The sequence below is a fragment of the Sturnus vulgaris genome, chromosome 6, assembly GCF_052056855.1.
Source record: "Sturnus vulgaris isolate bStuVul1 chromosome 6, bStuVul1.hap1, whole genome shotgun sequence".
Classification (NCBI taxonomy): domain Eukaryota; kingdom Metazoa; phylum Chordata; class Aves; order Passeriformes; family Sturnidae; genus Sturnus; species Sturnus vulgaris.
The window spans coordinates 42455404-42571972 of NC_142248.1; the positions used below are offsets into that span (position 1 = coordinate 42455404).

Sequence of the window (116569 nt, forward strand, 5' to 3'; positions counted from 1 at the left end):
AAGAGCAGGACAACTCCTGCATCTCAGCCAGACAGTGGAATTTTACTGCTGAGCACCCTCCTTAAAGCAATAGGTAGGATACCAAGCTCAGCCTACCCTCACAACCAAGGGTCCACCCAGAAAGGCCCAGAAAAAGATCAAAAGGAGTCAGTAAAATCTTAAAATCTTACCTGTATAATACAGTGTGCAGGAAGAGAAGAAATCCCTTTCCCTGAAAACTTAAATCTGTATGTAAATACTGGCAGATAGGAAGGTTAAAAAAATTAAAAAAAAAAAAAAAATACCAGCTATGTGTAGGGATCTTCCCTGGAAGAAGTGGGTCACTCCCAGAGTGAAAAGGAGTTGCACAAGATGAGGATTTCTGGACAGCTAGATTGGTGCCAATGGCTGCACTGGAGTTACTGGTACAACACTGGCTTAGATCAGCCCCAAGCACCAAGCCTGGACTTTGATCAGGGCTTTTCTCCAAGAAGAAACATCTCTAGATAATAAATTTTCCTCTGCACCTGCCAGCTGTGGCCATTTCCTCACAACTACCATGGATGGCACAGCTGCTCCTGACAGACTCACGTTCATGCCACAGCCTCCCTATCCAAGCAGTCACTCAGTCCAGCCCATAGAATGTCAGGATGGTTTGGGTTGGAAGAGACCTTAAAGATCATCTTGTTCCACCCCCTGCCATGGGCAGGGACATTTCCCACTACACCATGTTGCTCAAAGCCCCATCCAGCCTTACCTTGAACACTTCCAAACCAAGTACTGCCATCTCCCATCCTGCTACTAGAGGTGACTCAAAGGCTCAGACAGTGCCATAAACAAAGCAAGGTGCAATGGGAACATTTTCATTTTGACAGCATTTGAAGCTCCTGGGCAATTCTCTCTTCTCCTGTGATCTGTAAGATGTTCAATGCATGTTCTATCTGGTCATGTCACTGCTGGAAGGACACAGGGACTTCCTCTCCCTCTGGCTGCTTCATGAAGGTTCTGCAGAGGATTTTGCACCAGGCTTTGTCCTCCTTCTTCTTAGACAGTGGGAATGGAGGCACACTGCAATTGGCATTCACCTGGATCATTATCTCACCCAAATTTTAACAAACTGGGTCTTGGCAAGCCTGAGACTCAGCTAGCACATGTCATTGCAGCAGGCTCAGATCACTTATTCCCTTGACTTGGATCACCTGGCTGCATTTGGTACTCAGTGTGCACAAACAAGTGCACACATGGCTCCCCTGGTCTTTCCAGCTTGAGGAAAGATCACTCACGGCCACATATTTACTTCAAATTATCTCTGAAGCTCTGCTTCTTTTATCAAGAAGTCAAATGAAACTCCAATTAATTTCAAATTTGAATTTTCTAGGACAATAGGAAGGCACTAGAATTTAATTGATTTTGATTACCTGCCTTATTATTATGCTGCCAGTAGCAGTAGTTCAGGTTGGTGTAATTTTAAATTTACTGTGAGATGAATCTGACATTTCTCTACTGCTGAATTGAGGACTTGAGCGATTCTTCAGCTCTTCACAAAGATGTTGTAATTAATTCAGTAACATCACTTCTGTGAGCAGAGATAGAAAAGGAAGACACAGAAGCACCTACTCCATGCCTAAGAGCTGAATGAACGACAGCATCACTCACTCCAACCTTTGTGAAATTTGCTGTATTTTTTTTAGCATTCTACACAATTTCTACTGCAAAGACACATCTTCCCCTCTCCTGTCAGCACACAAGCAGGACTTACTAGCAGGCAATAATTTACAGCCAAAAGGTCAGCTGTGTTCCCTCAGCTGGACCCAAGAGGTGTTTCCATCCCCTGGTCACCCCTGAGGAAATTCTCTCACAATCCAAGTGTAGCTGCTTTTCTTTGCCCACTTTCCAAGGGGGCAGAGTGCAGGGAAGCAGATGCCCTGCCAGTGTAAACCAGAACTGCTCTGCTGGCTCAGGAAGAAGAGAAGATGCTCCATCTCACCCCACCCCATCTCCTTCCTCCTGCCATGGAAGCACGAGAAATCACCTCCCCTCCTTGTCTGGAGAGGAGTTTTCCCCTCTGCCAGGGATGCCTGGTCAGGAATCACTGCCCAGCTGACTCACACAGTGTTTTAGTGCAGCGGAAATTAAACAGACCCATGAGCTGGGACCAAAGTCTCTATTGACAGGGATATTATTTGAGAAGATAAGATTTTAAATGTGTGCTGCACAAGATAAAACCTGGACAGGCAGATAATAGAAGAGCAGCTTTTTTTCTTTTATTTTAGTCTTTCAAAAGCAGGATTGCCTGACATATTCAGTTTTATAACAAATACATGTTTTTAAATGGTTTAGAGCAATTGGAAATATTAAGCCCCAGAACATTAGCATTTACTTTAACTCACAGAATTAGAAAAAAAATCAGTCCCTTCATTTCAAAGCAGTTATGTCTACTCAAGTCAAGTGTTAAAGAGAAATGAATTAAATTAATGTGTTCTTTTGAATTCAAGCACCAAATATTCAAGACATGTATATAAAAGCACCAGCCCTCCCAGACCACATATACCTACACAGGTGCTGCATTTCTAATCACAGCATGCAGAAGGTATTTTCAAAAGATAAAATGCACCCAAAATGTTCTGCATTTGTACCTGAGATGAAATTTCAGATGTGAGGAGCTGCATCCTGGGCTAGGTTTTATCCTTGGCCTGGGCCACTCAGCTGCCTCCAGCAGACACAGACCCTCAAAAGCTTTCCCAGCCATTGGCTTGTCACAGCAAATGAAGATGAGTAGCACCAGTTTCTGGATTCTGTTCATGCCTCCCAGTGGTTGGCCAGCCTCAGAGAGACCAGATGCCTTGGGAGGCTAATCCTGCCTCCATCTAAAATGAAGACCAACTATTTCTCTTTCTATTCTTTCTGTACTAGAATGTTATTTTTCTTCTCTATCCTACAATTCATTGTACAAGAAAATCTGTTGTTATTTTAAATTTTTCTTATTTTTCTTTTACCTTTTTACATGTGAGGAAAGTTTTTTAAAACCTTCTGAAGAAAGCTGGGGAAGATCAGAAAAAACTAATTTCATTTTCCTACATATCTGTGCTCTTTACCCCCTACACTCTCCCTACATCCCCAACCAAATTCCACCATGTCTCCCAGTTCAACCAGAGGCAGCACATGCTGGAGCTGTCACAAGGGAGCAGCTCACCAACCCTTGGCCATCAAACCCACTCCTTTCTGCTTCTCTGGAAATGATCCTCTGCCAGCTGACAAAATTTGTAGAAGCATAACTGTCTTTGAGACAGTTACCCTGCTCTCAAATGTGATTGAAATTGGCCAACCTGTTAAAAAGTGATGGTGGTGGAAGAGAGACTGGCGAGGAGACAGATGGCAGACAGCTCAGCTTTAGCCTCCACTGAGCTGATTGAGAAGTGGGAATGCTTTCACCCTCTCGTGAAAAATGATATCACTCTTTCGCTGAAATTCAAAACTTAGTTTCCTGACATTAAAAATGTGACTTTTCCAAGTGGTCAAAATTAGGATTAAAAAAAAAAAAAAAAAAAAAAAAAAAAGATGTCTTTACAAAACAGCACTTGGTGCTTTGCCAAGGGATGAAGTCATTCTAAAGAATTAAAGTGCAGCTGGAGGAAGGACAGGATAATCAGAACGATAAAACACAGCACAGCCGGAGCCCGGCGGGGCTCACGCGTGCTCGTGCTGAGCAGTGGGGTCCCAGCAGGAGCAGCAAGTGGAGTGACAAGCCCTTGCATTTGCATGGTGGTGTGCTACACCAAGCACACAGAAAACCTGAGATTTTACTACCAAATTTATGGGCAGCCTCGTTTAGGCTGGGCTGACCAAGTGCTGGCACCAAGACTTCTCCCCAGTCGCCTCTCCCCGAGCTCAGTGCCAGCAGCTTCTCCTGGTGTGTGCTGAGCTCACACGGGGTCACAGGCTGGCTGGCTGCAGGAATGAAACAAACCCTGTGCTGGTTAGCCCTGAACCAGCCTGGGAAAAGGCACCTGAGGCTGAGGACACTCCCACAAGGACAGGTGAGGAACAGCAATGCAAGCGTGGTGTTCCCAGCAGTGTCCCAGTCCCCCAGAGCCATCCCCAGCACCCCTTGGCACCGGGGCTGCTGGGCAGGAGCAGGGTGAGCTGGGGGGACAATTGAGGCTGGTTGGTTGGACAGGGAGAATTTTAAGTGTTTTTCAGACAATGCATAGGGTGAGGCAGTGTTAGGATAACCAAGCCAGGAAAATGCTCTCCTGGCACCCACTGAGACCCTGGCAGCAGTGCCCACCTGAGCTCCCAAACCCTGAGTGAATTGCAGACAGTGCCTGGCTCTGCAGATCCCCCTCTGTGCCTGGAGGAGCTGCTGGGGGACTGCTGCAACCCAGGGCAAAGCCCAGCCCACCCTGCAGCCCTGCCAGCCCCTTCAGCTGAGCCTGGTCACCCATGAACATCAGTCCTTAGCAAAACATGTATTTCATCCCCAGTTGACACCAAGGAGGGTGAGTTTTCCCAAACTCCCTAATTTCTCTCTCAGCATCTCCCATTTCTCCACTGTGTTCAAGATGAAGGGCCCTGGGCTGGGTTTTCTGTGTCCTCAGACATGTCTTATCTCAACTGCCTTTGCTGAGGTTTCCAAGCACTGAAGCTACCAACTGTTGCCAGAAAAAGAAACTCTATTTCAGGGCTGGTCCTGGAAAGCCAACCCTGTGGGTGCCAGCAGGGCTGCAGAAATCGTGGTTTCTCAAGTCTCCCTCAAATCTGGCACTGCTATTCTGAGAGGAACAAACTAACCCCAGTTCAAAGTCACCAATCTGGGAATTTTTTTAGCTTCTATCGTTCTCCATCTTAATGTGGGCAGGGATTAAAACTGCAACCTACCAGAAGCAAACCACTCACAAATTCATCATGACCAAAGGCAGATGCAAACAGAAGTAGCCACCAGATACAGACACACCCATTGTTGGCTCAATTTCACCTCTCCAGCTCATCATTTGAGCTCTTACCTTTGTTTCCACCAAGTGGCCACCCCAGCTTCGATGGGGGCATCCCTCTGTGTCCCATACACACTGGAATTCAGCAAGGCTGGTACACAGCAGGGACACTGGTGACACTGACTCCCCGTGCCCTGGTGCAGGTGCCAACACATCACTGGTGTGTGGGAGAAATGCTGAGTGCAGGGCACCACCACAGAGGGAACTGGGGGGCTTGTCCCCAAATTTCTGCCAGGGTTGGATGAGAGAGCAGGGAAGAGCAGATGTCAAAGGCATAGCCAGAACTTTTCCTTCCCCACACAGATTTGGCTGAATGTGTGTGTGCAGAGGGAAGCAGACACATGATGGTGATGCCTTAGGATTTAGCTTTTATGTTTTTCAGATCCTGTACTGCTTTAATGTAAAACTCCAAAACTCCATAGTCTGTCAGCTATTTCTCTCCCATTTTATTCAGACAAAACAACTCCTCTCTAGGCCTGAAACTCAAGGACACCTTATTGTCTCAGGCTCTGAGAGATGCAAACAGTGAATTGTGGGGGCAAACTTGGAGTAAATTACTTCATTACCTGAAACTGTGATTGGAGGATTAACCTCTAGTATGTAAATGGACCAAACTTGTAACTGTATGAAAATCTTGTGACTGTTGTCCCTGTTAGGTGTTACCCCTCAGAGGCTTCTGGCTGCCCAAGGTGTACCTAGTGAAGGCCCTCAATAAATACCCACCTTTGTACTCTTAATTTTGTCTAGCCTCTGTTTCAGGTAGCCACTCCAAGGCATCAGTGGGACATGGGAATCTCTTCAGCCCCCAAAACACCCCAGCCTGCTGCCACAGGGCCCCTGTGTCTGTGTGGATGGACAGGGGGACCAAGGGCAGGGCAGATACTCCCCATTCCTCCCAGTTCTGCATTATGCACCAGGAATCTGCATCCCTGCTCTGAACAAAACACATCCCCCTCTCCTGGATGCATATTCACTCTGTTCTGCCACAGTGAGAACAAAAAGGAAAATATGTTGGGTTTGCATGTCTACATGAGCCATCTGCTTCTATTTTATTGATAAAACCTGTAACAGCAGCATTCTCTATAACAAAATAAGGCTGTTCCTAAGGTGTGGACAGCTGTGTGTGTGCAGGGGTAGTTTCAGCCCAGAATTCTGCAGAAACTGGGTTTAATGCTGACTTTTTTCCAGTCAGATATCATCTAGACATTAGTATTCCTAACGCAGCATATAATTAGCAAGAGGCAATATATTGTATGATCATGCACGTTAGCACTTAAGTAGAATAAAAAATGTTTCATTGTCAACTACATGAAAAGCTAAGAATAAGCCCATACTAGTTTTCCAGTTGAATATCCAAGCATCTTTTCCTTGTATTTTTCATCTTTTTATCACAGTTTTGCACTCCAGATATCTCTTTCAATCACATACCCAGCAAGTGAAACAATGCTCACACCACCCCAGTGGCCTCTCACCAGTCAATACCAATCATTCAGTAACGAGATTCAAGGTACAATTTTCAGTGCAAATCTTTGAACTTTACGAAAGTGAAAAGGACATATGAATTTGTTTCTTATAACCTTCACAGTAAGAAAAGTTCTCCCTTTATAGATTTATTTACCATAAAAATAATTCAACAATCAAAGCAAGCTCCAGAAGCCTTGCTTTTGCACCAACAGAAGTTAGGGATGTGGCATTTTTATTAATTTGTATTGTTATTTTTTAAAGTAAACGATTTATAGATAAATGTTGTGCTTGCCCAAAGAAGTTGTGGATGTTCACCCCTGGAAGTGTTCAAGGCCAGGCTGGATGGGGGTCTGAGGAACTTGGTCTGGTGGGAGGTCGCACATGGCAGGGGTTGGAATGAGACAGTCTTTGAGTCTTCCAACCCAAGATTCTGTGATCTCAGGCTGGGAAAGGGGAGTGAGATCCCCATTGCTCCTGGGGCTCCCTCAGCCACGGGGCTGAATCACTCTGAACACCAACCAGCTCTCTGTGCTGAGCAGAAGAGAAAGGAGAAATATTACATATTCCACTAACACCAGGAGGGAGGTGCAGTAGGAGGCTCACAACAAACCCCAGGAGCGATGTCTGTCCACCCACAAAGCTCCCGAGGGGAACAAATCCCACCTCATGGAGCACAAGGAGAAAACAGGACAAGGACACACCTCAGTGTTCACAGTGTCCAGCTGTGCCCTCAACAGGGAGACAACAAAACCCTGCCAGGGATGGTATATTGCTCCAATATAGAAAGAAGTCAATACACACTAAAAATAACTTATTACATACCGTATATTTAAATCAACAGTCAAATATACATTGAGATGTGCTTCATGCAAATGCCCCGCAGCACTCTGCCATAAAAAACATTTTTATATATACACACACATATAAATGTCACGCAGTATTTAAATGCTAAGTCTACCAAATGATTACTTCATTTACTCTTCTTGACAAACAAAACTCTCTGCTGGGAAAAAGTCAATGAAGTTACAGCTGAGAATACAGCCCAGCAAGACAAAAACCATGGCAATGCCAGCAGAGGAATACAGAAGAGATGTGGTACCAGCTTAATTGGAAAATTTGTGCTTGAGGTGTCACGTAGTGACAAGGGATCAGAGGACAGGCTTTATCCTGAGCACCATGAACATAAAATATTGCCACCAGGCACTGACCTGGCTTGGACCAGACCTATGTAGATATTAATGAGAGGATGGGAGATGCAGTGATGGAGACAGCATGAAGGAAAAACACCTGGAAAGTGTTAACAAGACACAACAGGGGTGAGGACAGCTGGCAAAATTATATGATTTTTTTCCTAGTTGTTAATGAAGAGAGAAATTTGCAATGTTACCCTAAGAGAAATGAAGGGAGATGGAAGTATTGGGCATGATGAAGTACCTTCCCTGGAGGTCACAGCTAATTAAAGGTTGTGGGGCTCAGGAAGAATCCTGCTTTCTTGTGAACCCTGAATCCTTGTTCCTCAACCATGGCTAATATCAACTTTTTGTCTCTTGTTTCTCAGTAAGATCAGCTCACACTGGGAATGACATTAGAGGAGACAAACATCTCCAGGGTATTTGGTGTCTATTTGATGTCCCCCACTTCAGCCAGAGGAAACACAAAAGAGAGGAGGAAACATCCTTAGCTCCTCACACCTGCAGCTGCCAAAGCAGCTGTAATTTCTGTTAAAGCAAAAAAAAAAAAAAACAAACTTGCTTTCCAGTTTCCTTGAGAGATGAGCAAGTAACAGGTCTGAATGGAGTTTCACAGCTCCCATCTGGCTTTTGTGTTTCTTCCTCAACTCTTTCCAACCCCAGCTGACTAATACTCACTGGGGGCAGCCCAGTGACCGTACAGGTTTTGGTGTGTGAGATCACAGACTATCACAGCCTAGCTGCAGTCTTCCTTCTGTTCCAACAGTGATAGCTCAGAGGATTCAGGGGTTTATGCTCCTGTGATAGGCAATACCCAAATCCTATGCAGGTTCACAAATTAAAAACAAAAAAAGTCCCATCACTCGAATTTTGTCTGCCTTCTGCAAGAATTAAGTTTTCCCTGCTCTGGGTATAAAGACCTAACTAGTGGTAGAGTTTTGCTAAGGTTGTTCAGCTTTGCAGAGAGATCTCAAAATTCATCCACCCAGATGAAACTCAGGAGCAGAGGAGAGGGGAAAAAAAAATCTCACCTTCAGTTTTCTGTTTTGGGGGAGCAGCACAGAGAGAGCTCAGCCCAGAGCTCTCCTCTAACCCCTTCATTTGTACAGAGGGTTTGTGTGGAGAGGAGAGGGATTGCAATGCCAAAAGAGATGAATGGCATCTACCAAGGTTTTTTATTCAGGCTGCAGTATTGACCTATATCTGCTTTATAAAGGTGAAAAAACATGGATAGCTGTGTGGGTTGAGCAGGAGCATCTTCCTGCTGCCAGCTGGCAAACAGCTTGGGGATTACAGCATGAGGATTAATAGCCTTTGTCATTTGTAAGTGCAGATGCTAACCTTACTCATATGACAGACTGATCTTCTTTGGATTCTGTGCCTGTTTGCTGTTCCAGAAAGATGACCTTGGGCTGCTGTGAGAGACAAAATATTTACACATTCATTTCTTAGGGCCTGCAGCGTAGGCTGCAGGAAGACACAAGCTCACTCTACACTGAATAAAAAAGCTGTATGCCTTCAGCAGATCTGGAACTCAGGAGTCATGCAGAGAAACTGGGTTTCAGCTCAGGCTCGATGCCACTGCAGCCCGGCTGTGCTGCTTTCTGGAGTAGGCAGTGAGCAAATTCCCAGCTCTACAGCAGCACAGCACACCAAGAGCCTTCTCTGCCACCACCTTCCCACCACTGCTTGGGGTTTTCATTTCTTGCATGACAGCTTGTTAAATCCTCTCCAGATCCCAAATAAACACCCAGACCAGCTCTGTGGAATTATCTTGGATGCCTTTCCAAGCTTTAGGATCTGTCAGCTTCTGGCTGCTTGTATCACAGAAGCAGAGGAGCTCAGAGCCAGCACTGCTTCCTGGGATATGAGAATGTATTTGTTGGGGTATCACATGCTGGAGGGAAAAACCTGCCTCATTCAGAGTGTGAGCTTCTCTACAAACCCTGGCTGCTTTGTTTCTTCCCCTCAAACCATAGCTGCAAACATCACACTTAGCACATTTTAAATGGAAAGAGGATGTTCCTGCATACTAATTCCTGCAGGCTCTGTTGTCCTTTTGCAGAGCAGAATGCCCATGAGAAAAGGAAGAAAGCAAATACAGAACAGGTTGTTTCTGATGTCATTAACTTGGTCCACATTGAGGTGAATCGGTGTCACTATTCTGTAAATATTTAAGTGTCACAGCCCAACCAACAAACTTCGAACTCCACAAGTGGGCAAGAGAGCAGGAAGGCAAGGTCTTGATCAGGAGCATCACGACTTTGAGATGACCCCTCTGGGAGGGGATAATATGATGGAGAGGGCCGTATTCTTTGCTCAGCCTTTCAGTCCACTTTTCGTGCTGAAGGGCAGAAGGCAGCTGAGAGGCAGGGAGATGAAGTGCTGTGATCACACAGATTAAAAATGATGATAAATATGGGAGTGGAAAGCAAGCTCTGCAGGCACGCCAGCTCCAAGGTCACTGCCAGCTCCAGCTAAGGGGAAAATGAACTGCCACCAGAGGAAATGCCTGCTCCTCTGCCAAGCTCCCACCTTCAGCTTTATGCTGGGAAAATGATCAATAGCAGCTGGCAGCCTTTGGATCTGTGCATCCAGGAACTTCTAACGACATCCATGACTGAAGATCAGTCAGCTATGTAAAGCACCAAATAACTCCTCGGGATCTGCAGCTGCTAAAAATACACCCAAGCATTGTCCAGTACCCCGGGAGCTGCACAGCCCACATTGCCCCTGAAGGGAAAGGCAGACAAGGCAGAGCAACAGGAACGAGCAGGCCACAGCAGGGTCCAGCTAATTAAAGACGCTGGCAAAAAGGAAACCCAGACAAATCAAAGGATGTAGAAGATCATCCAGATAAAGCCTTTGCAAATGGGCACTTCAGTGAGCGATTGCTGCGGCTCAGTGGGCTAAAAGGGGAGCTCATTCCTGCGGGCATCACTTGAAGATCACCATTATTATGGGGAGTACAGACACGGTGAGATCACCCTGTTCTGTTGTCGATAAACATTAAAAAAGAAAAAAGAAAATAGCAGCAGAGAGCTCAGCAGGACAGGGGCATGCTGGCTGGGGAGAGAACAAGGAAACTGCAACCAGCTGAACGATGCTGTTCAAGATTCAGAGATCTATCCAGGGCACTTGCCCATAATACTCTGGGACAATGCAGTTAATCCCTTTCCACATTTTCAGGCCTTTTAAAAAAAATAAATAAATAAATAAATTCAAATAAACTATAGGGGGATTAGAAACAGTGGTGTCAAAAGGGAATGAGTTATCTTAGAACACATGAGTGCATTAGGAAATATCCATAATCTAGACCTGTAAGTTCCCAAGCATCCCAGAACCAGGTTATCCATTCCTATCCTGCTCCCTGAAATCCCCATGGTCTTCTCACAGCTCTTCTCCCCACCTGGAGCCCCACAGAGGCAGAGGCAGCATCCACATGGAGAAGCCAGTGGAGCACAGGGGCCATCAGCCTGCCAGTCAAGTGAGAGTCAGGATTCCCAAGGAATAGAAAACTCCCTGGAAATTTAGTCTTGTCAGCCTCTTCCGAAGAGAACAAGGGGTTAAAGCAATGACTAAAAGGGCAGTGGTGTTTACATAAGAAGGACCATGAGCACAAGCCCAGCCTGTATCAATATTAGCAATGACTAATTCAATCTGTCAATGAGAAGAATTACAGGAGCTTTGGAATATGCCAGAGCTGCTGCAAAGCCTCCTTTTCACAGACAGTCAATAATGGAAGGAAAAGTAAACCACAGAAGCAATAAAAATCCCAAAATATAGCTACCAAGCACCTCCAGCACCTTGTTCATCCCAAAATTCCTAAATTTCTCCATTGTTTTAGTAGGAATATAAGGAACCCCACAAATACACTTCTCAAGGCATGGATGTGCCAAGAGTTTTGGCAGTATCTCCAAAAAACCCAATGGCACAGCTCTTGCCCCCTCCTTCCAAAATTTTCTGATAAAATATAAGGGTAAAAGGTGGCAGCAAGGATACAGCAGCCTTCTTCCCTTGAACAGCAAAGTTTTAATACATGCTCAAGTATTAACTTACTCTAAGTAAACCGTTTTCACTTGCTTTCCTCTGACTCCAAAAGCTCTCCAATGAAATTATATATTAAAATTCAATTCCCTTAATGCAATATCTTCAGAAAAGATCTTAATGTGAAAACAGCATGGAAGTCCAAACCCAGTGTGGTTCATTGTTTTTTAAAATTATCTTTTTCATTAGGTTTTTTTTTAATCATGCTGTTATAAATCTGGGCCATCTCCAGTTCACTGCTGAAATGTATTATGAACTTACACTTTTTCTTTAGCTAATCATGAAGCACAGGCAAGACTTTGCAGGTTCAAGAAGCTCTGAAGAGAATCTCAATAAGTTTATTACACACACACACACACATTCCAGGTAATAAAATTAATTATAAACACTTGCATACACATTTTATGCAGTTCAGGACAAAAAAAGATGGAGAGATTGGAAAACAACTGGATCAGCAAATGCACCTTTTGAATTGGGCTGTTTCCTCTACTTTTTTATTTTTCCCCAGGAGAAAAGTGCATGATAAATAAAATCCTGTTCTGCTGATTACCACTCAGATGTTCACTTTTTCTTGCATTGGTAATACAGCAGCTTTAGCAGTGCAGTCAAGAACATATTTATTGGATGAGCTGCATTTGGGTTACACCCTGTTTTGTATTACAAAGGCCCAGTAGTGCAAAGCAGGCGTGCCAGCTTATCTAGACAGTGGAGGAGAGCCCTCCTGCATAGGATATCCACCAGTCTCCCTGGAAAAATGATGCTCTGACAGGTGATAAGAAGATACAAGAGTGTGGTCTGTAGAATAACTTGTATCACCTGTACCAGAAGTGCTTCCCTGTGCAGATTATTCTGTCTGCCTCCTGAGGACAGACAGAGCCTCTGTGTGACACCCAGTGATAACCTGTGAGTGCCACAGCACTGCCCTCAGGGCCTGTCTAGCCTGGGTGTGATGAAAACCAGCACCAAGGACCAATTTTGGTCAAACAGCCAGTGCCAAAATTTGCATTAGTTAGATTTGCACAGCACCGTTGAAGAGAAGGAAGTGGCTGGTGGTGCAGGAGGAGGCAGAATTTGGTGCCAGGTCTCTGTAAATGGCAAAAACAAACCATGAAGTGATTCAGTACACACAAACCTCTTCAGCAAAATATTTCCTGTGTCTTGCTGTCATCAGCAGGAATGGAGGAAAGACAGTCCTCTCCTAGAGAGTGTGGAGAATGGGAGATTGGGCAGCTGATAGCATTTGGAGATCTCAGCACCTCACTGGCTAATTCCACTGAGGATGAACATCCTCCTTTGTGTCACACACAGCTCTGCAACAACAACCACTTAGGCAAGCAGCAGACTGAGACATATCCTCTATCCATCATCTCCATGACTTCAGCTTACAGAGACAGGAAAAGAGATTAAAATGGAAAAGGACAATGTAGTCTGAAAAGCAACCACGTGACAGTGTCATCACCTCATCCAGCAAGGCTGCTCCTTGCATTGCTTTCAGTTGGAGGCAGGAAGCACAATTCTTTTCTCCAGGGCTAGTTCAGCAGAGCCAGTAACCTCTCTGGATCCTATTCCTGGCCTGCAAGAGAGCTCCTTCCCAAGGTTAGGTGACATGGTCTGGCATCCTCTACTGCTCAGCATGCCAAAACCAGTCCCCTTCCATATCCCAAGGAGTTACTACAGGATAGCCCAGGAGATTTGAAGAAGAGCCCTCAGAAAACTGAGTAGAGCTTTGCTGAATCACAGAAAAAACACGGGTCTGAAGCCCTCTCCTGTAATGCTCACAGAAATGCTTTTCTGAATGAACTTCACTTCTAAAAATCACATTAACACATGGGCAAAATGATGCAGAAAAGAGTGATTCAGGCACAAAGGTGGCTGTGCAGTTTCTTCTGGTCTTTTTTTGGTATTTGTGATGACAGAAGCCATAACTTCAAGTAAACATCTAAACATGCATTGTATAATGCAATATAGAGCAGATGCTTGTTATCTCTTGTGCAAATCTATGTCAATGCAGGCTAACAGGTGCACAGGGTGCCTAATTAAAAATACCAGTAGTATTTAGTCCTTATATCAATTGTTAATACAGGAGAACAGTAGTAATGTTTAGGCACTTAAAAGTTGACAGAGAATTCAAGAGTGCTTTCTCATGCTGCCTGAAAAATACATCATCCAGTTTACAGTGGTATCAAATGCTTATTTCTAGGACTTAGAAACACGATAATAAAAGGGAGAGGATGTGATCTGCATGCAGGTTAGCTTTTCTGTGAGCTATCTGCGTGGCAAGAATATTTGCAAACTTCATTAATATAAATAAGGGAAGAGAGGGAAATAAGAGTCCACCCCAGAAGAAAACAGCATCACATCAGAATCAGTCCGTGGCGATTAAGCCTATGGAAAAATGAGCAAGACAATGACCAAGGAAAGGGTTTTGCAGGTATTCCCACTGCTTCTCACGAGGGTTAGGTGGATGTAGAAAACGCAGGGCAAGCTGGAAAGGCAAGAACTAAAATTGCTTCCCAAGCCTCGCCACCTTTGACACCCACAGCTGCTGACGCTGAGCGGGCAGGTCAAGCTGTGTGCCCAGAGATGTTTTCTGCTGGCAGAGAACAAGGCGAGACAGCCCTTGGTCCCAGGACCTGCAGGCTGCCCTGGCCACCACTAGGACTCCAGCAGGGTGTGCCACCTGCAGACCTGTGTCCCCTGGGAGTCCTTCATCTCCTGCCAGTGGCTCTGCTCCTCCTCCCCGCTGCTGCTGTGGCCCATGGAGATCCAGCCCACCATCTCCTTGCGCTTCATGCTGCGCCTGTTGTAGATGGAGATCAGCAGGGTGACATCAGACAGCTGGAAGAGGGCGACCTGGAAGATGAAAGTTTCCTTGTAGACAGGGTTGGGCTGTCCCCGGCGGATGGAGGTCTTGCAGCGAGACATCTCCTGGCCCACGGAGTTGCGCAGGCAGAGCTTCCCGTAGGTATCTAAGACAAAAAAAAAGAGGGAGTGGCATGTTTGGTGCGGGTGACAGGCTAAAATGAAAGTCCCAGGCAGACAAAAACCAGCCCAAAAACTGTCCAAGTAGAGCAGTTTAGTCTGCAGTGAATAACAGAGGAGGGCTGGATGGCGCTCCTTGGTAAAACCCATGGGATGAGAAGAAGATGAAAGCACATCTTGGATTTTTCTCATATTCAGCTGGGGAGAAAAGAAAACTGATGCATGTGTCAGCCTCACTCTCATGGAAAGAACAGGATATCAGGTATCCAGTCCTAGCAAACCTAAGACTAACCAAAATTATGAGTATCTCTACAGATTCTTCACTTCAAACAGTGTCTCCACCTTCCCTTCCTCTCCCTCACAATCAAGCTTCATTGGGGCTGCCTTACCCAGGCTTCCCTTGGCTGCCCTTGCCTCTCCACCACTCTCTATGATCTGTTGTTTGAGATATCAAAAAATAAGGGTCTTGAAAAGGAGGGGGAAAAAATCCTGCATAAACAGTGAAAATATCTGATCTCCAATTATAGTTTCATATTTTTTCCAAATTCTAGGTTTTTTGCCTTGTGGACTCAATGTCAATTTTATTTACAATTTAAGTCCATACAAGGAGTCCATACAAGGAGTAAACATGCTTAGCAAATATAAGGAAGGGATGGTCCAACTTAATGCCCCTGTAAATCTAGACTTGAAATTCCTACTGCCTCCTGTATTAATCAGCTCTCCTCTGTTACGAGGTTGCTAATAGTGTGGTGTCAGAGCTCCCAGTGCTCCACAGACCCAGCTCAGTGTAAGTTTTCACCTTGCTCTGCACATGACAGTGACAGATTGCTTGGCTAGACAAGTCCTCTGCTAACCCCTCCGTAATCTGTGCCTGGGTTCCTGCAAGTGAGTATTATTTCAGAGTGTGCTGAAGATGGGAAATAAATAACAAGCCTCCATCTCTTGTCTGCAGCATTTCTATCCTCTTCTGTTCCCGTTTGATGTGCTATTTTACGCACTTATCTACTGAGCAACACAAGGTGTGAAATTGCACTTCAGGTGTGAAAACACTTCCATGTCTCCAAAGCAGGGCTCCCCGCTCCTCTCAAACTGTTCCACTGAAAAAGCTGTCAGGAGGCTGACAGTCAAGGAGCAAATTGTGAGCCTGCACAGCTGTACAGATATCAAGTTACTGCGGGGAAAGTTCAGCCCAGTCATTAGCTGGAGGTGCCAGCTTGGCTCCCAGCGTAACTCTGGGGATGAAGAGGATCTTGCCAGCAAAAACCAACTTGTCACACAGAAAGGCAAAGCTTTGATTCAATTTCCTGATTGTGTCTGGGAAGGAAAAAAACCACTTTATTGAAAGGTGGACTAATTTCCACCTTAATATTCAGTGTGGAGGGACTGAAATCTGTAACAACTTCAGACCCATCAGGGACACAAAGCCAAGAGAGGACCCTGTGCTCCAGCTTGACTCAATGTGAAACCAGACACAACTCCTACAGTATTTGTAGGGATGTCACTGTGCTTGGCACTGACAAGCCACAATGTGCACTGAAGCATTCCTCATGTGTAAGTCCTGGCTGCTGGTCTAGACTGCAGGGAACTCCCTGAAAATAAAGATAAGTAGGGGGTTTATGAATTTTTTTTCCTTTTTTTTTTTCCTGAGAAGGGCATTTCAAAATTTTGGAAGAACTCCACCAGGCTGATTTTTAAATATGAACAAGCAGGTAGTTAGTACAATTCTCTGTTTGAAGTTCAAAATTTTTCTTTCTTTTCACAACCAACCCAACATTACCTCCCCCCTATGCTACTTTAGGGAAAAGCCCCCCTAAGAGGCCTGTGTCTCTTTTTCTAAGAAGACAGGGAAAGCACTGAGGTCTAGATTTAACCTCAGTATACCTTGCTGTCATCCTTCTTTCTGACTTTCACCAGTACTGGCAGCTCAGGTGGGATTCATCACGCCTAACTGCAGGCACATTCATCTGGACAGCGCCCCAAGGAGTCAACCAATTCATAATCAGAAAAGCAGATGCCATAATTCAGCAGTGATCAGGCAGACAGTGATGCCATTACAGATGATTTAGGTGTGAACACTAAAGCAAGACCCACAGCTAAAGCACCTCATAGGATACTGTTTCAGCAAGTCCCAGTTAATTTTGCAGGCAGTGAATGGATAAGTGTCTTATAATCATAAACTCTGGGATGTCACATCCCTGACTGAGGCCTCAACTTTTGCAAGTGAGGGATAACACAGCTGGCTTTGAGGAAAAATGAGCAGCACACCACCAATGAGTTCAAGTCAGAAAAGTTGGGTTTTTCTTTAATAGACCTCATATTTCTACATAATTGTGCACCAAGACCCTCTCTGTTCAGTACCAAGGTGGGTGGAGATTCTGCATGCAGCACCTGGATCAGGCTGGAAGGAGACTGTGCTCAAGGCAGAGCTAATACCAGGAGCCCTATTCACCCCCAAGAAAACACAGGCACAAAACCAGAGCAAGTGACAACTAAATCAGGCTGCTCATTCTCCTCAAGTTTATTCCACTGGGTGCATTTTACCAGCCAAAAGAATCAAGCTTGCCTGAACAGAAATAAAAGAGTAGGTGTGGATCATATATTTAGCATCTGAAATTTGCTTTGCAGAGTTGGTACATACGAGGCTGAGCTGTTATTCTGCTTCACTAACTAAATTCTAAGATCGTAGTTTTTCCTTCCTGCATTGTGCTCTTTGCAGCATCTTTTTAGGTTTCTCATCAGAAAACACAGCTTTTCTTGTGATCCAGTCTGGTTCTCTGGGGTGGAAAGCTCTCCCCTCCTGTTGACTTTGCCAAAGAAAATCCAACCCCAGTTTCACAGTGAAATTAGTGGAGCTACAGCAAGGATGAACTTGATGATTTACTGAGGAATGTATGTGTAAGAGCATCTATTCATTATGAAGGCAAACATTTTCCATCTAATTACATGCTCAGGTTCAGTAATGGCCTCATTACCGTGGTGTCTCAGCACTCTGTGCTCTTCAGAGTGTTTACTTTTGTGCCACCTCCATCAAACACAAAAGGAAAAGAGATTAGAGCTGACATTCTTTAAAATGCCTAAGTGCTCACCTTCTGCTTAGGCACCCATCTCACTGACATGAGGAAGAGTGAGACCTCTTAATATCTGGGAGTGTCTGAGACTGCAGCTTGCCCACGGTTACACAGAAGTCTGTGAAGATTCAAGAACAAAGTCTAATTTTGCCAAGACCAATTTTAGCACAGCATCTACCAGGCTCTCCTCTCCATACAGGTTTTTGAACAGAAGTTCTCTGCAGATCATTTTTACTCTGAACTCATCTTGCCTCTCTGGTATGAGTGGACTGGACAATGTTCATGTATACATAAAATATCAACATCTCTGCATTAAATGGCAGGATGAAAAGCACTGAATCAAGGAATGCTGTGAGAAGCCAGACACATTTTGGGCTAGCGCTGCATCTTCTTACTCCAGAGGGTTGGGCAAAGCTCTCGTCGTGCAGATTGCTCTGTCTCCATCAACCATCAAACACCTCTCGAGAGTTCATCTGCAAAGCCAATCAGTTTTTCCAGGATTCTTCTAATGACCCATTTCTGTCATGATTCTTCTGAGGGAACTAACTGATAATGACAACTCAGGGGAATAATCAACTGTAATTTATGCGTTCCTGTTTTTGGAGCAGGGACCAGAGCCTGCGTTCTGCTTTCACTTGCACTGAGCACCACCATTATTAGCAAAGCTGACCCGTGACCAAGAGCACTGCAAACACAAAAGCATCCAACCCCCTGCCTGAATTTATATTTAGAAAGGAAGTAAACAACCAAAGACTCCTGACCCCTCACGTCTGTGGACTGCAGGGTTCCGCACAGCGCCGCGCGGACTTTCCCGCCCGCGCTCCAGGCAGGCTAGCTCATTTCCAAAAGCAGGATAACCATGTCAGCATGCTGCAATCCACACTAATAACAGCCGCAGCAGAAGAAAGCCTTGGGCCTGGAGCTTAATTTCCCCCAGCTGGCAAGCCCACGCTCCCAGCCTACATAATAAACGGCAGCGCCGCGTGGCAAAGCAGCCCCAGAGCTCGGCTCTTTGCTGCTCTGTGCAGGCAGCTCAACGTGGGGGCTCAGTTTGAGGCCCAGAAGACCATTAGTCCTGGCTTTGCCTCCCCTTTCAAGCAGCAGTAGGGCAGAACACTGAACATTCACACTCTGAACTGGGCTCACTGCAGCTGGATCAGGAAAATAGCTGGGAGGAGAATTAGACCTAAGCTTTTGATTCCAACTCCAATACCATGAAAGTCTGGATTAAGGCAGTTTATGGCTTACTGTATAAATCATACAAGAGCTGGGAGCTGCCTACTACATTGCTGAAAAGCCAACTTTGCTTTCCCTGTTCCACCACGCCTCTTCTCAGGTTCCCTCTCCTGGGGCTGGAGCTCTCTCACAAGGGAGAGGCTGGGATCTGGCAACCTTCACAACATGTGAGTCATCAGAGAACAGACCAGCAGCGCCTTCAGTTTGAAATGCAGCAGAAAAGAATGCTGGCTGCTCCCTGGAAGCACAGTTTGGCCTGAGGAGAGGGAATTGCTGGCATCAGTGACATGCAAGAGGGGCAGGAGATGAAGGCTCCCTGGAAGCACCTGCACAGGTCTCTGAGGAAGGAAAACTCCTCCTGGAGCACCTTGGAACTCAGTTCTTCCGTGATCCTCCTCTGCTGCCTCAACAGCCCATGTCCACTCCATTTCACAGCACCAGCCCTCTCCTGGGACACATGTCAGGCTGCAGAGCCAGTTCAACATCTGCCTGCCCTCCCCAGCCCTGAGGAGGTGCAGCTTCAGAGCACAGACACCTCTCCAGATGCACAGCGTGACTCTCCTCTATAATAGGGGCAGTTCTACCCTTTTCCACATTAGTGCATTGCTGCTGCCTCAGAGAGGGGCTTGGAGCTTTACCAGAGGAAGCAGGGATGCACAGTGAGCAGATCAGGAAGCAGGGATCCACACCTTCCCAGCAGCAGGAGGAGCACGATGTGAGGATGCTTAAGCCTGGCTTTTGTCACCTGCAGCAGCATTGCCCACGGGCATGGCTTGGTTACACAGCCTGTGATCAGATCTCCTGCTCCGTAGTGCCACTGCAGATTCACACTAAACATTCAGCTCCAGCTGAAGTTTTGGAATTAGGATTGTTCCACTCTGGTAGAAAAGACTTTTTTCTTCTGCTTGTTTTGGGAGGGGAAGAATTTTCTTGTTCACAGCTATGGGGCAGGGAGAGCATCTCCATCCGTGCACTTCAAATGCAGTCCTTTGATTCAGAGAAAACTTCATTTCTGTACCCAGCAACTGTATCATGGACTATGCTTTTCACAGACCTTTTAGAAACCTAAAGCTGTGGAAAACATTACTGGATAACCACTCACTATCCCTGGATGTCTAATTATTATGGAATATCCCCCGCAAAAATCTCACAGTCACTCCTTGAATATCCATTTTTCACTTGTTTTGACTGTGACACTGGTTCTCCTAAGCCTACTCAGTCCCAGGTCCCACATGTGGTGGGAAGAGCTGTACCCAGCCAGCCCATCCACCCAACAGCACCTAACAGCACCACACACAGCAGTAAGTCCATGACAATACAGCATATGCTGGTTCTCTCACAAATACTCTTGAATCTCCAGTGATTTGTGACTCAGGAGCTTCCTCAGTCAGAGGCTTTGTATTTAAAAATCCTTTGTGGAAATTTCTCTGTGAATTTCCCCTGTGCTGCACAGAACTGAAGCAAGCTTCCAGCATCCATGACATTCTGCAGTGAGGAATTTGACAGCGTAGGTGAAGAGCTGTCTCCTCTTCAGAACCTCCCTGCTCCCTCCTCGCTTCCTTTTACCATCCTTTAGTTTCCTATCAGGAGAAGACAGCGAATGATTGTTGTCAATTCACTTTCTCAATGACACTTAGAGACCTCTGTGAGTCCTCCCCCATCTCCCTTTGTTGTAGTACCCTTTGTGTAGGAGGCATAGTCTATTCAGCTACAGCTCACTGGAAGCTGTTCCCATTCCCCTGATTGTCTCCAGCTCTCCTCACCACATCTTTTCAGTTCTGCCATATTCTGTTTGAACAGAGGAAGACAACTGTACACGGTGCTCATTACACCAGCGACTGTGTATTTACAATCAAATACCAATTTTCTATTTTGTCCACCTTAAATCTGGGGGGTTTTTTCACTACTATTGGTGACCCTTGAGTTGACATTTTCCTGCAGTTATTTACCATAAGCCTAATAATTCACTCCTAAGTGGCTCCGGGTCCATCCAGATCACATTTGAATTCCACATGTGTCCCCATGCAATACCTTACACTCATCCACACTTCCAGTTCACTGCCCACCTGCTCATTACTGAGACATCCTCCTGGGGCTCCTTGCATCTGGCCTCATCTTTTCCACCCAGAATAAAGCTTCCTTAGCTGTTCTTATTATAAGCTTACTTCAGCTATATTCATGGATGGGCAACAAGAAGGTGCAGAAGGAGAGGTGCTTTTCTACAGTCTTGTCACTAACTGGCAAGCACTCAGCAGCAAGAAGCTTCCCAGCACATCCACTGCTCTGTTATCCAGTGTCTGGAGGACTGAATCCATCTCAGCTTGACCTGGCACAGATCCCTCCTCTATTACTGATGACATGAGAACATGAATCACAAAGCTTTAGGAGCTCAAGCCAGTTCCCTGTTCAGAGCAAGATATGCAGGTTAAAAGTTAATTTCTTTTATTCAGCTTTCTGGCCTGCTTTGAAGTAATTAAAGGAATTAACCTGTGCCTTTGTTCTCCAGGAACATAACAGGGATTATAACTTTTCTTTCCTCAAAAATAAGCTGATAAAATAAAATCCACTAATGGCTTTCAAGCACTCTGATCCCAGAGCAAATAGGATCCTAATTTAAAGATCCTAATTTTGCTATGGGAACATTTTCTATACTTACTGGCATTGTTACCTGTGGCTCAGATGTTTGTTTTCAGACAAGTCTTTACTTCAAGAATTTCTCCTGTTCCCCATAGAAATCCCGATAGCTTCTTCTCTCCCCTCCTGTCTTTTCCAGCACCAGTGCTATTGTATTTGTTTAATGGGGTTAATATGCTGCTGGTATAATAATGATCATGCACGGATGCAATTATTATGTGTGATTAATTCTGCAGCTGCTGAAAAGCTTGGAGGACTTTTCTTAGGCAAGGGAATAACTTCACAATAGTTCTTCTCACATTGCATTACACACAGACATAAACCCCAACAGAAATGCAGAGGGGAACAGAAGGAAGGCTGGATTAGAGGAGGCAGAGCTGCGCCCAGCAGAGCAGCTGATGAAGGTTTAGCATCACATGGGCAGACACATTTCTGTGCTTTGTGCTTCTGCACTGACTAGCTCAAATGATTCCTGGTCCATCACTGTGATCCCAAGGTATTACTTCAGTGCACATAGTATGTAACTGGTTATAAATTTTTAAAGACATTTCTGCTAGTGGTGTAGGCTTCTCTTGTTACTTTTTTCTTTTAATAATAAACACCCTTTAAACGAACACGCTGCATTTTGTTCTAAGAAAATACAAGACCACAGACCAAAATATGAACTCCTACAAAATGCTAGCACAGGTTAATGATTTTTACAAGAAGAAAGGACAATGAGGTACACAGCACAAGTCATTAGCACTAAAATACCAACAGTGTCCACATCTGACAAAACTGTAGATGCTTTTCTGCACAAGGCTTTTTGGCACACCCAGATAATTTACAGTCCAGTGCTGGAGCCATGCTCTTGAGTGCTCTTAAGTGCTCTGAGTGATAATGGATCTATTTGTGTGATCAGGGATTGTAAGCTTAGGCCTATAACCCAGCATGTTCCCCAGAACAATACCTGGACACTTATCCTTGACCAAACTACTCTTAAATCCCACATATGTGACCTGGAGACACTGCCTGCACGATTTAAGTTTCCCAGCTGTTTTCTAGTCCATTTATTACCCACCTAAGCACCCATGACTTTGACATTTACCTCAGTTTAAAGGTTTAAGCGAAGGAGAAAATGTGCCCAGGAAACACTGAGACATGCACCATCTCCCTTTTCTTCTCTAGAAAGCCACTTGTTTCAGCCTCTTCAGTCTTTAACACATAAAATCACCAGTGCTCCAGCCCAGTTCCTTCTTCTGCACACAGGGAAATCCCTGTGCAAGGACGCCAAGAAGGCAGCACACATGATGTGGGTCTACAGGTGGCAGAGAAGAGGGTCAAGGTGGGCAGAAAGCACAGCTGGAGACTTTGCTGTTGTGCAAAACTCCTCTGGCATTCCTAAAAGCTGGCAGGATCCCATATGGGTCATGTATAGGGTCTGTGTATCCAGGGCTGGGAATGGGGAGGGATTCTGCTCCTTGGCTTCTCTCAGTCTGACTATAAATGGCTGCCCTGAATAGCAGTTTAGGCCCGGCATTTAAGTGCTCCACAGTGCTATTATATCCAAAATTTCCCTCATACTTTAAAGAAATCATCCCTCTGAGCCTGGAACAACAGAACCTCAAATAGCACCTATTTAAGAAAACACAAGGGCTCTTTGCTCACCCTCCAGAAAGGGGCTCAGCAGTTTTAGCTTTCACCTTGTGAAGGATTTATTGAGCATCTCATTCAGCCAGCAGCATGTTTCAGACTGCTCTGCAGTGCCTGAGGGGTTATCAGTGAAATGCTACTCCAGCACCGAGACAAGGGCTGGTTTCCTTCCTTCTTTTTAATTTCTTTCGGTTTCTGCTTCACGGGGTTTTCTTTTTCTCACCGCACTACTGGGGGCTTTACAGGCACAGAAGAACAATTCAGAAGGCAGAAGCAACAATGTGACTTGGAACAAAAGAAGTAGATTTTCACAGGTTCAGAGTTTGCCTATGATAATTTATGGATTTCTGTGTTTCACCTAAAAGTTGATCTAGCACTGAGAAACATTAGTCTGACACTAGTCTGTATCATCTGGGTACAGAAAGGATAAAATTTCATTTACAGAAAAAAGGAGTGGGCATTACAGATACCTGAAAATTAATTTGGATCTATATTGCGACTACTTTAATTTGATTTCTGAGAGTAAAACTTTAGGATGTATCTACTCTGCAGCATATATAAACAGGAGAGCTTTCCTGCTGGAGCATGGTTGCCTTAGTCTACCTCTGTTTTAAAGTACTAAAAAAAGATCCCAACTTAAAACCTTTTATTAAAATATGTACATGCAAACAAGAACATGCCTTTAAGTAATCCGTGTCACAGCTAACAAAAGACATGAGGGCTGCACAGGCTGGGGTCAGGTGTTTTACTGCTGCACAGACTTGCCCTTAATTCTCCAGGGACTGACTGATAGACTGTTTCTGTGGTTTAGTGGAAAACCTGAGTTTTCACATCCATGTACTGAAATATTTCATAAATATTTTCCTAGATCTGAACCAAAGAGCGGAGCATCTTGCAAAAGCAATTTTAGTGTTTTGCAGCTCAAGACACTCTGTCAGATCCAGAGAAGGCAAGGAACTGTCAAAGGTTTACCTGCTTTGACAAGCAGGCACACATCACAGAAAGCAAACACACCAACAAACAAAAAGGTTGTTTCACATTGCCATCAGCTGCTGGTTTCAGACAGGAGGCAAAAGGACAGCAGGAGATGAATGAAGCTGTTCAACCCCTGAATGAGGCAACCCAGCAGCAATCAGGTGGCTGTGACTCCATCTCTATCACAGACATTACCTGCACCATCCTCCTCAAGGACTTACTGCAGCTCAGGCACCAACTAAACCTACTTTAAGGAAATTTCCATTTTTTTCCTTTTGGACTGGAGGAAGTGAACTCAGCTGTTGAAACAACTTTCAAATCTCCTTTCTGCAGCAGATTTCCTTGTGCAGCAGTGGAGAATTCACAGCAGGAGGGTCCCCAAAGGGCCCAGAGCACCAGGTGACCCAGCAGCACAGCAAGGGGACTAAACCAAGTGTAGCCATGGGAAACACTTAATGGCACCAGGCAGGGCCTCTGTGGGTCATATGGCAATATTTAAACACTTGGAAAGTGCTTCTTGCTTTTTTTTTTTAATGGATCTGTTGGGAATTACTCTGTGCTTTGGGTACAGCAGGACTTTTGCCATATTCAGATATTGTGAAGGTATGAGCAATAAAGCAGACATCAGGTCTTACTGTCCCATCAGCTGAGCCTTCATATGACTCCCTCCAATTCCCCTGTAATATTTATCAGCACATGGATCCAAAATAACACTTAATTTTCAATCAGGTGCTCTGCAAGGAAACCCAGCTCAGAAACGCTGTAGTTGAGTACCTTGAGGAAGAAAATAAAAAAGCAACTTTTGGCTCACCGGCGCTATTTAATAGCAAGGCAAGTACTTACCAGGCGGCCTATTAACTGCAAGGTTTCGGAAATGACTGCCTTTGATCATCTCCACTGCCAGCCTCCCTGTAGTGGCATTGTATGACAGTCCCACGAGCAGCTCTGGCACCCCTCCATGCGACAGGGACTGTGTTGAGGAAGCGCTATCACTGTGAGAGATTGCTGACAGACTCAGCTGAGAATCTGCACTCTGCAGGGAAAGAGCACTGAGAGAATCATCAGGACATTCACCACCCCTCCCCCCCTTAATTTATATCTTTTGGCCTTGTGTAGCAAGATTCTCTCTTAAGAAATTACAATAACTGAGAATTAATTATGCTGGGGCACCAGAAGAATCAGAGCGTCACTTTTACAAAAACACATCTCTGAACTTTCTCTTTAAAGATGAGAAACTCTGAGTAAAGTGTTATCACGAGTGTAAATCAAAGCTTGTGAGATAAGCAAACATCCTACTACACTAATACTCTGTACATCTCCTTGATAATGGCTTTTGGATGGAATACACTTTTCAGTTTGGCAGTTTTTGGCCATGTACCGTGCATTTTCTTACTTTCTCTCTTTGCTACCACGACACTTTCACTATTCTACACATCACCTGGAATAGGATATTTTATTCATTTCACGTGCACAACCTCTCTCCGAGATTTTTGCAGACAATGAGTCATGACAGAGCTCATCTCCACAAATTGATTGGCATAGCCAGAGCTGGATATAACTGTGATGTGCATGGAAAATTAAGAAGCAGCACAGCCAGTTCCTCTTCACATGACCCACCTCTCCACTTCCATCTGTTATGTAGAGGAATGTTACTAAGCATTTCTGGCAAGATGGAAACTGCACAGTGGAGATCCACAAGCTGGTTTTTAGGGCCAAATGAGGTAGCTTCTGCACTGGCAGTACCAACACAGTGGTGCACAAGAACCACTGCCCTTATTGAAATTGAGAGTAATTATGCCTTGGTGGTTCCCAGACAAACCTTCTGTACCTGAATGGCACAGCATGTGGTGACTCGTGAAGATGTAGTAGATCCACATGATTTTGTGTAATGCCCTATGCTTCCCTATACTGATAACTTTTGAAGTGACAGCAGGTCAGATTTGCCAGTCACTGACAGCCCTGAATGAAAGACTTCAGGAACACCATATTCACCAAAAACCCCAACAATTGAATGAACTCCCTCTGTCCTTCATCAAACTCACACTCAGGTTACTCCTTGGCTCCAAGAGCAGTGTCACCTTCACCTCCCCGTCCTGGCTGATGCTGCTCAGGTAGAACAGCTGCTCGCCCATCATCTTCTCCCCAACCACCTTGTGCACGGCGTAGAGGCGGAAGCGGACGGCGTGGCTGCTCAGCTCCTGTGGCTCCAGCTTGCTGAAGGTGATTTTGTCCTGGAAGATGGGGATGGGTCCTCTCTGCACACTCGTCTTACCCCTCTGCTTCTTGCCTGGCATCAGGACGGCGTGCACTTGCCAGGTGTTCACGCCACTGCGGTCCTTGTCCGGGATGTCCCTGGCCTCCAGGACCGTGGCTATCAGCTTTTGACTTGAGGGTTTATAGGTGAAGATGACATCCAGGTCACCACATTTGCAGATGGGCTCATGGGCACCATGATGAGCTGGAACACTGTTCACTTCATTGTGCTCCTGCAAAGAGAAGGAAGAGGTAAAACCTCCACTGGAGTTCAACTGCCTCTCTGATTCCAACTCCATTTAAAAAGAAATTTTTCTCCTCACTTGTGCCTGCAAGTATAGGCAGTTGCTGTGTGAAATATGGATCCCACTGTTTCTGGAAAGGCCAATGATAGTTAATTGCCTGATTTTGTGTAATAGTCCCCATACGCTCTAGTAAGCAACGGAACTTGTTGAAATATTTCCAACAAAAAGTTTCATCAATATTTAAGTGTTTTGCAGGAGATGGTTAATTTGGCAAACATTCTACATAGAGGAAAAGTAAACAAAGGGATTTTTACATTTCCTTCATGTCAATATTGAGGCACTAGCAAAACAATTTGACCTACTTAACCTGTTACTTTGAACATACACTGAATTGTTTTTCAAGGTGGATTTTTTTACATTGTTAAAATCAAACAATTCAGCTGAATCTGCTAATTTTTTTTTTATATTTTATTCTGCTAGAAATTAAAAACAATTAGAGTCTGTGTTCAATTTGAAGAGGAAATCACCATGTCAGAATTTCTTGTGGAATGGAAATTCCATTTCTAGATACTAACCCATAATTCAATACTTTTCCTACAGCTAAAGCAATGATAATGGGGAAAAGCAGTCTGATTAAATATATATTGATTCTTTATACCCTTCTAAAATCTCCCAAGAGAAGCATCTGTTCCTTCTGTTCAGTTTGGGTACTAATACATTCAGAATAAAAATTTAAAATAAACAATCACATGTGCAGACCAATTCGCACACAATCTTTTACCTACTTTTAAAACAAAAACCATCTTGATAAAACAAGATAAAACCATGGATGCTCACCTTACCTTTTGCTGAGTGGGTGTGTGGGTTTCTGTTCAACAGTGCTTTTTTATCTTAGAGCTAGAATGTGCTTCGTATGATAAAGGGGTTGCTATAGTGATCAATGATTTGTATTTAAACATGAGTATACACTGTACTAGGGAAAGATTTTCAGTTAATAGCCAGAAGGTGAATTAAGGCCTGTCACCAGCATCTGAGTCACCCTCCTCCTCAAACATTTATCTTCTTTTCACATTTCAAGTAACACTTCTTTCCAACACAGGAATCTTTTTGTTCAGAGAACAGATGATGGGCCACAGGACGTCTGGTGTTGAGTCCCTTCAGAAGTGTCTGGGGTGGTGTGTCTCGAACAGGGCCACGGATAAACATCAAAAATTTTGTTTACTTCCTGTCAATCTACTTTTGAAGTGCTCAGATTCATTTGCCATGACAAGCAAAGCTCCAGATTTTCACATTTTCAGAGGTGTTTAAGACTTGTGCACATGAACGCAAAAGTCCAAGTGTGCAGATTAGAGACCTGCTGTTGTATGTCTGACAGAAGTAATGTCAAAGGGAGAGCAACACACAAAATTTCTGGCTTGGCTACAGAAAAACCTTTCTGTATGAACAGCAGGCTGCTAAAACAAAATGCAAGGCAGGCCAGGTTACCTGGAGAGAGCATGGTGTTATGAAAATGTTAAGTGCTCCTGTGTAGCAGACAAGTTATTTCTGTCTGGTTGATGAAATAATATTAAATACCAGATGGGATTGTGTTTGACTCATATTTCCCTCCACATTTTCACCCCTCCACACTTTTATCTGTGCATTTGTTGTTGAAGAGATGGAATCAAGGCACATTTAAGGACTGCTGCTAAGGTGTGGAGACAACAGTGCTTGAGGCATAACTTGGCTTTCATCTACATGTCTGAGCTGGAAAATGTGAACTCCAGTGCATCAGCACAAACCTACAGGAATGAAAATCCAAGAGACAGCTTCCTGCCCCAGCAGGGCTGAAGATATCACCTTCTGGCAGTGTGTAAGGCAGACTGAAGGTCAGACATCTGCATTTTGACTATACAGCTAGAAAAGATTTGGATTTCAGGAAATCTCACATTGGGCTACTAGAGCTGTGGCCAGATCCTCTGCAGAGAAGACCGTATGAACTGGAAGCAAAGAGGGAAAGAGAAATGCCAAACTCCTTGTCAGCAGGCTTTCCATGGGAAACCAAAGCTTTGCAGACCTCACAGACTGGCCCTTTCTGAGAGCATCGTTCTGCCCAGGATTCACCCATGTGCAGGTTTGCTGCACATCTCAAATCCTCCTTCTGTGGAAGTCGTTGAGAGAATTCCCCTCTGTTATGGGTAAAATTTGGGTAGTTTGTTACGAGTTAAGGTTGTTAATTTTCTAAGTTAACTGTTGTCCTGGGGTGATTTTATGAAGAAGCTAATTGTGTTTCAAGTCAGTTGAAATGTTACAGTAAGTTAAATTAATGTTTGTTAAAATTTAAAGGAGTCCAGGATGGCGTGGGGGTTGTTCCCGAGGGGCGTGGTGACACCTTGGGAGTGAAGCCAGCGCAGGGACATCAGCGACACGAGACGAGATTGGCGGAAGGAGCGGTGCAATCACTCGACGCCCCGAGAGAATAATTGGACAGGAATGAACCGTGTTAAGGACCAATGAAAGCCCCAAAAACGGACTAATTATCACGAGGATCCAAATCCCACCAATCCTGGACCCAAGGGGGACACAAAAGGGGCTGTTGGGCTCCTGCTGGTCGCTCTCCTGAGCAGTTCGTTTCCGAGGGAGCGCCCGGTGTGTCGGGGGCTCGACACATTTGTATCGGTTTCCCGGCTTGCTGCGAGGGCACTCGGGCTTAGCTCGGGTCCTCCGTTTTCTACAGCTCATTTTAATAAACGAGTGCCTCTTTTACAAGAATGTTTTTACTCTGTTTCAAACGACCGGGTGGCTTTCAGCTGAAAGCTCTGGCCTCGTTCCTTGCATCACATTGGCGGCTCGTCCGGGATGCCACGCCCAGAGACGGTCCCGGGCTAGGACAGGGCTTGGAGACGCGTCCAGCCCATTTTGGCTGCCGAGGGCTGGACTACAACGGGACCGAACAAGGGTCCGCTGGTTCTCCCGAGGCTGGAGAGGACACAGCGACCCGGAAGGTGAGGGCCCTCCGAGAGGAGCGGGGCTCACAGCCCCAGGTGAGAGGTGTGAGTGGGGTTGAAGGTGCAAGGGGGTGCGAATGAAAGTGTGTGAGTGAGACGGGAGCTGTTAACACAGACTCCCGGAGCGAGTGTGGATTGCGTGTACCCCTAGGGACCCTCTGGGACGGGGAGTGCCCACCTTCCACCACCCTTACCTGCCTAGGCTCCCGTTCCTCCCGGAGAGCTGGAGGCTCCTTGGGGTGATTTAAACCGTTGGCTCCTGGTGGGGGTTAATGGGTCTGCTGGAAATAGGGGCGCAGCAGCTACCCACTAGTTTAAATCACCTGGAGGGTGGTTCCCCAGAATAGGCTGAGGGTTTGCCTATTTTTCTGGGGAACTAGGACTTTAGGGCTGGGAGAAAAACACCTACCCGGGGACCACTGTGTAAGGTGGCCACCGGATAGGCGAGTGCCTCTTCTTTGGACAAGGGAAAAAGGAGGGTGCCCGCCCTAAGGGAATTTAGGACCCCCGAGCTAGGAATCCCGCTAGGGGATTCGTAGGGGGAGAGACAGGCTTCACAGCTCCTGGGTCGGGTTCGGGGGCTGTTAACGCCGGTGCTCTATGGTTCGGTGAGTTCCCCAGAAAAATAGGCAAACCCACCACACCTCTCACCTGGGGCTGTGAGCCCCGCTCCTCTCGGAGGGCCCTCACCTTCCGGGTCGCTGTGTCCTCTCCAGCCTCGGGAGAACCAGCGGACCCTTGTTCGGTCCCGTTGTAGTCCAGTCCTCGGCAGCCAAAATGGGCTGGACGCGTCTCCAAGCCCTGTCCTAGCCCGGGACCGTCTCTGGGCGTGGCATCCCGGACGAGCCGCCAATGTGATGTAATGAACGAGGCCAGAGCTTTCAGCTGAAAGCCACCCGGTCGTTTGAAACAGAGTAAAAACATTCTTGTAAAAGAGGCACTCGTTTATTAAAATGAGCTGTAGAAAACGGAGGACCCGAGCTAAGCCCGAGTGCCCTCGCAGCAAGCCGGGAAACCGATACAAATGTGTCGAGCCCCCGACACACCGGGCGCTCCCTCGGAAACGAACTGCTCAGGAGAGCGACCAGCAGGAGCCCAACAGCCCCTTTTGTGTCCCCCTTGGGTCCAGGACTGGTTGGATTTGGATCCTCGTGATAATTAGTCCGTTTTTGGGGCTTTCATTGGTCCTTAACACTGTTCATTCCTGTCCAGTTATTCTCTCGGGGCGTCGAGTGATTGCACCGCTCCTTCCGCCAATCTCGTCTGGTGGCGCTGATGTCCCTGCGCTGGCTTCACTCCCAAGGTGTCACCACGCCCCTCGGGAACAACCCCCACGCCATCCTGGACCCCTTTAAACTTTTAACAAACATTAATTTTAACTTATTGTAACATTTTATCTAACTTCAAGCACAATTAGCTTCTTCATAAAGCCACAACAGGGCAACAATTAACTTAGAAAATTAATGACCTTAACTTGCAACAAACTACCCAAATTTTACCCATAATACTCTCTGCTTTTGGAACCCAACTGGGCTCTAAGTGATTTGTGAGTATGTTGGTTATACAGACACTTGAACTGGAATCCAAGGAAAGACTGGGGTTTAGATGCTTCATCTGAATTTCTTTCTTTCCCTCTTCCCAGCACGGTTGTTGAGAGGCCAAGCCAAGTATCCTGATTGATACTGTACGTCTAAGCCGGTCATTCAAGACAGCCAACATCCACTTCACTAAGTAAAATCAGTCCATTTCTGCCAGAGAAACCCGAAAGAGCAGCTAATTATGGACAAGGCTTGAAATGGTACTTGTGGTTCCACTGCAGGGGCATAAAATTACCATTTCTGTCTCTAAAGAGAGGCCCTTTGAGTGGAGCATAATAACACTTGGACATTTCTGGCATGTCAGAACATTTAGTTCCTGCAATAAAAAGTCTTTCATTAATCCACACAATACCTTTGAATGAGAAGCTGCTTGTAAGAGATAAACTGTGTCTTGGGCATTTCTGCTCCAGTATGCTGGAATCCTTCTTAGCATTTTTAAAATGTAGACACCAGGAGCAAAACAAGCCATGCAAACCAAAGAAACACAAGAGGACACTGGAGGCACTGCGGCACACGTGAACCATGGCAAAGCACATCCAACATGGAAAAGGAGAAACGAGCCTCAGATGGGCAGACAAGCTGTGTGTGTCAGAAACACAACAAAGAGAGGGCAGGGCTGCTGCCACACACAGCTCCCGAGTGGTGTGCAGTGTTTTGAGGGACTGAGTTGTGCAGAAAACCAAAATGCTGCTCCAAACACCCCTTAGGGCTGGAGCATCTGCACCAAGGAGCTGCCTCCCAGCTTTAACTGGCTGCAGGCAGCCTGCTCCCGGGATAGGGACCTTCCCTCAAAGTCTTGTTGTTCAGAGGCTGATGGAGGCATGAGTTTTCACAGCTGTCCTATAAGTCAGGCAGAAAATATGAACCTCTGTGCTGTTCTTTTAATATGTCTGATGCAAGCTGATATTTTTCCAGAAATTTAATCCTGAGGTAAGATAATGAAAATCAACTTATCATGCAGAGAGATTAGGAGAGAAAAGGGGGGTGCAAAGTCATCAGGTGTTTATAATGCATTAAAATCTGAAATATTTCCTCAAGGATTTAAAATTAAACTGCAGAACTAAGGGAAAGCAGACTCAGGTTCTCTCCTTCCCTAAAAGTTTGCCTGGTATCAATGGGGACAAGATTATGGTCACTCAGCCAGGTCACAGGCCACCCCCATCGTCTGCCTTTAGCTTTCCAGATTATTTCTATTGTCTAAGTCATTGAAACTACCTGGAAAAATACACAGATCTAACCCAGTGACCACATAGCACGTCCTGGCACACAAACCCTGCACAGCCAGTGACCAAGCCCTGGGCCACCACAGAGAGTTCCTTGCTAAATGTCAGTGAATGCTGCTGGGTAGCTAAAGTTCCAATTTCAGTTCAGAGACTGCAGTCAGAAATCAAGCAATGAAAGCATTTCTTTGAATTAGTGTTAGCAGCAAGAGGTAAAACACCAGGAAAAAGGGGAAACACAAAGGCAGAGGTGTATGCTCATGCACACAAGCACACAGGAGTACCATCCATTATCCTGTACTGATCAATTTTTCACTTTATTTCTCCTCTAACCTTTCTTGGCCCCCAATATCCTTCAAAAGCTTTCACCATGTGTAATAAGTGACAATCCACCATACCTCAGGGCTCCAAGCTGATGAGCTGTCTGTAGCATCATTTACTTCCAATCCCTGATTGGCAAATGCTGTCTCCATTTCCAGATGTCTTTCCCTGTGTGACTGGCTGTCACCATCCCCAGTTCTGGGCTCCATCCTGGGCCCTTTGTGCTGCCCAGTGCCCTTACTCCTGGTTGTTGCTCTTGAATCAACAGATCTGTGGTCATCTTCATGACAGGAGATGTTGTCTTGGTAACTCAGTTGGCTTAGTCCATCCAGATCTAACAATTTTCAGCAAGAAAATAATTTCAGAGGGATTAGAACAAATTCCTCCCACTTTCAGAATGTGCCTTTCTCTCCTTTCTTTTATTATTATTTTTTTAATTTTCCCTAATCCCCAGTGCTTACAATAAATGGTTTCTCTTTCCTGCAGCACTGAACCTATAAAATAACCAGTCCTGTTAAAATCAGCATTTGTTAGAGGGGACATGGCTGTTTCTCACCCTATCCTGAACTGAGAAACCTTTACTTTAAGAAATTATCCACAAAATGCAAGTATCAGTGGAGTGTCTGGGATATTCAAGTGCAGCCCCAAAGCAATCTCTTCCGTGAAAACATAAATCAAACTACAGAAAGCACAGCAGAGGCCTGATGAACAAGTATCACAATTTCCTCCTGCACAGGAGGAGGAGATAACAGGAGTTAGCATTGTCCTCAAGAGCATGGGGCTGGTGAGGAAAGCAGCTTCACAGACATAACACAAGACCAGCATTACCCTCTCACCCATCCCTGGGAGCTTAGATGAGCATGACCAGCTCCAAACACCAACTAGAATCTCTAAATCCTGTGCTTGGGCTGGATTGCCCTCCCGAGGACAACTGAGGGGAGATGTGTTACCTAATTTCCTAACTGCTTTTATTGGTTTTAATTCATCTTGTCCTAACACACGTAGTCCATGGGCTAGAGCAAGTTTCATTAATGAGAATAAAACAATCCTCTCTGCTTCACACCACAAATTCCTTTTCTACACCACTGAAATCTCTATTATGAACACAAGGCACTTTTCTTGAAAGCACCAGTGAGAGCTCTCTGGATGGAGCAGCACAGATAATTACATGTCCAGGGACACAGATGAAAATAACATCATGATTTGGCCTGGGATGTGTTCTGCAAGCACTTTCAGAAGAAAACCAGGGACATTCCTCCTCCTAATGCATCTCACGATGAGCCTTGCTTCAGGAACATGGAAAGAAAGATTCTGCCTCCATCTCATTCAAAGAAGCAAAAAGCAGTCACAGGGAAAGAATGAACTGTGCTTCCAGACAGCTGATGACGAATGAAAACATAACAATTTCCTTTGCCAACAGAGCTATTTGGGATTCCACAGAAGGAGATGAGGTTGGGAGGGGCCTTGGAGGTCATCTTGTCCACTCCCCTGCTCAAGAAGGGCCATGTCTTTGTTCCTACAAAGGTCACTACTAAAGAACAATCTTTTTTTCAATTCTGATCTCAAATTCAAATTTTAAAAGATAGTAACTGTTAGTTTGCTTTTGTTAAATCAATCAATGTTTTTATTCCCTGTCTGATAAATGAGATTGAGAATCTGGTGGCAACTGACAATGGAGGAGGCTGAGGTGCCCAACAATTTTTTCTGTCTCAGTTTTCACTGTCAGCTGCTTGTCCCACAACTCTCAAGACCCTGAATCTCCAGTCAGGGACTGGAGGAATGAAGTCCCACCCATCTTAGGAGAAGACCAGGTTTGAGACCCTCTGAAGGACTTGGACATCCACAAATCCACGGCACCTGATGAGATGCATTCCAGGATCTTGAGGGAGCTGACTCATGCAGGAAAGACATGGACCTGTTAGAGCAGCTCCAAAGCAGGGCCATGAAAATTGTCTGAGGGCTGAAACACCTTTGGCATGAAGACAGGCTGAGAGACTTGGGGTTGTTCTTCCTGGAGAACAGGAGTCAGGAAGACCTTATTGCTGCTTTTCAATACTTGAAGAAGGATTACAAGAAAGATGGAGAGATACTTTTTGCCAAAGCCTGTAGAGACAGGACAAGGGTAACGTTTTAAACTGAAACAGGTTAATTTAGATTGGATAAAAGGAAGAAATTCTTTACCATGAGGTGGTGGGACCACTGGAACAGGCTGATCAGAGAAGCTGTGGGTACCCCAGCTTTGGATTGTTCAAAGCCAGGCTGAATGGGGCTCTGAATAACTTGATCAAGGCAGGGAGATTGGACTAGATAAATTTCAAAGTCCCAACCTGAGCCATTCTATGATCCTTTACACATCCCTCTGTCTTAGAACAAAAAGCCCAAGTCTTTGTGAGTAGAAGAAATTCTATGTTTGGCCTCAACAGCAAATATACTGCTTCTGATGCTTATCTACTGTACACACACACAAAATTCCAAGGGCATACTCAGGAGACATTTACTGCAGGTGAACAGAAGTCCTTGTTCCTGTCCTTGGCTGCTCTTTCAATTTAAGTACTCAGAAATTAGGAGAATAACTTTATCCCCTTTCTTCAACTTTCTCCACTCTCCCTCCCAGTAAAATGCTTCAAGCACAGGCACTTCAACCAAGAAGTCTGAGAGCATCTCACAGCTTTGTAATTATGGTCCTCTTCCTCATGGCAGATGGTCCTTCAGGAGCAAAGAGGGATCCAAATTCATATCTCTCAAATTCCAGGTGAGTGCTCTTCTCACTCCTTTCTGAAATGCAAAACCCATCTCTTCTCCTCCTCCTCATCCTCCCATCTGGCAGACCTAGTTCTGAACTGAGAGCCCTCATTGTCTCGCCTCTGCCCTGAGCTGAAAGTCTTGAGTGAGGGTAAAAAGTTATTTGATTTTTTTTGCCATTACTCCCCTTCTTCTCTACAAAGTCAGAAAACAGAAAGAACTCAAGTAAGAGCATAAGCAAGAAATAAAATAACAGAAATTCCACGCATTTACTGAGACTGAATGGATACAGGCACTCCTTAAGGCATTTAATTAGCAAGCCAATGTCTAATACACATTTAAACAGTGGGTCATCCATCAAAGCACACACCACACAGCAGGCTTTCAGAATAAAATGCTTCTGTAGTAAGAAATTATCCTCATACAATTGTCTTGTGGGTTTGACTCCTGCTGGGATAATATCTAGATCAATAATAGAGGAATTTTCAAAAACTACATTAAAGCCATAAAAGTCTACCCGTAACAGGAGAACTCCAGAAATATATTAATAGAGCAAGCCATCTCCCTGAGACTCAGGCACAAAATGAATGTGTTAGGAAAGCAAATGTAGTATTCAGGGGAAGTAAAGAAAAAGGTGATTCACCCAAACCAATCAGTGAAACAGTCTGGCTTTTTCTTTAAATTTAAAGCATTTTGGTAGGAGATAATCACGTATAAATACCAGTATTAGATGATCATTACAGGTAATAGACCAGCTATACAGACTAGAACAACTACACCTCTTCAATTACATCGTTCCAACATTATATTCACAAAATAATGTTGAAAACAAAAGTTCCTCCTGTAAAGGAAAAGGTCAGAGCAGTAAAATGCTTGTAATTTACCTGAAAGATCTTTAAGGAAGAAAATGTCAACCGTCTTTTGAATACCTGACGTGAATAAACAGCACAGCATCAGGGACAGAGGTTGAGCCAGCATTATCTGAACTTTAATTAGCCAAGAGTCCCTGCAGAGCAATAGCAGACAATTCTAAGATTAGGGGAGATAGAACTGTACAATGAAAAAGTGTGATTTTTCTCAAGAATCCTGTCTCCCAAACTTTCCCTTTCAAGTCACATTTTCACAATCCAGGAAGGAGGCAAGGGGGACACTGGGTAGCAGAAATCACCAATAAATCAGAAAAGTCTATGTTCAGGGTTGGAGAACTGGCTGTGAGAATACTGTCAGATGAAAGGATGAGCATGACCTCCTGACAGAACCCTAACAGGAACTGGGATATAGGAGCATCTCTCCAAAGACACAAGGAATGCTTGGCACATCAAACAGAGAAAACCAGACTGGAAAATATTGTGCAGTGCCTCCTCACACTGGCAGGCAAATGTTCTGGCTAATTTACAGTATCTTTCTTTTTTTTCAATGACACACAATCTCTCAGTTCTATGAATCATATTGTGCCAAAGAAATGCCCTGAGAGGTCTCATCACTTCCTAAAACTCACTGCCAAAATTAAAAGATGGGGACGGGTAGATCTTGCTAAATTAACACCACATAGTTCATTAACCAGCAAGAAACACAGATGAAGAATTTATGTGTGCCTGTTACCTGTGTTGACCAAGGCTGGGTTTGCTATGTGAACTCTAAGGAATCACTGTGCTTCTATGGAAAAAAAAATTAAAATTAAAAAAAAAAGCACGTCTTTTCTTTGAAAGAAATTAGATGCCTTCTTTAAACTGTACATAAACTCATGATAAAAATTAAGAACCTGTTTAAATGTCGTCCAGAAGAAGAAAGGATTTCAGTAGGGACCTAGGTAGCTCTGGACTTGAAATCCTCCTAGCTATTTTTCAAACTCCTCTTCCTACAAGACAGCAGAGCTGTGGCTTAGTGGGCCTGAGGCACATTTGCCCTCACACAGCAGCAATCCCCTTGCCTGGCCCCTGCTACAGCCCCAGTTCCAAACCACTCTGCCCCCCTTGCACTGAGACAAACCCACAGGGACACCAAGCAGTGCTCCTGCCCCCGGTTATTTTGAGATTAGCCACCAAAAGTGTGCTAAAAACTTCCGAGAAGAGCCTCAAAGGAGCAGAATCATTATCTAATTACAATAAATCTAAACAAAAATGGCTTGTAAATTTTAGGGGTTAAAGAGAAAAAGGATCTTAAATTTCAAGTGACATTATGCAATCAGGCCAAGATTGTTTAATTTACCACATGCTGGGTAATAGTCTGAGAAGGCTCCATGTTTCCAGAACTAAAATAGGCTCTTTATTAACAGGGTGATTTGCAGAGAGGCTGTGGGCAGAGCTGGCTTCCAAGCCCGTTCAACTCCCCAGAGCATCCTCCAAACACTTCCTCCATGCTGTGTGCACTCCAGGATCTGTTCAGGTTACTACAAAGATTTTTTTAACAGGTGAAAAGTTGAAGCTAAATGAGTCCAAAGTGCAGACTGTCACGACAGTGAAAACAGAAGCAGAGGGTCAAGGAAATTCTCCTGTAAGAACACAATGTGAGAAGACTCTGCCATATGCCAAGTCTGAGTGGGAGAGAATTCATTCAGGGCTCTCCAAGATGCTCAGCTTCACTCTGTGCCCGAGTTTGCTACAGGTTTTGGATTATGTAAGAAATTAAAACTACCAGCAGCGTGTGTAAAAGGTCTGTTAGGAGTACACAAGGAGAAGAGAAGTCTCAGGCAAAGTCTGAACATGCCATGATCCCAGTCTGGACTCAGCACTTCCAAAAGGTCCTGCATCCTTCCCACCCAGAGGATCAGTGTGTGATACACCCTTGGGGCACAGTGATGGCTTTACATCCACAAATCTTTATGTTTTGTCATTGTGGCACCAGCTAGGTACCTGTGAAAATAGAACTAAGAGCAACTCTGCACCATGTTGTACCAGAAGAGTTTGATGGAGAGACACATCTTCAAATGATCTAATTGGAGGCTGCATTAAATTCAAGCAATTATATTTCAAAATTAAAACACTCTATTGAACTAAGAACAAAGGGCACTTTTATGGCTCTTCCCTCTAATGAACTTCTCTAGATTTTAGAATGTGTTCAGGCCAATTTTCTAAATAGCTATGTTTTTAAATGCATTTCATCTCTGTTTGTATAAAAGAGTCATTACATTAGTCCATGGAAGATCATAAAATTCTTCCCTTCTGTGCCATAAATTTTTAGTTTCTGTCATTGCCTGACATTTGGCGTATGCACTGGCAAATGATACAGCATAATTCATTCAATGTTCACCTTGTGTTTGTGAAGTTGTTTAAAAAGGAGACATTCAGCTTCTGAGATGAAGAGATGATTTATGTGGCATAGATAAAAAATAATTACAACCAAGTCCTGGAATCTTTACGCTGGAAAAATTTCCAGTAAAAATCCATGAGAATCCCCGTGGGTTAAGGAAACAGAATTCAATAGCAATATGCAATTAATGAAAATATCTTAATGGACTTCAGCAAGTCTTGGACCTGGACACTCCCCTGCAGGTAAAATCAGGAAATCAAGTTGAGGCTACAGATCTCAGACTCCAACTTTTTAAACCTTTTTCCATGCAAGCAGTATCTCTGCATCCAGACACCTCTGTCCTGTGCTCCTTGTGGCTGGAGGGTAAGGGGCTAAATTTGGGTCTACACTCCACACCTACATTTTATTCAGATACTTCTGATGAAAAACTTTGTGACCATGACACAGAGGTCTCAGACTGTTTAATCACATCGTGGTTATTGCCTGAAGATGCTGCCTGTTCATCCTCCTCCCTGTATCCCTTCAGTAGGATAGAAACACCACTCAGGCTGTAGACAGCCTGCTGCTCCTGGCCAGGAAGCCAGAGGACACAGCACACTTCTGACTCTCAGGTGAAGCCTCTGGGGAGAAAAAGTGACCAAGAATTTAGGGAGGACTGGAGCATGAACTTGGGAATCACCTGTCTTTTCAAACCTCTGGAAAGCTTGGTGATGTCATATGTCATACGTATGATGTATCAGCATCATTTCATATTATTAGACCCTGCTCAACTCTGCATGTTAACCTATTTTGGGTTTTTTTAATGAAGATATTTAACAGAGCAAAACACAAAGTCACGACACGCAGAAGAACAGCTTGTAAAATCATTTGCATGTGCAAAGACAAAGTAGTAAACAAAGGACTTGGTAACTTTTTCATGCTTCCATTCCTCTTCAGCCCCTGCTAAGGGGAGAAAACTTCTTTTGTGCAAAGAATGCAGCTCAGATGTTACCTGCTCAGGGTAGTGCCATGAACCCATAAATGTGGCACGTGGCTAGCAGGCACTGCAGGCTCCATGTGCCAGCAGCAGGCGAGCTCTGGAGACCAGTGTAAATTATAACCTTTAGCAGTGAAGATTTGAGCACATCCCTGCGCTGCCCTCGCTCTTCTGCTCCATCACGGGCGGTGCATGGGGGATGGCTGTACCCTCACCCCTGCTGAGTACCCTCCAGATGGGGTAAGGAGGGCTCAGGACATGCTGTACATTCCTGGCCTGGCTTGGTCAGGATGGAAACACAGAGGCATTTTGCTCATGTCCCTGGAAGCAGCAGCAGGATGTTGGGAGCGGTGGGATGGCACCAGTCGCTGTGCACGCACAGATTTGTGTGTGCACAGCCCAGGTTTGTGTGTGCACAGCCCAGGTTTGTGTGTGAACAGCCCAGCTGTCCAGTGTGGCCAGGCCACTGCTCGTTGTGCAGCATACAGGGCATGATTTGGTTGCCAAGACTAACTTTGATAATCTCCATGGCAAACCCCAGCAGCTGAGCAAACGGGTGGGGAGGGAGGGAAGGCACTTTCCTCCACCTCAAACATCAGCCTCAGGTGAGGAAAGTGGGACCTGCTTTTACACACTCTGCTAGGTCTATTAAAAATCTGCAGTATAAACTGAATGGCAAGTGCTGCCACAGCTCCATAAATCTGCCTGCTGCTGCAGCACTCCTCTCCAGGGCAGAGCACCAAGTCCAGCTGATCCCAGCTGAAGCCAACTCCTTTCGTGCCACCACACTGGCAGGTTTGACCCTCTGGTCTGGTCACATTTTGACAACAAGCCTGCTCTTCCTGCTGGAAAGCTGCTCTCAACTGGAGGAAAAAAGCTGTGTTCCTACTCTGATAAAAGTGAAAAATTTTTAAGCATTAGTTTGTAAATGGTTGGTGACCAGCTGTCGTAAAATCTGATTACTTTTATGTAAGCTATTAAAAATAACCTTCTTTGAAATTTTCTTAGATAAAAATTATTTCAAGCTGTAACAACTCCATGGCCTAAATGTGATCTAGTTAAATAATCAAAATACATAAAAATAAACGTTCCTTTTCAGCCTAATACCTGCATTTCTACCTGCAATTAATGTAAGCTCTACAAAATTTATCCAATTTCTCAGCAAATTCTATAAAGTTCTATTAATATGTGTATATCTTTTGGGTGATAAAGATAAAAATAAAAAATTATCCCAGTTTAACCGAAAGTCCACATTTCACTCAAACAACTTTCTAAAAACCCTGTGTAAAATAACATCTTTAATAATTAAACCACACCTTTCACCATTCTCTCAGACAACGGTTACATCAAAATCTTGGGTCCATGGGCACGAGGCTGTAAACTTAGATAAATGTGCCTTAACATAATGTGAAATTCTGATTATTACAAGAAATTTTGCAAAGGCCAGGTGGATGCAAGACTCCTGCAACCCCCTACAAAACACAGCAGAGCCCTTTTGCTAAGAGAGGAGGAGAAGGGTGCAGGGATGGAGGAGAGAAGCTTGGCATGGTGTGATTTATTATTGGCTGCTTGACTTTGATTTCAGCTTCCCCAATCCCCAAGGCACGGCTGCATCACTTGTTATGACAGTGGCTGCTATTCCTCACAAACATTTGGAAGCACACAGGCTAATTAAACGCTGGCACTGGGGAATCTGCAGCAAATGCCTGATGTGCCTGCTGCTGAATCGCTGCCTGAGCAGCCGACAGCTCCCTGTCAACTTAATATCTCTGTATTAATAACAGTAACTTAACCCAGGGGAGAGGAAAACCATCACCATTCAAACACACAAGTGGCCTGATTAGCAGAGGACAAGGGGGAAGCATTTTCTACATCACCATGGAAACTTAAATAAAGGGCCCATAATTACAATCTAAATTCTGGAAAGATAATGAATACATCTTGAGATCTGCAGATGTTGTGTAGCATATACATATTTCCAGCAACTTCAAGTCAATTACTTCTATGCAGCATCTGTTTTACAAATCAACTTCCCACTGCTCGTAAGGAGGCATGTGGGATTTTTAATTTTTTTTTTCCCAGAGGAGACAGTGGGGGAAGAAGAAGGGTGACCTCTTTTTTCTGGCAAGGTATTTCAAACTACCACTATTTATTTAGAAATTTCAAACACCCAGTCAGTTACAAAGTTAGCTTACAGGCATCTAAATACACCGAGCTAAAATGCATGAAATAAATAATTCAAGAATTCTCTGCAGTGTTACCAAGTAGAAAGAATAACTTATGATTTGCTCCAAGCTTACCCAAGAAAAAGAAATACCAAATAAAATATATCATGTAGGTGTGAAATATAGAGATACTGCACACATCCTGTCTGCCTGCATGTTAAAAACCAGCAACAAACAGAAGTCATTTTGTCTGAGCAATGGAAACTTTCCAAATGCCAAATTCCTGGTTTTCCTATACATTTAATGCTGCCTTTGTGTGCCCACTTTCGTCCAAGGGATTTTAATTCTGCTCTACAGAAGTCAGTGGGAGTTTCAATGGGGACATCACCAAGCCCTGAAGGAAGCAGGAGTAGTACACAAAAAAATGCATTTGATCACATAACCAAGACAATATCAGCACATCTATGCATAATGCATACACTCAGAGCATCCCAGGAGAACTCACTGCCATGTTCTTTGCTTTTACAGAAGCAGTCACACAGGCCTGGCCTTAAAATTTTCATGATCAGGGTGACAGAGAAGGACAGTGATCTGCAACAGCTCCTACCCCAGCAAAACCTAGAACTGTGCACAGAAACAAAAGCTTTTCTTTGGAAAACTGGAAAGGTTGGTGGCAAACAAGGGGCTTGTTAAAGCTTCTCAGAAAAAGGAGGAATGTTTTGTACAGGCAACACGCAGCAGCACACATGGAGCTGCTCCTGTCAATTCCTAGGGCACAGCTCTGTAGCAGTTTTCAGTCTGGAGCCTTCTTCCTGCTCCTGCTGTCGGCCACTTGGACTGGGCATTCAAACTGGCACACAAAATAATGGACCTGCCTGATTTAGGCTTAGCTAAGGAGGAGGGCACCCAGTCCAAGCCATTCCCTTAGATCCCAAATGTGTTAAAAAATGCTTCTACACACTGACAGGATACCCCTGGCTAACACCCACTGGTCATTTACTGCTGAGCAGGATTTCCTCCTGCACCATCCCTGTGTGCTTTCACCCCTTCCTGCCAGGTCTAACAACCAGGGAATATTTGGTGTCCTGGGCTAAAGGTGAGGTTTGCCCCTCTCTGCTGAGTGTCAGCAGACAGTGCTCTGCTTTTGCCTCTCCATCTGTCCTCACTCCATGACCAAACCAACCAGGAAGCTGCCCAAGGTGAGTTTATTTGGGTGTTTGCATGTGATACAGGTGGAGAGAGTCACAGCTTGGAAGCCTTTGTACCAGGGGGTATTTACAACAAAAATAATTCATAAGAAAAGAGAACAAAACAGCAAAAAAAAGAGAGTAATAAGAAAAAAATTCATTTTTTGGCTTTAACCACCTCTACAGTGAAACAATACAGCAGTCAGAGCAATACACCCCAGTTCTACACACAGCTGTGCAAAGAAATAGAGGACTGCCCACAGAAAACAGCATGAAAAACAGCATATTTTCCTGTTGTTTCTTTCCTGCTCCCAAAATTGGATTTTAAAAATAGGAACTTGGGATTCCACATCAAACTGACTCTCACTGTGCTGCCTGAGGTTCTTCCATAGCTGTAGGAAATGGCAACCAAGATGCTGAACCACAATCATCCCTGATTTTCCCAATCACCTACTTTACATCTTACATGTGGAGCAAATATGAGTCAGGCTTCATTTATTCTACTGGGTTCTATTAGCACAGGCCCAGGATTTGTGCAGAAGTGGAAGAAAAAAAAAAGAGATTACACACTGTAGGAGACATGCTAAGGCAGGAAAACCCCTGGTGTGGATGCAGTTACATCCATGAGTCAGCCTGCAGCTCCCTGACAGCTCAGGTTGGGTTGTGTGCAGGAAACATGCAGCTGCAGAGGCAGAAAAGCATCTTTTGTCAGCAGATGTCAGTTGTGTGACACTGGGGACACTGCAGGGCACAGGTGGAGCTGAGTGTGCTCTGGAAATGCTCATGGGCTCAGAAACTAAACAAGCTGCTGGATGCCAGTGGCTGAAGTAGAAAACACTGTCCTTTCCTTCCAACAGAAAAAAAAAGCTTTCCCCTCACCAGTATTATTTTTATGACAGTTTTCCTGGTAGTTTTCATACCACGATGGGTTGAATTCCTTCAGGTTACCCATCCATCATTTCTTCTATTTGTTTGTTTGGCTTGGATATGAACTTTCTGCAATGTAAGGGAGTCAGATCCTAAACTTCCTCCAGTATGTTTAAGGAAGTTTCTCTCGATTGGCACTCATTGCTTTCAGCTAGCAGAAATCAAACTGGCCAAGGAAACATCCAGAAAACTCAGGTCACTGACTTTGCTCCCCTTTAAATCTGTTTCTCCACCCCACACGAGACCCAGTGTATGCTCATACCATTCACAGCACCCAGCCATCAGCTTCACACCCACAAGCCTTTGTTTGCTGATTAACAGTGTGGAAATGAACTCCCTCGAAAAGATATTTGTTTGAATTTGATACAGAAAACAACTGCACTGCAACAAGGCAGATATTTATTTTCCCACTGATTTTTCTAATTGAAACTTTGTTTGCTGCCAGAGGGTTGATTCACCACAGTCCCCCTTTACTGTAACACCACAGCTCTCCTGGGAAAATCACCAGCTTTGGGAGCAGCAGTGGGTGGGATGTGGTACAGCAAGACTCACATGCCTTCTGGACCAAAGCTGCCACCCAAAAGGGACAACCCTGTCCTCCTGCCCTTCCAATCTTCCCTTTGTTTTGGTTTTTAGCAATCACATGGCCAACTCACCTGGTTGCAAAGTAGCAGGGAAGGAGCTGCTGGCTCTTGCTGGAAGCAAGAGGCTGGGCTGAGTCACCACACTCAGCTTGCCCGTGAGGCCAGGCATGGGAAGCAGCTCAGCTCTGTGATAGGGGAAGGATGTTCTATCTCAGCTGCAGTTTTACATCAATTGCAAAACTCAGGCCCAAGGGTTTTGTAGCTACATTATTTATGGCAATAAGTCTAACCCCCAAACTGACCTTGAGACACGAAGCTCCAGCAAACCACAGGGCTCTCATTAATCCAAATTCAGGGCTTTCTCTCCAGCACCAGCCTCATTATTTTCTAGAAAATACTCCCACAACAATTATGCTGTATAGACTGCAAAGGTTTGAATCCCTCTCAGCCTGAGGAGGTAAATTCCTCCAAACACCCAGTTTGTGGGGGTAAGTCCTCATGAATCCCTCCAGGGATGCTTCATCTCACAGGGTGCTGAGTTCTTGAGTCAGAGTAGTACCTGCCTGGACATGAGGGAACTTTCAGGTGGTGCAATGATGCCATGAGAGCATCAGCTATTTTCATGGTCACAGGAGGGGATTTTCTACAGATTTTGCTGTGGATTGATTTAAGATTCAACCCAAGTCATCCTTGTTGGTCTACAAATAGGTACTGATGAAGTGTCCCTAAGTCCATCTGTGAAACTGCATGAGAATCACACAAACAGCAGTGGAGGCACAGCCCAACCCCGCCTTCCTCATCACCTGCAAGATCCCCAAAGCCCAGCAGTGACATTCCCTGCCTTTAAAACTACACAGTTTTACCACCATGACTGTAATCTCCCTATTTGCTTTCATTGCAGAAAATTAATTTTCCCCTTGGTTACTAAAACCACTTGAGGAGTCTATGAGGCCACTCAAAGTGATGGCTGCTCCCACCAAGTCATTGCAACACCCAAAAATAACCTGGGCACAAGGAAGTCATATTCACATCCCTGTCTGGCAAAGCGTGGAGATCAACACCAGCTCACTTTTTGGCAGTGATCCCATCTTGTATAAACTTACATTATGTATTAATGTAATATATATTACATAGATTGTTACACATTATTAACATTATTATATATGTTATATATAACGTAATATATATATTACATTAGTGGATTTTGTGCTGTTAAGGATTGCAGAGAGGCCAGGAGAGAACAGGGATGGATTATTTATGCTTCCACCAAGTTCCTGCAGACCAAGCTAGCAACAAGTGCAACCAAAAAAAAAAAAAAATGCATACACAAAAAAAAGAAGAAGAAAAAAAAGACAAGCAGTACTAACAGTACTACTGTTTATGTCAGCACACAGAAATACTATGTTCCAGCTCTGCACAGAGTGCTGCTAGTATTGGCTGCACGTAACCCCCACCACAACACAATGAGATCATTCACACCTGCCTCGCCTGTAGTAGGAGAGGGAAGGTGAGGAGGCAGGGTTTCTAGGAGAAAGGCAGCATTTCCCAGATGCTGCCAAGATGCTGTTTATTGGTAAATGAAGTCTCTTGAGTGCTAAACAACCTTCCCAGAGGAAGATAGAGTCGCAACTGCCATATGGAGAGTGGGAAGAGGATGTCACTTAGCAAAAGTGGATCAGAAAATACATGCACAAACACACACGCTCACACACAATTTGTTCTGTAACTGCACTGAATGGCAAAATCCATTCCATCCTCTCAAATAAATCCTTCTCTATACAGCTTATGCAACCTTCTAGATGACAAGAGCAGATGACAAGTACTCCTGAGCAGAGCATCCTTCCCCATGCCCCCAGGGAGATGGGCTCGACGAAGCTCTGCCCACCAAAGAACTTGGTGAAAACCCAAACCCCCGATCTACAGTGGGCTGGCAAAGACACTGTGTCTGAAATCACTGACTGAGGATGAACAGCATTGCCTACAGGCCCAAGACAGAGCAATGGTACCACCTTTGGGAATTTGTGGTTTGAACCACTGTTTGGCTTCACTTCCCCAGCTGTAAAGATGACATGCCACAACCCACCCTCCTTTTGAGGCTGTTGTGTTCTCTCATCCCCACTCACTTGTGACATCCTGCATGAAGATCCCTTCTAATTAGAAAATTTGAAGGCACAGAACCGCAAAGGAGTACTTTAAATACAAGTAGGAACATTGTACCACTTTCTCAAGGACAAAAGTCTGTGCACAAACACTTTGAGTGGTTCTGAATTTCCCAGAGAGAAACTATTCAATGCAAACTCACGTCTGCACTTCAGAAAGCCACGGGCTTGTATCACATTCTTCAGAGAGCAGATGCATGTCTCCAGTCACGTTTGTGCTTCATCCCACTCAAGCCGCCAGGAGTATTTTCTCTGAAGTGTTTTTGTCCACTGTCTGCCTTTGCTTTCATTCCCTTAGTCCTCATGGTGGTATTGATTCAGTGTAGCCTCTTTAAATGTCCTTCTTGGAGTACAGGCACTGATTTTTATAGGGCTACATTCTGGCTAGAACGCTGGCTGGCTCCATACTCAGACAGGTGATAAAATTCATAAACACTTCACTTCTCAATGTGGAGACTGGCCATCTATCTATTTTAGTCTCGAGTTCAAGCAGAAATTTAATTTATCACATAATCAACATCTTCTTCTTATGGGTATTCTTTGCTATATGGGTTTACAGGTCCTAATGAAAACCTCACTTCTTGCCTAGGATTTCCTGTCTGTATGAAGGGTCATTTACTGAGGTCAGGAGTGTTCATATAGAGCAGAAAGAATAATTTCCTTTACTACAGCAATTACTGGCAAAAATCAATGACCCCTGTTAAGCTGGAGGCCAAGGTAAGTAAATGCAATAGTGCTTTCTAGATTTAAAAATTCCCTGAGTCTCAGAGGTGTGCTTGCCCTCACACACATACTGAGGAGAACTAGCCAGCCATCCAGACAGGGCTGTCACACTTCTGAGCGCTCCAAGGCCACAAAAATGATTTTAGTGCAGCTGAAATGCAGCCTTCAGCTAGCACTGAGGTTGTCAAGTTGATGGGGGAGAAAAAAAAATCTCTAAAGGCTTCTTTGCAATGGAAGTGCTGTGCTCACCTATCCATTACACCAGTGCTGTGAGCAGTGCCAGACAGCCTGGGAGACTTCACCACTGCAAAAATAGCTCAGCTCTCAGTCAGAAGGCTCAGCTCTGCTGCTGTGTCTGTCCCCATGCCTTTTCAGGGCAGTGTCTGGTGAGACTGAGAACTTAATGGTCACTTCGGCTTTTTGTTTGTAAAGGACAGCAGCCCTGAGGGAGAAGGGGGCTAAAGCCCTCTGGCTTTCACTGCTCAGTCATTGCTGTTCTTCACTTTTTTCATTATTGCTGGCATTTCCCCCTTTAGATTCATGCTGGGAAGCAGGACTGGCCACCTCTACCCTCCTACTTGCAGTGCACTACTTTCAGATGTGGTTTCTTGCTCCACTGTTTGTTGGCTTGTATTTTAAAAAGAAAAAAAATTCATTTTCAAAAGAAAATTAATTTTCTTAAGCTAAATGTGCAAGGATGGATCTGGCAGCCACACTGTTGCCAGCCACCCCCAGTCAGCTGAGCAGCAGCATCTCAGCCATGGGGGGATGCAAAGGCTGCTCTCTCCCTGCTCTGCCCTGAGACAATTCCTCTGTCACAAGCACTGAGGTTGAGCAATGGGCGAGGGCCTGAGAGAGCAAGTTCATCTGTTTCTGCAAAATTCACAGCTACACGATTTGCCACTGGTGGCAGCAATCTGCACACACAGAAGACTCTGCCTTGCCATCATTAACTTCTTAAGCCAAACACTTGGCACTGCAATATTTCCTGCTGAGCTACCTTCTCAGTATTAAACTGGGGATCAAAAGCATCCAAAGTAAAAAAACAAACCAAAACAATTTTTACTTCCATTTGGTTGAAAACTTGCTACCACTTTGCTACCATCATTTAATTACAGACCAGCAGCCAAACCTGCACCCTATGATTAACTTGCCTCATGGTGTCTGATGGACTTTTGACTTAAAAACCCAAGAATTTCATTGCTCAAACAATTTATTAGATCCCTAAGTCTAAAATAGGTTTTCAGTAATATGTGTGCTGCTTCAGAGCCTAAGAAAATCTACTCTGGGAGGCAGAAAACATTTCCAAAGAGGCAAAAAATGGGATCTAAAACATATTTGATAAAAAGGAGAAGGAGTAATGATGGTTTTCAACTACAGTGTTATTTTACTTCATCTCAGAAGCATGCTGTCAGTTTAAGAGAAGGAAACATCTGTTGGTTTTGTTTTGCATCTCTTTTAAAACAAAAGTATTCTCACCTAGGGCTGCAGGGCTTTTTCCCCCTAAACCAAATAAACTCTATATTGGAATGACCTTGTAACAGGTTTCTGTGGCTCTTTAATCACCAGTGGCTGTTAAATGAAGCATATCTATTTTCTCTGTTACATTACTATTGGCAACCAGGTCTTCAGTAAGTGCCCAGAAATATTTCCATGGCAACAAAAAGCATTCAGCATTGCTACTGTTTTGTGCCAATTTAGCTTTAAAATATTCTATTGTGGAGAGAAATATGGTACATTAAGTGAAATAAAGTCAAGATGAAATGTTCTGAAAAGAATACAAGGATAAACAGGAAACACGTATTTTGCAGAAATGGGGAGGGGGGAACTGCCAAATGGAAGGAAAAATGTTCAAAGCTCATTTTGATGCTACTGAACAGCTTTGCTGAATGTCAGCAAGTCCATGTGTCACTTACATTGTCACTTAGGGTTAGGTAAAAAGCTAACAGAAATAAGGATACCTCAAACATCTTCTCTTGATCATTTTAATCCATGACTGAAATTTTAAGTTGCCAGGGTATTACAGCCTCTCTGCATGTCTAGGTTACCATCAGAAGAGTTCACACTCTTGATGTTAGAGAATGAATCTAAAGGAAAAAGAGGAAATAAAGCGTTGAAAAATGAAATACAAAGAGCATGTGTGTTTTGGAAGTGAAAGTTCACTTAGAAGAGCGAAACGAGTTCTTCCACATCAAAGGGTCTGTGGAAGACATTTTGAAACCACAGTTCAGCACTTTCTCTCCCATTATACAACTTAGTTCTGAGAGAAAAAGGTATCAGTTCCCAGCCCTCTAACCCTCACACAGCCAACTTTTGTGACTATGAAGTCTTGAGATCACTGTATGGCCCTTTGTGCAGCTCATTGCAGAGATAAAAGATTAAAGTCTACCTGAGACCATTTGGAATGACATTCCCTAAGGTGCAAGAAGCTGTGCAATGGTCCCTGAAGTGCTTGGTGAGGAAGCAGAGAGCTCTAGGAAGCAGCACTGTAGGTGCTGGGAGCTCTGTGGCACCAACCTTCTAATCCACAATGGCTCCAGGAAGGTTAGGGAGAAGGAAAGCCAAAAAATACAGAGTCAAACAGCAGCTTGGCCAGTACCTGCTCTCATCTGGGACAGATGTCCGGAGGGAGCCTCCCTTGAGCTGCAGGGATGGCATCTGTGTGTCACTAAGTCTTTCTCACCAGGAAACTCCATCTGGTTATCCCCCACTCCTGAGAGCCCTGTCTCTCAGATGTCCCTGCAGGGGACAAACAGCTCTGACAGGGACAGCAGCTCATTGCTGGGCCCCATTTCCCTAAGAGCTCACCACCTTTCCTCTCATCCACTGTGGTCCAGGGACAGGAGGCTGCCCTAGGAATGATGCATTTGGCACCTGGATTTGCTGTGAATTGCTCCAGCAGCCCCTCCTGAGGCACAGGGGTGCAGGCTCTGCAGGAGACAAGGTCATGCCCTAGGACAGCACTTGTCCAAGAGGATCCAGGGCCCCAGCACTCCCTGGATGGACACCTGGTGCCCTGCTCCATGACTTCTGTGCTCACACTGCTCACACAACCCAAGCACACACAGCAAACCCAGCCCTGCAGCACTGGCTCGGTGCCTGTGGACAAACCTTGGGAGCAGGAGATTGCACAGGCAATGTGTAGAGGTACCAGAAGGTAGAGGCTGGGCTCCAAGAGATACAACTCTGAGATCTTTGATCTGAGAACTGGCAATCTTTCATTTGGAATACGAAACAAGCAGTCTCAGTTTGGGAGGCAGAACAGCTAGACCAAAAGCACTTTTTAATTATTTACTCCCTGGCCATAACAGAGTGAGAAATAAGAATAAGAGAATGAGAATGAGAATGAGAAATGAGAATAAAGAAAAGAGTTAATTTTACAGCCATTAAAGGGCACCATCAAGGTTTATACCCTCTCAATCTGATATTCCTGCTAAATACAAAAACAAACAAGCTGATCTTCCACAGACTGCACAGAAAAGGCTAAATACTAAGACTTCCCTAGAAGCCAAGAGTGAAGAAAAGCTCCTGGTCACAATAAAACCGACATTTCAAAGAACATTTAACACCTGCTTAAAAAAAAAGTTAGATATTTGAAGCCAAATTCTGTAGTGTCACAGTGAGCCTCAAGCTCTTCATCAGCTCCATAGAATCCAGTCCCCCTCATCCTCTTCCCAGCCTTATCCCCATTCTTAGGATGTTTGTAAAGAGCAGCTTTATGCCAGCAAGAGCCAAGGATGGTGTCAGCAGCCCAGGATGTAGCCCCCAGGAAACCTCCAGCCACACTTGTGACATTGCGTGAGCACAAGTCATGTGGCTGAAACTCAGTTCTGGGCACAATTGCCTGAAAACACTCCTGCTGTCATTTAAAGATCAGAAGTCATAGTTAGGCCTATTTAAAACTGAAAATATCAAACTCAGTTCTCATTCCCATAATCTCCTGCCTGCTGTCTCTTCAGTCTTGTTTGAAAAGCCTGTGGGGGCGGTGGGAGGGGAGGAAAGTGATTTGGGAGCCTTTCATCCATAAAATCATGAGATAGGGCTGGCTTTTTAGTGCAGCATTTCACAGCACATGGCACAGTAACATCTTGAGATTCCTGGCACAAAGAAACAAGGTTTGAGATTACATATATATATATATATATATATATATATATATATATATTTAATAGCAATGACGCAAAGGCAGATGGTTCTCAAAGCAAAGACTTAAGGCTAAACATTCCCTTTGAAGGGTCCTGCTACCAGAAACTCAACAGGGAAGGAAGCAAAACACTCCTTGCCACAGCAACAGGGCCAGATTGCCTTCTAAAACTCAGCATTTCACCCTGGAGATCTCCACTTCTTTCAATGAGATTAGTCTCACAAACGAGGGAAGTATTGGAAAGGTTAGATTTTTCTTTGGGATTTGGGGAGTTTTATTTTAGCTGTGGGAAACAGAGACAATACAGAACATAATGAGCAGATTAGCAACTAAATCAAATCAAGTCAAATCATGAGCAGAAAAGCAAGGCCTGAGATAATGCAGTGGGGGTGCATGCCAGCTGCTTACCTGCACAGTGTGCTGTGCCATTAGCAGTGCTCAAGGAGCCACCCAGGCTGAGGCTGTGCTCATGACCTCCCATCCTCACAGAGGGCTCACCTTCTTCCTCGGCGATGGGAGGGAGCCGATCCAGAGCCTGGAGATCTTCCCCCATCCACTGGGATCCATTGGCTGCCAAGGACCTGCTGCTTTCAGCACGCTGCTCTGGCAAGGTGCTGGGATTTTTAAGCTGTTTCTGCCTCTGTGAGCCCATGTCAGAGCCACAAGGGAGGTTCTGTGAAGCAAGATGAGGGCCTCCAATGTAGCTGTCTTCTCCAGGATAAAAATAGTCCTCATCCCAAAGGTCCAGGTCTTGTTCATCATCTGATTCCTCAGAATAATCCTCATAAACTCCTCCATTATTCTCCAAGTCCTGAGTCCTCTCTTCTTCTGGCTTACGGCCCACTCCACTCAAATTCAGCAGAGAGGCAGATATGGAGTCTCCTGCTTGTTGGATTGCTTCGTATATTTGAGACATCCAAGAAGACAGTGGCTGGAGGAAATTCTGAGCAGCCTCAGAAGCCATGTTTAACACTATGCCAGTGTCTGGTGATCAGTTGTTCAGCTTTGCCAGCATGTCACTTATAATTCAGGGAGCTACAGAATAAGCACCACAAGAAATTACTGTAAATTGCTTGTCCATCAACACCTGTCGACACACTATCTATGTAAGAAGTCTAGAACTGAGAGGGGGAAATGGAAAAAGCACTTCTACCCATTGAGAATACCACCAGAAATCCAGAAATGATGGACAAATTGCACATATTCCTGCAGAGATTGAGAAAGCTTTTATTCAATTGCTAAACCTTAGATAAAAATAAGAACACAGAACCTTGGAACACAAGTAACTTATTGAAGTGCACACACACTGGTTACAGCTGTCAACAGACCTGGGGAAAAAAAGGTACAAAACAACCTGCAATCAAAAATCTCAAATAACCTCCTGGCCCCAGTTTCCTTAGCATTAGCATGAGCAGGTGAGAAAACTGAAGGTAGGTGAATTTGGGGAGAATTATGTTTTGAATGCTGAAAATGAGAGGCCTAAAGCTTGCAGTAGTATCCCATGTCAGACAAGTATCTCAATTTATTTGCTCCAGAAGAAAAGCTATGAAGAAACTTTCTCTGCCCATAGGCCAGAGCTGTTTTGCCATTCACAGAAATGGGAGAAAAAAAAAAAAAAGCCAAACAGAGGAGGTGAAATATTATAGGTACAAAATTACTGAGAACAGAAGCAAAAGCACTGGTGTCATGTCAATATGATGCTTTCTCAAAATTCATCTAAACTCTAAATAAAAACATAACTTGCAGAAAGTTAACTTGCCTTTTTGCCCAATATACATCTTCCCACGTTATCACAAGACAGATATTCTTTTAGGAACTCTGAGAGGGAGAAACCTACAAATAGGATGATGGGTTTAGGAAGAAAGAATTAAATAGGTGCAGATTTTAGACTTAAAGAAAACTAAAAAGAAGTTTCAAAATTAATATAAATGTCTTGCTGAATTGAGAGGTCTAAAAGTAATCAGAGTAAAAGGGTAACTACAGTGTAACAGCAAGAAAATAAGCTCAGCAGCAATGTGTATTACCTTGTGAAATGATCTTCAGGGAAATGTAGTGGGAATCTCAGTGTTGTGGATCTTTAAATGGAGCACAGACTAAGAAGATCCCACTTTGCTTGGTGAGCAGCTCTTGTGGACACGAGATCAGGGACTCAAGAGGACTTTAACTTTTAAAACACCTGTGCCAAATGATTTCCTTCAATGATGTTGATTTATGCTGCAAACACTTCCAACAAGTTTATTGTCAGCTTCAGCGTGTGCTAAGAATTGCAGCCCTAACAAGGGCAGTGAATGAATGTGGGTTACTGAAGGCATTTTAAAAGCTGTGGCTGTCACAAGCTCCCAGGGCTCAGGGCACACACTGTTCCAGCATCTGTCTGGCAGCCTCCAGCCCTCAGCTCAGCCCTGGGACCCAGGTAAAGCTCCCTGCCATTAAATCTTTGGCAAGGAACAGGCAGTGCCACAGCCTTCCCTCCCAGGTGAGCTGTTCCCTTCACTGACTCTCCTCTTTCCAACCCTGCCCTTGGCAAAGCCTCTCTGCTTTGTGCAACTGATTTTCTCATAGACCAAAAGAGATTACAGGCTCCAAACAACACATTTGCAGCATAATGTGGATTGGCTACTGGTAAATCACAGAGAAGGCACTGGGGAGAGATGGCACTTTTAACAGTGAGATTCTCCCAGGCATGGAAGGAGAGAAACTCTGGTGAGTAAGTGCCAGATACTGGGTACATTTTTAACCTGTCATTTATTTACAGGCAAGAGCAAATGAATTTCTGGTTTATGATGAAAGGAGAACTTCACAGTGCTCTCCCTCTGTCTCAGCAGCAAGATCCATGGCAGCAGCAGCCCTCAGAGGGATGCAGGCATCCAGAAGTGATACCTAACTGATGGAGATAAAACATATGGGTGCTGAAATGAAGTGCTGCTCTGTTATAAAAATCAACAGAACAAAGCCTTGTGATATTTGCATAGGGAATAATTAGCTCCTCTTGTTATTAGATTTTGGAGCTAACACCTGATGGGTCCAACAGAGCTATCCCACTTCTGGATGCTGTGGTTGGCAACACCACACTCAGGCAAACATCACAGACTGACACAGGGAGGTTGGTTCCACAACCAAAAAGATGGAGGGAGTTTTCAAGGCAGGATTTTGCTTCAGCAAGGGAAGTGCAGCAGTGATCTACAGCCACCTGCAGAGCTTGGATGTGGTCACTCAGCCATCTCAAGCAGCAAATAAAATTTGAATGTGAACTTCCATGTACCAAGCAGTTGCCTGGAGGCTGGGGACATGACACATACACATGTGTACACATGCACAGCTCTGCCCAAGACTGGGAAATTTGTCTGGACTGAATCCTAGGAGCCCCAACAAGTGGTTTGATTTCAGTTTATAGACAATAGACAGACACTGATTTGTATTTCACAAAAAAATCTTTGCAGTAACACCTGCAACTCACACATGCAACTTGCAACATAATCATGCAACTCTACATAATCTCTAGAGACAAAACCGATGTCTTTTCCAGACAAAAAAATTGTCTCTTTCCGCTGTCTTTTGTCTGTTTCACCTTTGCTTTGCTTTTCCTACCATCCTCTCAGTAAAGACTCCACAGTCAGTGATATGCTGAACAACTGGAGTTCAGCTGAATTCTAAATGGTTTATTTTTGTTCTCGCAGCAGATGGATAAAACGTGTAACAAGCTGCAGACAAGTTTAGGCGGGCAACGATTTTACAAACTCACCAGAGGATCAAAGGGGGCTGAGCTGTGTTACAGGCTTGCTGTTTCCCAGGAGCTCTCTCCATTAATTAGGAGACACTGCTCTAACAGCATGTTTATGATATATTTCACAACATGGCCTTTTCAACATAACGGATTTTTACTTTTGATTTCTCCAACAGTTTTGACTTGCATTAGAAGAAGAAGGAAAAAAAAAAGGCCTAAAAGAACTGAGAAAAGCATAAAATGTGTGGGGAATAAAAAAAAATCCATTTCTTTTAAAATGTATTCATCAAACAAGAGAGAGGAAAAAAGCAGTTTAGCAAATTTACTTGAAGTTCCATCTTCTAAAACCACCCATAAGAATTTTCACACCAAATCACATGCTAAACTCAAAGTAGTTAGGGGTATTTTTCTTCTCCTGGAAAATCAGATAACTAAAAGGATCAATGTTAAGCCTCTCACAGAAACCATCATAACCTTTACTACAATCTATATTCTCTTGTCTTGATAGGATCATTATTCCTAAGTAGCATTCCCATTGAGAGGTGCAATTATTGTATTGCTAAAAAAAGTAGACTATTACCAGAATTTGAAACACGACCACAATGCAGAGGTTTGTAATAATACCAAAATGTCTTTCAATCTTCTTGATGGGTAAGTTCCTAAAAAAAGTGTCATCAGTTGAGCATTTCTTAATGTTTCCCTTATTCAAGCTGTTGCAGAGTGTAGGCACAAACTTCCTTTTCTTCAGTCACTTTTTGTGTGGCCCTTGGAAAAGTTTTCTACCAAACTCCTCCCTTAGAGGCAGAACACAGGTTGAAATTGGATTATAACCATGAGCAGGAGCTTTATTTGTGTGGATGTTGAAGAAGAGCAATGTGACTGACCCAGCATGAAGTTCTGCTCTAAGTTTAGGGGGAAAACCTAAAACAAGGTGTGAATCTAAGCTGATGCCCAGAACCTGAAGGATCTGTGCAAAAGATAAGGCCATTTTTCTGTTCACAGAGGGGGAAATAAGGAAGGCTTAGAGAGAAGATTTTTTGAACTACTGAAAACTAATAAGCCTGATCCTCCTTTCAGACTAGAACCCAATTAAAATAAATGTTTAAACTAGCAGAGGGTAGATTAGAAATGTACTCAGATGAAGGCAAGCAGCAGCAACACTGGGCCAAGAAATCCTCTATCCTGGTTGTGGGAACAATCTGGACTCTGCTCCTCTGGCAGTTGCCAGAATTGTATCTGACAAGATGCTTTCAAAGCCCTTGCACTCTCACCAAACGTTACTATGATGAAAATTTATTTCCAGCTGAAATTGTCACAGTTCCAAGCCCAGCCTGTGCACTTGAAACTGTTCAGAGGGTTGGAGCCTCTTGCAGGAGTGTTATGAGGTAAGTTCACAGACAGTGCCCAAGGTTCACATCAGCTGTGAGCATCACTACTGACCAAACTTCCCTAAGGTAAAAACAAAACACAAATACAGAACATCTGGTACCTTTTTGGCCTATTTTGTGCTATAAAACTCCTATTTATGTGGTTGAATTTAACACACACACAAAAAAAGAGAATACAGAGGCACTTTCCAAGTGATTATGTGCTCTGTGATAATAGTTTTCAGCTGGTGAATCAGAAACTCCAGGGCACTGAAGGAAAATCTAACGGTTTATGCCAATAAATTAGACACATCTCATTGGAAACATTCACGGGTTACAAATCAACACAGCAATAAACCCACTGCTGCAGAGCAGTGGTCCTGCAAGCCCCAGAATGGTGAAGAGCAAACAAAGATGAGCTCAGGCAGACAGCAATGTACCCGGCTGCACGGGGCTCAGCCCACGCACAGGAAGCCTGCAGACTTATTTCTCACTCCCAAATCATCTCATGTCTTTGCAGGCAGCTCGCTATGGATACTGTGCCAAATTAGCTGTAAAAATTGATACCCAAATGACAAAAGTGGTTTTGATCAGGATATTTAGCCCCATGTTGTCTCCTACTTTCTTTTCATTCCTTTGTTCATGTTCTCCTTTTGTCAATAACAATGGTAAAAAAATTACTGATCTTCTCTGCTTTGGTGGGATGGGGAGAAGAGGAAAAAGGTAGAAGAAAGAAAGGAATTATGCAAATGTGACATTTATGGTTCAAAATTGTGGAGCTTTTTTCAAAAAACCCAGGTCTATCCATCATGCAGAGTATGTGATGACAAATTCAAGCAAAAAAAAAAAAAATGTTCTTGGAAGACCAGGATTCAAATATTGTGCTCAGAAGCTCCAACAGCAACAGGGCTGAGGAGCTGATGGTGATTTCCTATACTGACGTCTTCATAATTCTGTTTTTGCCTAGACAATAAGAACTACTGAAATCAGAGGTGTGTTCATCTCATGTAAGCCCAGGGCACCCAGAAAGTAGAGGATCCATGAATGCACAGATGGATATTATTGCCACCAATATAAAACCTAGGGGAATTTTCAGGAAAGAGAAAATGGCAACACTTCCCTGGCAATAATATTTGGATTGAATATTCAGGAAAGCCAGATTCTAACTTGGCACTAGCATTAAATCCAGAGTCACTTCACTGAAGGCAGTCACATCCTTCAAATCAAAATAAAGCCCTTTGCACTTAAAGAGCTACTTGTCACCAGAGGCACAAAAAAGCCCCTAATGTTCCATGCCAAATGGTTGTACAAAAAGCAGCAATGAATAACTTCATTTATACTTCTCCAGCCGAGGGTTACATAAAGGGCATAAAGAAATTCACAAATCATTGGAGTATTAGGAAAGTGGTGTTAGTAGTGGCAACTGTGCTCTTTCAGGCTGAAAGAGTGAGAAACATCTGTAATTACTGGATTAGGGGAATGAATGAAGAAACCTGCAGTCAGAAATTACAGCGAGTTCTGTAATTGAGCTGCTGCCATTTGTCAGCTTGCATGAAGGCAGAATAGCCAAAAGGAACTGACAAGTTCAAAAGGCTGGAGAAACACCAGTTTGCACCACCACTCCACCCCACCCACCTGTGCTGTCACTGTTCCCCAGGGCAGATCCCATAGACTCCCCTGCAATTGTGCTACCCAGTCTGCAGCAAGTGAACAAACCAGGGTCAATCAGAGCAATTACTTGCGTGGAAATTAGCAGTGGGAGAGCATGTCTAGCTGTTTAACAAAATGAAGTAATTTTAGAAACATTCAGAGGAGTCACCCAGTTCCTGCTACTCCTTCCCCCACGCACACACTCCATCCTCACAGAGCCTGTGGGAATTGCTCTGTGTGGACCACCAAGAGCAGTGCAGACAGTGCTGTTTGGGAGACAAAAACACTGGGGATGATTCCTGGTGATCCATCTTTGTGTGCACACATGGCTGAGTCTGTGGCTCCCACCTCCTCTTCCTCCTAAGTCAAGCACCAGTCCAGCCAGAAATGCTGGGAGGCTGAGGGGACACTGGGAAAAGCAGACCTAGACTCAAAGGGTTTAAAGGAATTTGGAGCCACAGGTCTGAGCAGGCACTTGTCCCTCCTGACTTAGGGACTGCTCCTTCAGCTACTCTAATCCTTCGTTTAACTCAGCTTGTTGCAAATCAGGCTCTCCAACACCTAGGGCAGACATCAGTAGTAGCAATCACACTGTCCCCCTGCCAGTCACTCTAACTAGTGCCTCTATTGAAGCAGTTGAGAGAAAAAGCAATTCAGAAGAGCAGCTTCTTCTGGGCACTGAGAAACTTCCCTTTCACAAGATTCTTTCCTTCCTCCCACTGGTTGGTCAAGGAATCTGAGCTGCAAACCTCAGCTGGATGACAGAAACAACCTCAGGCTCGCTCTCAATCTTCCCTTGCCAAGGACAGTGGAGCTACTGGGTTCTCAGCATCAGAGTTTAAAGGACCAACCACTACTCTATTTCTTTGGAGAAGTACACCCCTGGGTTTTCCACAACTTTGGAGGAGGCCAGACTGGTGCTGTCACACTCCCCCACATTTCTTATTTCTAAACATGAATCTCTGCCTCTGCTGCATGTGACAGTCCCACTCACTGCATGTGATGGGTCCCCAAGGCCCAGGGCAGCACTGGCAATGAAAAGCTGTACCCAGGCAGCACTGCTAACATTCCAGCCCTTGGTGAGTGCTTGAGGTGTTGATGCTTTCCTTAAAGCCTTGGCTATGGGAGATGAGTGGTTTATATAAGAACTGCATCTACATTTATTTATTTTAAGTGTGCAGCTAGCCCCAGAGGCTGGAACAGTGGCTGTGCAGAACAGCTTGAGAACATGAACTGAAAGTGCTCTTGAGGCTGATAAAACAGAAGGAAAAATGAAAAAAAAAAAATCTTCCTTCAAGCCTCATCATATTTATGCTGTTTACACACATCAAGAGTACATCTTTAACAAGTGTTCAAGTCAAGGCACAACTGGAATATTTCCATATAAAGCACAGTGTACTAAGCTACAATTTCTTTCCTAGTTTCAAGTTGCATTATTATGAAAAAATTACGGTGTAGAACAATGAGGACCCTTCACTCCCTTGAGCCACAGCCTGAAGCATATAGCTGGTTACAGCTCTTTACACAAAAGTTTGCCCAGCATTGTCACACATACCTGTGAAATTCACTTCACCCATGATATTTTGAAGTAAAGTGCTCCCCAACAATATAAACACCATGCATAGGAATATCACCACCACTCCTTGGTCCCAAAATTTACAGTACAGACAGGGACACCAAACCATCACAGCATCAAAAGGTCTCACATGAGACTCACTGACTTCTCTCAAGCCTCTGCTCAAGGGAAGGTTCTCCTTCCTTGTTTGGAGAGAGAATTCAAGGGGCAATTTCCCATACACACTCCCCCAGTGCCTGAAAGACCACCAGTGCTGTGAAGCACCACTCCAGCTGACTCTAAAGGTATGGCAGTTAATCTTCCCCTCACTAAGGAGTTCTGCATATGACCTATATAAAGGCTCTGCATCACTCCAGAAAGACCAGGACTGCTTCATGCCACCACCTCTTCCTTCTGCACATGCTTGGGCATAGCCAAGCAGGCTTGATATGCTCTGTGCTACCTACCAGGTGTGTGGGTACCAGCTTCTCTACTTTTGTAGCCTGCTCTGAGCTCTCCCCTGCAGTGCCAAGTGCATCCTGAATACAGCTGGCTGTGTCCAGATGAGCTCCAGCCCTCCCAGTGAAGGGGCTCCTGCAGCTGGGTGAGAAGAAACCAGGGCAGCACATCCCTGCTCAAGAGATGGACTCATCATTAAGATCAACAAACCAGTCAAGAACAGGATCCATAGAAGTCTAAAGTACCAAAAATCTGTCAACCATTTTGTCCCAGTAATTAAGAGTCTTTGCCCTGAAGTTACCTAAAAGGTTTTCAATGAAATCTTCATTTTCACAGTGATCTTTTCTTTGTCTTTGTCCCTCCATAGAGACACAAACTGTGCAATTAAAATTAAATCAGGAATAAACCAGCCAGATGTATCCTAGAGCCATGATGATGGGAACACCTATTTCATTCTGACACTTGCCTTGTTCTGAGGTCAGGCTCTATACAGGAAAGCAAAAACAACAACAAAAAAGAGGCTCTGACATTTTACAGTAGATTTTCTAAATGTCACCCTGCACACCTGCAAAGTAGACAGATTTGCTCCTGTTTCTCTACCAACTCTCTTCTTCATTGGTAGATAACTCAGAACTCAGCTGGATCCAAGGGCCAGTGGAGCAGCTCAGGCACTGAACCATACACCCCTTCCCAGCCACAGCTTCATTTCCCTGTGCTATTGCCTGTGGGGGTTCATCCTATAGCAGATGTCACAGTCATGCAAAATGCCTGCTCTCTTCTTTAGATAGATACGTTCTAAGCACTCTTAATTCCAGGTGTGGAAAATCTTTCCCCAGTTTGAGAGCTTGAACTGGGAAGAGCAACCATTAGTGGGCTGCATGTTAAAGAACACCAGAGTCCTTGTGTCCTGGTTTAGGACAAATTTGGGAGTCACCCCAAGACACCTTGGAATCAGGATCTCCTTGCCCCATCCACAGGTGAGAAGGAAAAAGCTGAAAAGAGGAAAAGTGAATGCTAACCAATGAACTACATGTTGCAAACGCTCCTCATCCTGCTCCTTCCTGCCCAGCAAAGCCAGATTCCGAATTAGAAGCAAACTCTTGCTTGTCAACACTCCTCTTGGGAGAGCTCCCTCCCCGTGCTGGAAACAGCCTTCCCTGGCTTCCCTGGCCAAGCTCAGCCTCCAGGTTTCTGCATTCGCCATATGACACACTGAGTTAGCCCAGGGTTTAATATATTCCCTCATGCTGCTGTCCTTTAAAAGCATTGGCATTTCCTACACACAGATTCCATATTGACTTTACAAGTACCAAGACACCACGGTGAAATTTAAACTAAATATAGAGGCGATATTTTTAAATAACTCTCAGCTCCAACTCGCCAAGCTGATTTTATTTGAACGGAAAAAGCAGACTCCAGCTTTAAGCTTCCATTGTTATTAATGATTACAACACATTCCTCTGCCGTATCAGATTTAGCACCTCATTAATGTATGTGGTATTTTTCTTGCACGGCACAGCTGTAGTTAAAGTTGACTTAGTGTTTCCATTATAAGCCCATGTTTTCAAAGGTTTATCACTCAGACACATGAGATTTAGTCTGAAATGAAAATTGCAGAGAGTGTCAGCTGGGAAGCAATTTCTTGTCCTTCAAAATCTGGAAGCAAAAACACCCAAAAAAAAAAAAAAAAAAAAAAAAAAAGCAAGCCACTCTGTTTATTAATAATTCACATTTTAAAAAGCATTGCAAATACATGTTTACATGATAGCCTGTGACAGCTCCATAGAATGTCAACACCCACACGCTCCTGGGAGATGTGTCATCTTAAAAACTGAAATAAAAGCCACATTTTTACACCACTTGATGGGAGGCGAAGAGAAGGGAAAAAAGACTTAAAAATAATATCGATGAAGGAAACTTATTAAAAAAACCCCATAGTCTTTGTTTAGAAACACCGAAGTTAGGACTTTCAGTCGAGAGGGGAGTGGGTGGGAATCATTTCAAGTACCATTTGTACTTGTACCTTTTTGGTGCCTGTCCCTGGCTCACTAATGAATTTAGCAGGAATTAGTCCCACTGAGTTCCTACCACAGATGGCATCCAAGCCTTCAACTGTCCACGAGTCCTGGAGTCTCAAAGTACGACCAGATCATGTTCTTTGCCACAGCCACGCTGAGGCACAAGGCAAAATGAACAACAAAATAACTTTGTATGAGCTCTGTGTCTTGGGATTGTGTTCTTCTGCCATTAGATTTAAGACTGAACCATTGAGAAGCAGACCTTTCAATTGGGAGACTTCTGAAGCCTCTTCTTGGCTGACTGTCTCAGTGATTATACACTTATGACATGCAAATTTACAAACAAATACAGGAAGAAATTACCAAATTCGCAGTTGCCAGCATTACCAGAACGGATGCATTTTTGATGGCTGAGAAAAATTAAAAGTGTTCTTTTTCTAACATAGTAAAATTCCCAGCTGTTTTTACTCCAGGACTTATGGGCTTACCCAAGACATGATGCTTCCAGAACACAACAAACACATGGAGTTTGTAATAGCTACTACAAGGGAACCAGGACAGGCATGTCCTTGGTGAGCAGAAAGGCACAGTTGTTACTCTGAAATACTCACATTTTGCTCCTCACTGGATAAACAAAGCACTCCCACAGCAGACAGAGCAGGGAGTGTGCTGCTTTCCCCAGTGCTGACTTTCACTTTTCAAGACGTTACTCCAGACAACAAAGATAATGGGAAGATGGTAGAAATTGCATATCCTTATGCTCAAATTTGGGAAGTTATTACCCAAAACCCTACTGTTTTCCACACAAACAACCTGAGAAGCAGCCAAGTGGGTCTGTGTCTGTCCTCCCAGCAATCAAAGCCTCCAGAAGACTCTGTACATTAAAGGCAGGGCAATGCTGTGACACTCACCAAGGCCTTCATGAGCTCTGTGTTTTTCTTTGCAGTGTTTTCTTCACCCTTGTTGTTCCAGGCATGGGAGCCCACCTCTCCCTTCACAGCAGAGCTTCTTGTTGATGAACTGAAAGAGGACTGCAGGGAGGATGATGAAGGCTCCAACTGCAGACAAGAAACCAGCAGTGTCAGGAATAGCTAAGAGCAGAAAGTCAAAAACAAAATCATTGGCACATCCAGGAAAAGCTGCCTAGGGAATGATGTGGTTTAAACACAGCTGTATCCATGGCTCTGCTTCCCAATCTTCTCTGCATAAGAGATAGAACTGAAATCCAGCAAAATTTGGAGTAAATACAATATCCATTTAACATATTGATCTGGTCTACTAAGGATGTACATCACACAGACTTGGTTCCAATTAAGGTCTTCATTTCTGTCACAGCATGAATTCCAACACAGGAAAGACACCTACTGATTTTAGTAAACTTTTGTAGGACTGCAGAATTCGACCAGCCCCAAGAGAGACACCTACAGCAAGGATCCAGCCAAGAAAGGGTAGCTGGCCATTAAGATGCCCAGCACCTCCTTGGCAATTTATGTATTTTCTTTAAAACAATCAGATTACACATAATGGCACTCTCTAACTTCATTACATTTATTAAGAACCAGGTTAATGTATAGCCTGTGATCCTCATTCAACTGCTACTTTACCCTTAAGTAAGAAGTATATTACTGTACTACATAATTATCATTATTTTCTGGGGGAAAAAAAAAATCAGCCTCCAGCTCAGGTAATTCAGTTCAGCTAATGGAGTGTCAGGTTTGGCCACAGGTAATGAGCACAGTGGCTGTGCACTAGCTGATGTCCCAGCCCTGTACATCAACTATGTCAAACTGTAAAGAAACAGTCTGATTTCAATTTATCATGTTCTGCCTGTACCACTGGGTCTGCAACAAACCACAGGCGCCAGCAAAAAGCTTTTAAAGCCATTTCACCTCTCTCACACATATCAAAATGCCAAAACAAGGGACAAACACTACATACATCACTTGCTGTGGGTGGCAAGGGCGCATGTGTCAAAAACTTTCAGTGTCATCTGCAAAAAAAATTGGCTTGTTATTCTGGTAATTACTTCACCAGGAAGGGGTGAAGTTCAGCTGCTCAATTCAAGTCAAAGACCCCATAAAAATGAAACATCAGCAGCATCAGTGGCACACCAGGGATGCCTGTGATTACAAAGCTGCAGCTCACAGATGAGATGAGCAGGATGGAAGGATGTAAACAGAGCCAGCCCTGCCTCTGGAACATCCAATAGGGAATTTATAAGACTTGACTCAGCAAAAGACTTGGGCTAGAAGAGCTACACTGTCCCCATTTACAGCCTTGATAGTGAAATCTATGACTGCTACCACGGGGATTTATAGAACTTAAATACAAGCCAACATGCCTCAAGAGGAAACAACAATCACCAATGTATAGCAGCAGCCCACATGCAAAACAAACGAGTGTTTGGGGCTGATCCCAGAGGAATATGTGTTACACAAACTCTAGAGGTGGCTCTGACCTTCCTCATCCCAGCCTGAGGAAGGAACAGAAATATTCACTGAATCACAGCAGCTTAAATGACAGCAAGGTGAAGTCTACACTTTCATTGCTCTATTCTGCATGGACACAGAAAATTCGCAGAATGGTTTGGGTTGGAAGGCACTTTAAAGACCATCTAGTTCCAATCCTCCTGACTTAGACAGGGACACCTTCCCCTAGGATGCTCAGAGCCCACTCCATCCTGTCCTTGAGCCAGCCAGCACTGCAATTTGCTGCCATAACTTCCCTAGATAATTTGGCTGGCACATCTCAGACCCATTTTCCTCTCACACCTCAACCCAGGGAGCAGGGCTGGGGATGTGAGGGTGGCTGAGTGAGACATCGACTCTGGCTATTTTCAGCTGCTGAAGTCACCATTAAATGGCTGCTGGAGCCAAGGACAAATCAAAGGAGATGAGTATAAATCAAAGTAGCCATAACCCCAGAATATGCATGAAAGCCTGGCTGCATCCCATCACTGACTTACCCTGTTCTTGAGCACAGAGTAAGCAGAAGAAGGGAAAATGCTCTACCTTATACATAAAACATATGGGATCACTACATCTCAGCACACAAGAGGATATGTACAGCAAGGACACCACTGTTGCCATTTATTTTATTTTATAAAAAACTCAGTGAGCCCAAGGAGACACAAGGGTTTCTCCTTCTCAGACAGGGCACAAGCAAGCCACCAGTATTTTTAAATATAAATTATTCAACATTTGCTCTGAAGCACTACACAACCCCTAGCTGGAGAAAATCCTCAAAGTGTCCCTTTTCCCCAACAGACCTTCAAGTACCTTACAAAATCCCAGAAGAAAAAGCAGGACTTTGACTAGACTGGCATCTTGAAGGAAAGCTTGGAGACAAATGATCACCTGCTATATATTTGTTCTAAAACTCAGACTGGTGCAACAGTGTTATTGCCTATCTAATTCTTGTTTCATAGTCAGATACAGAGGAACAAGAGAGAAGTAGCTTGGTGACGCAGGGCTTGGGACAGCTCCTCCAGCTTCCTCTACTCCTTGGGGCAAAAATATAAAAGGCACCACATATCAGAGCTCACCAACAGTCCAGCATCAACTCCCAGAAGGAGCTTTTCACAGCCAAGAACTAAAATCTGTCCATACAGAGAAAGAGTTTTCAGGAGCCCAGGCAAGAAGGGATGGCACAGGCTCTTCCTGCATGGAAAAGAACATCAGCCAGATACCAACAGGACCTCAGATCCCTCACCTCCCTCCACTGCAGGCACCAAGCAACTCTCCTATCTCTCCTAAAGGTGGCGAGGAGGTGGCTGGAACTTCTGCAGCACAAGACAATCCAGCTCATGCATCCTGTCCCATGGCTTTAAGCACAAGTTTCCTCTTTTCTCAACCACAATATTTGTGCCAGATACCAGAAGTTTGTGCCACAATGTCTGTGAGGGAGGGCTGAGTTTGCACCTGAGCAGTGCACCTGGCTCCAGCTGGAAGCTCAAATCCCTCTGGAGAGGTGCATGCTGGCAATTTGCTTCTCCATCATCAAGAGGAAAACATGCTGCGCCTGCACACAGCCCTGATCACACCTCCCAGCTCCCCTCCCAACCCTCAGCTGGAGGGCTTTCTCTGCGGATTTGAAACTCCAAAGTAAGGCTGTGCCTGGGAAATGGCTGTAAAACTGATTTGGAGCAGGGCTCTGCTCTGGCTTGTGGTGGCTGTCTGTGCCTGAGAGGTGCTGAGGAGCAAAAGCAGCAGAAAAGCACACACATCCCTTGTGCTGCAGCATTGCTGGAATGTGTCACACAAGTGAAATGTCCATCCTCACACCAACGGATGACAGACTGTGCCTGGAGAGAGGAAATGTGCCATAGTCAGGCAACCAACTCTTGGTCCAAACCCTGGGAGGTGCAGTCCCATGCTTTGGGACATAAACATTCAGCCAGGATCCTCCCTCCATTTACCCATTTTTAAGCCAAGAAATTAACGCCACAGACACCTTTGTGTTGTGCCACAGTGGGTCCACTCATTCTGCTGCTCTGGTTGAGCGCACAAGGCAAGAAATGGGCTTTGTGATCCTGACAGGTTGAGGCCACACAGCTGCACACACTCCTTGCCCACTGCTCAAGAATAAACCAGAGGTGCAGCATGAAGAGGTGGAAAAGAGATCAGAAATGGAGGTGAGGTCAGCAGAAGAAATCTGAGAGAGCACATAGGGAGCACAAGGCACTACAATGCTATTCCTGCTCCAGCCTCTCCTCAAAGCCACATTCACAATACAAGATGACTTCAGGGAGAGTCTGTCCAGAAGAACAAGAGAAAAGTGTTGGCCACTGTGTTACATGCATTGAATCCAGCTGGTTTTGGGCTTGTAGCTGGTTTCACAGCAATCCTGCTACCAGACCTGGTGGACCAGGGCAATGAACACAAGAAGCTAGTAGAAGTAGATTCACTTGGAGAGTCTGCAACTAGTAAGATCTTAATCCATTCTGTTGTGCAAGGGTTAAATTCTGCATAAAATAATATTCCAGGCAATAGTTCTTTAATTTCATTTGATACCAAACTTCCTGAAAAAGGAATGTTTACTGGTACTTTTTAATTATGAAAAAAAAAAAGAAACCATAAATTGTCTGTTTTGCTGTCTGTGCTAATTACATTTCATTATATATTTGGAGTAAGCTATGATTTTCCTGCTGGTTCCCATGACATTTTTCATTATCAGCTACTAATTGTCTAGCATGCACACTGCATTGTGAACCAAGTAGGCTGGTGCGTGGGCAGAAGTTCCAGTGAAAGCTGCAAGGCTGTACAAGTGTACATTGTTATTATTACTATTATGATGTATTAGAGAGTTTCCACCTACCTGCATATCTCCATTTCCTCATCCCTATCAGCAGTGTCACAGTGAGTCCATCCTTGTGCTTGGCAAGGCTCAGCAAACACTGAAGGGAAGTTATGTGGGATGGAATGATGGCAGCAGCCCCACTGCAAGGAAAAGTTCCCTGCTGGGTGCAATGGAAACACCAAGCAGCTTTCTCAGTCACTTCCTCTACTCGGTGCCCAAAGCACGTGGGTATCAGAATTTTGTCACTTTGCCCACTCACAAGCTGAGGCCAAGGTTATGAAGGAAAGCAGTGCCATATGTGGATTCCTAAAGGAACAGGATAACTAATGGGGTCTTTCTGAGACAGCAGGACAGAAGAAAAAGGTACAGGGATTTCAGAAGCCATGGTTAATACTGTATGCATTATGGAAAAATCTCCAACAAATCCTCATCTATGCATACTCAGAAAGTGCCACAAGTGGTGAAGCAACTTCTTGCATGCAGCATTTCAGAAACTCAGACTGAGGGAAGCTGTAGGTGCCAATTCTTCACACAGCAAACTGCAAGAACATGACCACTGCTCGTCCTTATCAGCCTTGGACAGGTGGCAATTCTATTCATGTGCACCACACACACAATACACAAACACTTCAGAAATAAATGTGTGTTTTCACAGGATTGCAGCTCTCTCCTGATATTTATTTCAAAGGATACAAAGCCAGACCCTTTCCAACAGCCCTGTGAGAGAACAGTTGTATAATTCCCCCTCCTCTCCTCAAGGTGATCCACAAATACATTATCAGAAAAGCAATCAGACTACATTTGGTGCTGTAGCAGGAGTGAAATTCCCACCCAAGACAGGAGGACTTGCCCTGCATAGAGGCTGTGTTTCACACACTTTATTTTTAAGTGCTGATTTATAGATAGCAAGAATGAGGAGATTCTCCAGTCCTTTTATATAAGGAATATGAAGAACTGAAAGGCATTTATGACCTGACTATACCTCTATTTACTTTGACTGACAATTTTGTCTGATCAAAGGGTGGAGGGATGGGCCCACTTGTAGCTGCTGCTGATGTATTTGCAGGTCATCTTCAAAGACTTAAGCTGCCCTTATGGCCTCTGACATAGGCAATTTCAAAGGCCTCAAAGACAGTAAATCAACTTCATTTCCTTCTCTTCTACCACCCACAGAGCCACCCAAACACCTTGCAGGCTTCAGTGCATTTATCCCCCAGCAGGTCTCTGAAGCAGGGAAGCACTAACACAACTGGCCCACAGAATGGGAACCATGGCACAGGCACAACCCCAAAGAGTGGAAAGTGGGACCCAAAAGAACAATCAAGAAAAGTTACATCCGTCTACACAGGCGTTTCAGTGCTCAGAATTACCTCATGTTTCACCCAAAGCTGAGGCTTCATCTAGAGGTGACACCATGGTGACAGTCACAGGACTTCAGGCATCCCTCCTCAGTCAATTGGCTCACACAAAAGCCACAGAATTAGCATTTTTCTCCCCAGAACTGGGGAGCTGCATCCTCTGATTCTCTAAGGGTTGTGATCCAGTAGATTTGCTCAAAACCTTCAGGCCACACTGAATTGAAGGCACATCAGGCACAACAGGAGACACAGAGCCAGTGATGTTTGGCAAGTGCTCTCCCCTTAGAAATTGAAGGCCTGAGATAAATTCTCTCTTAAACCCACATTTTCCTTTTCCCAGAACCATGTCTAAGGTGCAGGACTAGACGAGGGCAACCTCAACCCTTTGGGCTCAGCTTGGCTCACTGTGCAGCCTGTATTGGGGCCAGAAGTAATAGCAGATTTGATTTTTCTTAGCCTGCTCATAAAAGCCAGACTCAGATTGAATTCTCAGCAGGCAGTCTGGATTTCTCTTAGAACCTGCTATAGATAAATGACCAAGACATAGACACTGGAGGGCAAACCTCAAAGCACCCAGCAGCCAGCCTGTCAGAGCCACAGGCCCAATTTCAGAAAGGTTTTCCTTGAGGCCAGATTTTCCACCTTACAAAGGCTGCTCTGTGTTTTGCTAAGTGTGACCCTGTGGCAGCACTCTTTTCCCAGCAGCAAAAAACCCATCCTGGCCTTTTAGCAGTGCTCTTGATGGCATTTGTAACTAAGCACACACAGCTCTGTGAAATATTCTGCCTTCAACAAAAGGCACTTTTCAACTAGGAAAGATGAAGTATTAGTTTTGCTGGATGTGTTTCAAACGAGTGTGGAGCATTAGTTCAAGTACACAGCCTCTGCAAACAATGACAGCTGAAGTTCTGCATCCAGAAGAGTCCTGGCTTTCTCCTCATTCCTCCATCTGTAGGAAAACTTAGATGGAACAAGGGAGCAGAAATGTGTCCTGATGGACAGGGAGAATTCACAGTCTGGTGGAGATCACTCGCAAGGGTGATCCAGGGGTTCATCATCAGTTTTAGTAATGACCATAAACGTGGCTCCAGTTCAGCACAGTATTCAAAATTCACTGGAGTTAACAGGGCCAGGGAGACTGAGAATTTGAGCAGCACAGAACCTGAATTGTCATTCATGAGCTGAAAGCTGGTCCCCTCCACGTCACAGCTGGACAGATGTGATGGGGACAGCACAAGGAACCTCACACCCATCCAGGCCTTGGTCCTCCTGGCCCAAGGCCCCTGCCAGGATTGTTCCAGATGAGGTAATCAAAGTGAAACCTGCAGCCTCACAACTCTTCATCTCAGTTCTTCTCCAGACCAATGAAGAAAAATTAGAACCAGGTAGAAGACTGCTTTCCCAGCCCACAATCTATGAGGTACCCTCACACTCAAGCATGTGCTCTGCCATTTCCTCTCCATCTCAATATTCACTCTAATCTCTGAACTATGCCAAAATTCTCAGTTTTGCACTCTGGAACCACTTTTCATTGTAAAACCAGCTGTCGCACAAAGCAGTGAGCTACCTTGGAGGTCAAAGCTTTCACCTAAGACATAGAAAAGCAAGAAAATGGCTGCAGTGATAATGATAAATACAACTTGAATTAGAGCAAATGAAAGAATTTAATCTCTAAAAGCCAATCTCCTGCTGCTTAGGGCTCTCATGTCAGAGATGAGAGCTCAAATGCAAATAAATCAAACAGGACAGAGATCTCAACTTGCCACTTCCAGATATCCTTTGACTTTCCAGCCTCTGGAAAAACTACTACAGTATCAAGGGACAGCTGTTTTTTCTCACAGACTGCTCAGAGGAGAATTCTGTCCTGAAAGAGGACACAACTTGGGTCTAGGAAAGTTTTTTCAAGATGATGCACGTCTTAGAAAAATTTATAATTTAAACAGAATTTAATTGTCCAACAAGAGCGCCTTTTCTCAGAAGGTTCTCCGCCTGCTCTCCCTGTAGTAGCTTTGTCTTTGATGGTGTCCCAGGTTTGTTTTCAGTCACAGTACAACACAGAGATCATAATCTGATACCTTTTGTCATAGCTGACACTAACACTGCCTTACTGGTAGAAAAGGAAGACTAGAGCTGTCAGTCTGCCACCTTTCTTGAACACTGAAGTTACGCTTTTTTTTTTTCCTTTTCTTAAAGACAACTTCTTTGTTGCCATGGTATCACTAATGCAGTATTTTGAGACAAGGAAAGAAGATAACTGTGCAGCATCACAGTGACACATCTATCAGCTGCCATCCTCTCAAAAAGGATAAATAAATAAGGATGCCAATGTAGACTTTTAAAAGCTCCTCCACCCTTTAAAATTTTCCCCTCTCACGTACAAGTAACTGTCTATAAAGTTCATGCCTCGGTTTTATTGTAGAGAAGGTCAGACTTTCCCTCACAGCAAGCAGTGTCTAGAGTTATTTTTCAATTCCTTCTCTTCTCCCTATGCTACATGACACCAGCTGAGGTCCACACTCAAAAGAGAACAAACAGCACCTGCATGCTCAGAAAATGCCAGCCTGGCTCTCCATGTTAAACCATGCAGTGACTCTTTGCTTGTACAGTGATTTCTCCCAGAGCTAACAGGGTATCCACTGTTGAGAACAACTCACATTCATCTCTGCAGTGAGAGAAACAAAAAGGGGCACTCTGATGGTGTCTCCTCTATAAACACCTTCAGCTCCCTGTGATCCTGTTATCCTTGTAGCCTTGGAGTCTTTCCTATCACTGCCAGAATTATTTTAAAACAGAAACCATTACTTACTATGCAAATTAAGGCCTGACACTCAGCACAATGGCATTTCTCTCCTTGGCTGGTGAGAACATTGAATCAGGCCCCTTCCAAAATTTCGGAGATGGCTGTGCCCACCACTGGCACAATTCTGCTGTGTCAGTAAATCCAGGGAACAGCCACAGTGAGAGATGCTCCTGTCCCCATGCACTCCCTGATTTGGGATCCAGACCAATTAACAGGCAACAAGAGAACAGAGTGACTTTCCACACATGCCACAGTGGTGACATGATGAGATTTTCATCTCCTGGGTGATACAAAAGGAGGAATAATGTAATGAAATGGAAACTTTTATGAGCTGAATTTACCAAGGCTTCTGGAAGAGAGAAGGGAGCAGAGAGCAACAAGCAAAGCAGAGACAAAAGGTCAAACTGGAAGGACCTTGATATGAGTCAAGAATTCAACAGTGAGCACAGAGTCCTCTAGAGAATAAAAGTAAGTATTTTACATTTGGGAGAGAGAGGAAATGAGAGGAGAGGGGGGAGAAAGGAGGATCTCAGTTGCTGTTTCACTTATTTGGGGGGATGAAAAAGAATAAGTTGTCTGCACTCAGAACTGAAGAGCTCTCACCTCTTCAAAGAGAAATCTAATTGGGACCTTTATGCTCCCATGTACTTATTTTTCTCATCCACAAAACCTTGGTCTTAGTTTCACCAATTTGACCCAAGGCACAATGACTCATCACAGCAAAAGGCTGGACAGCAGCTTTGGGTTTTTTTCAAAGACCTAAATAAACCCTACTCCATCAATTGACCAAGGACGACGCCACAGTAAACCTCTCACTGAAGGCTGCTCGTTGCCTTGGCAACCTGTCTGATCTCCATTGCTCCAGGGACTGGAAATGTGCTGCCAACAGGAGATTTTAGCTAATCAAACCAAATCTCTTAATATTTAGACGATTCCCCATCTGTGGAGAGCAGGCCACGTGCCAATGGAAAGCAGGGCGCCCTCTGAACACAGCCCTGGCTCCTCCTTGACCTGTTATTTGTTGGATCCTTGTGGGCCACAGGCATCTCCTGGCAGGTACCAAAGGAGAAGAAGGGTGGCAAGGGACCACAGCCTCACACCTGCACTCAGCACATCCTGGCAGGATGCAGGACCCTCACAATATCCACGCCCTAACCCCTGCCTGACCTTGGGAATTAAAATAAAGGTTCCAATATTGGCTTTGCACACCCCCTTGGTGCTGCTCGTTTTGAGCCTTCTGAAGCTGCTCTGTCCCTTTTTCAGCTCCCATTAAATATATCCAGTGGCAAACTTCTGACCAAAAAGAAAAAGTGAGACAAGCATGTGCCTCTCGACCTTCCTTGATCAGGGCCTGCTGTCAAACTGCTGCACAGAACACCTACTTTTTTCTAAAACTTCTAATTGGCACTGCTAAAGGGGCAGCTTTGCTGGCTAATTTTGTCTTGAAAGCACAACCAGCCATTGATTTTTATTTTTTTATAAAGGAGTAGCCAGACCAACCTTTATAAAGTTCCACTGAAGGTTTCTGGCCCCTGCACTTAAGCCCAGCCACAAATCCAAACGATCAGTCTGGCATTGAGGGGACACAAAAAGAGGCACGAGCAGCAGGGGGAGAGAGGAGTGTTCTACAGTCCTGCTGCTGAGACAAGAAATTCTGAGAGGTGGTGATGAGATTCACATCCATGAACAGCCACCAGTTTCCATTTAACAACCACCAGAGCTACATCACCAAAGATGGCCCTGACTGTGACCTTTCTGTGCAATTGCCAAAAGAAATCAGAGTGTTTGAGCAGCAGACTTGGGCATTCAGGATCTCTTTTCCTTCCTGGATCATTCTTTACAACATCTCAGAGGACACTAAGCCACAACTATCTGAATCCAAAAGCTACAGATCTTGCATGGAGTTTCATTCCACACAGGTTATTTGCTGCCAGATTAACTTCTGGTGTTGCTACAAGTGGCATGAGGGATCCCCAGATGTTTTTTGACCTGGTACAGAGGATGGCTGCATAGGTTGCCTCACCACAGCTTCCTGGGACCTGGGCTAGCCACCAGCCTCAGGCTCCCATTCTTGAGAAACAGGATGGAGGAATTGCTGGAGGAATTTAACAGGGAGGCCTGAAGCAAAAGGCTGCTGCTCATAAAGCAGAGTGTGATTTCAAAGAGAGAGAGGATTGTGGAAGATTTCTTGGCCTCTGGTATCGACCAAGTGACCTACGCCCTGAGAAAATATGTTCTAACAATAACAAAAGCCATTAAACAAATGCTTGTGGGGAGGGGAAAATGTCAGCAGTTTCTAGAGTCATGTATTTAATTGAGTGAAGAGCTGAGCAATTACTGCCACCTTCTACCATGGCCCTGGGAATATTTCTCTCTCCACACAGGTATAAACCAGTTAACCAGTTACTAGGGCTGTGTGGAGAAAGGAAGGAACTGAAGTGATTGCTTAGCTAACCCAGGGCTCTGTGACAAAGGAGAGGCAATGAAATCCTGCAGGCATAAGGAAGAGGGAAGCACAGCTCATTTTAAGTGGCCAGGAGAACAGCCCATTCCCTATGTGTGCCTTCCCCGTTTATTCTTTCCTACATCACACCTTCTTCTAGTCCAGGCACTCCTCAGTTTTACTGAACTTGAGTTCAGCCAAAAACTGAAAAGCTCAGCCAAACTGAATGAAAGATGGACCCTGGTACTTAGGCCTGAAACATCTGTCTCTACAGGCCATGGAAAATCAAAAGAAGAGTGGTCAGTGATTTAGTGGGGAGCAGGAATGATCTCAGAGAAAACAGCTGTTGTAAGTGACCCTCCATAATTCCCTTGTGAAAACAACATGCAGGGCAGGACCCTGGCACTTCAAAACCTGGGAGAAGAGCCTTTTCCAGATGGAAGGACCTTCTCCAGATGGAAGCAGACACAAAGTTGTTTCAGAGGATTCATTTGCATTAACAGGTTTCAAAGCATCTACCCAGAGTTTCTTTCAAGCCGAAGTTGTGATGTCCAACAGTTGTCAGGGATAAATGAGAGCTGTGCCACTTCAGAGCCAGGAGAAGGGAAGAGGCAGATAGAGGTGGCTGTTAGCCAGAAGAGATGCAATAGAGATGGACTAAAATAGATTCTGTGCACTTCAAGGGTTTCTGCAACACCAATGCTCCAGCCCAGCCCACATGAGCAAACATCCACACTCTGCAAAGCACTTGACATAAAGAACCACAAGAAAAAAGTGCAGCCTGTTCCTAGGATATTTTCACACACACTGAGCCAAGCTATTTACTATTTTATTGGGATCCCTTCAGCTGTTTTCTCCCACAGCCATCATGCTACACTAAGTTCCTTCTTTTCTTTGTCTTTCTTTCTGTCTCAGTCACAAACACCTGCAAGCACCCATGGCTCCCCTTACACAGTAATCAGATGTGCCCTCTGCTTAACAGGAATGCAAATACTTTGCACTTTTGTTACTCATTATGGATCTAGAATTATGGTCTACTACTGCCTCAAAATAAAATCTGGAATGACAGCAGGAAACAGAATTATGTCAAAGCAGAAAACAGAAGAAAAGTCTTACTCCTATTTCATTCCTTGCAATTTCCAAGATCTTTGTATTTCAAGGAAACCAAAGCAGCATGCAAATCCAAAGTTAGAAGCGAGGGTAACATAGGATTTTCTTTTCAAACTGTAATTGTCTCCAAAGTAACAAACTAGGAAAGCTATCTTCTCACCAAGAAATAGCCCCAAAGCATTCCAAACACGAGACTTACCTAATCACACTTACATAAAGCAGCAAGATGAGTCAAACCAGAGATGGAATTTCCCAAGAAAGCTTTGAAATATGTTATGAGAAAAGTTCTTCCTGGGACAGTCTGCTAAATCCTTAGAATCTGTAGTGCTCACACGAGCTGGGCAAAGTGAAGAGAGGCACAGTCCTGAGTTTGAGTAACAGGAGTGGTGCTGGCGTTCTTGCCCTTTTTCTGCACGTGCTTGTTGATTTAATATCCCAAGGAAGAAGGAATGCTGCTGGTTGGTAAACATGTGACAGCCACCAAAGGAATGTGAGCCAAGGAAACGAGATAAAGCAGCTTATGCCACTTCCTAGAGAGTGCCTCCTACTGCCTCACCTTTCCTAGTGCTCTCAACTTATAAGTGCTAGGTCTTTATTCAAATTATCTTGCTGACAAATCTGCCTAAAAAAAATAATTGTCATTCATGTATCAGGAAATTGAAAACTGTAAGTGATTTTCTCTCCTGTACAGAGATATAATTTATTACTTGGCTTAAATTCACAGTCTGGTAATAAATATTTTGGATCCACTTTGGAAATGTACCTTTCCCACCCTGGATTCCCAAAGATTTGCAGTAAAAGGGTGAAGTAAGGATAATTCAGCCTGAAACAAAGGGAGCAGCCCTTGCTCTTGCCATGCTCAGCCAGGCATTGCTTCCCTGAACTCTGCTCACCCTGGAGCCAAGCCCTGCTCCATCCCTGGGGGATCCCAGGCTGGAAGGGCAAAGCTGTGCCAGCAGCTCTGTGCTTCCCAATGGGTTTTTACACAGAGGTAAAAGATGGTTTTAGAGTAAAAGGTGTAAGCAGAGCACTGATCCCAATTCATCCCATGTTAACCTTAATTTTAAGGAAGGCTGTGTGTAAGCCCCACGTACCATGAGGGCACATTCTCTTGACTCTCCACACAGCTGCTACTTTAAATGTGCATTTTGGATGTAGTTTTGAATCTCAGTATGAGAAGGGTCATTTTCCCCCAGCATTTAGGGCAAACCCTTCCTCAGTCTCTGCCTGCAAAAGGTCTCTCTGTAGTGAAACTGAAGCTCTTCCCAACAATTAATTTATTAGTGTAAAAAAATTGTTTCCAGCTTCTATAATACCTGATGTTCCTCAAAAAAACAGCGCAGAAAAGCTATAAAATAAAATCATACATCTGAATTGAGCTACTCAAAGTGCTCAGAACATGAGAGAGGATGGAGAAGGTGGACAGAAAATGGGGAGAAAGGAAGGGAATGCACAGATGTGGCTGCTCACAACCAAAAGGGCTTCTGGCCCCATTGCCTGCAGCGATTTGTAAGCTGGATCTAATCTGCTCTCAGCAGTATCTTGCCTTTCTAAGGCAAACTGCACCCTGAGGCAATTTTCTGCAGGTGTTCCTAATGCAACTCTTTTCTCCAAAAGCAAAAAAAAAAAAAAAAAAAAAAAAAAAGGTGTTCTGATGATCTTGTTCCTAAAAGCTGTTGCCTGGCAGATCCCTCAAGAGCAGTCCAGACTGGCATCTTCAAAATAAAAGCTATTTAGAAGGAGCTCGAGAGGAGGAAGAAGAGTCATTATTGGACAAATGTCAGTCTCCTGGACTTGCATGAGTCTGGCCATGGCAGAATCCCAATGGATCCCAGCTGGAGAGGGTGGGGAAGAGCCAGTGCTGGGCACAGGTGCCTTGCAGCAGCCCCACAGCCTGTCCCCTGTCCCCGTGGTGCCCACATCAGGCATGGCTCAGTGGCCGTGCTGATGGGCCAGAGCAGGAGGTGGCAGCCGTGGAGTTGTGGCTAAAAATACACAGGAGTGCAGCAGAGCCACGAGGGAAACACCAAGCCTGGTTATGTCAGGCTTGTCAGCAGAGCCAGCTGAGTGAGTCCCTTCCACCCAGCCATCACCCAGAGGCTTGTCTCGTCTGCTAAGCCAGGGGGAAATTTCCCTGCTCATTTAGAATGAAGATTTGCAGAGCCAGGTGTCTGTGCAGTTGGGCACACAGGTCTGTGGATGCCTCATTCCCTGTATTTCCAATGCTGCATGATTGAAAATAAATCTCCAAGTAGCAACTCCAAGAAGGGAGGCTGTGAAATGAGTTGCCAAAGAGAAAATAAGGTCTCAGGTTCAATAAGGTTCACCCAGGTTTACTGCACCAAAGAAGTTTCTTACTCCAAACTTCTTTCCAGTGATTGTTCTGTTATTCCCTTACTTTTGAACTCTTCCCTTTGCAACTTTCTCTGTAGCCCCTAATATGTTTTCTGTGGAAATAGGATGCTTATCCACTTCCATTCAAATTTCTCCAGAATCCATCAGGACTGTCACATTTATGGAAGGAAATGGGAGACCCTACAAGTCTCCCACTCTAATTCCCAGGCATTCAGCTGCCTCTCTTCATCTCTCACATCAAGTTCTTATTCCACTTTATTATTGAAATCTTCCTTTACAAAGTTGCAATGAGGAAAAAAGAAATCCAGAAATAATAGCACAATGATGTCAAGAGAATAAACTCTCATCCTTGTCAACTCAACACTGCCCTTTCCATGGTTGTTTTTTCCAGAACTGTTGTGCTAAAAGAGCTAGAGCACAATTGGCAGGAATTCAAATACATTTTCAGATGTAGTCGGTTTTTATTATTCTTCGTCAACCACCAGCTAAACTCTAGATATATTCCCTTTATGTCCCACTAAATGTCAAGCTGGTATTTTTAAAACCCAGACAATGTATTTCACATAAACCTTTACACCATTATTCCAAAGATCAAGCATCCCTTCACCTGGGAGCCACTGGAATGGCTGTTCCCCCAGCAACAGGATGTGCCTCCAGCTTGGCCAAGCATTGAAATCCCTTTCAGGCATCTCCTGCCCTGGGTCTGGATGAGAGATCAACCCTGACATGGCCCAGTTATGACAAGAAGAGGCTTTATGCTGCTGTGGCTGATTTAATTTCCTCACAGAGCAGCAGCCATGGGAGACCTGCCACCTACCTGATATTTAGCAGGCACCGCTCTCATTGTAGTTCTTTGCAAAACAATTATTGCTGCAGCATTTGCTGGAGGTAAACTTGGCTGAACAAAGCATGAATATGCAGAGAAGACAGGATAGCAATAAAACTGCACAGAAGCAGCAGCAACTCACACTTCCTATTTGTTCAGTACATTAAGCCTTCCTCAACATTCTCTAGACTTGCAAAAAACAAATGCACTTCCCAGTAGTTGAACTTAAAGTCCAGCTATTCTCCCTTCTTGGCCCCAAGTCCTATTCAAAAGAAATAAAAGATTAAAGAGCAAACTGGGTGCAAGAGTCAGGTCTCTGAGTCAAGAGCCCCAAAACTAGAAAAGCTTATGAAACAGCTCAGGGCAGTGTACTCCTCTTGCCAAGGCATGAATATCTGAGTGAAACATCTCTGGCACTTCTTGCTGAGGTCAGACAGTGTTTCCCTGTACTCCACTCCTCTGGGCTGACTGGAAGGAATGTGTCTGGGCTGGGTAGGAGTGAAGGCAGAAGTATTTGCACAACTCATTTCTGCCCAAGTCGTATTCACCTGCTGTCTGCTGATGACAAGGTCCTGAACTCCAGAGGAGGAGGAAACTGTCTTGGCAGAGCAGTGTTTCAATTAAACACGTGTATGGACACCACAGCATTTCCTCACTAAAATTTACATGAAGCTGCACAGACCAAGTGCCTGAAACCACACTTGAAAACCAACTGAAATGAGGCTGTGAGCCATTAGCCACAAACAAAAGGGTTAGCTTCACCTGGAGTCCAAAATATCAACAAAATCCATTTGGCCACTAAGCCTGTAGTAGAGAAAACTGACCTGGCTTGCTGAAGTATGCAAATAAAGAAGTTGCAGATAATCAAACAGTAATTATATTGAGTCATTTCCCTGTGGCTATTCCAATAGTGCTGCCTGGTGACCAAGCAGTCACAGTCCTCTGCTCCTGAACACTTCACAAATGTGGTTTTGAATCCAATTCTGACTTTCACCCCAGGCTTGGACCTCGTGGCTCAATTAATCCAGTCAGACGGTTTCCCACTAATTGAACAGCCTCTGAAGTGGATCTGAGAAGTCCAGTTCACAGGAATTTGCAGAAGTTTCAGGAGAATCCCAGAGTCTCTCTTACAACCTACATTTATTCTGCTGGTGGGAAGAAGAAAAGCCTGGAGCAGCACTCAGTTTAGTGGGATGCCCAGGAATTACAACTGAGCAGGCAAATCAACCCCTAAAAACAAAGCAAGCAGACAGGCCAATTCAAACACCACATGAGGTGGGTTTCCAAAAAATATCTGTGTACACAAGAGTGGTTCAAGTCTACTAAGAGACTTGAAAAGTAGTGGCAAGGATTTTCACCTTCTAAATAAAGCTAGATGATTATTTTATATATATATAAAAGAAAAATCCAGCATTGAAAGAGACAGTTGATAGAAACGCAACCAAAACCATTACAGTTGCAAAGGAGATGAAGGAAGGCTGGAATTCTCCAGGAATTCCCCAGGAAAATAGTAGGTTTTGGACAGAAATAAAGAAAGATATGATCAATGTTCTTCACCTGAGTCCACAAACCTTTTTGTCAACAACAAACTAAACAGAAACATTGTGGGTTACACAAGACCATCTTGCAAGCAAGAGTATGGACAAGAGCAGATCTAAATCTCAAAAAATGCAAACAAAGTCACAGCAATGGCTGTACTTAGAGAAGGAGCCCACAAATACTGAGACAGCACATGGGTTAAGGCAATGTAGCTGGACAGATGTGACAAACACACCTGGAATAGAGGCAAAAGCCACCACTCCAGCATGGAAAGTGGTAGGAGAGGCAGAGAGGGAAATGCCCACCTAACTGCTCTCTTGACAGAGATGAGGGAGACATAACCAAATAACCCAAAACAAAAAGAGGAGCCAGCAAACAGTAACATGTGCACCGATTGGGAACTTCACCAAATAAGAGAAAAATGCCTCCAGAGTGACTTTAGCTCATTAGAGCCCTTGCCATGTACAAACGCTACAGCCTAATCCCAGCCACTGATAAGCAGCAGTATCAGACTGGAGGAAAAGGAGCAGCTGCTCACCACACACAGTGAAACCCTTTGGACATGCATGAGCAAGCACAGGCAGCCGAGAAGGAGCTCAGAGTACCAGGACTGTTACTGCAAAACCTTGACATGGCACAAGCACTGTCATTGTCCATGCTCAGCCCTCACGAGTGGCAGGCAGGGATCTGCCTGGAGCACACCCTGGGGTGTGTGCTGGGGAAAGGAGGATGCCAACCCAGCCCAGCCCCAGCCTGCTCTGAAACAAGACAGGAAGAGAGCAGGGAAATAAATACCTTTACAATGGATTTTAGAAGAATGATCCTCCAAAACTTTCAGGAATGCTGAAGGGAAACTCATTGAGGAATGTTCATGCCCCAGAAAATGCAGGGAGTCCTCACTTTAAAGAGACCAGCTATGCTTCCAGAGCTCGTGCAACTCCTCTTATATTGAGCTGGTGCAATACAATTATCTAACAGCATTTGAAAGAAAATAAAACAGTGAAAAGACAGCCACAAGACTAACAGTGCAGAAAAATGTACAGGGGGCATTCACCACCATTTCCATGGGTAATTCAGTTCAAGATTTGACTGGAGGTTATAAAAAGTTCATGTTTTCAGTGTTATCAACATGCTTCAGGTCAATGAAGTGACAAAAAGGACACAAAAGTTTTTAAGAGAAAGCCAAGCAAAGCAGGCAGCTTCAACAATACAGGCACCAAGGATCATAAACAACAAACACAGCAGAGGTGAATGTGTCTGGGCTCCATATACCAAACAATATGGAAGCAATGTAAAAAATCAACAGATTATATCCCACGTGGTGAGAAAAGAAACTAGAAGAAAGTTGGGGTAAGTTAAGAGACAGCCAACATTGCCCACAGCAATTTAGTTTATTTAATTGTGTTAACACTGATAAGTAAGAGATTTGAACATTTGTTACGAGAAAGGGAACAGATGTTACTTTCTGGAGCATCAGAAAAACTCAACATCAACCAAACAAGAAAAGTGCCGTTTGCTTACCCCCTTCCTGCAGAAAAATGAAGTCAGAATGGGGCTCAGAGGACCAGCAGAGAGCTCATAAATAGGCCTGGCTGGAGAAAAAGAAAAAAAAATCACCCCCATGTCATTCTTGACAAGAATGTCAGCAGTGTCCCAGCCTTGGGACAGTGCCACAGCCTCCAACTGCATCCCTGCACTTTGCTTCAAAACAGCCCAGCACAAAACACACTTAAATGATTTTGGCTATGCAACAGGAGTAAGTGTTTGCAGATGTTTATTCTGCCTTAATTTTATCTTATTTCACAGTGCATCTTCAATTTAGAGCTCTTAATAGATATCAGTCAACATCACTGAATGGTTGCTAACTGCTGCTGCTTGGCAAATGAGAACCTCAACTCAAAAATCAGGTTCTGCATTTCAGCAGTGCCAAACTTCGGAAGTTATCCAGATCAAAATTAAGAGCTTTGAAAAGAAAATACTTTTAAACACTGAAAAGTAAGTTTAAATTCTGTTGCTCAGCCAATCAGTTTTCAAGGTATTTAAATCCAAGGAAAGAGGACAGATTTCAGCAAAATTTTAATACTATGGTCAAACTCCTCAGTGTAATTAGTTAAAGCAGTTACAAAACCTAGTTTTTAAATTACCACTTAAGGTATCTTAGTAAAGGAGGTTTTATTATGTTTCAGAGATTATAATAATTGAAGTTTACAGTAAATCCAGAGTTCAATAGAATTAACTGGCTGTAAATCTCAGAGCATAAAACTGGTTTGCAGAGTAGCATGTAACTGCTTCCCAGACTCTCTGCAAGGTGCCAGCCATGGAGAGAGCTGATTAGTCAGCCTTTGATTAATTGCCTGTTACATTAGAGCCAGGGTCAATCTGCTCAAGTAGGTGAATGTCTGGTGGAGATCAGAGATGTAAATCAAAACCTGCAGCAAAGGCTGCAGCACAAGAGAATGTTCCAGCAGCTTTTCTTCCCTGCCAGGACCTGTGTCCCCTGGCACGTGGCTCTCCAACCACAGCTGTGGATCATGGAATCCCAGACTGGTCTGGGTTTGAAGGGACATTAAAGCTCATCCCATTCCAACCCCTTCCATGGGCAGGGACACCTTCCACTAGACCAGCCTGCTCAAATATCCATCCTCCAGGGATGGGGCATCCACATCTTCCCTCAGCAACCTGTGCCAGGACCTCACCACCCTCACAGTCAAGAATTTCTTCCTAACCTCTAATCTAAACCTTCCTTCTCTCAGTTTGAAGCCATTCCCTCCTTGTCCCGTCACTACATCCAAGGCTGCATCCACTGTGGTGCCACCTCCAAACAGGTGAGGCTGGAGCTGCTCCGGGATGGGAGAGACAAAGGGGGGACACAGCAAGAAGAAGCTCAGTAGAAGACAAAACCCAGTGGGAAGCTGTAAATCCCTGAATATGAGAAGCAGGAGAAATCAGGGGAATGTGTTAAAAAAACACAGATTAAGATTAGTTTAAAACCTACCAGATTGTGACACTGTCCACAGGGTGACTGGGTATGGAGACAGAAATAAGGAATGGTTTGAAACTACAGTTATACTACAGACACTGGGAAATTGTCTTGACAGGGTGCTGAAAACACTGTATTTTTAGACATTATAAATAGCTAGTTAAAAACCTGTAATAGAAGAGCAACTTGTCCCCAACAACACATGAAAATGGCTATTCTTCAACATCCTATAGAAGAAGAAGCCCACAGAAATCTAAGTAATAAACCTGTATTTGAAAAAAGGAGCACTACATAAAAATCAGTGTAGCATTATGAAGAAATAGGTGGAAATGCAGAAATACTTAGAAGACCCTGTACAGGAACTATAGGAAAGCATCAAGACACTTATTAATTAAAAATATTTTAAAAGGACACCAAAAAAATTCAATTTTTTGATTGGGATTGAATGGCAACTTAAGGCAATTACTGGTAGTAAAGCAAAAATCAGGAAAAAACTATCCTTCAGAATGTGAACATCATGTTCAGAGGAGGAAAAGAAAAACAGATGGTGAACTTCTGTCAAGTCCAATGTGGAATCATAGGAGGGTAGACCAAAAACAACTGTGGTCAGCAACTTTCTAAAGGCATAAAAATTTAATTACAGCTCCTTTTCAAGTGTTGAAGAAATAAGACTCCTTTCTGAAAGCTGGTGGGGTCACCAGTGATGGAGCACAAGGAACACTCATGATGATAAGCCTAGAGTACAAAAGCCAAATTTTTCACCAGAGTCAGAGCTACCTGCAGAGAAGCTGAGGGATGTAATTCAGGACTATTTACACCCAGAAAAAGGATCTTGGTGACTGCCCAAATAGTTCCTTGAAAACAGCTCGGTTCTCAGGAACAAGGCAAATAAAGAAACATTATGATAACTAGTAAGGCCACAAAAAGCATTGCCATGACAAATTCATACTGCTCCTCTTTCTTCACTAGAGTGTGGAAGTCTTAAAAGACTTCTTAAAGGACTTAATAGACACACCACATAATAGCACCACACTGATACAGACAACTTGGGTAATGAGGGGTCTGCAAGAGCTTCTGCTGAAGGAAAAAAATTAATCAAAGAGGCAATTATGGGATCAGAGCAGATGGAGGGGTAATAAAATGGGGGTAGTAAGTGCTATGGAGGTGGCAAATAAGGAATGAATTGTAGCTACACCTTTCTAGGAAACAGCTAGAGGGCACACAACAAAATGAACTGGTATTAGGTACAAATCACAATGCACAGAAATTATGCTTCATGCAACACAACACTGTGGAACTCACTGCTGCAGGTGTTGCAGAGCCTGGAAGTACAAGTATTTCAAAAACCAAATAGATAAATGGGTTCATCACAGGCCATCAAACATAACCTCTGGTTAGAAAGTCCCAAGCTGCTGATTGGCAGAAACTGGGAACACAAAGCCAGACTCTGCTATTAAATATTCTTCCCAGGTACTTCCTACCAGCCAACATCAGGGACCTTTGCTTTGACACTGCACAAACACTCTTCTGGCACTGCACCACACATTGCTTTCTTGTTTAACTTTTAAAATTATTTTAAAATTTAAAAATAATCTGAACCCGAAGGATTGCAAGCTGTTAACATACTGTAAAAAATGAACTGCTTGGTTTGCAGCTTTCACTCAGTCAATCAAAGAAAATAACTTTCTTCAGTAGCTTTACCTGTCCAATAGACCTTTCTGATCATTTGCTTTAGGTTCAGGGGCAGCAGTCCCAGCAGGAATGGTGTCTGAAAGCTGATTTCCACTGCTGAGCACCCAGCAGATAACAGAGGACCACACCACCCACCTGGTGTGCTGTGTACACAGCAGTCTGCACCAGTGCCCTGCTCCTGCAAGTCACCCTTACAGGATTATCACAGATATTCCATAGTGCCAGATCACCCCTAAACTAGCATGAGGCGATGATCTGGAATGTTATCTTTATTCATGCTGGCTTTCCTGAGGTGCTCTCAGTTTTTGCCAGGCAGCACAGGGACAGGTTACCACTGGTGATGGATCCTCTGCCAGCTCTGGGCTCTTCAGTGCAGGAGGGACAAGGAGCTCCTGGGGTGGTTCAAACAGAGGTATCAGGATGATTGAGGGACTGGAGCTTCTCTCTTGTGAGGAAAGGCTGAGGGAGCTGGGCCTGTTCAGCCTCAAGAAGAGATGACTGAGAGGGGATCTCATCATTGCATTCAAATATCTTTAGGGTGGGTGTCAAGGGCATGGGCCAGACTCTTCTCAGTGCTGAGCAACAGGACAGAGGCAGCAGCAGAAACTGGAGCTCCACCTGAACGTGGGGAAGAACTTCCTCCCTATGCAGTGACTGAGCACTGGAGCAGATTGCCCAGAGAGGGTGTGGAGTACCCTCACTGCAGATATTCCAGAACCATCTGGATATGATCCCATGCCCTGTGCTCTGGGATGGCCCTACTGGAGCAGGAAGGTGGGACAAGATGAGCAACTGAGGTCCCTTCCAACCTGACCCACTCTGTGCTTCCATCCACCAGGACACCAGAATCCTCTCCTCCAGCCTGGAGTCTCCTCCATCCCAAGGATAAACACTTACAGTGGTTGTTCTCCTGGCCAGGTAACATATCTCCAGCACTGGCAAAACAAATTCCTTCTTTCAGCCCCACCATGTGCATGTAAGCAGTGGGATACCCAGGAGACACAGAGAGTTTCATGGATGGGCTTTGCTGCCTGATGGAGAGATCTGGCAACCTGTGAGGTTAAATTTCTGGGTGCTCTCAGCACTCACTTGTTGGGCTGTTTTATTTAATGAGCCAAGCACATAATAGTTGCTATAAAGTTGTTTATTGCAGAAGCACATTAGTTTTAAAGCAAAAGTCACAGGTACTAAAGTCCATGTTAAGTTTTGGTATAAAGTTCCAAACAGAAATAGAAGCAAAGCAAAATCAAATGGCAAAAAGCAATGCCAAAAAGCAAATGGTAAAAAGCAGAAGCAAAAGCAAATGGCAAAAGTACCAGCTCTCCCTAATGCATGCTCTTATACAGAAACTTCCCAACAAGCTAAGATATAAACTAGAACCACTACTTTTTAACCTATTCGAATTCTAGTTTTTTAGCACATCAGGCTACATATAAACTACGTATATGGACTATCTTGTTATAGCTAAAAAATGTAAGCAATATTCTTACTATAGCTTTATTATGTCTAAAACTATGTTCTTGGAGCCTCCACGGAACTCCTAGTATCTAAGACTATGCTTTTCAACCTTTACTAGAACTCGAACTTCTACACTGGTATCTAAGACCTTTTATGTACTAAAAGTACTTAAAACCCATTCTACTTGCTTGCTTGCTTATACTAAAACTTAAACTTTCACTTCTGCCTTATGTGTGAGAGGCTTAACATGCTTCAATCCATCCAAAGGCTTTAATTCAATCCCTGCACTCTGATTTCTCTCTGAAGAATTCAGAGAGACTGCTGGCCTGCTGACTCCAACAGGAACCAGTGCACAGAGCACCAGCCCAGCCCTGCCCAGCTGGCTGTTTCTTGCCCTGATGGGCAAGGAAACCACAGAAACCTTAGTCCATCCTCGATGATCCTTGTGGGTTTCTTACACCTCGTGTCATTCTGTGATTCTCTCTGAGGCAGAAACCAGCCCAAGAATAACCATTACATTGGGGGGAAGGGACGTTGGAAAACATCTGAGTACATTTCGAAGGAAAAACACTCAACTTGGAGAGAAAGTCTTGATGCCAGCCTAGATTCCTTTGACCTTTCTGGCACAAGTAAGGAGACACAGCCAAGCAGGGAAAAAAAAGATGGGGAGGGGGAATGGAGGGGAAGGAAAAAAGGTGAGAAGGTAAACTAGAAAAGGAAAAAGCAATTGGCAATGTATTCCCCCTCAACTGGGTGACAACAGTTCAGCTTCCAGCTTTTAAATGAGAATTTCTCCCAGAAAAATGACAGCATTTTTTATTTATCTTTTTCTTTGATGCTGCCAAGGTTGGCTGCCAGCAAAATAAGTTCTGAATAAAAATGTTTTGACCGGCTTTGCCTGAAACACTCAATTAGTGGTGAAGGGCAGAGCAGGAACTGGGGGAGAAAGAAAAGAGGCCAGCAGCTGAGCAGCAAACAAAGCCAGGCTGACAAAGAAGCTGGCAGCACTCTGGCCACCAGGCACCTGGCAAATCTGTGTTCAAGCTGAAAAATCCAGCCCTTTATCTCAAGCAAGGTTTATCCTTTGAAGGATGTCCTGTACCACCTTCTCCAGGGAACTCCCCCAGAGTGCCAAGGTTCCTCAGACCCTGCTGGGTGCCCCAGTGAGCTCTGCAGGGCCTGGATTTAGCAACAGGGATGGACAGCACTGAAAATAAACCAGGAGGCTCCTTAGGAGCCAGTCATCACAATGACAGTCAGCAGGCTGGCTTAGTATGACTCCAGCCACTCTCCATGCACTCAAGTAACAGCTCAGATATAGCAGTAGGTCAGACTCTTTTCAGTCCTCAGATTCATCCTCTCCCTTTTCCTAATTCTCTCTTTTATTATATAGCACGTCTTTCAGGCATCTCTAACTCCGTGCTCCGTTTGTTGGCTGCCTGACAGGTCTCAAAAAAGCACATCTTTCCACTTCCAGAGCAATTCTGTTTAATCTTGTATGAAGAAGGTGTATCACTTAAGCAACTTTTTCCACCCCTCCTTTTCTGCAGGAAAAAGGGAAGAAGTTGGAAAGAGAAATGACAGAAATGTTTCAACCTAAACGGGTGCAATTTGCATGCAAATCAGATTTTTCAGGTGCCACAAAAGATGTGGGTGCCCTGACAATCTGAAGGGAAGGAATAAAAGGAAGGGTGAATTTGACAAAAGCACTGTCAAGTGATGAACCTGAAACTTTTCGTTTCCTCACTGGGGCAAAGTGTCCTGGAGAGAGAGTTTCTTCCCTACTACCTACATATTTATTTTCATTCTCTTACACTACCATTGTAAGAAGAAAAAACTATTTCTTCTCGTGCTTATGCACCTTCTAAAAGCTCCTTGCATGCAAGAGCTACAAACGTAGTCAACATGAGAGTAGGTGCAACTGGAGGTAAACCCAAGTGGGAAGTGGTTTCGTTGCAGAACATGATGAGAAAATGAGTTATACAATCAATAAAGTAGCACCAGACTGCAGAAGAAGAGAGAATCATATGATGTACTAAACAGCCCCCAGGCATTATCAGCAATAAATCACAAAACTGTGGGGGTTAGCAGGGGCACAACAGGGGTACTGAAGCTGCTGAACACAGAGGAGCTGCAGCAAAGACAGCCACCAGCACTTCAGCTCAACCAGCTCCTCCCAAGGGAGCTTCTCCCCCAGCAGGTAGATTTGTTATCCATACAAAAATGTCTTTATGCTCCAGAGCTGGCACTCTTTGCTCTAAGTATGGTTATTTGTACGTTCCAGAGAGAAACCTTTCAGAGACTGATTCCACAGACATTTAAATTCTTCTGGCAGCACTCAAGCAATCTTTTGGGGAACCTGAGGGCACCAAGCCCTGTGGCAAGAGATACCACAGCACTCCACATTTGGGACTGCTGAACCACTACACTGCAAAGCAGCAATGTAGTCATGCCATCAGAGACTGGGTGAGGTTGGAAGGGAGCACAGAGATCATCTTGTTCAAACCCCCGTGCCATGGGCAAGGAATCTTTCACTAGACCAGGTTACTCAGAGCTCCACCCAGCTTGGTCTTGCACATTTCCAGGGATGGAGAGTCCACCACTGCTCTGGGAAACCTGTGTCAGTGTCTCACCACACAAAGAGTAAAAATTTCCTAATTACATCTATTTTAAAATTGTCCTAATTACATCTATTCTAAATCTACGCTCCTTTTCTTAAAATCCATTCCCCTTGTCCTGTCACCCATGGCTTTACGAAAATTCCCTCTCCAGCTTTCTTGGAGCCCCTTTAGGTACTGGAAGGGTCTCAAAGGTCTCCCTGGAGCTTTCTCTAATCCAAACTGGATAGCCCCAACTCCCTCAGCCTGTCTCAACAGGAGATGTGCCCCAGCCCTGTGATCAACTTTGTGGCTTTCTCTGGGCTTCTTCCAGCAGCTCAACGCCTTTCTTGTCTTGGGATCTGTAGCACTGCCATACAAAGGCAGACAACATTTTCACTGAAGCCTAAACACCACATTTTACAGTTTTAACTTATACCTGAAAACATACAGAGAGCAACAGAAGAAAACTCCCCGGCTTTGCCTTCCCATGGATTCTGCACAACAGACCTGCCGTGCCTGGAGATCAGCAATCAGGTTAGCAAACATGCCACAGCTGCCCTTCACGAAAACAGACACACACCTGCTCTTGGAAAACTTTCACTGAGCACATGTTTTGCAAGCGTTCATTTTTCCAGGCTCTACTTCCATGTTCCCGGTATCCTAATGCAATTTACCATCACTGCTCTTACAAAAGAATTACATCCCTTCTAAAATAAACCGGGGCTATGTGACAGATCTAAACCAGCAAAATGCATCAGAGCAATTAGTGGTTCTGCTGCCTTTATGGCTCTGATTGGAATTCTGGTCTCCAGTGAGAAAAGACGGTGGCTCTGCATACGGGCTCCATCTGCCGGCACGCCGCTCTCCCGGCTCTGCTCGGAGCATAGTAAACTGAAACAAAACCTGCACAGCCATCAATTACATTTTCTTCCCTCAGCCTATGAATTTCAATAAATACACCATCTGTTCATCTTCTGTGTGGGAGTTCAGTCATCTTCTTGGCAGCAATATTATTCTAGAGCAATTACCTGTGTCTTTATCACCTATCATTGTGCTTCATCATCTTTTCATCATGTGTAAAATCCAACCACTTTATTACTACAATTTCTGTAGGCAGCCCGGTCCTGTTAGTTACCATGGAGATGATCTGTCAAAAGAAGTCTACATTTAAAGAAGCAAAAGCTGTGAAAAGGAGGAGGAGAGAAACACAAAGAGCCTGAAATGAACTTGTTTCTCTAAGTCAGAGTTTAAACACAAAAGGCACATCTCAGGCAGCAACGCTGAAATGCTACGAACAACCTAGTTAGGAATCCATCAAGCTGCCAATAAAGAGGATGAGTCAATGGCTCACAAGCATTACAATATGTGCAGAGGTCGGAGACTTGGCTTTAATCCCTCAGCCCAGCCCCATGACCCGCCTTAGGAAGGTTGAATTCTTATTAGGATAAATCAAAAGATAAAGCTGGGGGAGGGAGGACAGGCCGGGACGACAGGCAGGTGGCAGTGGCAATTTCCCCTCTCCACAGCCACGACAGTGACTCTTAGCTGCACTACAGTTTGTGCCCATTCCTGAAAATATCTTGGAATTAATTTCTTTCTTCCCCAACTTCACTCTGGTCTTGCCCCACTTTCTCTCACCCCTTCCATGGATTCCTGCTTAGCTCTGCTCTTTTGCTCTTTCCCTCACAGGCTGCACATTGCTCTCCTCTTTCCAAAAACCATACACACACTTGCAGCTGTTCCACCTCTCTCTTTCCAGATTCCCACATATTTTTAAAGGCAGCTGTCAGTGCCAACTATTTACAGATGCTTGCTCCCTCGCCCACCCACATACACTCTCTGCCTTTACTTCATGGAGTCCTGTTTTCCCCTTTGAATTTTTTCATCTCCTTCTCCAGCCTTCCAACTCCCATCCTTCCAAGCTGTAATTGCTCTCGTGTTACTGCAAGAAAAATATAAGCAAAGTACAAAGGACTTGCTGATGCTTTGTGTTTCTAGGATGTGTCATTAGCAGCCTTGAGCTGAGACATGCCAGGCTGCAAACTGCTTTGGCTCAATTCATCCTTGTATCCCTGGAAGAAATAAGCAATCTCAGAGCTATCCAATTTGTTTAATATCAAGTACACATGCACTGAGTTTTAATGGTGTGGATTGTCATTCTGAATTGCAAGGGAACAAAAAGTGACCACCTGTATTTGCTGTGTTCACAGCTACCTCCTGTAATTGAATTTCCACAGTCTTGCAAATCACAGAAAGACAGCTAGAGAGGGAGATAACATTTTCCACAAGTTCTCCAGACTTAAAAGCATTTTAATTTTTGTCTGCCCACTTTGAGACTCAAGTTTCCTAAGTACCCATACTTCCCATGGATTTCTGCCTGCAGAAAGCATTCTACATTAGATAACTGAATCTAAAGAGCCTCAAATGAAGGTACTGCAAAATAGGAGGGGGGATTACAATAAAATATTAATCAAGAAAAGAGAGTGATGCAAATTTTAAAATAAATAAATAAATAAATAAATAAACCCCCAAACGCTGTATCATGAATGTGCTTCCAGAGTTCAAAGCAGAAATCTCATGGGCAAAACCAAAAATATCAAACCTGAAAAAATCAGCGTGTGGTGAAAAAATATGAACTAAACAAGAAAAAAACACATTCTGATCTCACATCTGATATCCCTTGAGAATTTATTATGGAGCAAAAGTTCTTCCCAACTATCCCCTTAGCAGAAGTGTTGTTGAAGAGAGACTGAAACCACAGACAGATCAGACACTGCAACAGCTTCAGTTGCTGAGGAAATGGCACCCACACACTCTTCTTTATCTTTAAAGATGTGGGCCTTGTGTTTCCTCACTCTCTTCAGATACCTTTTGCAGGCAGGTTGAGCCATCAGCTTCCATATGGTGCTTTACCTTCGACAAGACAGGTCCAGGGAAAGTCACATTCCTGCTCGTCAGCGTGGCGTGTTGCTGCACAGATTGGACGGAGATGGAGAAGTGCCCAGGCTTAAAAGTGGTTTCCAGCATCCTGGGCCAACTTGGGCCGTCACTTGGTAGGCAAGCTGTAGAAACTTCTGCTTCTGCTAACCTCATTTCCTCCAGCCAAGCCTTCCAGACAGGCTCAGTGCACGCTGACTCCCTGCACAGGATCTCTGTGCCCTTCCAAAGCAGATGCCCTCCACCAGCAGCATCTGTGCTGCCTCTGCCCTTGGCAGGTGCTGGCAGGGAATTGGGACAGACTCTGGTTCTGCTTTTCTCCCTCTCCTCCTCCTTCCTGACAGGGACAGCCAGGAGAGCTGTGCCCACAGGGAATTCTGTGCCCACAGGGAATGCTGTGCCCAGGGGGAATGCTGTGCTCATAGGGAATACTGAGCCCACGGGGAATGCTGTGCCCATAGGGAATGCTGAGCTCATAGGGAATGCTGTGCCATGGGGAATTCTGTGCCCACAGGGAATGCTGTGCCCATAGGGAATGCTGTGCCCACGGGGAATGCTGTGCCCACGGGGAATGCTGCCTGCCCTGCCTGTTGCTGCTGCTGCTGGGGTTGCTCTGCCTGGAGCAGTGATACCTCACACAGCCACTACTGGGACACAGAGGGCAAGGTCCTCATCTGCCACTCCCATTCTCCCAAACCCTCAGCAGCTTTGCAGAAATTACTATTCTGCTCACTCTTTTGCTTGAGCAGGTGTCTCCAGTCAGTGCTGTGTGCTTGCACAGTGATTCTCCCTCTCCAGGGCTCTTACAAGGGCATGCAGGAGAGGGAGAAAGGAAAGCACCATAGGGTTTTTGGTCCCAGCCTGGCTGCCCATGGCTTGTGAAAGACACGAGGAGTGAGCAGTGGGTGATGACAGGCAAGAATAAAAATGGAGTATCGGGTAAAGAAGAATTTCTTACACCCTTTCCATTAAATCAAATACACATAAGCCAACCCACTGCACACCTGGCTCATTAAAATGGCCAAGACACCCACCAGGAATGGGTCCTGCAGCTCCCTTGACAGGGCAGAAAAGGAGGAACCAGTATGACCCTTCTTACTCCCCTCCAGAGAGCCAAAAGCACATTTCCCCAGGAGCTGCTGCTGCAGTGACAGACCAGATCAGGGGCCAGAGGAGGCAGGAATTGCTCTGCAGGCCAGGGTGGCACAGAGGCTTGCCAAGGGGATCAGTGGCATCCACAGCAACCCTGATAACATCAGCAGCACCATGCAGCTTCCCAGAGCATTCTGCTACAGCCTGGAGCACTGCAGAGCCCACACCACTGCTCCTGACCAGGCTCTGTGCCTGCACAGTGGGCAGAAATCATCTGTTCACCCCTCAGCAGCAGCACACACCTCCAGCCCCCTAAGAGCCCCCAGCTGCAGGCACAGCCATCACCTCCCAGGCTGGCATGGGAGCAGACAGAACATGGGTTTGGCTGCCTCCAGGTGACACCTGCAGCCCACCTCTGCCATGGCCTGCAGGAGCATCCTTTGGCGTGATGGTTAACATGTGGACTCAGCAGATATTCATGGTCTGGGCTGGTGTTTGTCAATCCAGGTGTAAAACAAGCAGGCTGGGAGGACTCGTGGCATGGCAAATGCTCACCCAGCACAAGGTCACCATTGCTTGACTTTTCTTTACCAGTGGCAACCACATGGCTGGACCACCTAAGCTGTGCTTTGAACTGTCATAAATTTATTCCACCCAGTGATCCAGCATCACTCTTTACCAAACCAAAAGTCAGCAAGAGCAGTGGGAAAGGCACAGGAAGGGGCTACACACCAATGCTGGTGGCAGGGAGAGAAACCAGGAGCTAATTTGCCAGTCTGAAGGATTAATGAAGAGGTTCCATTAACACCTTTCACTTTTTCCTTTAACTTTGTATAAAGCCATAGGCAAAGCAATCCCTACTTCTGTGATCAAAGCAGTGTTAATTATTTCAGTTCACAGCATGTTCCTACCCTCAGTTCAGCAACAGCCTTGACTTGTTCCTTAAAATCTTAACAATAATAGTATTCCTGGCCTCACCCTAGGGCAGCAATTTCCTGGCAGTGCTGGATAGAGTGTACAGTCAGCACTACCCACAGCAGCCTGCCTGGCAGAGGAGCAGAGCTGGGCTGGACTGGATTCAAAGGCAGTGCATGGCAGAGGAGATGGTGAGACAGAAATCATCAATTCTGCCAAGAGCCAGGTGGAAAAACAGGACTTCCCATAGAGATTTGGGGGTTAAATGGTCAGAAGATCTGAGGGTATCACATCCCCTGTTGTTCTCATGTCACTTTGGGAATGCACACGCTTTTTAAATTTCCCATATACATTGCTGATTTATTGGCTGTTCCACAGGGTTTTACAGCTTTTTCATTAAACAGCAATTAGAGCAGGCAGCCAAAGTCAAGTCATACCTGTGAGCTGAAGAGGCAGAAAGTCCTGAGCAAACAGTTTTTCCTTCCTCATTTTAGGTTTGAGGAAGAAAGTGACACTGGCTCTAGCTGATGCTTTACCTTGTGTCTGCAGGTAGCTGCATACAATCTTAGTGAAAATTCTTGAAAATATCATTGTCAATTCCCCTCATGTGGCTTCCTGCCCTTGTTACATACAGATATTTCAAGAACAGGGTAAAGCTCAGTGGTGACTTCTGCTGATATTGATGCACAGTGCCAGCAGAGCACCTCAGGGACACCCTGCTTTGTACCCCTCACACAAATGCAAGCACAGAGTGTCTGAATTTCAGCTAAACACTCCAGCAATCCATTTGCACACTTCACCACATGGCCTCCTGCACCAGGCAGATCTGGAATCCATCAGCTTTAATTTGTCAATTTTTTTCCTAGTACTTTAAAGCCTAAACTCGTGTTGAGATTCCCAGACAAGAGGCTGCAAGTCCTTAGGAAGCTCAGAGCATTTATCCTCTCCAGGGAACAGCTCATCACACGAGCTGCTGCCAGCAATGAAAGGCAGTTAGGATTCTCCTGACTAATACAAAAGTAGCATATAAATGCTTCCATCAAAAATCACTGTGTCTTATTTTCTAGACCGGGAGGAATCAAAGTACTGTGGCTGCATTTCATATCTGGTAGCTTACTGGGGGTAAAAAAAAAAAGGGGGGGGGACAATTTAAATGTCCAGTAAAAAATACTGTAGAAAACATGAGATACAAGAGGAAAAAGAAAGGAAGAAAGAAAGAAAGAAAGGAAGAAAGAAAGAAAGGAAGGAAGGAAGGAAGGAAGGAAGGAAGGAAGGAAGGAAGGAAGGAAGAAAGAAAGAAAGAAAGGAAGAAAGAAAGAAAGAAAGAAAGAAAGAAAGAAAGAAAGAAAGAAAGAAAGAAAGAAAGAAAGAAAGAAAGAAAGAAAGAAAGAAAGAAAGAAAGAAAGAAAGAAAGAAAGAAAGAAAGAAAGAAAGAAAGAAAGAAAGAAAGAAAGAAAGAAAGAAAGAAAGAAAGAAAGAAAGAAAGAAAGAAAGAAAGAAAGAAAGAAAGAAAGAAAGAAAGAAAGAAAGAAAGAAAGAAAGAAAGAAAGAAAGAAAGAAAGAAAGAAAGAAAGAAAGAAAGAAAGAAAGAAAGAAAGAAAGAAAGAAAGAATCACTATGGATAGAAGGGAGATTATCTGATCTCTGTATCTATTAAATTCAGTGCTTAAATTGCAGCAAGAAAATCTGTCAGGAGTGAGTTACATACAATTCATCTGGATGTGGGGCAAAGGGATGGATCTATGGTCCTGTCCAGCTTTATTTTCTGTGATTATCTGTGCTCCTCAGAACTCATAATTCAAGACACCCTCCTGGTGTTTAGTGTACAAAGCCAGCCAAAACAGGACTTGTTTCCCATTTTGCTCAAGCTATAGATTTTCCTCATGAAAATAATAATGTCTCCGTTTAGCCTGGGGTCCTAAACATCCAAACAAATAAGAGTAAAAAATAGCCACAACTAAGCAACAAAAAAAGAGAGTAATTCTGCAAAAAGAAAGTCAGTATTAAAATCCATTAGGCAGAGAAACACAGTATCTATCAAATTTATTGCTTGGTTTCAGAATTTAAGAAGAGTCTCTTCATTTCCTGTACCTCTTGAGTATTTACTATGTCCCCTATGAGCTAAGTCTCCCAGAGTCATTTTAATGTCATGTTCTAAGCACTTCAATGTTGTAAATCATCGATTTTTATCTTCTTCTCCCAATCAATGCAAAGATATTTATGCTGAACGCATAAAAGCACTTGACACTGTAGAGAAACCAATTACACCCTGCGAGACGTTTGCTTTTGCTCGTTGACATCATGGAATTATCCATTACACTTTGCACATGCCTGCCACTTCCAGGAAAGCAGTGTGACCTTGCCTGCCTGCAGTTTGCATCCCTGCATCCCGGTGGAGCAGCGTGGCAGGAGCCGGGAGCAGAGGTGCCCATGAGTCCCTGCAGGCTGTGGAAGTTGGGTGAAATCCTGAAAGGAGAAGCAGCTCTCATGTCAGCCCTGCTGCTGGGCTCCTGCCCTGCTAGGAGCATCTCTGCTCGCTGCCCAGATGAGGTGCTGACCACACAGATTTACTTCTGGCTGCAGCCACCCTTCCCTCCACAGCCCCAGGGACAGACTGGAAAACTTCATTATCCCTCTGTGCTTGCCAGTGCTTCAAGGATGGCTCCTCCATCACCCTTCTGGCAGAGTGCTGGGCAGGTCCTTCTGTCTCTTCCCACTCCCGCACACCCGGCTGGCAATGACTGCATCCAACTCCAGGGCAGGCACACGCTAAAAGCACCTGCAAATTGTCTGGACCACCCCACGGTGCCTTGTGGCTCCCATACTCCGTGGCACTGGCAGACAGGTTCAGGGATGAGCCAGAAGCCAGCCCTTTTATCTTGGCAAAACTGCAACAGCCTTGTCAAGGCTCAGAGCGATTTGCGTTCGTGACGCCCACCAGTCCCTGTCTTGCACTTTCTGAAGTAGCAGCAGCAATTCTCACCATCCCAGCAGAGCACTGAGAGTCTGTGCTCCCTGGAAAAGGATCCAGCACCCAAGGGCCTCCCAGGAGGTGCTGCCTTCCCATCCCCAGCATCACATTCTCTCCCTCTCTCTCTCTCATCACCTGCTCAGCAATGGAAAGGAGCTTTCCTGCCACGCTCTGACTGGCAGTGGATGTGCCCTGCTGCCACACGAGTGCTTGCTTTCTCACAAGTCAGACAAAAAAGTGTTTCTCTCAGCACTAAACCAGCCAGCATTATCTGAGGGATAAGTGTGCTGAACAAGACCATGCAGGAGAGTGCTGTACTTCCCCAGCACTGCTGCCAACTCTGCCTTTCCGTTTCAGGTGCTTGCTCAGATTTTCTCTGAAGTTGGCACACGCCTGTAGCTCCAGCAGGTGAGGAACAGCCCTCACAACTTGCTCAAGTGAACTGAATTTGATTTTAAAACCTTGGTAAGATCTTCCAGTGTAGAAAGTGATGCCAGTGGAGCTGTAATGATTACATCAGATCCCGCCTGAAAGCCATGAGCACAGCTTTAATGAGAGCATATGAAGAGAGGGAATATTAAACTCCAGATCGTTCTCTCTCCTTGCAAGTGCAAGAATTACAAAAGAAGTGACACCAGCAGAAGCTTTGAGGCCCAGAGTCATCATGTTTGCTTCTCTAAGTTCCCAGCTGAGCCAGCTGAGTGAGGCAGAACTATCTCTCATTAGTAGAACAATTAACTTTCTGTGTGCCCAGGCACTGCTTATATTGAATCTATTTTAAGTTTCTGAACGTTTCTTTGGAGAATGTTGAGGGCTTTATCTCTTGTTGTTAAAACCGGCAGAATTCACCCAAGTTCACTGCAGATCACCCCCATTAACAGGAGGCCAAATCACTCAGGGGGGAAAGGGCAATAAAAAGCACCACTGTATTTAAAAGCCAACAACCTTATTTTGACTCTGAAATTTTAGGAAAAATAAAATTCCCTCCTCCCTGTTATTCACCCACTTCTGAACACCTGGAGCATCAGGCAAGCAAAGGAATGGTGTGAGAACAGCAAGCAGAAAAGATGTCCCTTATCTTAAAGGAGTGTGCACACAAAAGAAATGCTAATGACAAGAACTTGCAGCACATCAATTCAATGGCATTAAGCCCTTTGGCTATCTCTCTTCTCCAAAAAATCAAAGCAGTCTTAAATAATGGCAGTATGAAATTAAGCTGATTTCATGCTCTTTAATCTAAATGAAGACAGCACACATGGCTCAGTTTTAAACCATAGAGGAAACATCAAGCTTCATTCAGAAGGAGACTGTGTAGACAGGAATTTGGCATCATTCTGTTAATCTGCTTTACAGTCATACCTTATTTAATTAGGAAACACATAGGGAAATTAATTGGTATAAACATAAATTAGCAGTAATCTCTACTACAGTAATACCTCTGCAGCATTCATCAGGCAGCAGACAGTCTGATTCACAGAGTCTGTTACCAACAGGTCTCCTAATTGAAAATTCTACATTTTGGTGTCTGAAAACCAGGGTGGTCTAACAGGTGGCTTGTTCAATTCACCTGGACCAACACCACCAGCAGCAGCTTTTCCAAAAAAGCATAGAGAAGATGGATAGGTACTGCTGCAAAAAGAGAAATAAGTCACGGTAGAACTGTGACATTTGTAGGTCTCATGTACCGTCTCTTTAAAGGCAGAACTGAAGGAAATAAAGCCGATAGAAGGAAGAGATGAAACTCTGCTTTAAAAAAAAAAAAAAAGTGTTCTTCTTGCAGTATGTATAAGCAATTTTCCTGCCTTCTGGTTGAAATGAGAGCATCTTATTTTTCACCTCAGTTATGTAAAGTCCTCTCTGTTATCCACAGCCCCTGATTTCCTCTCATCATCTCTAATTTGCACAGATGAACAAGATGTACTCTACTTAGAAGACAAACAAATACGTATTTCAAAAGTATCAGTTATCTAATGCTGAGCCCACATAGAGATCTTTGCATTCACCCAGAGTAACTGCCTGGGATAATCTCCTCTCTCCTGCTGTGAAAGGCAGTCGATTTTAATTTGGAAGAAGTATTGCTCCCTTGAAAGCTGATAGGAATCCCTCATGTGCTGCCTTACAGAGGGTGTTGGTGGCACAGCCCTGGCTCAAACACCTCTCTGCTGGATTTCAACACTGACTCCTCCCTGTCCAGCACGGAACAACCCCCTGTCCACCTGAGCAGCACAGTCCAAACACTCTGGAGACATGAACTCTCTCACAGAGTAAAAATCCATGAGCCAAATGCTCATTAAATAATCAGCCAGCCATATATAAGCTATTTATGGGGTAGCAAGGAGCTGCTGACCCCTCCTGACAGCAGGAGCAGACTCCAGGTTGAAGGGCAGGCTGACACCCTCAATCACCACCCTGCCATTCTGGAGGCAGCCCTGGAATATCATCAGCAGCCAGGTGTGTGTGGCACATCTGAGCTCCCACCTGAAGTGAATTCGAAACCTTCCAGCACAAGGAAATTTTGCTTCACGCCGTGCTCTGCTGACACAATGATTTATCGATTTGTCTCTCTACAAGGGAAACGGGAGCACATCCAGTCAAAGCATGTGTTGCATTATAAGGCTGTGCTGGAGAAGGGGATAAACAGTGTGAAAACAAATAGTTCTTATGCGGACTCTGCTAGGTGCACAGGAGGGATGAGCTTTGGTTTGTTTGTTTCCTTAAATTGTACACACAAATATCGTACTTTTTTTTTAAGAGCTTAAATCCTTTTCAAATTTAGTGCAGGCAGTCTAATGTTCAAAGCTCTTCTAAAAAGAGAGCTAAGTCTTTGTGGTACCAAAAATTTTCATCAGTAGAAACTCCCTGTGAAATAACAAAAACTACTGATTAATTCTATCTTATTTTTTATCTATTTTAAGCGCTCATCCTGCAGAGTAAGATTCCTATGAACACATCCTGGAGGCACTCCCATCACAGGGATGTTGCACTGCCCTCTAGAGCCTCTATCACTTTCTCATTCCAGCATCCAGGCAAAAATTCTTACAAAATTTGCTCTAAAGTCACCACAGAGGGGGGGTGCTGTCTACCAGATATGAGACACGGCCAATAATATGGACAAGAATTCAGATTCAAACTCTTCAGGTGGTCGTCAGTGTATTTTGGACATTTCACCTGTCCCTATGAAATAAGGTATTGCCTTTTAGGAAAGACTTTCAACATCAACATCTCTATCTCCTACAGAAATAAAGATACTAACAAAGGGAAAAATAAATATTATATTTTTAATGACTTGCTCCTTTCCCTAAAGGCACAATATTCCTGTAACTCAGATCACAGGGAAAGAATCTACCTGGTCCTTTGAGGATGGAAAATTGCTGCACTCAGACCTGCTGCATCTGAATTCTGTGAAGTGCTAGAGAAAGATGGATATTGCTCCTGTGAGTGCTTTGCTTTGATTTTAAATTAGTTTTAGTTCCTTTCTCTCAGATTGATAATGAAAGATCCTCCAACACAGCTCACTACCATTCCTACATACCCACCTTCATGCAGCTGACTGTAATAATTTTTTCCATTCATAATCTAGCAAGGAGAGGATAAAACATACCTTAACCCTGACATATCAAACTACAGCAAATATCTCAATCAATATTACACCCAAACAGCCACATGGACACATTTGCATCACCCTTGTAACAGAGGTGGGGTGGTACACTTCATCCTTCTCCTCTGGGATGGGCACAGCATCTCCTACACATCATTCCAGACCTCCTGCCCCATCCCCACATACTGTCCCAACAGCTGACCTGAGCCTTGATGTCCTGAAAGACACAATTTTGCCCACAAAAAGGGGATGAAATAAGGACAGGACCTGTTTGTTTTGGTTTGTCACTGCCCACATCGAACTGCACGAATGCTGTGGGACAGGATTAATTTCAAGCACGTGCTGAAGGGACACAGGCACACAAAGGACCCTTCAGAGAGCACAGAGACGTGGCTGAGCCGCCCTCCTGCTGCCCATGAGCAGCTGCCTGCTGCTTGGAACCCAGAAACCTGGGAGTTCTGAGCTTTCTGTGCTTTCTGACACTGACCCCCAAGGGAACACTGCTTTTGACTTGAAGCCTTGGAGAAGGCTCCAAATTTGAGTGATGGAGTTAGAATCACAGGTGTGTAGTTAAATAGAAGTGTGTGGTGTCACAAGGTGAAGGGTTTAAAATTTAGGGGTTTTAGAATATAGTAATAGATATAAGACAAAATAAAAGTTCTTAAGCATTGTCTCTTCCTTCTTTTTCCTTCTTCATGATTTCAAGCAGTAGTTTTAAGTTGAATAGAAAATCCCCCAGTGCAGGTCACAGGGGTTTTAGTTATTGAGTCAAAAGTATAAATAACATAAATGTTAGCTTTTAATTAAGCTGTTTCACTTTAAAAGACTTTGTAACTAATTAAATTCACCTCAATTTCCTCGCTTTTAGCTTAATAACTAGAAGTACTAAAGAAGTCTCTGTACTTTAAATAAGATTTAATAAGCGACCAAGCCCAAACAAAAAAAAAATCCATCTCATGAGCATTCTATCCTGACTCTAAGTGAAAACAAAAGAAGACAAACCACTAATAAAGTGGTGTGAGAGCATACACCTGCTGACCACAGCAGCACCACAGCAGCAGCTCTGAGATCAGGTCTGCAGAAGGAGGTCTCTGCTTCAGGAGCCACAAAGGGAAAAGGGAGCAGGAATAAGGAACACTGAGGAAAAAGCAAAAAAGAGGAAAGAATGGCTGCCCAGTTGCTAAAAGCCATTCTGGGAATTCCAAAACTCGGATTGCTGGGACCCTCTCAAAGAGGTTTGAGTTTATGTTCAGATTTACACAGCCACTGGAAATGAAGTGTCTCTAGAAGATGGTCCTGGACACCACCCAGACTAATTGCTGGATTATAGTGGGAACACCAAGGGCTGCATTTTGTACATGCCATTTCTAGTCACAGAGGAAAGGAGCACAGGACACGTTTCTTAAGAGATTTTCCAGCTATGTGCCCGTGTCTAGAAGAGGACTGAAGTCTCAGAGAGGCATCACAATCCCTTAGTCTCCAGCAAACATCATAAAATAGTCAAGAAATTGGAGATTCAGAGTTATTGTCTGAAGTTTACCTGTTTTGCTGAGCTCCACATCATCTCTGCTGTACCCTGTCCCACCAAGCTTGAGCTTGCATGGAAATTACAGCACATTAAACTCACTCCATGGCCTAACTAAAGCATCTTGAGTGACACTGAGCCTGGATCAGGAGATTTTCTCTCTCCTTTTCTATTAAAGTCAGAAAATATTACCTGTCTGCTGAAAGACAAGTAATTGGATGTCACAAACACACCTCCGGAGTCTTTAGTTTAGCAAGGCTCAGTGTAACCAAATTCCTGCTCTCTCTCATGACACAGGGACTTTCCAAAGGCAAACTTACTCTCCAGCTTATTCTCTCTGCCTCTCTCCTCCTGACTGGGTCCCCAGGACCACCCTTAGCTGTCTCTTAGTTTGGATCTGAGCTTGGCTCGTTCAGAGGCTTCTCAGGTGGAAACTGGAAGGAGTTTGCTCTTGTTCCTCACTCTCAGGAACAAGATGTGAGTAGACAAATGTGTCCTCATGTTTTAAATGCTTCCCAGTCCTCCTGAAAGTGTTACCATCCTTTGGCTTATCCATCTTCACCTGCACTCCCTTCCCTGCTGCTCTGCCCTCAGAGATGTTCTGCAATCTCTGCCCAAGACAAAGTTGGACAGCTTTTAAGTTGGCCAAATGTACATCACACTGAGTCACACTCAATTAACCTAATCAAGTATTTCTCTAATCAAAACATACGTTTCTGGGCTGGCAGTTTCTGACTCAACCACAATTCATTCAATCCTAAGGAAAAATCATTAGAAAAACCATCTGTTCTCTTTAAATAGAGGAGCTATTTTTGCGTTCATAATGAGCCCAAGTAATTATAAAACAAGTGGAGTGGGTTTCAAAAAGAAAAATAAAAAGAGAGGGTAAGACAGCTGCCACCTTGTGATATCATGGTATTAACACATTTCCAGCCATGTGAAGCTCAGGCCTTACACTCCTCACCTTTTTATGCAACGTGTGACCCATTGTCATCCCATTAGCACAGTCAATGCCACAGGGAGGCACTGGGGGCAGAGTGCAGAAGAGTGAGATTTGGTGAATGAATATTTACATACTAGAGCTGAACACCAGCAGAATCCCAGAGTTAAAGTTCTCAGAAAAGAGTTGATTCTCAAAGGAAATCGGTGACAAGGTCCCACGCAACTGCTATTTTTATGTGCCAAATTCAAGACTTCATTCCTCAAAATCATCAGTCAGTTGACACCTAATCCTAGGGGATCTGACATTTTTTTGCATTAAAATTCCCTGGGCACCCACCTGCTCACAGAAACCATGACAGCATGAACCAAAACAGCAGAACCCTTTCATACCTAATCCTCCCCATAACCCATAGCACAGAAACTTCTGCCTACGTTTCCTGGTGAGATCATCTATTACTAAAGAGATGAGGCACCATGTGAGATCATGTGGGCAGCACTTTTCCTTTCCAGCATGGCTACAAGGTGGGCCAGCCCTAAGGGAAGTCCTGGCTTTGCCTGGAAGGATCTGAACCTCATCATCCTCACTGCCCTGGCCTGTGGGTCCCTCCTGAAGAATTATCTCTCAGTCCACCCTGCTGGAGATGCTCCTTTTAAATGTTCAGTGATCCAAAGAGAAAGGCCAGAGGAGCACAAAGCCATTGTGAACTCCATTGTGAGAAGTTTTCCTGACCCAAGGCAATCTTGACTTTTTGCTCATGCTCCAGTGGTTGCTGCTGCCAAGGTTGCTGGATCTCAGGAACCTGGAGTTTTTGAGCTTTCTGTGCTTCCAGGCACAGACACCCTGGAAAACACTGCTCTGGAGCTGAAACCTTGGAGAAGGCTTGTAAATATGAATAGTGAGTTAGAAGTCACAAATGTGTAGTGTGTTAGATGTGTGTATTTTCACTGGGGGATTGGTTTTAAATTTGAGGGTTTTGTAGTATAGTGGTGGTTATGGGACAAGATGGAGAATTTTGAGTGGTGTCTTTTCTTTGTTCATTTTCTTATTCTTCCTTCTTCTTCACAGAACTTAGGTAGTAGTCTTTGGTTGGTCAGACAAATGTCACTCTAAGGGTCATGGGAATTTATTACTGGGTTAAAAAGATAAATAACGTAGGTGTTAAACTTTTATTGGTTTGTTTAGCTTTAAAAGGCCTTGAAGCAGGCTCAGCTGTGGCCATTTTTCCCACTTCTAGCAAGGAGCTAGAGGCAGTGTTGTACTTTCTGTAATTCTTTGATAAGATATAATAAACATCCAAGTGCAAACACGAGAATCAGCTCAATGGCCTTTCTAATAATCCTGGCTCAGAGGGAAAACAGATGAGACTGATGACAAACCACTAATTAGTGGTGCAAAGCCCAGCACACACTCCCACACAGTCAGAAGGCTCCTCTTTCCAGCCCAAGAAAGGGGCACATTCTCCCTTCATGTGGCCCTGCCTCTCACATTGATTGACTTAGAGCAATCCACACAGGTTCCTGGGTCTGTGACTGCTCTGTTTGAGGTCTGACAAAAGCTCCTCGTGGATCTCACTGCAGTGTCTGGGAAGGAAACATTCCCTCCATGTCTCCAGCTCTTGAGTGAGCCACGCACAACTCCCAGTTTTCCATTGCCCTGGAGGGAGATTGGGAAAGTGAAGAGAGCAAAGAACTCAACCAAAAAAGCAAGGAAGCAACAGGAAGGCAAGTGGGGATAAGAGCAGCTCTGGAGGTCTCTCCTTGTTCCTTCAGCAGGGCAAATAAATGACTACACACTCAGTGGAGTCATTGCTGTGGAAACACTGGAAACAAATGTGCCCACTAGAATCACTCCTTTCCCCGTGGAGATTGCCTGTTGGGAAATCTTTAATCCATTTCTTTTCCTCTAAAACCTGCAGCTCTGTTCCCAGAGTTGCTGGCACATTTAAGTTATTTGGTGTTTTTCTTGACCCTGTAACACTTGGACCCAAGTCAGCACAAAGGAGAAGGTCAGCTTTGTTTTATACTTCTGTTTCTAGCTCATGTTTTTGCAGGAGAAATGTTTGGAAGCCAGAGGTAAGCAGAGTAAAGGTAAGAACCAGTCATGGTGTGTGTGTGTGTTTTGAGACTTAAAACTACTCATTTTTCAACATCATCTTACAGGGTTGGGAGGCCTGGGTCGAGGAGCAAGGGGCAGCACTGTCACCTTGACATCTTCACAGAGCCTGAAGGATGTAATTCTTGATGAGACAAGGAGCAGTGGCTTCAAACTGAAAGAGAGGAGGCTTAGATTAGATATTAAGAAGAAATTCTTGTCTCTGAGGGTGGTGAGGCCCTGGCACAGCCTGCTCAGAGAAGCTGTGGCTGCTCCATCCATGGAAATGTTTCAGGCCAGGTTGGATTGGGCTTGGAACAACCTGGGATAGTGGAAGGGGTTGGCAGGGGAGTTGGAACAAGATGATCTTTAAGGTCCCTTCCAACCCAAACCATGCTGTGACTCAAACACACCTAAAGCAATTTTCAGAGTGGCAGGGAGCAGCACATCCCCTGCCTCCCCTGTCCCACTTGACCCTCACAGCACATAAAGATGAAGTGGAAATCCATGTGAAAAAGAGGAAATCCATGAGCAGCACCAAACCAGGACACAGTGAGTGGTACCAGCACAGACAGTGCAGTTTGAGGGCTCCTCCTTCACGTACAACTTTCCATTTGTCTTTACTAAATTACAGCTCTCAGGTCACTTTGTCATTTTGGACAGATCAGATAACGTGGCCTGGGTTCCTGGGTAAGAAAAAAGGTGAGGTTGCCAGTATTTGAGCTAAAATGAGAATATTATCAGATTCAGTCAAGGCTCTGAAACTGGGTGGTGGGATCACTGTTTTCCACCATGAAATATCCCTTACATATGGGCCTTATGTAATGAGTATGTATAAATATGTAATAAATACACAATTAGATGCACCTTCTAGGCTTCAAGACAACATTGGCATGTGGCTCTTGGAGCCAGGCAGGATGACCACACACAGCATGAACAGCACAGACAGAAAAACCTGCACATTGTCAGATCCCTCTCAAAAAACACAGCACAACTCCCCAGTGCAAATCATAGCAACAGAAATACATCCTAATTTGTTTAAAGGCTGTCTTCAGACTTCAGCATGAAATGCATTCTGCTTCCACTGAAAAGTCTGTGATACAACAATCATATAAAATCCAAGTTAAGCCAGAGAAACAATTATTAATGTTATACTGAAATGCAGGGAGCAAACCAAGTAATTCAAACTGCAGAGCAAAACCTAAAACGCTGCTGCAAAATGCTGTGAGCATTTGCACCTCTCACCAGTAAAAACTCAACAAACATTTACTCTGAAGTACAGCAACAGAATCTCCTGGACTAATTTTTCAGCAGGGCTCCCAGCACTGCTGTATCCCCCACATGATGACCAATGAATGTAATTGCAGTGTTGATGTTATAGAAATTCTAAAGTAATTTTTGCACCCAGAAAATAAAATAGTTTGTAACTCTACGCATGTTTCATGGAGCATGCACATTTTTTAAGACTTTAAAGTCAAGTATCACAATTTCACCAACTAAAATCTCTGCTTTCATCAAACAATAATAGGTGTTTTACCTAAATGTGTAGATCTGAAGTAAATCATGAGGCAAAAATATCAGCTGCTATAACAAATAACCTTCTAGTCCTTGTGGCAATGGAAAAAAAAAACCTTCTTTCCTTCTATCTGCTCCTCTGGAGAGAAACTCTGAAGATTTCGAGTGCTACAAAACAAGAAAGAGGACAAAACCCACCCACACATGAAGCATTTTGTGTGATTTCTATGGTGATTGTGTTTTTCTTCAGGGCTGACTCAAAGTTTTTAAGCACAAAGCGTAACCAAGGCGTGTTATGCAAAAAAGGTTTCAGACAACAAACCTTCTTAAGTATTTTCAACAAAAGTTATTGATGGAAAATGTTGGTTCCAAAGAGCCACTAGGAAACAAGAGAAGAAATTCCCACTCAAGAACAGTGCTTCGTGCCCCCCTGCCATTGTCTGACAAAACATAACAAACTCCTCTCTGCACACAACAGCCTCAAGATCCCAATGATTGCCTTTAAGCAGTGCCCCAAATGCTTATCTTGACATCAAATTCACATTACCAGCAGGAATCAGCATCGTGTAGGTGCCTTCTATTTGCAGAATCCCTCTCCCCACACTGGAAGAAATAATGCTTAGGAAAAGAGAAAATTCCACACCAAAGAGCAACAAATTCTTTTAGAAAGCTCTCTTCTTTCAATTGCAGTGAGACACCTAAGGGACCTGAGTAGATCTTTGTTAGAATTACTGGGTTTTTTTCAGCTACTAAACATTTTTGATTCACCTGTGCAAGTACTGGTTGTCAGGATAATGTGATGGGAAAAGTTTGGGGGAATTTTTTTTAATGCATGTACATTATCTGAATATTCTCCATAAACACTTCTGATACGTAAACCACATCTTGATTTTCCACTTTTTTGTAAGAAGTGTTTGAGGGTTTGAAAACTCTAGTTTTGACCCAAAATAAGTAATTCTGGCATCTGCAAACCTGTATATCTTTTAAAATAACAGCAATCTTAAAAACATGCCTACCAGCTGCAGGAGTAAGCACTCTCTGCAAGTTCCCAGATGCTTTCAAACCCTATCAAAGCCAATGAAGGCTAATTAGGACGGGCTCCCCATTCCTTGGAGGCACACAGTGTCTTGTGCATTTGAGTCACTAAATAATAATAGTAATTAATAATAATAATAATTATAATATTTCATTATGGAGCACTATAGAAACAGCACAGGCAAACAGGGAGGGAAAGCAAAACTCCAACAGTCTCAAAGTCAGCATCAGAGCAAGGTCTGGTCTAGTGGAAAGTGTCTGCCCACGGCAGAGATGTTGCAATTAAATGATCTTTAAGGCTCCTTCCAACCCAAACCATCCTAGGATTCTGTGGCTGAATCCCAACAAGTCCCAGCTGTGCCTCCTGCAAGGGGCAGAGAGAGACATGAAAGGTGCTTGTGGAACACAGGGCACAGAAAGGCGTGAGGCACCCTAAGAAAGAGAATAAACTATCCCCATTCCATCCCTGCCCTTCCCCAGTGCCCCTCAGGGACCCTGCACTCCTCTCCCCAGGATCTTTCACCAGGGAGCACCACAAGCTGATTCCAAGCCAGCAATGGGACTGTGTTTATGAAGAGATGCCACCCAGCTGCTCCACACAGACATAGAGTGCAGCTGTGGGAGGAACAAGTGTAATTTTGTGGGTTTGTGTGCAGGGTGGGCTCTGGGATACCCTCCCAGCACCCCTTCTTTGGCCAGCTCTGCCCTCTTCAATCTGTCAGCTGCTCCTGATGCAATCAGAGACTTTGTTCTTGAGATCACATCTCCTCTGGGCACTCTCAGGACTTCACAAATGGCATCTTGTCCCCCTCATACCCACTGAGGCTGCCACAAGGTCACCTCTCATTGCTTTAGCCAAGTCCTGCAGCTGTTGATGGATAATATTGGCAATTTTCACTGACTGTTTACCCACCCATTTAACCCTCCAACACAAAGCCAATCTATCTGAAACATAAAAAAGAAGGTGTCCAGACAGCACAGACAACTTAGCATCCCTGATTGATTAAAACAGCCTAATTGGATTTGATTACAGCTACTGTCATAGGCTGGGTGTAAATGTGTCTGGTTGATAACCATATTCTCCTCTGATTAGGAATTCATCTCCCAAAACTACACAGTCTGTGCAAAGTCAGAGTGCCTAAACAACGACCAACCACACCAATCTGTGGAGACAGTGCCTTGCCAGCTCTGAGACAGCTTAGACTCAAGCCCTTGCTGAATAATTGATCAAACTTTCTCTGTGCAGAACCAGAGCCATCAACAGTAGATCACACAAATGGGACACGAACACAAAGTCTCCTTAATGACTACTCAACCCCATCAGTCACGACATCAACCTACCTAAGGCACATCTGAGGCTGCTTCTCAACACAAAGCTGCCTGATGTTTTTAGAAATGTCCCCTGATAATTATGACTGCCCCTCTTTACTTTAGAGATGTCTCCACAACTGAGCAGCACCGGGCAAGGACGTACCCAGATGGAACTCATTGCTCCCCACGTGCACAGGAAGAAAAAGAACACTGCAAGGTGACAAAAAACCATCCCAGACTGCTGCAGATGGGTCCCTCGGGAAGTGCTGGCATCATTGCCTGGAGCAAAAGCAAGGCACAGTGCTGCACTTCCCAAAACCTGACACAGCTGGAAGTGCTCTCGCTGCCACAGTGCTTCCAGCTCATCCTCAGCCACACCACACCCACCCTTCCTCCATAATTACCCCTCTGCACTGAACAGGACCCATTTCGTGGTGACCGAAGCATATTAAACCAGTGCTACAGCCAGCAGTAGCAAGTCTGTGGGGATCCATTCGGCTTAAAGTGCCCTGCAACTTCAAAAATATTTGGTTTGATAATTCACTCTTGTCTTTAAACCTCTAAAAATGCTATTATAAGCCTGGCTGTAGGATTCACAAGGCCAGCAGCCCTTTAGCTTTTGAATGCTCTCTGCACTTTTGGAACTGCAGCCCAGTTCTTCAGTGGAGCCCTCTCCATCTTCTCCTCCAAGACATAAAGGTGCCTATCTTTGTGAAAAACAAACTCTCCTCTGAGGCAGCATCCCTGGAGAATATCCTCCCCACCCCTTGAATCAAAACAGGAAGGAAACAGATTCTAAATATTCTCCAATTTGTTTTGAAGTCCCACTATGTACCTAAATGTTTTCTCACAGGGACAGGTGCATATGCACAAATACAGGCTCTTTGTGGAAGTACCTGTGCTTCACATATTTAGAAAAAAATACACAAGTGCAATCAATATTTTCCACAGAGCAGACTTTTAAAAGATTAGCTTTCAACACAGCCAGATGTAATACAGGCCTATTATTAGCAAGAATTTAGGCAATGTTACATCAAAATTAAACAAGAAAGGAAAACTAAAACCAAGATACAATGACATGAACTTTCAAATTGAAGTCAATACACACACTTCTAGTATTTAAAAACTACTCTGAAGAGTCACATGTATGTTTCCTCTTTTAAATATATTCTCTTGGGAGATCTTTTATTTTAAAATATACAGAATGGTCTTAATATTATGAGGATACCATCAAATCATGAAATCATTTAGGCTGGAAAAGACCTCTTAGATCACCAAGCCCAACCAGCACTGCCAAGTCCACCACTAAACCATGTCCCCAAGTGTCACATCTACACCTCCTTTAAATCCCTCCAGGAGTGGTGACTCCACCACTGCCCTGGGCAACCTCTTCTGATGCTTGACAACCCTTTCCATTATATTTTTTTCCTAATATCCAATCTAAACCTGTTCTAGCACAGCTTAAGGCCATTTCCTCTTGTCATATTGTTTGATCCCCAGAGAGCCTGACCCTCACCTGGCTGTCCCCTCCTGTCAGGGAGCTGTGCAGAGCCAGAAGGTCCCTCCTGAGCCTCCTTTTCTGCAGACTGAGCTCCCCCAATTCCCTCAGCTGCTCCTGGTGTTCCAGATCCTTCCCCATCTCTGTTCCCTTCCCTGCACATGCTCCAGCCCCTCAATGTCTTTCTTGACACGAGAGGACCAAAACTGAATCCAAGATTCAAGGTGCAGCCTCACTAGTGAGAGTCCAGAGGGGCAATCACTGCTGTGGTCTGGCTGGCCACACTATTCCTGGCACAGCCCAGGATGCCTTTGGCCTCCTTGCCCACCTGGCCATACCTGGCTCCTGTTCACTGCTGTCAACACCCCCAGCTCCTTTTTCTCCAGGCAGTTTCCCAGCCACTTTGCCCCCAGCCTGTGGTGGTACTCAGGTTGTTGTGATCCAGGTGTAGGACCTGGCACTTTACCTTGTGGTCTCTTAAAATTGGGCTTGGTCCATGGATCCAGATTCTGCATCCCTCTGCAGAGTCTTCCTTCCCTCCAGCAGATCAACACTCCCACCCCACGTGATGCTGCCACCATCACACTCAATCCCTTCATTTGGGGACTGGCTCCTGCACCTTTAATTAAAACCCTTAGAAATGTCATCAAATGATCCACAGTTCTGTTTGGCACTGGCCTGAACTGTGTCCAAGCTAAAGTCATTTCCAATTGAGCTGAAGCCATAGTTACTGGAAACCAAACTTCCCTCACTTCTGATGCTTTAGCCAGCAGGAACAATGAATTATTTAGCAATTAAACCCGAGCAGACAGCTGTAAAATGTATCTCTGTTCACCTCAAGTCATCATTGCCACCTCTTCTGGCAGCCCAGAATCACAGAGGAAGAGAGACTTTCTGGCTCTTCTGCCTTTCTCAGAGGAACAGCTCTGACACAAGGACAGAAGTGGACACTACCTGAGCTCTCAGGATGCCCCTGCTCCTCCCAACCTCCCCAGACAAGAGAATCCCCCAGCCCTGCTCCTTACAAGTACAGAAAAAGCTGGCATCTGCTGAGGGTGGATATAAAGCCAAACAGAACAATCCAGATTTTCCCACTTAAATAAAAATCATAGTTTATATCTAAGTGGAATTTAATACAAGTACACCAAGTCCAAGGAATGCCAATTTATTCATTTTAACTTCAGGCTTCCCTCCAGTCTTTTTCATTTCAAGTTATTATTTCTCAATCAAAACATTTAACAATTTTCAAACGGATGAGGACTCAACTGTCAGATGCGGATCTCTGCTTTAAAGTCTAACTCATGGAAGGACAGATTCTGCAAGGTAAAAGTGTACTATTACTATTCTAAACAAACCAGGTTAGCTCCTAATTCTTCTGAGGCCACCCTGAAGCACCAAATGACTCCATGTTGTGGAAAATCCACAACTCCACCCATCAGCCTGGGCCTTGCCTGAGATGACCCCTCCTTAGGGACACAGCCTTGAAAGAAAATGAGGAACAGCAAACACAAAGGAATATCACCAAATGGCAAAAAGGGGAGGGAAATTAGACTTTTGATTAAGTCCAATCTTTTTATTAAAAAGCTCAAGCCTAGGATTTTTTTCCTGAGAGTTCATACATTGCTTTATGCCATTCCAGCATCTCTTTAAGGCTCACGTGATTATTTTCCCCAAAGCCGGCAACAGATGAAGCAAAATCAACCCAGCAATCTTCAAGAAGAATTGAAGTTGTCATTTTTATAATAAATCAGGAGGAGACTTCCAGGACTGTGTCTAACAGCAGCAGTCCAGGTTCAGCAACTCGCCAGTGCTGTGATCTGAAACATTAAGGGAAATACCTGGCAGCAGCATCACTGTCACAACCACGAGCTGAGCCAGGGTGGGTCAACAACACCATCAATAAAAACAACATCCTCATCAATCAAAAATCTGAAGGCAATCATCCCTCAAATCATTTCTATTATACTGTGGTAAGAAAGCCCAACGACTCCCAGGCTCCCAGACACAGCCAAGCCCCCATGATTACAAGAACACCTGTTCTTCGTCAATATCTCAAAAGCCAGCTTTCCTATTCCTTTCTTCTCCCTAAAATTCGTGTCTGTGCACACGAACCCTTTCCGTGAGGAGCACACAGGCAGCACACCCCGCCAGCACTCCCTGTGAGACCCGCGGGCAGCGGAGAGGGCACCGCCCCAGCCGGTCTGGGGAGGGGACAGTGACCCCCGAACCTCCTGCTCCCACCCCCGGCCCCGCGGCGGAGGGACCCCACTGCACAGGGGCAGGGCCACTGGAGCTGGGCCCTGTTTCCCCCTTCGTGCCCGTCCCCGGAGCCGTCAGCAACCCTCAGTGCCCCGTTTCTATCAGCATCCTCCATCCCTGAGTGCCCCGTTTCTATCAGCATCCTCCATCCCTCAGTGCCCCGTTTCTATCAGCATCCTCCATCCCTCAGTGCCCCGCTTCCATCAGCATCCTGCATCCCGCAGCATCCCGCTCCCACCATCATCCCGCTCCCACCAGCATCCCGCTCCCTCTCCCGTCAGCATCCCTCAGCATCCCGCTCCCATCACCGTCCCTCTCCCTGCAGCATCCCGCTCCCTCTCCCATCACCATCCCTCTTCCATCTCCATCCCACTCCCATCACCATCCCGCTCCCTTCCCCATCACCATCTCCATCGCGCTCCCTCTCCCATCATCATCCTTCTCCCATCCCATCACCATCTCCATCGCGCTCCCTCTCCCATCATCATCCTTCTCCCATCCCATCACCATCCCTATCCCATCCCGCTCCCATCACCATCCCTCTGCCCGCACCCCGGGCCAGCGCAGCCGCCGCCGCCGCCGCCCCCTCCCCGGGCACCGCCCGCACTCACCGTCCGTGTCCATGGCCTGGGCCCGGCCTGCCGCGCTCCGTGCGCGGTGCGGGGCGGAGGGAGCCCCGCAGGGACGCGGCCGGCAGCGCGGAGGGTGCGCGCTGGCCCCGCTCGGTTCGGCCCCTCTCGGTTCGGCCCCGTTCGGTTCGGCCCCGCTCGGTTCGGCCCCGCTCGGTTCATCCCCGCCCGGCGCGGGCTGCGGGGGGAGCCGGGCGCGGCCGCGGGGTCCCGCGGGGATGCGGAGGGAGCGGCGCTGCCTCTACCGGGGCGGCACTGGGGACCGCGGCTCTGACACATTTCACCCCAAAATGAGCCTGGGGAGGGGAAGGGATTCGCTGCGTCTTCCGAAGTGTTGTACCGTGTCTTTTCATGGGTCCTCAGGACTGGGCTGGCCGGTTGGTAGCACGTGTGAAATACAACAGGCAACCCACACCCCCGCCGGGATGGACAGGGACAACTCGCAGCCCTGTGCCAGAATCACCTGCTCAGCAGGGTGCACTGAGCCTGTCTCTCGGATTTAATTGCTAGCTCACTTTTCAAAACTCTCTTATATGAAAAAAAAAACCCTTACTCCCCATCTCCAATAACCCTTAGCAGCTGAGGGCTGGCTCTTATGTCCTGCCTTATTTCCCATATCCAGGTTTACATTGCTGTGACTAGAGGAAGCAGTTTGGCGTCTGTTACAGAAAACTCAAGCTGCTGAAAGATAATGTTGCTTTGATGGTTTCTATCACAGCCAAACTATGTCACAGCATAGAGATTGACCCAAGGGCTATGAAGATGGTGAAGGGTCCAGAGGTGAAGCCATACAAGAGCAGATGAGGTGACTTGGTCGGTTCAGCTTGGAGGAGACTGAAGGGAGACCTTATCACAGTCTACAACTTCCTCTTGTGGAAGAGAATGGCAGGCACTGATTTCTTCTCTGGTGCCCAGTGACAGGACCTGAGGGAATGGCCAGAAGTTCTGTCAGGTTTAGGTTGGATATTAGGAAAAAGTTCTTCCTCCAAAGGGTGGTAGGACACTGAACAGGTTCCCCAGGGCAGTGGTCACAGCACCAAACCTGACAGAGTTCAATAGGAGTGACAAGGCTTTCAGACACATGGTGTGACTCTTGGGGTGTCCTGTGCTGGGCCAGGAGTTGGACTTCAGTGATTGTTGAAAGGTCCCATCCATCTCAGGATCTTCTACAGTTGTAAGTCCTAATTACTAGGAGCAAGACACAGCTTAGCACATTTTTCAATTCCTTGTAGCTGATGAAGTTCCAGGAGTCCCATTTTCAAATGGAGGAGGGAAATATTCCATTATGTGGCTTAATTGGGTTTGAGGACCCAATGTGAGGACAAGATATGAGGACCAATGAAAATGGGCTGAGGAAGCCAAGTAACAGGCTTTGTAAAATCTAGAGGCAACTCCAGATGTAGAATGAACTCCAAAATGAAACATTCCAGAAAAGAAGGGATAAAATAGCGGTGTCATTTGAAGAAACCTGCTATGCATGTCTCATGTGATGAGAGAATACAAACACTCTGCATACGGTCCAGTTACATAAGACACATAAGTATAATACTAGAATAAACCTCAAAGTATTTTTTAGTCCTTTGAGATCAGGTCTACCTTTAGAATCCTAAAAAAAAAAAAAGGCAACAAAAAGAAAGCACACTGCTTTTTAGTCTGAAAAATAAAGGGTTTAGAGTGAATGGAACAGTCTCTCCAGGTTTGTAATTTGTCTTTATGCAGATGATGATTAATTAATTGTTCTCTGTGCTCACTACAGTAGAGATGTGCAATTGGTAGCAACACGAATTTACTTAATAAGAGAATTTCCCAGTTAACAATTTGGCCTTATAACAAACAGCAAAATCCTTCTCACTGTAGGATTCTGCAGTTACTCTAGAGGTGATACCTACACTGACACTAAGCTGTACACACACAAATCTCCACTGTCATCCATGGCATCTGGAATTTTTTCACATCACTTCCATATTGCTGTTTCAACTTCAGTCTGAAGGCTGCAAAACCCTTCAGGTTGAGCACAGCTGCTTACAGGAGCATTCCCGAGCTGGTATTTGAGCTTAATTTGTCCAGTCTTTTGCACTTACTTTGCCTTAATTAGACCTTGTTGGTTGCTTTAATAATGAGAATAAAAAATATATTGTATACTTAAAACAGTTTCCAGGTGTTCAAGAAAAGACTGGACATGATAGTCAGTGCCATGCTCTGGTTGACAAGGTGATGATCAGTCAAAAGTTGGACTCGATGATGCCAGATCTTTTTCCAAGACAATTGATTCTGTGATTCTGTAAACTGATGTCACCTCTAGGTGTTTTAGGTTTATTTTGCTTTTCATCACGCACATTATCCTTGCAAACACTGAGCACTGGCTCAAGCCTCCACTAAGAGGATCTTTCAGCTTTGCCAAAGAAATAGTGATTACTTTCGGATGAACAGACAGTTGTGCATCTACCTCAGAGGAGCTTTAGCCAAAACGTATGTTATTTATTTCTGAAAACTGTAACAACATCCAGATACACACTGTCATATGGCCTCACTCCTATCCACCAACACAGCTGGAAGTTAGGCTGCCATTACAGAGATTAAATTTCCTTGCAGACTTTAACTACTGTGGTAGCTGAGGCTACAACCAGGAGAGAATTTAGATCCCAGAAAGTCTACTACTACTATTACTATTTGGAAGTCCAGAATTATTGTTGAGGGTTTTTTAAATGACAGATGTTGCTTCAATGAAGTATTTTAGGAAGTCCCTCTCCTGTTTTTCAAAGCCTGTAATTGCCCATCAAACTGCAGCAAGGGATTTTTTCCTTTAAAGATTACACCAGCATTGTGAAACTCTGCTTACAGCTGTCTCTGAATTCTCAGGATTACTGTTTCGAAACATCACTATGCATATAGTTAGCAGTTCTAAGTTTATTCTTTATCATGACTTCCATTTTATATCTATGTAATTTTATAAACAAATTACAGAACATTTGTTTTCACGATTACAATATGAAAATAACTGCTAGTTGAATGCACCCATCCTTGTGCCTAGCCAAGCCTTTGTATGCTTTGCAAATCATTTGCAGAGGAGTGAAGGGAGGACCCACTGCCACTGAATATCAAAAATTGTGACAAATTCCACTCCTTACTCAGCTTTTGGGATGGCTCAAAAGTGCCACTGCAGAGAACAGTATTAAACATGTTCCTTAAACATGTTACTGAGCAAAAATAGTCTGATTAAGGTTCACTTTGAGGTCTCTTACGGCTTTTTGTACCTGCTCACCAAAACGTAGAAGAAATGCACAGAGGCAAGGTTTGTGCAGGTAACAGAAAAGCATAGGCATAACGACTGTCAGAACAC

The 116569-nt window shown here is 44.5% G+C and overlaps 1 protein-coding gene across 12 annotated transcripts; it reads right to left on the reverse strand.

Moving 5' to 3' along the window:
- Window positions 1–7241: 7241 nt before the first annotated feature.
- Window positions 7242–113240, reverse strand: SYT16 (synaptotagmin 16). 12 transcript variants are annotated; one of them, XM_088166334.1, is made up of 9 exons: window positions 106520–107363; window positions 105049–105157; window positions 81702–81772; window positions 63363–63509; window positions 52177–52713; window positions 32900–33156; window positions 26241–26684; window positions 25042–25231; window positions 7242–14640 (listed from the first exon to the last, which is right to left on the reverse strand). In XM_088166334.1, the coding sequence occupies exons 5-9, from the start codon at window positions 52640–52642 to the stop codon at window positions 14327–14329; spliced, it is 1671 nt and encodes a 556-aa protein (XP_088022460.1). In that variant the 5' UTR covers window positions 52643–52713; window positions 63363–63509; window positions 81702–81772; window positions 105049–105157; window positions 106520–107363; the 3' UTR covers window positions 7242–14326. The 12 variants fall into 12 exon arrangements, with proteins under 12 accessions (XP_088022460.1, XP_088022454.1, XP_088022453.1 ...); XM_088166328.1 differs by having other exon boundaries at window positions 52087–52713; window positions 81702–81768; window positions 106520–107361; XM_088166327.1 differs by having other exon boundaries at window positions 52087–52713; window positions 106520–107361.
- Window positions 113241–116569: the final 3329 nt, after the last annotated feature.

What these genes read in the sequence shown, in the direction of transcription:
- SYT16 (XM_088166331.1), bottom strand. Translation starts at nt 52,642, where the DNA reads ATGGCTTCTGAGGCTGCTCAGAATTTCCTCCAGCCACTGTCTTCTTGG. An exon ending in CATCAGCTTGGAGCCCTGAG is followed by an intron (nt 26,685 to 32,899) that starts GTATGGTGGATT and finishes TTCTCTTTGCAG; the next exon opens with GAGCACAATGAAGTGAACAG. An exon ending in TGCAGTTAATAGGCCGCCTG is followed by an intron (nt 14,641 to 25,041) that starts GTAAGTACTTGC and finishes TTTTTGTCTTAG; the next exon opens with ATACCTACGGGAAGCTCTGC.